We start from the raw sequence: 121,021 nt of genomic DNA, 5'->3' as shown, positions 1-121,021 counted from the left end.
GAACATCTTGGGGTAATGATCTAGAGTTAACAAAGGTCATAGCCAATGGCTTGGTGTATGTACATGTAGTCGTTGGAAATAAATCGATTGAAACCTTTTGCATATTTGACCCTATAAAGTCAAGGTTATAAAGTTAATTATTATTCATGATTTAACATACAATTTTGTATTTGGGCGCAATTACCTGAATTGAGGCATTTATTTTCATTCTGATTTGATTGTTCAGATGTTGCAGGGACCACTTGTCTACTCGGGTCATGTGTATGTATTAGGCTTTCGTTTATGTGTTCTACAAAGCCTGAATTATTACCATTTAAAATGAAGCTTTTTATAAAGTTTATTTACATTTTTTTATCTTTCTCTCGCTAAACTAAACACTTATTTGATTCAACTTGAGTTATCTCCCGTTAAACTTCATACGTCCTATTCCTATAAATTTGTCCGTTGCATCGCAAATCCGGATTCATCCAATATCAATAAAAAGGAATAGACTAATCAAGTGACAGTTAATATACCGCCATCTTTTGTTTGGCCTGCTGCAAATCCCCAATATAATATAAACGAGGGCGTTCTCATTTACACAAAATTAGACATTCTTCATCCAGTATTTCCGGTCATCAAGTGGTCACTATGTATCAATCAACTTCGGACATAATGGACAATGACGCCGATAATAACCGGTAGAGGCCAGAACCTACGCCATTTGTCATTACAATGGGTTGTCTACATGCCTTAGCCTCTAAAAAGCATCCGTAATATATCGTTACTTAGCCGAGAAATTGACAATTTCCCCCTCTGTCAGAGCTATGTCAATAACTGTGACTGGGGGCATATATCGTCAGAGAATTGACCAGTGTTGCTCTATGGTTAGAATCATTGGCCAACGAAGCATCACCGATATCATAAAGGTTGTTGATAAGCGTGCAGGTGACTTGTATTCTTTATAGTTGTTTTATTAGCACATTTCTTGTTAGTTGTGCAGAATTGAATTTACTGTCAAGTGTAATCAAATAATATGTATTGTATGTATGTTTACATGAAATTAATACTAACCGTTATCCTGTATTGAAAAAAAGGAGAACAAAAAAAACCTTTTCTGAATGTTTTTTTTTCTTCATGAAATGAAAAATAATTCTTCACACATACACAAAACTGTTGGTAAGCAATTAATTATTTAAGGAAAATATAGTTTGTGGTCATGCATTTTTATTTCAAATTATATCAATTAGAGTCATTTACAAGAATCGATTTTGAAATAATAACCAGATGCACCATAAAGAGAAAAGTCAGTTCTGTATGGAAATCAACTGGGAGGTGAACGTTCGTGCTTTCAGTTCAAGACGACGAAACGGAAAATATCCTTTGCTGTCATTTCTTTAATTGTTCGGATGAAAACGCGGAAAAGTCTTCCGATGGCTTTCTTAAAAAGCAAATTTTGACAAGAAACATTCCGAAAAAGACTCCCAAAAAAGCCTTAAGAGACCAAAGACCATATCAAGAGAATAAGAGCAATTTTAATTAACTTGAAACAGATTAACATGTAAACTATGTTTTATAAAGGCTACATGTATCTAAATGTATGCCGTTAATACAACATATACCGGAAATAAAGTAAATCCATTATGCTTTAAAAATCCAACTTAAAATACATGAATTGGTCGTCATTGAGATAAGAACGGGTGTATTTAATGGTAAGTCACTATTTGTGATATTGTTAAAGGTCATGCGAACTTTTTTAAAGTGCTATTTTAAAGCTATCTGATTGGTACTTTCACTGCCCTTGATGTATTTCCATTAAATCCATATACTTGTTATCCGTGACAGTAGGTATCTATCGCTATTTGATCCGATTATCTAGCAAGCTGATATATGATTATCTCGTCTATAAACGGATACCGACGCCTCTTTGGTGCCAACTGTTTGCCATCAGCGAGGAAACCGGATGTGAAACTATCTCACTTCCGTTCGGATGGCTTGACAGATATCGACAGTAATTTTCATTATATCTACCAAACCAAGGTACTTGTAGTAACAGTCAACGATTGCTTGACAAGACGTATTAAATTAACACTGCTGTGGCGTATCAACAAGCATTGCCATGTATATCAGTTGGTGCAAGAAGAGCAACATCTACAAAACCCAGGTGGCATTTCTAACGAATTTACTACAAATCTGCTATTTATAGCCATTTTGCTATTTCTAACGAATCTGCTATTTATAATACGTTATAAATAAGCTTGTATAGTTTGTTAAGACAACAGAAAATTCCATCAAGTATTATCATTTTGTCAGTTTGCCAGACGCCAATATGGAATTCGAGTTCTTATCAAATATCATATTTCTTATGAAAATACGTAGTATTTAAGACATTGTTTGTGTCACTTGATATTATATATAAGAATTGAAGCTGTTTTCCGATTTCCATTACGGGCATCTATAATGATTCCGGAAACCAAAGTCTACGACGATAATTAAATGACATGTCATACACACCCATTTGTCAGTTTGAGCGAACTTTGTGTGTATCACATCAGCATGAACTTCAAATGTTTGGCAGCTTATCGTGTTTAAAGTAACTGATCAGCATTTATTCTATTTTTTATGGCTGAATCTGACGGATATCAACCTTTTTTTTACTGAACTCCTCTGAAATAACATATTAATACCTCCATTGAAATCAATGTTATTCAGCATCAATATACTTACTGCCTTGTCTATAGATGTGATAGGAAATATATTCTTTGTATAATAAAATTGAATGGATAACGACAAAATTGACATTTATATATACATGTATCATAATTACTTGAGACGCTAAGTTTCCATTGTCAGCCATTTGTAGGACCTTGTTATCTCCAGTCATTTAGTCTACGAGTTAGAAACTGTTGAACCATTTAAGCATTAAACGTCTTTCAGTTGGCATTCATAGTAGAGTAACCATATGCTGAATGGCTGTAATCAGTTTGGTTACACTATGGCTGATATAATACACCTTGCATCTCCTGTATTTTACAGTCAATCATACTCTAGTACATTTGTACAACAATAGGTCCAAGAGGGTCGTGATGTCCATCGGCCGTTGCATGGTTTATGGTTGTCAAAGGAAAGTGAGATTTTTTTCTCTGCTTTTCTCTTCTTTCCCTTTATTATTTAATTCAAGATGGTAACTAAAGAAAGAATTTACACAGACTGCGCCTGTTATTCAATACGTTTGACTAGCATTTTGTCAATAAAAATTGTTAAAATGAAAAAATGGCAACGTGTCGGACATATTGTCATCAAATCGGTCAAAAAATGCAATGGGTAAAACTAGGCACAAAGATGAAACTGCATATGAAATTCCCTTCAGTTTTTACTGAGATTTAATGATTTCTAATTTTAATTGTCAAAACCTATGATAATGGCTCCTAGTTGGCCAAAAATGGAACAGTCTCAAATTGCGATATGCACAACAAGACACCCATGGGAATCTACATTTACGTACACAATTTGTCATAGTCACCTTTAATTCATCACTTTCTGGGAAATAGCAACAATGATCTTCAATTGTCAAATCCAAGATGGCTGCCTGCCGACCATGTTTTTTTTATCAGCCCCAAAATGCACTATATAGATGACATTTGAGACAATATTCTTCAGTAACTTCTGAGAAATAGCAGCAACAAACTTCAACTATCAAAATCCAATATGTCTGTCGGCCATCTTCTAGACCAATTCTGGAATCTATAGGGTACTGGACGTCTGATGGGTGGATACAGTACAGTGTAATATACGGTATGGTACGTATACGTGATCTATAAGGTTCGGGACGCCTGTTGGGTGGATACACAGTGTAATGCATGGTATGGTACCTGATCTAAAAGGTACTGGACGTAGTGACCAGTAAGGAATTGTCTTCAATGTAAACTAAAAAATATTCAGATCGGATGATTTTTGTGGTGTTCAGAGGATTTTAAAATTAATTACCCCATTTTCTGGAAATGGAATACAGGGCCAAGTAAACAACCTTTCAGAATTTAGTATTTTTTTTGCGCGTCGTAAACCTGTGGATACACAGTGTAACACACGGTATGGTACCTGATCTATAAGGTACTGGACGTTTGATGGGTGGATACAGTGACATATACGGTATGGTACCTGATCTATAAGGTACTGGACGTCTGATGGGTGGATACAGTGTTATATACGGTATGGTACCTGATCTATAAGGTACTGGACGTCTGATGGGTGGATACACAGTGTAATGCATGGTATGGTACCTGATCTATAAGGTACTGGACGTCTGATGGGTGGATACAGTGTTATATACGGTATGGTACCTGATCTATAAGGTACTGGACGTCTGATGGATGGATACAGTGTTATATTTACACTTGCTAGGCTTTGTCACTATACGCTAATACTAGCCGATTTTGTTTACCATAACTGCATGGTAACATTGAACTTTGAACTTGCGTAAGGAAATGTTCTGTGCAACGTAAAAGGACTACTTTTTTTAAAAGAAACACATGGCTTTGTTTACATTTTGACGAAACATTACGTGTATATTGTTGTTTTTCATAGAATTTTGGAAAAATGTAAACAATATATACATTTTTTATATTTATATATGATTCAAACAATTTTTAAATTAACAATTGTATAAAGAAACGGAAAAATATCCCGACCGGGGCGACGTGCTTTCATTTTTGTTTAAAATGATGGGTGTCAAATGTAAACATTACCTCTGTGCCTATGTTCGTCCTACGATCGAGCCTTTGGGGTGGACGGATGTGAGACCCTCTGTTAGAGGTCAGTTATAAACATATCCTCTTGTCTTTGTTCTTTGAGTATTTAATCATGTGTATTATAAAACATGCACCGCTAATAATCCACGTTTTGACAGTTCCGCGTCACCACAAATACATTGTATCCATCGAACACAAGTGAATTCGTTTCATCTATCGATGGCGATATGGATCTAAGCGTAGATCATATAATCACATGGCTCCCAAGGATGTAATATCGTCAAGTCAGACGACATCTCAAACACATTGAGCTACTTGAAAATCGGTGTTTTCACAACTTCGACAAACTAAAGTGTGTAAGCGTGCGTCAGCTTCGCCTCGCTGCACAATAACGGTCACCGAGTTCACACATGTTGCCGTGTACAAATTCTTTATGTTATTACGCTATATATTAACTTTTAGCAAAATTGAATATATATTTAAAGTTCTGATCTGATTAAATAAAATTATCTCTGAAATTTACTTTGTTTGTCATGTTTATTTTACACTAAAATATTGAACTTTTTTGTGTCGTCGCGGATTAATAATTCTACCTTACGTGAAGCGTCATCATTCGCTGTTCAATTGAGTAAGCTCCTCCCACTTTTGACCGACTTTTATTGAATAATTACGTCACTTTCAAATGACGATTTTATTGCATAAAATATAAATAAAAAGTCGTGTGAGTGTAAATATAGGGATTGGATTTCGTTTTTATGTTAACCATGCTTGTATGGAGCAATTCCTCTAGAATATATTCAATATGGGGCGCTAACGCGCCCCATAGAATATATTCTTAGAGGAATTGCTCCATACAAGCATGGTTAACATAAAAACGAAATCCAATCCCTATATATACGGTATGGTACCTGATCTATAAGGTACTGGACGTTTGATGGGTGGATACAGTGTAATATAGAGTATGGTACCTGATCTATAAGGTACTGGACGTCTGATGGGTGGATACAGTGTAATATACGGTATGGTACCTGATCTATAAGGTACTGGACGTCTGATGGGTGGATACAGTGTAATAGGTATGGTACCTGATCTATAAGGTACTGGACGTCTGATGGTATGTGTTACGGTATGGTACCTGATCTATAAGGTACTGGACGTCTGATGGGTGGATACACAGTGTAATGCATGGTATGGTACCTGATCTATAAGGTACTGGACGTCTGATGGGTGGATACAGTGTTATATACGGTATGGTACCTGATCTATAAGGTACTGGACGTCTGATGGATGGATACAGTGTTATATACGGTATGGTACCTGATCTATAAGGTACTGGACGTCTGATGGGTGGATACACAGTGTAATGCATGGTATGGTACCTGATCTATAAGGTACTGGACGTTTGATGGGTGGATACAGTGACATATACGGTATGGTACCTGATCTATAAGGTACTGGACGTCTGATGGGTGGATACAGTGTTATATACGGTATGGTACCTGATCTATAAGGTACTGGACGTCTGATGGATGGATACAGTGTTATATACGGTATGGTACCTGATCTATAAGGTACTGGACGTTTGATGGGTGGATACAGTGTAATATAGAGTATGGTACCTGATCTATAAGGTACTGGACGTCTGATGGGTGGATACAGTGTTATATACGGTATGGTACCTGATCTATAAGGTACTGGACGTCTGATGGGTAGATACACAGTGTAATGCATGGTATGGTACCTGATCTATAAGGTACTGGACGTCTGATGGGTGGATACACAGTGTAATACATGGTATGGTACCTGATCTATAAGGTACTGGACGTCTGATGGGTGGATACAGTGACATATACGGTATGGTACCTGATCTATAAGGTACTGGACGTCTGATGGGTGGATACACAGTGTAATGCATGGTATGGTACCTGATCTATAAGGTACTGGACGTCTGATGGGTGGATACAGTGACATATACGGTATGGTACCTGATCTATAAGGTACTGGACGTCTGATGGGTAGATACACAGTGTAATGCATGGTATGGTACCTGATCTATAAGGTACTGGACGTCTGATGGGTGGATACACAGTGTAATACATGGTATGGTACCTGATCTATAAGGTACTGGACGTCTGATGGGTGGATACACATACACAGTGTAATACATGGTATGGTACCTGATCTATAAGGTTCGGGCGTCCGACGGGTGGATACACAGTGTAATACATATATGTACATGGTATGGTACCTGATTTAAAAGGTACTGGATGTCTGATAGGTGGATACACAGTGTAATACACGGTATGGTACCTGATCTTAAGTTTTCTATCGTCGGACAGTATTATTGTACGCAGGTGAGGTAACATATACACACAAAGATCGATATTCAGATTACATTGGTCGTTTGTCAGAAACTAACGTTTGAACCTTATCGGACCAAATAACGGAAGGCCAATTATGCTGTGCCACCTATTTCAACATACCAGCAGACATTACTGAGTAATTTGTTGCAGGACAAACTGTTTTAACGTTATAACAATGAAATATTTACATTAAGCCTGCTCTGCCCTTCCGCAGGACTTAGCAAACAGGGATATGAGAACTAAAGTACGGTTACAGTTCATGCCCACGAGAGTGTCCAAAAACCAGTTTTAGACATTTTATAGGTGAACAATCAGTAAAAAACATGCACTGCATGCTATATTAAAGGAGAAAATATCTTATTCTACCATTATTATACAGTATAAAGAGTACGAGTCCATATCTATATAACCTGTAACGAATTCTCGGATCCCTGCGGCTTAGTCAACAAGCCATTGGCTATACAAGTAGAAGCCAATGCTATAAATTCAGTAGCATAGTGTTTCAATTAAAGCAGAACAAAATTCTTCGTGACATACACAACATCTCTTTGAGAAAGTACGGCTGGCGCTTTACAGTTTTGTGGCCAGCGTGGGAAGGTACTTCGGTCCTCACAGTGTTGTTGTGCGGTGGTGTCACTTTCCTATGCAAAGATTCAATTTAAAAAAAAACCCGTAACAGAGATTATTAGTCTTATCCGCTGGGAAATCAGTGCAGGAGTTATACATACCCTATTGACTTCAGTAAACTAACAATATGTTACATATGTACGAGACAAAAAGTTCAAACCTCACCATGTACCTACATACTAGGGATGTTAAAGAAGGTATTGCTGTAGTGGTAAGCTAATTCATTGACCGGAAATATCCGTAATGACCGCAATGATGTCACATCTTGGGAATCTGCAATCAGCCAACGAGGAACAACAATGGGCCCGGTATTATGCGATCGAGTCCTATGTGTTGGAAATTTACTTATATTTCTACAGCTCAGGGTAAAATGAAGGGCCGATAGACAATTATTCTGTTCAGTAACGGTATTATCAATAACATCAAAATTACAAGTTTAATCTAAAATACCCAGAAAAGAAAAAGTAAACATTAAGCACAGCAAGCCTCTCTTTGACATCCAAAACAGGTAGCTGATTGCCTTTTTACAGCCAGGGTAAAGTAATTCCCTCTATTCCCGCTATTGAGCCCCTCAGGGGCGTCAGAGTCACCATTTATGCATAATCAGATCCTCTTTCCCCAATTCAATGATGTTTCCGACTAAATTCCCTTACTTAAAATCCATTAGATACTTTATGATTTTAGCGATCGAAAGGAATTGTTGACAGCCTGACGAACAACGAACGATGCGCTATGCCATAAGCTAACCGGCCCTTCGGATGGCCCTGCAGGTAGGCCGTTAGAATTGTATCTGCTGCCCCAATTGCATGATCGTAGGAGGCAAATAAATTTAGGATCTATCTTTTCTCTAATGCCTCCCTTGGCACCGCCTCACTTGTAGTCTTGAGTCGGGCGTTCGCCCCTTTGAGGAAGGCTCTGGGTTCTATTCCCTGGCCGAGACACACCAAAATCTATAAACGTGGTAGTTTCTGCTCCTGCTTAGCGCTCAGCATACAGGGAGTGGGACGACTGGTTGGCCCGTTGTCAGTATATTGTGACCGGGTGGGGTGTGTAGCTTGGTGTCTTCGGCGGCATGCTTCAGTGATATAGCACTATAAAATGGGCAACAGTTCCAGTATACAAGAGGACACAACACGAACATACCGCAGTCTCCCAAAACACGCACTTCGCACAACATACACGCAGTACACCGCATGCATGGGAGGTCATCCTTATATGACCCTGGCTGTTAATAGGAGATTAAAATAATCAAACAAACAAACAAGGCCCTTTGGATATTAACTTAAAACACACTTCAGTGGCGTAGGAAGATGAAACGTCATGGGGGGGGGGGGGGGGGGGCAAGGTCCTAAATATTTTGTAACCCCCCCCCCCCCCCGCCACACCTACAGGAGGAGATTAATTCAACTCCCAACCATATAATATATAATATATGCTTTATGTACATTTTTCATATATCACTAAATTTAATCCTTGTACACATTTATAAACAGTGGGGTCGCTGAAAGGAAATTAACGAATACGCAAATTGGCCAAATTAGCGTGTGAGCGTCGAAGGCGCGAGATTTTTGTGTTTTATTAGGGGTCTGAGGGTGACCCCCGGGATCAGTTTTATGTATTTTGATGATTTTGCGATCGCCCGAAAGCGCGAGATTTTGGTGTTTGGGGGTCCGGGGGTCTCCCCCGGGAAAAAATTACGATTTAGAATGGCTTAGATGAGTTTTACGATGCATTTTGATGAATTTGCGAGCGCCCAAAGGCGCAAGAATTTGGTGTTAGGGGGGTCCGGGGGTCTCCCCCGGGAAAAAAATTACGATTTAGAATGGCTGAGATGAGTTTTACGATTAAGTTTAATGATTATAAAGCGTTCTTAACATGGTAATTTTTCGATTTAAAGCTACCTGCATTTAGAAATGATAATTGTGTCGTAATAACATTATGCAAGCCTACTCGATCTGAATATACCGGCTTCACACCATCGGCACATTGTTGTGTAACATAAAAAATGAATTAATTGTCTCGCTAAGACATATAAACAAATTGATCTTTTAAGAGACATTTTTTAAAATAGTACATAGAATTCCTTGATGGAGATTTTTAGTCTAGTTTGTGTGTATTGAATTTTTACTATTTAAGGTTTGACATTATGTGCTTGAACGTTTTAGGAAATGCGCCGCGCAGCGGAAAATTTTCTAGAATGAAGTACGAAAAATGTGCAGGAGGACCTTTTTTTCTTTCAAATAAGCATTTTTAGAAAATTTCAGTCGGCGAAAATGGGGGGGGGGCAAAAAGACATGTTTGCCCCCCCCCCCGTCCTGGGAAACGGGGGGAGGGGGGGGGCAGTTGCCCCCCCCTGTCCCCCCGCTTCCTACGCCCCTGCACTTTTGATTTGTTGGATGATTTCATGAACAAATGTTTCAAGGGCATTTTCACGATTCAGCCATTCCTAAGGACCAAAACCGATATGATTAACAGTTATGTAAGTAAGGTATTAGTAAAAGACGACTCAATTTTGAATCCTGTATGTTCACTTATCTTCTTCTTAATGTAGAAGCAGAAATTACCACTTTTACATAATGTGTCTCGGCCAGGCGATAGGTGAGGAGGTGTCAAGGGAGACGCCAAGAGAAAATATAAGATCCTAAATTTAGTCGCCTTTTACGATTCAAAATAGGGACAGCATACAAAACGTGGATTTCGAGAAACCCAAACGACGAGGGTAAAGTAGGGGAGAGTGGGGATAGTTGAGCCATTTTGTGCATATTAAAGCTCTTCGAAAAATTGGCAAGGGGAAATATATTTATTTAATTCTATCGTAAAGTGCACATATGTCTCTTTAATTTTGTATGGTAAAAGTATTTTCTTTGGCCTCCATATTACAATAATAATCATTACAAGTTCTCAGTTAAATGGCTCAACTTACCCCGTGTCCGGGGCTACTTGAACAACCAACCGGGGTAAGTTGAGTCACACACTTTCCGCGTACCAAGGACGACTACTTATAAATCTTTGCCGTGAACCTATACAAATATTGTTGACGTTACTAATAAATTAATAAAAGTATTCTAATGATATCTGAATATGTATATATTGATGCACATGTATAGTATTCATAAATCGTTAGCTTATTATTAACCAGTATTTTTTTTGCCAGCTTAAGTTTACTTCATATACATGTACCTTGTGTAAGGGTGTGTGTGGTTTTTTTAAATGGTCTATGAACATTTTTTTGTTTTTTGTTTTTTTTCTTTGTCATGATATAACAAAGAAAAATGTTTACAAAAGTGGTTGAATTACAACGTATTACAAATGAGTGGTACGATTGTTCAAATACAATACAGGTACAGTTACAAACATGTGCTGTTTTGACATAGGCCGATTTAGTCACGAATCCAAAATGCAACAAATCATTGATAAGCCTAGACTAAATATTACTTATTCTTAACTTGAATAACTTAACTTGCCAGAGGCAAATTGCCTGATCATGTATTTTATACATGTGTCTAGAGTGTCATGGTATGTAAAAGCGTAGCGTACACGTTCACATATACCTGTATATTATTCGTGAAATTTTCAGAGAATCAATTCTTGCATACTTTGCAAATATACAGAATATATTTGTATAAGACTAAATAGAAAAGAAAAACGAAATAATTCAAATACATTTTGTAATATGTAATTGGATAGCAGCGGCACAGGGTGAAGTAGTAGACACTAGTACATTTGTATGACAAGTTCAGAGGTTTCAATTTATCTTTAAATTACCACGCATCTCAAAATAAATCATCATCAGATTCGCAGTTCTGGCAAATGTATACTGATGACCCATCGGTACATTCCTCGTGGGACCACAACTTGCAATTGATGCACTGAATCCAAGATTCGTTCGGCTTACTGTTAGCATAAGACTCTAGACAAACTAAACAGAAGTAATCGTCATCGTCACTACTATCCTCTTCAATCACGGCAATGGCCTTCGTTTTCTTTTGTCTCTTTTGCTTTCCTCCTTCGTTTCTTTGTCTTTTACGTCTTGGTGCAGGTTGCTGTTTTTCTTTCTGTTTCTTTTTAAGCGATTCCTCCTCGATAATTTTAAGCTCTGGGGTATCCGTCAGTATGGCACTCCTCCTCTTTTTACGGCCTTTGTGTACACCTTTTCTTGGTGTCGCTTTCGGGAAAGGACGGACTGCTTGCGGATCAAAATTTTGAGGACCGACATTAGGAAGATTTGCATTAGGTTGAATGCCATTCGTTGCAGGGGAAGCCACGCTGTAGTGTGCATTACCCCCCTCTCCCGATAAAATCAGAAAGATAGTTCCCAATGACGCCCCGTCCTGTGATGGTCGGGGATCCTGGTGAATTTCATCGATTCCACCGTGACTTACTATGTACACAACTACCGAAACATTAAATGCGTTACACAAAGCAGACAGTACGAGGTCTCCTGTTTGCGTGTTGTATGCCTTTCGTTGTATATAACTGTATATTTCTTCTAAAATGTTGCTGTTGTTCATGATGAAGTTACTATAAAAGTTCACATTTTCCGAAATCTCCTTAATAAGTCCTCCACATAGCTGGAAAGAGTTGACATGTATGTTTAGTTCTGACTGGATTGCCAGTTCAAATGCATGTAGCAAACAATGCCCATCCCCTGCAACTTGCAGTTGAGATTTCCCTTTTACTTGAAGGAAGGTATTTACATCTATGAGTGCCGTGCTAGCACTTTCACCCGTATTGGGGACCATCGCGTCGTTAACAGGTGGATCCACATCAGCGCGACATGAAGACACAAGTACGGGGTCTGTGAGGATACCGACGACAGGTTGACTTGTATTAACTGGAGATTTATCTTGACATATCTCAGCTGCAGTTTCTGATGATGGCGCTGATCTGTCAGTTACGTATGAGGGTGCGAAGTCGTCCTCGTTAAATACATTTACATTCAAAGGAAATATCCCAGTCGTTTGGAAGCCACTGATGACATTCTTTGGAGTCAAAGCAAGAGGCCACACCTCACGGAGGATTCCTGGAATGTCGTAGATAGTCATTGGAGTTCCGGGATGAGTCTTTAGCCATGCATCCTGAGCGCTTGCTACAAGTCGTTTCAGTGGTCCATAGACTGATACATCAAGAGGTTGAAGTTTGTGAGAGCAATGAGGTGGAATGGAAAGCATTACTACACCATGGGTCTTTGCGAATGTCAAAATGTCAATGCTTATGTGGGAATGGTGATTGTCAAGGAGTAGAAGGACAGGTTTCTCTACCGATGATTTTGTATGCTCGACAAAATGTTGTATGAATTTAAGGAAATTTTCAGATGTCATCCACCCAGACTTGTGCGATGAGCCAGTGCACCCATTTGGCCCGTCCCTGATATAATGGGGTTTGAAGGTTTTTCTTGGAAATATTAACATAGGTGGCATGGAGTTACCAGCACCATTGATTGCCCCGCATACGGTCACTAGTGTACCTCTTTCGGCCGATGTAATGGCACCTACTTGCTTCACTCCCTTACCGGCCACGATTCTTCTTGGTTTCTGTACAGTTGTGATTCCAGTTTCGTCGACATTCCACACATCTTTTGCCGCAAATCCATATCTCTCGTAAACCTGTCCAAGGTTGGAGAAGAAGGTAGAGATGTTATGTTTATTAAAACTTGTCGCTCGGCTTAGACTAGTTGCTTCAGGTGTTCTCAGGGAGAGGCTCCCGTGTCTCTTCAAAAACCCTTGGAACCAATCTGTTCCAGCACACTTGTCTCTTTCCCAAGATTCTGGAATGCTGATGCCAAACGATATAGCACATTGATACGCTAGTTCCCGTGTGCTCTTGGGAGACATACCGAAGTATATCTTCGATGCCGTCAGGAGATAGTCCTCTAAAATGTCCTCCTGTTGGGCACTAAGCACTTGTCGATGACCCCGGTATACCATAGAGGCATCAGGATTACTGCTCTTCTTCAATATGAAACGCTTCAACGTTGATCGGTCAATGTTGAACTCCGCTGCTGCTGCTCTCACACTTACATTGCTTAACAGAACACGATCTCTTGCCCATTTCAATGCAGTTGTTGATGTGCGGTCGGCTCTGTTGGTTTTTCTGTGATATGTCCGTGTCATATTGATCTGTTGACAACATAAAGAAAGACATGTATTGCATATAGATAAAAAGCGTAAAAATAAATTTAGCATAGTACAATAGGATTATTGATACGCAAATGGCATGAATTGGGCGATATTGGACAGGGTACATACAGCTCGGGATATTGGACAGGGTACATACAGCTCGGGATATTGGACAAGGAAGGCCAATTATGCTGTGCCACCTATTTCAACATACCAGCAGACATTACTGAGTACAGGACAAACTGTTTTAACGTTATAACAATGAAATATTTACATTAAGCCTGCTCTGCCCTTCCGCAGGACTTAGCAAACAGGGATATGAGAACTAAAGTACGGTTACAGTTCATGCCCACGAGAGTGTCCAAAAACCAGTTTTAGACATTTTATAGGTGAACAATCAGTAAAAAACATGCACTGCATGCTATATTAAAGGAGAAAATATCTTATTCTACCATTATTATATACAGTATAAAGAGTACGAGTCCATATCTATATAACCTGTAACGAATTCTCGGATCCCTGCGGCTTAGTCAACAAGCCATTGGCTATACAAGTAGAAGCCAATGCTATAAATTCAGTAGCATAGTGTTTCAATTAAAGCAGAACAAAATTCTTCGTGACATACACAACATCTCTTTGAGAAAGTACGGCTGGCGCTTTACAGTTTTGTGGCCAGCGTGGGAAGGTACTTCGGTCCTCACAGTGTTGTTGTGCGGTGGTGTCACCACCTATGCAAAGATTCAATTTAAAAAAAAACCCGTAACAGAGATTATTAGTCTTATCCGCTGGGAAATCAGTGCAGGAGTTATACATACCCTATTGACTTCAGTAAACTAACAATATGTTACATATGTACGAGACAAAAAGTTCAAACCTCACCATGTACCTACATACTAGGGATGTTAAAGAAGGTATTGCTGTAGTGGTAAGCTAATTCATTGACCGGAAATATCCGTAATGACCGCAATGATGTCACATCTTGGGAATCTGCAATCAGCCAACGAGGAACAACAATGGGCCCGGTATTATGCGATCGAGTCCTATGTGTTGGAAATTTACTTATATTTCTACAGCTCAGGGTAAAATGAAGGGCCGATAGACAATTATTCTGTTCAGTAACGGTATTATCAATAACATCAAAATTACAAGTTTAATCTAAAATACCCAGAAAAGAAAAAGTAAACATTAAGCACAGCAAGCCTCTCTTTGACATCCAAAACAGGTAGCTGATTGCCTTTTTACAGCCAGGGTAAAGTAATTCCCTCTATTCCCGCTATTGAGCCCCTCAGGGGCGTCAGAGTCACCATTTATGCATAATCAGATCCTCTTTCCCCAATTCAATGATGTTTCCGACTAAATTCCCTTACTTAAAATCCATTAGATACTTTATGATTTTAGCGATCGAAAGGAATTGTTGACAGCCTGACGAACAACGAACGATGCGCTATGCCATAAGCTAACCGGCCCTTCGGATGGCCCTGCAGGTAGGCCGTTAGAATTGTATCTGCTGCCCCAATTGCATGATCGTAGGAGGCAAATAAATTTAGGATCTATCTTTTCTCTAATGCCTCCCTTGGCACCGCCTCACTTGTAGTCTTGAGTCGGGCGTTCGCCCCTTTGAGGAAGGCTCTGGGTTCTATTCCCTGGCCGAGACACACCAAAATCTATAAACGTGGTAGTTTCTGCTCCTGCTTAGCGCTCAGCATACAGGGAGTGGGACGACTGGTTGGCCCGTTGTCAGTATATTGTGACCGGGTGGGGTGTGTAGCTTGGTGTCTTCGGCGGCATGCTTCAGTGATATAGCACTATAAAATGGGCAACAGTTCCAGTATACAAGAGGACACAACACGAACATACCGCAGTCTCCCAAAACACGCACTTCGCACAACATACACGCAGTACACCGCATGCATGGGAGGTCATCCTTATATGACCCTGGCTGTTAATAGGAGATTAAAATAATCAAACAAACAAACAAGGCCCTTTGGATATTAACTTAAAACACACTTCAGTGGCGTAGGAAGATGAAACGTCATGGGGGGGGGGGGCCTCAATATTTTGTAACCCCCCCCCCCCCCCCCCCCCCGCCACACCTACAGGAGGAGATTAATTCAACTCCCAACCATATAATATATGCTTTATGTACATTTTTCATATATCACTAAATTTAATCCTTGTACACATTTATAAACAGTGGGGTCGCTGAAAGGAAATTAACGAATACGCAAATTGGCCAAATTAGCGTGTGAGCGTCGAAGGCGCGAGATTTTTGTGTTTTATTAGGGGTCTGAGGGTGACCCCCGGGATCAGTTTTATGTATTTTGATGATTTTGCGATCGCCCGAAAGCGCGAGATTTTGGTGTTTGGGGGTCCGGGGGTCTCCCCCGGGAAAAAATTACGATTTAGAATGGCTTAGATGAGTTTTACGATGCATTTTGATGAATTTGCGAGCGCCCAAAGGCGCAAGAATTTGGTGTTAGGGGGGTCCGGGGGTCTCCCCCGGGAAAAAAATTACGATTTAGAATGGCTGAGATGAGTTTTACGATAAAGTTTAATGATTATAAAGCGTTCTTAACATGGTAATTTTTCGATTTAAAGCTACCTGCATTTAGAAATGATAATTGTGTCGTAATAACATTATGCAACCCTACTCGATCTGAATATACCGGCTTCACACCATCGGCACATTGTTGTGTAACATAAAAAAATGAATTAATTGTCTCGCTAAGACATATAAACAAATTGATCTTTTAAGAGACATTTTTTAAAATAGTACATAGAATTCCTTGATGGAGATTTTTAGTCTAGTTTTTGTGTATTGAATTTTTACTATTTAAGGTTTGGCATTATGTGCTTGAACGTTTTAGGAAATGCGCCGCGCAGCGGAAAATTTTCTAGAATGAAGTACGAAAAATGTGCCGGAGGACCCTTTTTTCTTTCAAATAAGCATTTTTAGAAAATTTCAGTCGGCGAAAATGGGGGGGGGGGGGCAAAAAGACATGTTTGCCCCCCCCCGTCCTGGGAAACGGGGGGGGGGGGGGGGGGGGGGGGGGCCCCCCCCTGTCCCCCCGCTTCCTACGCCCCTGCACTTTTGATTTGTTGGATGATTTCATGAACAAATGTTTCAAGGGCATTTTCACGATTCAGCCATTCCTAAGGACCAAAACCGATATGATTAACAGTTATGTAAGTAAGGTATTAGTAAAAGACGACTCAATTTTGAATCCTGTATGTTCACTTATCTTCTTCTTAATGTAGAAGCAGAAATTACCACTTTTACATAATGTGTCTCGGCCAGGCGATAGGTGAGGAGGTGTCAAGGGAGACGCCAAGAGAAAATATAAGATCCTAAATTTAGTCGCCTTTTACGATTCAAAATAGGGACAGCATACAAAACGTGGATTTCGAGAAACCCAAACGACGAGGGTAAAGTAGCCTACAATTTACCATCGATTGGTCTCATCTTCCGATGTTTATGCCTCACAAATATCACGTCAAAAAATGACGTTACAATCATCAGAAGGCGGGACTAATAAATGGTAAATAGTTATTTCATAATTCTTATCCCCATCCCATAGGGCTGCTATCAACGCAATGTGGGCGTTATCCAATGCTTAGTTTTCAAAGTTTCACATCAAAGTTTCACATCTGTTATTCTCGCAAGTCATACCAATGCAGTATGAATCTTACCTAATGCATTGTTTCAGAGAAATTATTTATATGGAAATGTCAAATTTGTCCCCTTTTGGCAACAATTCAATGATTAATGCTGGAAAATGGTATATTCAATGTCAATAAAAATAATCAACAAAAATCACTAAAATTCCGGTAGAGCAATCGACAACCAGTTTGATCATTGCTCTAGTCCCGGACATCAACACAGATAACTGTATCCCAGACATCCCATTGTTAGGGAGATCTCATTTGGAGCAGAAAGATTCATATCCGTCTACCTGCAGGTGTTCTTACGTGTGTGCTTAACATTTGATACTTGAAAGGAGAACCAGGATACACAGGAGGAAAAAGGTGAGTACTCCATTACCTAATGTTCCCTTTTTATTTCGCACGAGCTTTCCTTATACACGTGTAGTCCACTGCGATTGATTATTGTCAAATTATAATATCCAAGCTCTAGTCTAACCGAGACAGATTTTTTCATTAACAACTATATAAATTCATGACATATTTGCTTTAAAATTTCAGCAGTTGTTTCTACAAAAATATTTTGATTCTAGTTAAACCAGTTTGAACTTCATTTTTATTTTAGTTTAAACAAAAGCTAGAATATAACGGAAGTGTTTGTTTTGCAGTTAGTAAATTTATTGAACATGTAGTAACTGTACATGGGTAACTTCACTATCGGTATATTTTGGAAAATAATTGAAAAACAAACTACTAATATTATATTGATTCCACTACACTGTAAGATTCTTTGTCCATTTCATGTTCGTTTGTCAATAACATAAGACAATTGTGCGTGAATTAACCAATTACTTTTTCATTTAAAAAACTTTTTATAAATTCAAAAGATTCAATTTGGATCGGGCAACTGACAAAGTATATATACACTCTCTCCACATGATTATATTCATGTATATAGAAGCATATTTTTTAAAGCATAACTAATGGCTTCTGGCCAAAGAAATGTAATCATTATTATCCATATTAATTCAAATAAATAAGTAAATAAACCATTAATTAATGATATTCCTTAAATGTATCTGCTATCCCGTGTAGCATAACATAAGTTTATAAGACGTAAGTCACTGTAGTAACCACGCCACAAACAATATACAACGTACTTTTTTTCGAGTTTAAGTGCCTGATGAAATCAGGAAAACACCTCACAAGACAATCCCTTTATTCCGCTTGTATGTGCTAATTAACATGATACATGTATACTTATTGCATTTTTCCAGTGAAACATAAAACTTTAGCGCATGCTACTACTAACGATCTAATAAAAGCTTACAGTTTTGTTTCTTGTTATGATTTAACTTTTGAATTCGATATCCACAATGTGCATTCAATTGAAAACATGTCACATGCTTATTATCACAATTTTACAAGGCATTACAATACGGGGTCTTTTTAGCTAATATCCTTTTGGCAGTAAAAACACGGCATTTTAAATGACAATGCTGTAATACCCCAATCAGCGCGAGAGAGTTAACGCCAGTAACCTCAACAATCTGTAGTACCTTGGTGACCATAGATATACAGAAGACAGGGAGAAACCCATTACGGACGCTGTGTAAGTACCTGTAAAGGTTAAGCAAGCTATAAAGGGAATTTGGTTTGATGATATAGTTCGTAGCACTGCAGATGTAACTGTTTGGTACGAGGAGTTTCCCCACTCAGGAAAAACTAATTAAAACACGACTTTCTGAGAAACATCATCCCTGGGGCAATAAATCATTCAATAGTATTATACTACAACACACGACCTCAATATCTTTACACTAACGACTGATGAACACTTCACAAAATGGCTCGATTGGTATCATTGATATGCATAATTTACATTTATACATACTGAATAATTTAAATACATTCGCTATTAGGAAATAACCGATATGTTATAATATAGGCCGAGCAACAAACAAACAGGAGCTGTCGCACTGTCAATCATTAGCTCTGCTTCTTTGTAAATGCTATGATTCCTTGTGCCCGATGTAAATGCGACGACCCTTTGCACCCTATTTAAATGCGATGATTTCTTGTACCCTGCGTAAATGCGAGGATTCCTCGCACCCTATAAATTACGAGGATTCCTTGCACCCTAATTGTGCTGTGGTTCTGTGTAAATGCGATGATTACTTGCAACCTATGTTTCTTTGGTTGATTATTTTAACGTCCTATTAACAGCCAGGGTCATGTAAGGACGGCCTCCCGAGTATGCGGTGTGTAGCGTGTATGAAATGCGAGGTGCCTGTTTTGGAAGACTGCGGTATGTTCATGTTGTGTGCTCTTGTATAGTGGAACTGTTGCTCTTTTTATAGTGCTATATCACTGAAGCATGCCGCCGAAGACACCAAGCAACATAACCCAACCGGTCACATTACACTGACAACGGGCGAACCAGTCGTCCAACTTTCTGTATGCTGAGCGCTAAGCAGGAACAGAAACTAACACTTTTTATATACTTTGGTGTGTCTCGGCCAGAGGACAGAACCCAGAGCCTACCTCGCAGGGTCGAGCGCTCCACAAAAGGCCAAAAGTGTGAGTAAGGAAGGAGAGAAAAGATAAGATTCCTTGCATCCTAATTTCGCTGTGGTTTTATGCAAATGTGATGATTCCTTGCATCCAAATTACATTATGGCATAAGTTGCATCAGTTTGGTGACTTGATATAAGGTGATACGTTTTAAACATGTTTTATCTTTGCATATCAATCTAGATAAATCAATGGTAATGATTCCCACTCCCAGCTAATGTAGCGGGGTATAATTTATTCATGATAAACCTATATACCTCAGTCGAAGACATTATCGATGATACTGTTTTAAACCATTCAACGAGGTCATGGATGATTTGAGTACACATTGACCTAAATTACGATGTGTCAATAAAACAATTAAAAAGCGCGTTTGATGTGCAACCTAATGAAAGCATTTTTAAAACGACACATTTCAGACCGCATAAAACAACTCGATTACACCAGATCCCTAACAGAACATATCGTTTAGGCTTGATGGTTTTTAACAGCTAAGGCCATTTAAGTACGAGTATTCATACATCAATCCTTAAGTGTAATCTGCCGTGTGAGGATGGATGTGTGTACGTTTTGGGAGGCTGCAGTATATATGTGTTATGCCTCCTTGTCATAGTGGATGTAAACTTTTATAGTGCTATCTTACTGAAGCATATCGCCGAACATACTGTCAACGGGCGGACAGATCCTACAATCTTTCTCACAGAGTCGAGCTCTGCTGCTCATGGCCAAAAGTGAGGCGTTGTCAAGAGAGACATTGCGATGGAGAGAATAGTTAAAATTCCAAATTAAGACGCCTTCATGATTTCACTTGTGCACAATTCTAAATGGCCCTATCTGCAGAGCGCTTATCCTTATCGTTACTCTGGTCTCTATTGTTAGAATAAAGTGACATAAACTTAGGCATATTTGTTGTTCTAGTGTTTCTCATTTAATTGTGAAGGAGAAAAATAGTTCACTTCAAGTTACAAACTGTACCTCTCACGTCCAAATTGATATCAGTTTTATATTAAAATTTGAACTCTTTACTTCCATCCTATCGATTAACATGTCAAACTATTATCCTATTGACTCTGAATAATGTGAGTTTGATTAGATATAGTCGCTTGTTACTTACGACGATGTCACGAATTGTCTCGTATTCTCGTACAAGATATATGAATTTCCAATTTCTTTTAATTGTGCTCTCGGTCAAACTGCTAATTTGCGTTATTTAGTTGGGCTTTTTTTCAGAATTAAATTAAGATTTTTAATCATTGTGGTTTTCCTGAAAATCGACACTTAATGCCATTAGCTGTAGATGGGTTGTAAAACTAAAACAAACACATTTGTAAATGGAAAAATCGGTCGGAACGGCGGCTCCAAAATCTCATTTTATAAATTATGAATTGGTTTGAGTGGTATACATGCTGATATCAATTAAGTTTCTTTTGTCTCACAGATATTGTCACAGTGATTGGTCTCGTCACTTTAAGGCAGGACATATAAGGACATAGATTTAACGAAAGGTTACAGGTTACAGGTTCCTACATTCATAACAAAGCAGTTCATTCCAAACCAATTCCCATCGGACAACATTCCGGAGCGGAGGCCGTTTATCACCTTTGGCGTAGAAACATTAAACAGCCGATAGTGTAACCGTGTGAAGCACTGGCATTAAACGTTTCACATTCTTTATCCCAAACTTGTGAGGCCAATGTAGGCCGAGGTTTGAATTATTAACACGTTATCAGGATAAAAGACAATGTTCCCGACCCCAATCTACAGTATTTCTACCATATATCTATGTATGAAAGTAGCGATAAAAGAAAACAGCGTGATGATTTTTTGGTCAGTTTTAACAACGGTGGTACAGTGATCTGCTTTAACTAATACCGATGAGGAATAATATGTCCTCATTTAAAATATGATTTATCTGAAAGATGATTAATAAACTAATGTTGTCTAAATTGTAAATTAATTGATATTATTTAGTGTAGAGAACGGATGAAATCGCAAATAATGTCTTTAGATTTAGGTCAAATTGGGATAAAAAGGTAATTATTTTCATTTACTATCGTTGGATAAAGGGAACCAAAGCTATCTTATATCTTAAAGTTTTGTCTGAAATAACTTTGTCAAAATCAAATCATTCCGACACTCCATAAATGAAAAAAGAGGGTGTCGTGACAACAAAGGGCAGGGCGATAGGGGTTTAGTAGGAACCACCCCCTCCCACCCCCAATTGATTTTGCTGGAACACTAAAAAAAAATTAGAACCGATTTCGGAACCGTTGGATTTATGAAGTTACTTCTAACAGCATTTTTATTATTTTTGGTATATACTATGTAACGTAATTATTTCTTCCATTTTCTTCCGCCAGAAAGGTTTCCGACACTTTTCTCAGATTCTACTAGGCCAATGATCATGAAACTTGGTAGACATACTCCATAGGGTTTGGGACCGGAAGTCCAAGATGGCCGCAAGGGCCAACTTCCTGTTCGGTCTCCGATCTCAATGAAAGTTGGTCTAAAGGGGATTTAAGAGATGGCAAACAACATGCAAATATTTTCGTAAAGATTTTGTTATTACAAGATGACCGCTGGCTCATTTCCTGTTCTTAAGGTTTCGGTGTCCGATCTCAATGAAAATTGGTCTATAGGGGTTTTAAGGAATGGCAAACAACATGCAAATATTCCCGTATAAATTTTGTAAAGACTTCCTGTTTTTATATTTCGGTTTATGAAATTTCAACGAAAATTGATATATAGGGATATGAAGGGATGCTGATCAATATGATAAGTTTGCAATGTTGTCGCTGGGCCTAGTTCCTGTTTTAAAATTTCGTCTGTAATTCATAATAATGAACAATAGAATCTTTGTTATCTGGAGTTAAGATTTTTTTCTAATCTTTTTAAGACCTTGCCCTTAAAATAGGCATTGAATCATGCTTTTTTTTCTCTCAAATTATTATGTATATGAAGATAATCTAATTTCGACACCAACTTCACAATTGCGTAAAACAGAACCTCTACATAAGAACCTCTACATGACAAAGGATTTGATTAAAACTACAAATCAACATAATGTACATGAAGATGAACCCGTAAGCAAGACTTTTATAGTACTGCAATGCAGTCATGATCACTGCCAAATCAATTGTGCTGAGCATACCCTGAATTCCAATATAAAAGTACATCAAAAGTTTTCACAATATATGTGCAACTGCATTTCTTGATTTATTGCAGGTGGGGATGGTGAGGGGGAGGGGGTCGTTTGGGGGACTATATAATGGTGTCCATTACAATGAGTACTTGCAGTAATAGGAATAATAATCGAAGTTTATCGGCTTTACCATTTATCCATATCTCACAACTTTGACCAGAAAATCCATTTGATGGCAATCGAAAGGCAATGACGAAAAAGAGAATTAATCCAAAACATTAGAGTAAGTTTTACAGTGTTTCGTTGACATATGAACCCACACGTTTTTATGTAATAACTTATAACACAGCACATTCGTTTTCAGATATGTTAAGGCCAAAATCACGTCCGTGGGAGGAAAATCGATAGAAGGGAGACATGTTATCGTTACTTCAAAATAAATAGACTTTAACTAGAATTCAAAACAAACGGTGCCGTGTGCACATTATTGCTTTATTTTTGTAGTTAAAGTCAATATGTTTTATTGATTAACACATATCAGGCGTGGACGAGAAATAATTTAGAACTTCAAAACCTCTGCATCCCCATCACTAGTGTTTTATTAAATGCCTAGTGGAGGTAATATGTTTCCTTCATTTATTCTTGATAGGACACTTTTGCGTTATTTACCCATAAAGTTTGATTTCATTTAAATGACGAAATAGCTCTAAATTGTACTGAAATTTAGTTTTTGTCCCAAAATGAATTATATGTTCTCTGTACGATTTTATATTACAGGATCCCGTACTAAGATAAAGGGAATCATCTACTTACACATTGCTTATAAAACGGGGCACAATTGTTGTCATGTAATACCACAAAAACTTTCCGATTTAAATAAGGAAGTTAAAAAAAAAGTACACAAACATATATAATTAGAAGAAAATGCTTGACATATAGACACGTGTTGGTTATAAAGTGGACCAACTGCTCCACTGACTCGTGTGGTCTGAAGCCGAGCGTCCGCTTATAAACGTGGTAGTGTCTGCTCCTGCTTAGCGCTCAGCATAAAAGGATGGCACAACTCTTTTCTCAATTGTCGGTATGATTTGTCTGACGGTCTGCTTCAGTGAAATAGCACTATGAAATGCGCAAATGTTTCTGTTATCGCAAAGAGACGTAATATGAATATATCACAGCCTTCCAAAACATACAGATATTAACACACGTAACATACTGTAGCATTTGATAACTTCTGAAACACTCGTATTCACCCTCCACGAAGATGAAATATGCCATATCATGTATCAGTATGATGCTTACAACATTGAGTGACTGTTATGTGAAAACACGGAAGCGACATTGAATAAATTATTCATTTTATATGTAATAGCTATTGTTGATTTGTACATTTGTATGGAAACGTGAAGTTAGTACCGTATTCGGGATTCGAATAACGAATCCGGTGCCAGTACCTTTTTCGGGATTCAAAAATGAACAAATAAATAACAATTTCAAGACATAAAAAACAGATCGAAACTTAATTTCCCAGCCTCAAACAACTTAATACCTCGATAAATTATTTTGAGTTTGAATAACGAATCCAGTACCAGCACGTTCGTGTTTATGGCATGGACGTGTTCATTTCTGCAGTGTTTTCTCTTAAAACACACCGTCGATATTACTGATTGACGAAGATAGGTTTGATTGCACTGGTAATAAAATATATTCAGGTTTTAAAGTTATAAGAGCATGATTTTATCACGGGCTAATGGTGCCAAACACCAAACCCAATCAGAGAATAAGCGTCAATACCTGGTGACAAAAATGGTGACATAGATTTCATGTATTGTTCGGTATTCAATTGTCGACCGATCCTTTGTTAGTGCCTGTAAAAGAAAGATTATTTATTACACGTGGGTGTAATGCAAATACTGGCATACAGAATCAACGCCCATAATTTGTTAGCATGGACCTAGAATTATCTATAGAAACTATTCATTTACAACATAATATCGATATAGCAAAATTAAGTAGAACATGATATGTTGTGGTAGTGTATCGTAACCACATCATAATACACGTAAAGGTGAACATTCGCCAAGTAATATATTACATGTATTATATCACATAGGGATAATTCAGTAATACCTTTGTTATACAATAACCAAGAGTTGGTTTATCATTGCTACTACTATATTGCAACTATATATAGTTCTTGGTAATGAACAAACGTATGAGGAGGACAACATTTCCTTGAATATTAAATACTCTGGCACACCAACATGTGTAAAATTCCTCATATTCATTGATGACAAATGAAAATGTTGGGGATTAATTTCTGTATTGCTCCATTCTCACCTACAGCTTAACCCGTTAAGGACGGACAGGTCTGTATAACATCTCGGCGGTGTCTGGTTTTATATCCATGGAGACTAGTGCATGCTGATGCTGTGTCTCCTTGTGATAACGGAAACTCTTACTCTTTTTTGTGGTGATGTTTCATTGAAATATACTGTCAAAAAACCGACGATAACCACAGGATATTCTTTATATATATATTCAATGCAAATTATGTTAAATGAAGACAACAGGTATGGATTCTACAAACCCGAGAAAATACAAATGAATCCATACAAAACAACTTAAAATGACGAAGTAAAGTTGTTAGACCCCACTACATGCTAATTGTTAATGCAGCTGGATGTTAGATGCAGTAACATCGTAACCACAAAAATATAATAAGTTGATTAAAATTACTGTCTATTCTGACCATCGTCCTGAATGGATCACAAAAACCACAAAAACTGGACAAAATCGATATATATCACTGCTTACATATGTTACAGATGCTTGTAAAACTGGAATAACAATATCATATCACCAGCAATATATAAGTGTACCTTCTGCTCGATGTCTTCCAAAGTTTATAAAGTTGTAGTCTCGTGTACAACAGACTTCCATAAATAGCATTGCTGGATGTAGGATAAGGAGAAATTAAAGACGAAAAGACTTAGGTGACAGGAATATCTTTGCGACACATCTTTATTAGACTAAGTAAAGCCCCCAGTGGCTGCCTGTAGAAGTAATCACTGTGCAATATATAATTTAAAAGCCACGGAGTTCATTTGTCTCAAAGACATATACAGACCGTATAACCATTCATCAAGCCGAAACCCGGTTGCTATCATTGAAAAGTAATTTAGAAAAGGAATATTGTGCCATATTTCTCAGTCCAATTTCCAGGGAAGCAAAAGTAAAAAGTAAAAAATCTGTAAATCATTATCTAGTAAATCTCATGATTTGTACACTTTCCATTCAACCTCTTGATTAAACAAACCTACAAAAGGGACTAAAAGACTTTTCTTTACTACATGAACTAGGTATTTCAGACTTTTGAATCTCAGGGATTATTTTTGGATGTATTCTATTAAAACAGTTACGGTCTCTATGGGAATTAGATTAGGGTTAGATAAAGTTATTGTCTTAGAATCCGTGTGTATGTCATCCAGACCGAAGAAGATGTTGCACTACTCATAAAAGTTCACATGCCCTTCAGAAGTTGACAGTTCAAAAGAGATTATATACAAGAAGATCAGGAAGATGCCACCGTTATTGTCAATAGTTGAGAAACCCTGTATAATAAATCACGAAACGAAGATGAATTATTATATTTAAAACTTTTAAAATGAAAAAGGACAATTCTGCAAATTATTATCAATGTATCACATTTAAGTCCTTATATTACAAGAATGAGGGCTCTAACAAGCTTTTCTTGAATGTACGTCGGGGGTCAAAATGTAGGTCATCGTGACCCGAACAACATAACTCGCACAGACAGCCTTAAAATGAAATAATCTATAACCTTCCTCCGAAATTACGTCACCACGTAAAGATGGCATAGAACAACTAATTGGTTGAACCACCGTCGCTTGAAAAAAATGACCAATTTAGAGGAGCAATTTTGATACTAAGAATAATTTGCCACCCTGAATGTAATGCTCGGTAATAATGAAATGACATAGTCCAGCAATTTGTATTTAATTTGTTCTATCTTCTTTATATGCTTTGTATATGTATTTTTTAATGAAATTGTTCAATTAGAAGAACATTTGCTTATGTAATTTTGACAAGATATTGCCGCCAATATTTGATGACGACCAATTCATGTAGCGAACATGTCACTTATTTCACTTAATGATCTGATGTGGGTGAAAGTATCTTAAGAATGTGTTACGATTAAAATGGGAATTGACGTTGAAGAATTACATCAAGCATTAACACAACATCAGTATCGTGAAGCTCAACGAGATGAATCGATTGAAGAATGGCATGTTTCCTGGCATTTGGTGAAATGGTTCTGCCATCAATTCGACAATCAAACATAAAAGTGAATTAAAGTACGTTTTTGTTTAGGTAAAACAGCGACAACAAATGTGAATGGTTTAATTGAAATATGTCGTGACAAAAAATAATGTTGAATGTTTTTAGGGAACGAAAGATTGATTGGACAAGTATATCGACAGGTCAGAGCGTCACATGGACACACTGCCTGAACTCAGTATATATGTCTCCATCACATCCAGGATCCATTACAAACATTTGAGTTACCCAGACTTGACCTTTGGTGATCACCAAACCATTGATTACTACATGTCATTACAGACAGGAAGTTGTTAGCTGTCTGCAATACCGCGCATTGTCGTTTTGATGCCAAAGGTTAATTGCATACCAAAGACTTATATCTCTGGATTAACACCAAGGCCAGCGCATACTGCAGTCTAAGCGTCTTTCTCTTGTTTAGCCTTCTGCTATAAATACATGCATTACAACACGAGATTGCCTTACTAGTTTGACAGTGGCCAAATACGTCTGACTCCCAATATTTGTCAATTAGTTCCAAGGTCTAGCATACAAGCATCTAACAGTATTCCTTCTGATGTCGCTTTATATTGCCATTAATCTACCACCAATTTCTGGAATGATTTAGGAATGGCAGATTCTTTACTTTGCAAATATTCATGGCTGCACCTAAATCTCACATTGGCGACAGTACAATGAATATTAAGACACTCGAAATGCTATAATTTTACACTTAATGGCTACAAATTAGTTGAAAGCGTGTAGCTTGCATAAAAGCAATATGATATTAACAGTAAACAAGATAATTATAAAACGGTTGATTCTGAAGAAAAAATATCATAGTAAAATAATTTTGTTATGACCTACATAAGTGATATAACAATAGGAACTAGACCACAGACACGTATTAACTATTGTTGTCAGAAGCACTGAAAACTGTACATACACGGCAAGACAAGCCTCGAACATGGGAAATCCCAACCCTAGCTGAACGCTCACGTGCCTGACCGAAGAGGATTGACCTGATTCAGAAACGTTACACTTCCCTCTTTGTGTAGTCTCCACAACGAAGGCTCCACACACAACTCTTGTGCGGGTATTCAGTATGCTTCTGCTTAGCTTACGTCCAATGCTTATTGGTTATTGGACACAGACAATGATTGTAAGGGAAGGCCTGGGCATGGTCAGACCCGGGCTCGATCCCATTACCTCCGAACACTTGTCACATGCTCTACCTGGTCGCCTGTGGTTGACCCGAATTAGAGTCTTTTTCACATGAGGCTACATCAGGTTTCTTTTTTTTTGTCTTATAGAAGAGCACCGTTTGAAATACCAATTTTTTACAACTGTGACATGGAAAGGGCATGGCTATCAAGATATAAGGAGTGTCTAACGGGTATAATACCTCATTTTTTATGTTCTACATGACATCTCTACCAATTCTGACATTAGTTCAAACAAGTGTCAAGACTTTCATCGTCATATGAGTAGAAAGATACTTCTATAGCGTAGCTGCGAAAACCAAAATTAGTAATACAAATAGGAGGAAGGGGTGATAATGTATAAGAATTGATTTAATAATTTCTTACATAAACAACCCGTTATATGTCTCTATGCATACAAGTACACTACGGAGGAGTCGATGTAAAGGTTCTGCTGTCTTTTTGCGCTCGTCCTAAAACCATCATTATAAAAGGGCAGTGTAAACGATTCAGTGATTAAGAAGAGAGTGCGAACGGATATCAATTAACTTTCACAAATGTCATGGCTTGTGGTTAATTATCTCCTCAAAATGTGTCCTTGATCTGTTTGAAAGACTCTTAGTCATTTGTTAGAATGGACAACATTTGATTTGGCCACATGACCTTGACAATCGATGGATTAGTGCAATTTTAAAATCAATCAAAACCAAAAGCATATCAATCAAAGTTATGTTTCTGAACAACTTGAACTGATTGTGAGCCTCCATACAAATCCATTTATATATTTGAGATTTTATTACGGTACTGTTTATATTCCATTTTTCATTTTTTGTGCTAGTTTCACTAAAAAAATGTTGTAAACAATAACCTCTGTTTGATATAACAAAGGTGTGACATTGTAGTGGAATAATTGTTGTCCTAGAGGTAATGTAAATCAATTCGTACATTCAATTTAACAAAACAAATGATCCACATCTTAGAATTCACAAATCCTAAACCTTTATTTATTTTCAAACTCGTATGAGACTCTATGTTTAGTACTTATATTGAATATTTAATGTAAATAACCCACAACATAATGTTAACATCATGTATCAGTAGTACATTGCAGCAAGGATAAGAGATAAATAGTTTAATTAATTATGAAATAACACTGGTTGCACTAAATGATATATATACTCTGTATTCCTTGAACTATTGATCTGGTCACCTGCTGTTCGAGTTAAATTTTTTACTGTATGTATTTACAGACTGTATAGTGGATAATTAACAGGTGCAGCAGAATATACACAATCAAAAAACTGATATTGTATAAAATATGTTCTGTTTTCCATGTAGCTGGTTCGGAATCAAGCCGTGGTGGAAGGTAGATGACATGGATGAAGCATACATTCTTTATTATTCCTAATTACCGAGTTTTTTGTTTTTGTCATTAAGACATATCAAATGATAAAAAAATAATAGGAAACAATCTATAGCAAAACGTGGTTTAAACTCGTTAACTATTTACCTTAATATTGTCAGTGTAATGTTCAAAGGAAATGTACTTTTGATGAACTCTAGCTGCCATGGTTACGAGACTGGAGACATGTTCTTTAGAATGTTGATAGTAATGGTTTTTTTCGTTGTTTAATGCCCCATTTCCATTTGATATATGTCATTTTCGTTACTCTTAGGCTACATTTTAATGGGAGAAAACAGGTGCTCTATCGCAGCAGATGATTCAACACCAACACAGATATGTAATGGTGTCATGTGTCATTTTAGAGCACTTGTAAACTGGGAGTAAGTCAAATGTTTCTAGGGGAACAAATATTGAGTATAAAAATATCTTAACCACTACGCCCATGTATACACATCAATGAAAGAGAGCAAGTCTATCTAACCTTGTTTATCGAACTTTTCGAGTTAGCTCTTTATGAAGAAAATCGTGTATGGGTAATATTGTACTAGATAGTGCTTTGTTATTGCAATGGGACTAGGCGTAAATTGTGTTCTACCTTCTACCATTGACGTACAGAAAATACGCGGATATTTTTCCTATCATAATGGCACGTTATGTTTGTTCTAACGCCCCTGATAGATATCTTGATCGGTAAAGTTCCGTATAACAGGCCCCTACTCGCCAATAGCATTTTCGTATTAACAACATAACGTATAATAAATGAGGAGATTCGGTTTCATAAGATTCTATTACGGGCCATCTGTAATTGTTTTCTGAGATGCTCAGCAGAGTAAGTGTTTTTATTAACACATTTACATATATTCACGGATATGTGTCATTGGCAGAAGAGATTTCCCAGACAGATTGCCAGAACGATGAATATGATCCAAGATACGGTTTTCTCGGTTTCCGTGATTTGTGTTAGGAAAATGGAATTTATGATTTAGATGACTGGTCATGTTTTGTACCACCCATAGGAAAATCTCATAACGACACCGGGTTACAAACATGATCTATAGTCAGGATGGCCTAAATTGCTTCGGAAGTTATCTAGTTGATTGAATCTTAACAAACTGTGTCACAGCCATGTCAGTGTTTTGAATACCACTTTGAGTTATCCCATTTGTGAAAACTATTGGTATACATTTATTGATTAATATAATCAAAGATAACAAAAATGTCGCTCTTTCCGTTTTAAAAGACAAACACAACTGCTGGAAAATCAGTAATATTCATTTGTTATTTCGCAGTGTTCAATACAGTATCCACAAAACATAAGGCGGTATTAAACACATGTGGTTACAAAATCTCCTTATGTAACATTTTGATGAAAACTCAAATCGTCAAGATAGTTGTATCACCAGAATGGATATCGCTTGGATTTACAGAGAAAGGCAACAAATGATAATCATTTTCAAGGAACTGAAATATCGTCTACTTTAAACATCGTCAGTATACAAATATGCATAACGTTTCTCTCAACTGCTACATTCGATACTTACATAGTTATTGATTGTTAGCATATTGTCACTGTATAATTATGCTTTTACTCTGTATACAATGCGGGAGTATAAGTACGTGGGTGTAATAATATAACGTTTGTTAATTTATTTCCAGTTAGTTGCCTCACAGAAGGGTAAATGTTTACAAGAGAATAATAAATAAACCTTGAAATAAAGAGAACATTTGGTAATAAAAATGGACAAATGGTAAGTTAAATAAAATACCGGTATATGCTTTATTTATGTGTGACCGATTATTGCCAATTGTATTTTGTACGTCTATTTTTCGAGAAAGTAATTAGATCTTACAATGTTACTGTATATATAATATGTATTTTGCGATTGGTTTAAACTTAACGTCTTTTTACAGCCATGCAGCGTCATCCTCATTGAAGGACGGTCTCACTCCAGTGCATTGTGTTCCGTGTTTATATCTATGTATTTTGGGGAGGTTCTGGAATACATTTATTTATATCTTCTTCTTGTTATACTGGCCATTTATAGCGCTATATCACTGAAGCTTGCCAACGGAGACACCGTAAAACATGTACACGTTCAAAGATCTGTTTTATGAAATACTTATATCAACATCAAACAAATGCAATATGTACCAGCTCCACCGCTGACAAATAGTATTTTTGCTCTATCAAAAACAGGAGCAGACAAATTAGTTTTTTTTTAATTACAAAAGTTACTTATTTACATCATTACCACCGTTGACAAGTTTGAGTTTCTAATTTTACTTCAAGAAAAAATTATCAAAAATAGTTAATTGCTTACCGAAAAAATCCGTGACATTACGTCCTATATGGAATGAAGTATTGATTGCGCATGCACCAAAAGCAATATGAAAATTATTTTTTATAATCTTTGTGTTTATTAGACATATATACATTGTATACGATTAAACACCGATAACTGTTCAAATGATGAGTATCGTTTATGCTCTGTCGGCAATGGAGCATCTTTAAATTGTCAAATATATTGGAAATACAAATACCTATATCGTTGCGTTGACGAGAATATCTTTATAGATATCTGAATACATAACTGAAAAAGAAATAGTAGCAATATGTGACGAAATCACGTTTATCCTGTAAAGAAAGAGAAAGGAAGAGACTGAGATTTTAACATGATAAAAAAATGTTTAGTGTATACTAGCCTTACCTATCCTAATAAATATCGGAAACATCTCTCTCGGAAACAGACAGATCGCTAGCGCTTGTTATAGATCCAGGAATGATATCCGCCTGTTGATATCGCTAATGTACTATTACAGAATGACTTTCCTTTCCCTAACCAAATCATCACTTCGCTTTGTGAAATCCCATTTGTCCAAACATTTAGAGGCTGTCGATTGACGATGACCACACACGCTTGGAACAGCTTTTTGCCATTTTCTTTTAACAACTTTCTGCCATTTGTTTAGACGTCTGTTTATAGTTTTGGTTGTGATACCCGTCCTACATTCAATACTTTATGATAAGATAGTTCGCATCATCCTCTGAAGCTTAATACAACTTACAGTACAGCGGACCTAACCACATAACAAAACTAGTGTTCCATTTCATGGAAACAATTCACATTTAATTAACCAGGTATAAATATTGTTTTAAGTTAATTAAATATCACTTAGTTCTGCAGCTAAACGAGTTGTTATTACAGACAATTTTGCAGGTGAAATAAAATGAGAGATTTTTTTCTACGTAAACTCTAATGACCAAATCAACCTTAGCGCTCAGCATTAAGGTTGTGGGACGACTTGTACGCCCGTTGTCAGTATAATGTGACCGGGTTGGGTGTGCTGCTTGGTGTCTTCGGCAGTATGCTTCATTGATATAGCATATAAAAAGGGCAACAGTTCCACTATACAAGAAGACACAACACGAATATACCACAGTCTTCCAAAGCACACACCCGCACTGCATACACACAACACATCGTATACATGGGAGACCGTCCTAACATGGCCAAGGCTGTTAATAGGACGTTAATTTTCAAACAAATAAACAAACAATCAAACCAACCAATGTTCTTATAAACATCACCTACTATACTTTCTATATTGTTAAACTTATCACTTGTCTGGGGCACGTGGTAATACTTCTTTGTTTCTGAAATGCTACAGATAATACATACTAAACTTTAGGCAAGATGATGGCTATCATAACAAAATCTGAATAACTACAAAATCAGTTTTTGAGAAATTGTTGAAATACAGTTTTGACAATAGAGAACTATGGTAATTGAGAGCCGTCTGTATCATGCTGTACTACATTGTACGTCACGTTCATGTTGTAGTGCACATGGATTAGGTTATATTACGTTTACGTTCTATCGTAGTGCCTGAGTAAGGTCGATTTTTGGTGACTAGTTTGTTCAACTGATAGAACATCTGGCCGGTACACCGAGGTCCCAGGTTCAAAACACTGATTGGCCTTAACGTGTAATTAACATCAAAGCCATTTAAGGACGGCTCCCCTTGTAAGCGTGTGAATGCTTGCGATGTTTTGGAAGCTAAGGTATATTCGTGTTGTATCTTCTTGTAAAAGTTCCTTTTATGGCGCTATTTCACTAAGTTACGCCGCCAAACATTTACTTCTGACCACTCGAAATCAAGAGAAAGAGAGACTAGTAGTGTAACAGGCTGAGTTCCGTGCCAGTTATGATATAAAACAAGAAGGCAAATAAACATCAACTAACACATATTTATTACACCCCGTGGATATTACTTAAATACAAATAAAAGGCTACAAAATATTCTGTATAACCTTGTCAACCTGCCCTACACAATAGTTACTATTATAACTTCACATACTGGGGACAGGGTGCGTGCGTAATAAGCCACCCCCGACCCGGTTCTACAGGATAATTTACCTAACCTATAATAACCCTACACGTGCGTACAAAAATGTATATACCTTAATCCTACATTAGAAAAGGAGAGAAAGTTATAAAGGTGAGCTGATCTTCGACTCAACGCATCCGTCTGACTAACGAATTGCACGTGCACTGGCTATTTATACCCATAGCTAACAATACCTAGTGTCAACCAATCAACGATAAGGTTACATAGCGCTTACGAAATGATTTAAGAACGGAAGTAGATTGACTTCCGAAATACTACTAACGACGCTAACTGAGAACACGAGGTGAAACATTTAAGTATATATAAACTATGCATTCCCGTTACATTAGTAACTGATAGAACACACGTATTTAGGTCCGGTTCAGCCATATACTTCTGACTTCATTATTGGTTAGATAGCTATGGGAAGGAGGTTAAAATACGCATCATACCAAAATTAGATAAAACATGTCTAAAGTTTGCAAAACCAAGTGTCAAATTTCGGGTTCATGGAATTAATAAAGACGTGTTTATCTAATTAGTGAACTATTATAACTGTGATTTAGAGTTAATTGTCACTTAATATCCATGCTGGATGCCTTGCTTATTTCTACTCTAACTGATGTGGTTTGTGCTGAACGTTAATTACCGGCCAGGCAGTATAAAATGTTCTGAACCGCTTTAGAATTCTTTGATGACACTAAAATTAGCTATTTACACGTTTCAATGTTAAAAGACATCTGGTCTGAAATTAACACACTAGTGGCATGGACCTAATTGTTTAGAAATGTGTGATAATTAGGAAACAATTGATACCAGAACATCAGGGGCACTTCCATAACCGTTCCTGTTTGGCTCTCTCTGGCCTTTACTTTTGGAGTCAACCGCAAAGTAACATATTTGTTGTTTGGTGTTAGAAATAGTTCAGCATTTATTCCAAAAAACTTATGACAGTAGATAGGTAAAGTTAAAATGAACACAATTAGAAGTTATATGGGTCATAACTAAATGAAACGTTTGGTATGTATATAGAAATTTATAAACCTTCATAAACAACTATGTTAGATGCTTTATATGAAAAATAACGAGACAGACAGAAACGTCCTTGCTTCCGATGGTCTATGCTTGTTTAGATGAAAATAAATCTGCAGACATAACCTCACTTTGCAATGACTGATAGCACTGACAAAATGTAAATAGAGATTTTAGTTTTCTCTTTGAGTTTGTGTTTTACCAATTTCAGAACAAACATTCCTTATTTGGTTGATTATGCAAGGGAAAAGCAATAAAAAAACATGTAGTAGATACACATCAGCGACATCCTATATCGACTTACATGTCTACGCTGTACTTGTTGTTGTTTGAAATCATGCCTTAACTAAACCCTAACCTAATAGATACTAATCCGGGATTATATTCCCGAGAGATAGATATGGCTATTGGTACGAAACGTAATAGTCATTTGACCGCAGTTTTTTTCTTAACTTGCCTGGCAGCGGAAATATGTAGGAACGACGTCTTTGAAGATTCAACATAACTACTGAATAGAGATAAGAAAACCGGATGTTAGGTTTCTCAGACATCGTTACCAGAACGTAAAGTGACAAAGGTTATGACTTAACATTGGCAGGCATTAACATTGTCTCAGTTTATAGGGGATAATTTGTAGACAGTTGATCCACCTAACGCATTGCACGCAAGCTTTGCTGACTTCCATGATCGTTAACAAGATTTATTAATATCAATTATTAATTTTGTTTTAAAACTGATAGAGCACTTGCATGTCTTTACTCCATTTTCTTTCTGGTATATCGCTAGTGTGATGGTTTACGTTCCTCACAAGTCTATTTCCTACATCAGCTATTGCTTGGTCTGTAAACCACATGGGCTCTTATACTATGTAATAATATGTATTGTTATTACCTGATCACCTGCTGTAACATTGCCTTACAGTTAAATAGTTCTCGGACATGAAATAAGTAGGTTTGTCTCTGGTACAAGAGATCAAGTTATGTAACATTTCAAACTATGACTTTTGTATTCAGCCGTATAAACCCGCACCTCGCATTTCAACCCGTTCCCACCACACAATGGTCCATGATTGTATTACTTGTTCATTGGAATAACGAACATACCCCAGTCTCCCAAAACACGCACCCCGCATTCCACACACGCTACATCCTGCATACATGGGAGGCCGTCCTTACATGGCCATATCTGTTAATAAAACGTTGAAATAAACAAGCAAGCAAACAAATAATAAATTGAAATTATTCACTTATGTTAATAATGATCGTAACTCTACACAGATTGCCTAAAATAGTCAACAAAATCATCTGCTATAGTATAAGAATCATCATGTGATGACGATCCACATATGAACCAATTTGTGATGAAATTACGCATACACCTCTCCTGATTCAACATGGGTTTAAGATCCATATTCATCTCTCCTGAATCATTCCACTACATAAACATTTTTTTCATTTTTATGCCTAATGACGATAATTGCGTTGTTACAAAAGTTCAAGAGAGAATGTCTTTCTTTCAGGGTTCTTTAAAGATGCTCCACCGCTGACAAATGGTATTTTTTTCACTATCAAAAACAGGAGCAGACGATTTGGTATTTTTCTTCAATTACAAAAGTTACTTACATATATGTACTTTACACCATAACCACCATTGAAATGTTTGTGCTTCTAATTTTACTTCAAGCTAAAAATATGAAAAATAATTAATTGCATCCCGAAAAAATTCCATGGCACTATATTCTATATGAAATGAAGTACTGATTGCGCATGCACCAAAGGCGGAATAAATTATTTTATATTATTTTTTGTGTTGATTAGACATATATACACACGATTAAACACAAATTATTGTTCGAATGATGAATATCATTTATGTTCTGTCGGCGGTGGAGCATCTAGCTAATTAATGTTATGTTTGTTTATTTGTTTGGTTAATTTAACGTCTATTAACAACCAGGGTCATGTAAGGACGGCCTCTCATGTATGCGGTTTGTAGCGGGTTTGTAGTGCACAGTGAATGTTTTGGGAGACTGCGTTATATTTGTGTTGTGTTTTCATGTATAGCGGGACTATTTTTATAGTGTTATATCACTGAAGCAATGTATTGTGTGTTTGTTTTTTTGTTTGATTATTTTAACGTCCTATTAACAGCTATGGTTATGTAAGGACGGCCTCCCATGTATGTGGTGTGTAACGTGTGTGAAGTGCGAGGTGCGTGTTTTGGGAGACTGCGTATGTTTGTGTTGTGTCTTCTTGTATGGTGGAAATGTTGCCCTTTTTATAGTGCTAAATCACTGAAGCATGCCGCCGAAGACACCAAGCAGCACATCCTCACCCGGTCACATTATACTGACAACGGGCGAACCAGTCGTCCAACTCACTATATGCTGAGCGTTAAGCAGGCGCAGAAACTACCACTTTTATAGACTTTGGTGTGTCTTGGACAGGGGACAGAACCCAGAGCCTTCCTCACTGGGGCGAACGCTAAACCCAAGGCCAAAAGTGAGGCGATGCCAAGGGAGGCATTAGGAAACATAAAGTCAGTTAAGAAGAAGAGAAAAGATAAGATCCTAAATTTAGTCGTCTTTTACGAACATGCAACAGGGGCAGCAGGTGCAATTCTAACGCCCTACCTGCAGGGCCAGCAATGTAATGTAATTAAACATCAAACAGTGAACAAAATTATTCGTAGAGGGAATATCCCCCCTTGAAGGTTTACAAACATCAAATATCTTTTTTCGTATTGCATTAAACAAGAACATGATTATAATAAGTTGTATATTATAAATGTTTCACAATACGTGATTGGTTTTTCCCGCGGAGAAGAATTTTTACATTGACTTGTCTACGTATCTTATTGTAATGTATTTGGTATACTCGTTGTCAATATTATGTGATCGGATAAAGTGTGTTTGTTCGATTTTTTTGATTGCATGTTGTTTCAATGGGATATCACTATAAAAGGACAAATATTTCACCATTACAAGGAGACACAACACAAATATACATCCACACACATTGCACACATGGGAGTCCGTCCTAAAATCACTGGCTGTTATTAGGAAGTTAATGTGATAAACTAAACCAAACTAAAATTTCTAAAGCACCCAATGCTGGCGAAAATCTTATGCCTAATTTAAAATATACTTTTAAACTTTTAGTTTTGCTTTCGTAACTTCATCTAGTGACAATAGAATGGAAGTGTTCATGTATAATATTAGCTGTCAGCAGAAGGGACAAAGAATGGTCTGCAAATAATGGCAACAGCTACGCAATCATTCTATCCAAAGTCGCTTGCTTTCTACCAGTAATACGTTTTACTTGCTTACAAACTGCGTCTGATGGTTTGATATTCTCAAGACTGTCACATTTAATAGGTTTTCCATGTGTGATGTACATATATAACACAGCATTATCGTATATGCTATTATATAACAATATCTATATATTTAGCGATCCCCTGGTGCGATCAGATACAAATTACACCAAATCATTAAGAAAGCGTAACAGATGAACAGCCATGTCACGTCCCTCTTTATCCTGCGCAGATTGGTGTTGATAATAGAAGTAGGAAAGGTCTTTCCAGACAAAATAGCATTATCAGGAAAGATGCATACCGACAAATGGATGGGATTGGAGCATGGAGACTACCGCGTCTCCAGTGGCTTGACAACCCAGACAAATCTCGTAAAGCTAAAGCACAATGTATTGTAGGATTTGTTTACAGTTGTAATTTTTCACGCGATGTCTTGAGGAAAAAAAGAGCTGTACTGTACGCAAATTGTGACAAATATCAATGCATTGATTCAAATTTATCGCGTGCTCTTCAATAAGCACAGATATTTTCTTCGAATGATAGATACACAAAACAGCGTCTACTTCACCATATCTTTCTATAGTCTGCCGAGTTGTGATAAAAATTGAACGACCTCCCGGCAGAATATATACATTTATGTCAAAAGACAGTCTGCTCATTCTAACGTGCTGAGGCCGGGGCTCGAACCAACTGGGTGATCACCCATTCAAGATCAGTCCGAGCTCGGCTCGGCGTTGCTTCACCATGATAAGTAGATACCGACACTCATAAGGCACAACCAAAAAGCAATATATCCATGTATCGTCACAGTATATATACATGCCATGTGCCATTATATCCAGATGTTATTGTAAAATTCATTCTACTGTTGTTTTCGGCTGCATTGGTGAAACAAGTCCCTATACATATCAATCATTCAATAATTGTATCTATACAATTATTATTCTAAAATTACTCGTAGATTTGCGCATAGGTGAAAGCGAAACATAAACTGGTATTGTTAGAGCTTGTACAAGGTCAAATGATGACCTATTTTGAGCGATGTCTGTCATTGCGTTTTCCCTGTTCTTTCTCATGCGGAAGGACCCGTTCGGTAGCGTATATGCCTTTGAAGGCCCATTACTCTTCAGAAACAAAAAAAAAGTTTCTAGCTATATGTGGCCTGAAGTGAAGTTACCTTATCAAACAAATGAAATATTACGGTGCAAATCTATGTCGAAGGTTCTATTCGCCGATAATTTTGCAAAAAGTGACTAAGCGGAGAAATATCATTATACTAATACTTTGTACATCAATGGCTCTAGTATATAAGGTTCAGTGTTTAGTATTTTACAGCAAAAGTCATGTCAGTTTGAACTGTTGCTTAGGAGATTAATCTCCAAAAAAATGAAACAATTCTTTCAAATCCATTATTTAAAAGGTAATGTTTTTTATAGTGAGTTGTTCCAATGTTGTCTCATTTGATTAAGCTTTGTTGATACTCGTGACATATTTCTGTCGGACTCGTTCAGTATGTATTTGTATACAAAACCATTTCTCTTCCTGTGATACCACGAAGACGTATAGACTGACACACAAATTTCCTACTTACCCATAAAATGATTAGAAAAAACATTTACCGCTCCGGAAGGTAATGTCTTTGATTGGATGTGCCGTTATTGCGCGACAGGAAATTATATTCGCTGCTTTGTCTGTATAACTCGTGAGTTCAGGTAAGTTATGACAATAGTGATTAGGGATTCTATAGAACACCTGTCGTAAGTCAGTAAGGATAATGTCACTCAACAGCCCACCAGACATCCTCTAACAGCTGGTCCGGAGCAAGGCTTTTAAACATCGAGCAGACGTTATTAAAAAAATATATAACCAGTTTCAAATTGTTTTTTAGAGTATGATTTCGATGCAAATTCCTGTTATTTCCTTTTTCTTTGCAAAATACCATTCACGTTATCTTACAGAATGTGTTAATGTCTTAGCTGATCTTTCTATAGCTACAGTATGTAACTGCCACTCGATCGCCCGTTGAAATGTGGAAATTTCCGACGCCGTTTTTAACATACCGTTAGTTATGTTTCCTGTCAGAGATATAACACAGTCTCTATCAGAATAAGGATTTTGGTTACAAATCGTACATTTCTCTAAAAAAAACTCGTGAATAGAAACCTTCTTTACACTTTGAAATGTGAAAAAAATGATGTTAAGTTTTGCTGATGAAAAACTATACAGCGTTACACCACGTTACTGCTAAAAGAACATAAAATATACAACTGAACTGATATCGGGAATTCCATCGGGTTATCGCGGGACACACGCAGTAACGGTACCCGCGATCTCATATTACTCGTGTAACTTTTAAACAGAAACGTTATTATTTCTGTGCAACAAGATACCGGATACACACTCAAGAGATGACATTTGTTTAACCTGACATGTCACCAGTGTCATATCTCTCAATATATAGTACACCGGTTGTAACACTTGATGCTATGTAAACTGTATTCAGATTCAAGGAAATAACATGCTAATTAATTAAACTTTTGGTCCGTGTTTATTAACTTAGTATTGCCATAATTAGTGTACTTGGTCACAATCTTTTATTTATGCGTTTGTATAACAAATCAAACATGGATATTTTACATATATGGCTACATACAAACAGCAGAGAGTTAGAATTATAACCTTGATATTTTAATTATAACTTATTACACAAGTATCTTAAGTGCATCACAAGAGTAACCGGATCTTCAGCAGGAAACTTACAATACCATAAACTATTTTAGGTTTACATCCCTCAAACTTATCTCTGGTGTTATAAAACAGACACGGATTAAGGACGTTTTAAGGTAGGTGATGTACGCTGACTGGAGATAGAAAAGGGATTCATATCTTATTCTTTGCTTTTAAGGTGCATTTTACAAAAAAAAAATGTTGGTATATATTCATAAATGCGTTGAACGAGCTCCATTTATTACTATTACAACGTATCAGAACATACACCGGTTTCGTATGCCTTAGTGGAATTTCCATGTCGACCAAACATACATGAAAACATAGATCATAGCATATTAATGATATGTTGATACTAGTTACAGTTAGTAATCCACATATTCATTATAATAGACAAAATAGTGCAATCAACCCATGACCTTTAAAGGAGATGTTAGTGATATGTCGGGACTGAAGGATGTATTGTCATTCTGGATTTTTTACAATTATGGAGTTGCACTATCATTGTGGTAAAACCAATTAGCTGCGTTCAAATTCCACATAGAATGACCTACAACCCTACTTCATGATCGTAACAGGCAACTGTCCTTACGATTCCTTTGATACCGCGCATATATTATGACGTTCTGCAAATGTGGAAATTCAAACTTCTATAACTATCTAGATATGATAATACTGTATTATTGAAACATACTGCCAAAATGCATGAAAGACGCACACCACCCGGTCACATCATACTGACAAAGGATTGCACAGTCGTTCCAATGAAATTCCAATTTCCATAGCTATGTTGTGTCCCAACGAGAATACTAGTCCTGTTTGTTGCGTATCAGCGATGAAACGCAATCTCCAGAAGCACACACACACACACACACACACACACACACACACACAAGCACACACACACACACACACACACACACACACAAAGCATGATAAATGACACAACAAACATTAAGTAAAGCAAAGCGGTTTAAAATAACTTGTGGGTTATTTTTGGTTGAGGGTTAATTGTTAAGTATAAATATGCGAATTAATAATGTGGGCTGTATGTGATGTGTTAAAGTAATATATCAATGTTATAAATCATACCAAAAATATCAATGCATATCTATGATAGTTCAGAGCCATAAACGCAACAATATGCCATTGAAATAGGAGGGGAAAGTAAGATAAAATTTCATGCATTTTGAACAGACTGCTTCTAATCAAATAATGGAGTTATATCAGAAATACGAGTCACAACAATTGACCATCATCGGCGATAACCATATACATAAATATATCAGAACGGCTCGGAGCCTCCCAGGTATTTTCACCGTGTAAACGAGAAAAAAGTAATATGTATAGATAATGATTTAATAACTTTGCTTACTTATTTTCCACTTAAATAATCACTGCGCCATCATTTTAGCTGTGTCAAGCTACATTTGCTGTAAATCGTTGTAGGCTCGTTGTGCTTGAAATATTATAGAGTTAATGTGAGAAATAATACATTTTAGTTACTTTATATTTATATTTTAAAATTCCCATAAAATCAAATATTTTGTCGAATGATTTATATTTTAAAATTCCCATAAAATCAAATATTTTGTAAAATTATTATCTTTAAGAGGCATTAGTTCAAAAACAACAGCACGGGCAAATGATTTTTCTTCTCATTTCTTCTATAGTATATGGACTCCTATTTCCAAAAAAAAATTATATGACAAAACTTTAATACAGGGAACTTTTGACTTCAAAGAGGTGTACACCCTTAAGCATAAATGACATAGTAGTATCGTAAACCTTTGAACAAATAAACTCTTGATCGTTTCACGTTTATCCAGTAATCCTGTCTTCTCACCATGTTCACTTTGACACATTTACCCAACAAATATATACAGCATGTTTCTGATACATGTAACTGTACATTGAGACTTGTCATTATAGTGTTTTATAACTTGGTTGTTTATTTGTTAACGATTAATGGCCTTGTATGTTATCCGCTTGGTACTGTACAATACCGTGTAAGTTACTACCTCCATATGCATGCCAAGATCAAACAGTAGTCGATGTGTATATTTTTTGAAGTCAATTCTGACCAAACAAATGCTGGTAGTACCTATTATATAATGTAGTTAACAGAGGGACATGGTTATTTGGTGAAAGAAAAATGTTTCGATCCTTGAGGGTTTTTTTCCTGAAAATTATGTAGCTTTTTTCGCGAATTTGGTACGAAAAAACAAGTTTCAGAATACTTTTTTAATTAACAATTAGATACCCCAAGTTAGCTAGGATGCATGCATACTTTTAACATGAGTATGCTTAACTTAACCAAATCATGGGCTTCCAAAATACTTTAATTTAAACGAGGGATAATACTTAAATGACAAAACACTAAACGTTCATGTTTTACCAAAATAAAATATTTCACCAAAGTTATAAGTAAAGTTGGCAGCCGTGTATGCTGTCGGAATATCAAGCAAATTGTTTTAACTCCTTCGAAAGACCGTCTGTAACATCACTTGGCTCTGCTTATTACAAGCACAAAGAGAATACTGAATTCCAGTGCACTAGTCATAAAAGTCGATGATTGCTCTGGCCAATCAGGATTTCATTCTTCTCAAAGTTTACCAAATTTGATTAAATCTATCTATCTCACTTTTGGGTCTCATAAAACCTTTTCATGCACTTGCTTGTCGGTGACACGTGTCGTCAATGATCGCTTACATACAATTGAGAGGCTGAGCGTTAGAATCCACCACAAATACCCACATAGTGGTTCTAAACAGCTCGTTCTATCTCAAGCACTATTTAACCTTTAACAAAGAGACAAAACGACATCTAATGACGTGTGAGAACATCAACAATTAGAAATGAACAAACATACTCCAACAAGAAAGAACTGATATTTGGAATTATGGGAACATTTACAACAAATGGTATATAAGTTATTTAATTCGTATTTCTGATATTTAGAAATAAGTATGTTGGGCCTATATCGTATGTGAAACCCAAAATAAACACTATAAAATTAATAAGATAACACTTTATACATTGTGAGAAAGACATAGTGAAAACTCGGATATGTCCCTTTGTGGTTACAATCAAAGTATGCCAGTTAGTTCTGTAGAAATCTAGTTAGTGTCATCCATGTATCTTCCATTGCTTATCAATATGAAAATCATGCCGTTGTTTATTGCATTGTTTGAATTAGTCATAAGGTCAAAAACATGGTTTTGATAGTCTGGGTTATGAAGTCCTTTCCGCCTTTGTGTCCTTGATGGGCGATCTTAGGTTTTCATACGGGGAGCCCATAGTACAAAGAAGTACACTACCACTATACGTGAAGTACATGGAAACTATGGGGGTCTAAATCGTAATACACAGGAGAGAAAGGCGTCTGGGTGAATCTTTGACACATCTAAACTATTTCGACATTTTATGAACAATAGTCACCACAGCAACGACAAATGTCAACCTCAGCTTCCATCCATAACGAAAAATCACGCCTGGCTCCTAAGGTGTTATTTAGACTATAATCGTCGTGACGTAGCACAATGCTGGCGGTAACAGGGGGCAGTTTCCTTGTGGACCGGTTACTAGCATGGGTTAGCCGTAACCTGTTTGTCATGTTTCATTTCAATCACAAAGTGACAAATTCAAACCACGCGTGCATTCAAGTTCGAAATCACGAAAGGATTGATTTGTAAATATATTCTTTGTAAAATTGTCTTCCTATCAATACTATTGTTTATTATTCATATAAATATATCTTTCAGTTTGTTTGTTTGATTAATTATTAACAGCATGGGTCATGTAAGGACGGCCTCCCATGTGTGCGGTGAGCAGCATGTATGTAGTGTGTGGTGCGTGTTTTGGGAGACTGCAGTATATTCGGAGTTTTTTTTCTTGTATAGTGTAACCCTTGCCATTTTAATAGTGCTATATCACTGAAGCATGAGGTTTAACCCGTATGATCACTGACACGGTTGGTTGGTTGACAGATTGGGTTACCGTTCTGGTACCGGCTAAGTTTGGGAGGCTGCAGTGAATTTGTGTTGTGTCTCATTGCAATAGTAGGACGTTTGTCCTTTTTAAAATGTTTTTTTTTTACTAAAACATGCCACTACAGCCTCAACACAGCAAACTTAACCCGGTGGCATTATACTGACAACGGCCGAACCAGTCGTTCCACTCCCTTTATAAGTGTTAATTGGTACAGAAACCATAGATTATGGCGTGTCCGAATTAGTAGCTTTGTTTGCTTATCATATTGGGTTCCCTTCGTAAAACCTTTCAGGTTTCATTGTCAATCTATAATATCACTATTTCATCCTTTACTGTTTATTTTTACAGGTATTTTACAGGTAAATTAGATATATATAAATCAGAAGTCAGTAGATACCCTTACAGCTATTGGTTCATGTAAGTAGTCATTCATTATAAATTTTATCACCTCATTTCTTATTATGTACATAGTTATGATCTATATCAGTGTGACATAATGTAAACATTTAAGTTATAAGTACTTTAACCAGTGTTTGTTAGGTTCTGTACATTATATTTTCGTTGTTTTCGAACGTATGGAATGAGTATTTAAGATGCTGCGCCGCTGACAAATGATGTATTTGTTTCTTTTTCAAAAACAACATGAGCAGAATTAGTATTTTACTTAAGTTACAAAAGTTACTTTATGTATACCATCAGCATTGAAAAATTTGAGCTTCTAATGTTAATTTTAGATAAAAATATTAAAAATAATTGATTGCGTCCCGAAAAAAAATCATGGCACTATGTCCTATATAGAATAAAGTACTGATTGCACATGTACAAAAACAAATTAATGATTTTACATTACGTTTTGTGTTAATTAGACATATACATACACGATTAATCATCAATTGTTGTTCAAATGAGTATCGTTTTTGCTCTGTCGGTGGTGGAGCATCTTTAATGTGTAGTTTTGTAGTTGTTCCAATGAATGCTAGCATTGTTAATAAATTAGTAAACATTCTCACGTCTTTGTGTTACAGTACCAAAGGGATGTTTGTGTGTTACAAGAATCTCATGATAATCGCACGTTTCGCTTCATGTATGACTTCAACTTCGGGAGTATGTCGGTGTTGCTATTTTGGATTTTGATATGTGAAAAAATACTTTCAAGTGTTACTGATGTTGTTAGCCAAAGGTAGCAGAGATGTACAATTACATAAGCGTGGTATCTAATTTACACGCTGAAATACTTCTAACAGGCGGAAATAGAACGTAAAGTTCCACAAAGCATGATAGGAATTCGCGGATGGTTCTACGTTTTTGTCCGTTTGTCGCATAATTCACTTTACTTTTAAAATTCCGAATATACTCGTACTCATTTGACGATAAATGATGGTAGCATTTTGGATGTTAGTTTTTCCATTAAAGTGTGTTGGGTCCTGAGTAAAAGTGCATTCCATCAATTTCACGTAATAACTGAGACAGTTACCAAGAGTAATCATGACTAGTTGTCTTCTTTTATCAAGCAATGATATTTTACACGTTTAAGAGAGTTCTTACGCCAATAAAAATGAAAAGGGTTAACGTAGTTTAATTGAGGTATTGTGGTACGTTTCATGCTAAATTCTTTCCTTATTTTGCTGCACAAGAAGTTTTAAGTCAGATTTCTACATTAGGCTTACATATCTAGGTCATCAAAACAAATTACACATTGTGTAAAAATAATAAATATCTCTAGTTTGTCTGGGTTCCGTGAACCCGTTTTCGTTTACACTAACTGCCGATAAAGTTGATCAATATGACAAAAGTGGCCGACTTTGCCACCAAATATAGTCGATGGATGACACAGATCGGTAAATTCCAATGCCAAGTCTCATTCTACGTTGAGTTTAAAAAGTTTAGGACGAACTAGTCTCTTACATTTTCGTCCTTTCTTATTGAGTCCCCGTATGTCTCGTTACAGATATAAAAGCCAATGACGTGGAACTAAAATATACAATATTGACACAATAAGTGTTTTAGATTTCATTAGTTTAACTCATTTAGATCATAGTTTCATGACTAAATAACTCGCCATCAGTGACCAAGCGATGTTACATACGTAATACTGAGTACTACTTATATGTTAAGTGGAGTAATTCAACTTGACCACACTGTTTACTGTCGACCTTTGAACGAGATTACATGACTGATGTGGGGAAATGGTATACTAGGTAAGGCCTTGGGGAAGGAAGACCAATTCTAATAACCACATTGTGAGTGTGATGTATATCGACGTATGATCCATACGTTTGATTCTTATCTCACCCACAACTGTAAATAATGGTAATCGACACAGAGGTCATGACTCAGCATGAACTTATAATGACCTTAATCAGACTTTGTGTTGGCTTCTCTTTGATGGTCAGCTGTGATAACTGATTGTTTTGTATCCATCGTTGATAAATGATGTGAATGTGATTTGACTTCAACCTCAAAGAAATGGTTTAGTGTATAGAGATCCGGTAATAACGTGATATTGGATTCGGCCTCGTATGAATATATGGTTAGTTTCTGTGTGTTTTGTCAGATATAAGTCTGCGATTACTTGTTCTTATTTTGAATCGCGGTAATGTACAAGCCAACCGTATATATATATCACTGTATCGGAGTATCTGTTGCCTAATCAAAAGATAATGCATTATTCATATCTCAGAAAAAGATAATTAAAAGACAAAATGTAATTCTCGGAGCAACTAGCTCAGAATAACTTTTAAACCTTTTGAGTAAAGGACGAGGCATGAAAAACACATGAGAAAAGACTATCCAAATATGATATTGCAGAGAAAGGTATATGTGTACATTATTTAGGAGTTGGCCTTAGTAATATTAAGTGATATCAAGTCTACCTTACCTTGTGTAAGTAAAGTGTACATGTGACCAAAATTCACCAATTACATCCATTAGTATTCTTCAAGGAATAATTCCTAACCAACGAGGCGGTTTCCGAGCAGTTAACGTACAAACGTTAAATTCACGAGAAATATATGTATCTCCAGGATCAGACACGTCGGTTTTATTGTAGTTTTCGCACGTTTAATCGTATCGTTATTGTTACAAATAACACCGTCGATCATTAACAAGGGTATCTTAATGTAGCGGACGGGATAGGTATGTCTTGACATAACGCCGCTCTTTCGTGAATCCCCGATACATTTACCATGTGAACTAAATTCCAAAGTGTGTCTATCAACTTTAATTTTTTTTATTTAAGCATTGATGTCACTTTTTTTAATTTTATCGGGGTATGAAAAAAAATTGTTTGCAAACTGTGTGAATCCGCGTAGCGGATTCTCACAAAAGTTTGCAAACAAATTTTTTTTTTCATACCCCGATAAAATTAAAAAATAGTGACATCAATACTTATAATTAATTTCATACTATATTTGATAAAATGAAGTATGTTTAAATGTACCATTAAAGTGGTTTTTCAAGGGATTATTTTTTCCGGATCAATACGCAACGTCAATGTATCTATTGTGACGTCACGATAACGTCGGGGTTTCGCGCCATTCTTGGATTTTTGATTTTTTTTTTTCATAGTGGTATGCAAAAAAAAATATTGGCAAATCGGAAAGCCGGATTTGGTATGAAAACAAAGAAAAAATAATTATTGCACAATGACTTTCGTATTTGTAAATATTCACTTATATTTTCTGGAACCCATTGGATAATCGCTATTCTTTACCAGAACAAGTACACCTGTATAAACCGCCATATAAAAAAGTAACAACTGAAACTTCAATTTATCTATAAAAATGATAGTTTCAAACTAGTTTAGGGCAAGAGAGTCGCGTTCATTCATTCATGAACGGCAATTCACTGAAGTAATATCTTTGATTTGTATTTGGTCCGAGGTAGATATATTTGTACGTACCATGGTTTCTATCAGAGAGCTCGAGATCTATTGGTTTCCTATGCTTAACGTCATATTTATATCGAGTTACAACTGTACCCAGAAGCAAATCGTTATAACAAGGTTTCTTTTTAACTATTTGTATCAAGATTACAATGGCCATTTTACTGTAGAGTAACCTGTTCCCAAATAGAACCAACAAACCAATGACGAACTAATTACGAGTGATTGTCAATTCAATATTAAAACGCAATATCCAATCAATTCCCCTCAAATACCAGCAGTGTCTTTATCTCCAATAAACATGACAGTTACGCTATCATCATATATCCGACACATGTTATAATGTACATGCACTTATGTCATAACAGGGACCTATAGTTAGATTTGCATGTGAAGCGCCTAGTGGCCTCTTATGATAATATCATTTAAGGAAATAGACATATGAAAATAAGAATATTTTGATACATATTGTTGTATATTCCATTGTTGTATATTAACTTTAATTTTCAACAATACAAAAGGTTACGTGAATGGAATAATTTAACATTCATATACAACCTGATCCGGGCGTGAAACTGCATCTGACGCCATCCCACTAGGTGTTCTATTACGGGTAATACTTCGATATCACAATATACAGTTTATTTTCCAAATTAGCATACCACATCGACGCCCAGAAAAGTAAAAACTATCCCTCTTGTAATACATTACTATTACACTTCATTCCTATTGGAAAAGATTATATGACATGAATTTGAGGGACTTTACAGCATTGATTGAGCTTTGCTTAACAAGCCTCCAACTGCTGTCGTTAAAATGTAACCTCTCTGTGGTCGATGTATTGTCTTCTTATAATGGAAACCTGTTTATTGACTAGTGAAATCTGCTACTAAAGATTCAACAATTGCTATGATGTTTGGCCCCGAAAAGGGGACAGACACTTCAGAATCTTCCTTCGAACTTCGAATACAAAAGTTACAAGTCATTAAGAAGGGATAGAGTTAATACGATTTCGAGTTTACCGAGTTCTAATCATACATCGGTTTGATTTAGTGTATTAGGTGTAGCGTCCAATTACAGGTACGGTTATTTGCGGACAAGCTGCCATATGCCTGTTTTGAGAGGCTGTTGTTATGTCTATTTGTAATAGTGGAACTCTTGTGTTTTTATAGTGTTATCTCACTGAAATATGCTGCCGAACACACCAAACCAGCCACATTATCAGGCAGCAAACATATGCATAACACATGTTTAACTGCGTAACTGATGACCGTGATCTAAATGCGTTTGAAACAAAAAAAAAACAAAGTTCAGAAATTGGAACACTGCCCTGTCCACTCGAAAACCAGTATTGGAAGTAGTTTACCTTGATTACTTTTATTTAAACTTTTTTCCTTTTGTTTTTATTTAAGTCATTGCTAATAAATAAATTATATCAATTCCTCTCCTGAAACAAAAGCACAGCTTTCATAAAATGTTTGTTTCTTTTTTGTCAGACAGTTACCGGCTAGACATCCATGAAAACCATATTTTGTTCCGAACAGCGTAATCTATTGCAGCATTCCTCAAAACTAATTTAGTTTTACCTGATGCTGTAATCAATTTGGTCTGTCCATTGATATTCTGAATGGACAGGTGCTCGGATCTAATCGAAGCACACCTTAAAAGCAAAACCAGAAAATGAAGACAGCTATTTTCAGAAAATTTCATAAAAGTTATCATCACATAATCTAACTGAATTGAGCTATAATGTTGAGAACTACTATTTTATGTAAACAGACGAGGATAACGAAAGCATAAAGATTTTAACGAAATTACTTATTTACCACAAGACCAAACATATGTTTCCATGCAGTTGTCAAACAAACTGATGCAAATTCACGTAAAAAGAATAGCAAAATGCAGATTATTGTTTTTTCCTATCTTGTCACTGTCTCCTGCCAACGCATACTACAGTGCAGATATTTAAATGATAACCAATGTCAAGTTAATTGCTAGCCCATGTTTCAGTGGAAATAATAATTACGATAAAATATAAACAATATGAAGAAATGAAGTAGATTATCGATATCGTACCTCCCATCGATCATCAGTGGTTAAAATCTTATCACTAAAACAATCGTAAATATAAATGTCAAAGATATCATCGCTTAGTCTCGTCAGCAGAGTTATGTCGGACAAATGTGTTTTGTAATGTGTTAGTAGGGGAGAACTACCACTTGAGCAGTGGATGGTATACCCTCAGGCATTCACTTATCCAGACAATACATCATTTATGTACTTAATGTTGCATTTTCATTTTTCTCACAACTACCGCGTTAAAAAATGCTTTTGTTGGTATAAACAAATCAATATAACATTGGACACCAGACAGTATAATTATGATACTGAAATAGTTATTGTGATATATAAAACAAACTTTGTGTTCTCACACAAGTCGTGTTATTTCGACTATATAGTTGAACACGATCGTACACCTGTAAACCTGTCATATAGCCACCTGCCACAGCGTCTGAGGAGAACATGTACTCACTTCTAATGGGTTCAACATGTTTCATATCTAAACGAAAAATGACAGTTTTGTGATAAGTTTTATACATTTCCATCAGAATGCCCAAATCGCTTTTCGTGCATGTTCTTTCGTTTGTACTTAAACAAATTGGCTTGAAGGAATATCTATAATATAACAGTTATTTGGAGTTTTTTCTTTTGTACATTATTATTTTGGCATTAATCGATGAGCGGGTACCAGGAATATGTTGAGCGTTCAATGGCAATAAGGGAGAAAAAAACTTATCCCCAATTGCTCTTTCTTAATTATTGATTCATTCATTGTTTATCACGTTTAAGTGATTACGAGTATTAAAGAATTCTAAGCAAAGCCAATATAGTATAGTATATAGTATAGTATAGTTATAGTTATAGTAGCATGGTAATATGTTTGAGTTACAGATAACCTGTAAACTATTGTACGTATAAATGAGTATTCCTCGTGATGGAGAAGTGTGGAATGAATGAATATTTTAATGATTTGTAGTTTGCTTAACCAGATAGACAGATATCAAAATACTCATATCTTATAGGTAGGCCTTTAAATGTTCATCGCTGCTCTCAATACCTGATCGTATGAAGTGACTAAATTTGGAATATTTTTCACCTCCTCTTTCTAACTCACGTTTTATTTTCTAGCATTTCCTTTAACAATTCCCTCTTCGTTCGTTCGTGTAATGAAGGTTATAATTTTAAATAATGCATTCTCTGAAAGTAGTACAGTGAAGATAAATGGAGTGTGGTCATTATTTTGCCCGTTGTCCATTTAATATAACCAGGTGAGTTTGCTGTTCGGTATCGTTGGAATCAAACTTCAGTTAAACAGCAATGTTAAATAGGCAAGTATACCACATCGAATTTCAATTGCTATAACTTATGTTTAAAATAATATGTCAAAATAAAATAATGCACTATTATATATAACTCAGCGTATCAAATATTAATCAAGAAAGTGTTAACAAAAAATATATCAGATATATATCTTAGTATTTACGTGTATGCGGAAACGATATTAACATGTATTTATTATAAGTTACAATTATAATTAAAGACAAAATTATGTATGTTTATTGTATTATGCATTTTGTGTAATATTCTAAAACTACAACTATACATTAACAAAATCTGGACTTAAACCAAGTATTGTCAGATAATTAATCTTAGTAATACTCTTTGTTATGACAGATTTTGCCGTAATTATTCAAAACTGTCAAATTAATATCTAACATGTTCTCGCTGTGATGTATTAGGTTGTTTTACACAACATGACGGCAGGTTCTCCTTGTCAAATAAACATTATAACTGCCGGAAATATAACTTAATTCGACATGGACCTTGCACGTGTTCATGTAAATGCGATAACGTTCTTCAGATATCTGTCTTATATCTGTCGTCAGTGGTGTAAACAAGATAGGTCTGAAGCCGATCTATCGCCTGGCTTCAGATAAAATCACAGATCCTTCTGGTACTGACTAATGTGAAAAGTATTATATAGAGCGAAATTTAGCGACTTGTGTGACCTGTTTTAGTAACGGAGTTCAGTTTAACTTGTCGAAGATGTCCATCTATTTATTTAATTTCAACAAATTTAATTTCAAATATGATTTGAAAAGGGATTGAACCACAGGCATAGCCTATGTAAGTTCTGTCCATCTATCAAAAGCAAACAAAAAATTAACAGCGATTGTTGCGACATGGCGTGAAAAGAAGATGATACGAAGCTATGATCAGTATGTCACAGAAATTTGAAACAATTTATATTTGCATCATGTATGTTGCATTATTGTGGTACATAAATGTGTATGGTCCATACTGGAACTGGGATGGGTTGATCATCGGTGATCGGGTGCTAGTGTGCTCGGATCCCGGGTTCAAATCCAGGTATAGCTGCTACATGTTTGCCTCTCCTACTACAGTGTAAACTGAAGAATAACCTAAGTCACCCTAGGCCTGCATGGAGGACGACTTGTAGATCTGCACGTGCCTCATGTTATCTTCTTTGCTAAATTAACAAGCATAAACAATGTACGCGTCTGTGTAGCAAATGTTTAAAACTGAAACGAAAATAACGCCTTCTGAGCACTTTGGTAAGCTAACATCATATATCTATAACAATACCGTGCCATAACATAATTTTGTGTCCTTATCGCATACTTATTTCAGAGTATAATGTTATTTTACGATACTTGAAAATAATTACCCTTGACTTAAATGCGTATTTTACGGCCCTCTAACACAAAGTTTGAATGCGACTTATTGTACAAGTTTTTGTCAGTGTGAATTAAAACGTGAGGTCGTTATTTTGTGTTTATAAATATGTCAAGTTGGGCTGAGCATCGGGCTAGATAGTGAATTTTAGCAATCTCCGAGATAGTACTGTATTTATATAACAGATGAATCGATTTCTTTTTCATGCGTACATGTATATTTTTATGAATAAACACCGTACTGTATGACGTTCATATGTTTGAGAAATTTTCAGATGTAACTGTTAGACTGCAGTTGAATAAGATGGAAGTAAATGTTAAGTAAATAGCTTCTTTCTAGTGCTACTTTTCGTTAAATCACAGACTCCACTAATATACTTCACATGTGCGGTAACATTTCAAATTAACAATAACAACGAACGTCTTCCTAGCAGCACTCCTTCACTCTACTTCTGCACATTTTTTGCTGAAGTTCATTATGACGTGTTCTATCATACGATGAATACAATGTACCTAGAAATTGAGGGGTGTATCACATGGTCCATCGACAATGGTCTGGTTGGGTCGTAGCAACTTTCTATATACGCCCGTGTTCGAAATATCGGTACATAATTCGCTTACGATCAATTTGCATTTATAATCATATGTCTCTGAGTATACTTATAATTGTAATGATTTTATTATTACGATGTGCTTTCTCAGTAATATAGCACATGATGATAATATTTAACCTATCTTGGCACTTTTTTCTCGTATTCTTTTCAATGAATATGCGTGCATGTAACAATCTCAAATGATAAGCAAGTATTCGAACTTGACATAAAACAGTTCACACATTGCAAACCATTTTAAATGATTCAGTTCGATAGAGTAAATAATTTGCTGTCGATAGTTTACCTTATCGTGACAATTTATAACATAAATCATTTTCAACCTATAAAACGTTATTCGGAATTCAGACTACATTCGCTTTTGGTGTACAGTGATGAAACCGATTTTAATTTTCATATGAAATGAATTGATTGCCATAACGATAAAATGATCAAAACATAACCAAGGTGTCAATCCTTTTTAACCTTGTCCCTGTCGTCAGCTGTGGCAATAGTACAACAGTCCTTATATGCGGAGTAAATGGAAATTGTTCAGATGCATTACGTGATGGCCACGTGCTTCCTCTGTTTTGCATCGCTATTGACAAGTATGAATTGATTTCACAATTTTTAATGAAAACCTGGTGTATAGTTGGTATATGTTGATGAGTCGTTTTCGTGTGACGAAAAGGTAGTGGTTATCGCCATTTACAGGAGTGACAAAATAACGAAGTAGCGCACATCTGCCATAAAAGATTGTTCAGCTTCTATTTTAATGCTCTACAACTGTCTGTCTGTATCTTGGGATTGAATCCAGAAGCATATAGAGATTGAGAATTAAAGCCCATGGCAGACCTTTTACCAGTGTTACTACCGGGTAAACACATTTTATTCACAATTACCGCAGATATTTCAATTATTGTGAACAACTGGATCGGTAAAAGACAATACAAATGATCATCAAATTTTGGTTCGTTATGTAGCCTAGCAGGCGCGAACATTTATTTACTATGTTAAAGTCTCAAAGGACCAGCTTTCATGGCCTAACAGAAAACCCAATGGGAAATTTTCATTTATACCTGAAATTATATATTTTTTTGCGAAATAAAACCAAACAATATCATTGATAAGAAAAAAATATTCAAAGAAATGAATTGTATCAGTTAGTTAGAACATCTATGCGATATTTCAGCATACATGTAACTTATGAAGTTTATAAATGTGCTTTGTATTTTTATGGGAATAACTTTTTTTTAAGTTACGCTGTGATGAACCAATATGTATGACATGCAGACACACGACAAAAATAGATAATTGTAATAAACAAGAAAGAATGTCATCATAGAACATTCAATATGACCATAATATACACAGAACCAAACAAACTTGATTCAAAGTATGTTTAAAGAATGTCCCTGAAGACGAAAGATAATTAAGATATTTTCTTAGCTGCAAAAATAGTAATTATACGCATGTTTTTATGTGCATTTGACTTATATATCCCATACCCCGAGAGTATTAAACATTACACCAACCCTAACCTTTACCATGCACGATCTGTATTGCAAAATGACTTGATAATTTGGAACAGAAACAACGCGTTTTTTATTAACAATACATAGTTGTGTTTCGTAATCTTAAATTTCGAATCAGTCCGGAATACATTATAAACGTTGTCTTATACTGGCATGACATTCACAATGGTAATTTTATGTAACATACTACTCCATACATTTTGTTTTCCAAATTGCCTCGCTGTGATAGGGCCTGTAAATTAGGCTCAAAGGACCAGCTTTCATGACCCCACCGGAAAAAAACCCAACTTTTTTTAGTGATACCTCTGTGAATATATACCTTTGACTATACACCACGTCCTAATGACTACTGGCACACACTCGGAGATAGTCGTACTATCGTACTCCATGAAATAAGCCAATATTCTGAGTGTGCAACTATTTCGTCGCTCTAGGACTTGTCGGTTGAGACAGCACCGCTATATCGTTCTTTGGACTCATAAGCGATATTTTGATTTGACGTTTCTACAATCACAGTTTAATTTTAGACCAGTAGAAACAATTAAAAGGTCAACACAAGGGAACGAAGGCTTAAATTTGTGCATGTTACCGAAAATTGTCCATAATACATGTACCAATAGTAATCAAGTAATACCATTGAATACCATTATTGAAGTGGAACAAGGTTTCTTTCAAATTATTCTATTCTGTCAATGTCACTGTTATTGTAACTATTATTGTGTAGTTCGTAATAATTGAGTTTCGCAGAGAACGCACATCAAGATCTACATTGTCATTTATACTGATAAAGCAAAATGAAGATAAAGGGAGGAAGTGTAGAAAAACAAAGTTTAAGAAAGTTGCGATTTAATCAAAGATTTCCTTTTTTGGATGTAATTGGTTTTATAGTTGTATGTAATCACCTTTGTAGACTTCACGTCTCGACCCAATGTACACTAATCACATAAAGTACATAGGGTATTCTGAGACAATAAAGGTGAGGCGAGGAAGGGCGTGCTAAGTACATTGTATTCCGCCGTTATTCGCTTCGGAAGGCATGTTATATCAATAAATATCCAAGATTCAACTCATCAATAAGCTAGCGGGTTAAAGCAGTAGGCCATGCTGCCTAATCTTACATATACACAACTTATACCCGTGGCTTTAATTGAATAGATTTTTGTCTTAGGATGGAATATGGTGCGGTTCATCTTAAGAGTTTTTCCGCCTACACGACTATTTTAACGTTTTTTGTATAGTTTCGGATACCTTTAACATGAAATGTTACCAACAGGGTATGGTGATGTACATCGTTATATATGATTCAAAACATTATCGTAAAAAAACCACATTTATTTATTTGATGAATATAAAACTGCCAAATTGACCACGTTGAAGTTCGGCTGTCCTTACTTTCAGTTAATACCTGATATACAGTTAAGAAGCTACTCAGCTGATTAAACATCAGAGAAACTGAATTTACAGCATTTCCTTCACATGGACGTTTTCTGCAGCAATATGAACCAATTCCCATGGCCAACGTTATCGCGAATGTGTTTATATTAATTCTCTGTTAAATTGGATGATATTTTTACATCCTCTATATCAACTCCAATCTGTATAACTAACCCCAGCTCTAATAAGAACTTCCTATGATTATGAACTACAGTGTTATCAATTCTCTGACAATAAATAAATAGGTTTTCAATTTCACCCTTTCCCACATTCCAGTGACATCCCGGTAACTTCGTTATCTTGGATCGATTTTCCCCCGCACGCGATTCAATATTGGGAAGACAAATCCTCTTTAAATTGCTTAGATACTGTGTCCATAATGTGTATAAATCCTAACAATCATTGTCCTCCTCGCCACACTGGCTGTCCATCCTAGTCTGGACTTAACCGAGCTAATATTATCTCTATTGTTTAACTGTAAGCTAATTTTGTGATATATATCAGTGTATGTTTTTCGGCGTTCCCATCAACTCTTCTAAATTTCAACTTCATATATGTACATGTACTAAGTAGGAAAAGATTCGGAGCTAATGGACTGCGCTCAACAGACATACTTTCTAGAGCGGTCCATGGATGCATTTTAAATTTTGACTGTGCGTGATATATTCATCTGTGAGCCCATGTTTCCTTTATCTTTGATTCTGCAGACACATAGTTAGCGGGTCCTATAAGATATATATTAAGTTAAATGTGGCTGAATCTGCAGCCGTGTAGATTGAAGTATTGAAAATGTAACCGGGATAAGTGGTTCGTGTGGTATTGGATGGAACTATGCATTGCCTTCTTACCCTTTAGAATGAGTTCCACTGCAGTAGTAAAATATCCAACAAGATGTATGTTTAAGTAACACAGAAGACAGATTTTAGAAAGAAGCCATGACTTCACTTCAAATTAGGAATTTACAACCAGGTACCAATTCCGTTTGGCGAAAATTAAGCTTACAAAGGATTGGATGGATACTGTTCAAAATGTTCTTATATCAGGCCCCGATTTCTCGAAACAATGGTCAATTTTTTCAACATGAGTTACAAAAGGAGAAAAACTAAGTTTTGACTTAAGTCTGTACTTTTGTTTCGAGAAATGGGGGGGGGGGGCAGATGAATTTTAATGGCATATGATTTACTTGAATTTTTGATATGGCCATACCCTTTCATTGATTCATGTCCCAAAGACACATTTGACATATCTTTAAACTGTTTCGAATTGCAGTTTCCTCTAATACCAGTTCCAATATACTAACAATAGCCCTTTACCACAGCGTATCGAGTTTTAAACCCATAAGGGACACTTGCCAGGTGCCAATCAATTTTATTTGGTACCAGTGCTGTCTTCCACCTCCTCAGCATACAATGTAGCAAGTCCTTAACTGACCCCCAGTAGTGTACGGAAGTATACCCTACAATAACCCTAAAAGTCAACACATAGGATAAATGAACATTCTTATAAGCAATTATTACAGGTGTTAATTAGACGCTAAACCTAATCCACAAATTACTTAAAGATGCTCCAACGCCGACAAATGGTATTTTTTCACTATCAAAAACAGAAGCAGACGATTTAGTATTTTTCTTCAGTTACAAAAGTTACTTACATTACATTATTACCACCATTGAAAAGTTTGAGCTTCTAATTTTACTTCAAGTTAAAAATATGAAAAATAATTAATTGCATCCCGAAAAAATTCTGTGGCACTATATCCTATATGGAATGAAATACTGATTATGCATGCACCAAATGCAAAACAAATTATTTTATATTATTTTTTTGTGTTAACTAGACATATATATACACGATTAAACACCGATTATTGTTCAAATGATGAATACCATTTATACTCTGTCGGCGGTGGAGCATCTTTAAATCGCGATTTACCTAATTTGGGTTGTATGAGTATTCAGATTTTCTGGTAGATTTTGTGCTTAGAGGTTATTCAAACTGCATAAGATTTTTCAACTGTGTGTAAAAATAGATCCGATTAATGCAGAGTCAGGAAAATTGAAAACATCCCCAAAAATGTAGCAAAATTGAAATTGACGAATACCAACCTTATTCCCTTAGCTGTGTATGGATACCAATCGTACTGGTTCAGTTTTATATGTTTTAGGTTCATTTTTCTATTAAAATATCCCTGATATAATTTACCCCTAGCATTATGTGACAAGTGTCGTTTTTGAAGCAGGTCAACGACCTTTTCTGTTTTCTAATCTTCTTGTAAGTCGTTTTTGTAAGGTCATAAACTCTTCATTTTTGAAGTATTTTTAGGGTCTTGACATATGTTGGCAAGCTAAATTGAATTCAAGATATTTGGCATAAACTCTAAAAGTCTTAACTTCAAACAATTCCAGTATAACTGTGTAACACGTTCAGGCATGGCAACTCGAGAGTCATGTGGTTTGTTAGATTTATTTTTGTTAATGCACGACTTAGGAAGCAGCCCGTCTGCGGCCTCTTGCTGCACAGGATTGCGCTTTGTCCAGATGTAGGTCCTAGTTAACGCAATACATTTCTTGTTCAAAGATGTGCTACTAAGATGGGTAATCAAACTCGATCACCTCAAATTCCATTTTACAACAGTGTTTGGAATTTCCAAACACTCACCTACAATTAAAAAATGGCGGAGTGACACAATACAGGTTTGTTTTCGTACGGCTAGCCCTGCTTGAAATGTGTGAAAACTGACGTCTGCTATTGAGGCCGTTTGATTAAATTACTTAGTTACTTTCCAAGTGGAAGCAACACGTGCCTCGCTCTGTAGTAAACGGACAGCTTGATGCCAGCTTGTCAATAAAATAGAGAAAATTATCAGTTAATTCACACACTTAGCATTCCTTTACCTTAGAGTTGAATACGAAAATAATCTAACATCCGCAAGGTTAGAAGCACTTACAGATGAAAGGCCACTGACCATCGTTGAATGGACCTTTTTCCTACCTGTAGCAAATATGTATGTCACCTTGCATGCATGTTACTTTTGCAGAAATAATGGACGGTTAATTCCCTCACTTTAACCCTATCTGATAATGTTTGATAAAGAAATAAATAACGGTTATATTACTAAATAACAGTATTTTAGTAATCAATTTTTATAGAGTATAAATACGTTATACTATCAATGAACACTTAAGCCGCCTATTTATTCAGTCTGCATCTCTTTGTTTGCTACTGGATCACAAATTCTGGACTCACATAGTATATGTGGAGTAGTATATACCAACCAAGTTTGTCACAATTGGACTTAAATTAAAAACAAATACATATAAACTAAATCCTAGTTTTCTTTGAAACATAATTATGTTCATAATAATTCATAAGGTCTTCCTAACAAAAATAGTACATATTCTTTTTTATTTTATTTTAACACCTAGGCCTAATATAAATTTTATTGTGAACATTATAATGAATGATTTATATGTTACCTTCACATAAGAATAAGAACTGATATAACAACACACCTGATACCCTCAACGTCACAATCTTATTAACAAAGGCAGTCCAATGACGTCATAATACGCTGCTGTGGTACGAACTGAGGTAATCTAAATGTGAGACAAATAAAACGAACACTAAAATGAAAATATGTAGTTTTATAAATTGATTGGGTTTCTGATGTAAAGACATTTAGTGACCTCACGGTGTGTATTAATGAACGAATAACAGAAATGAGAAACCAGCAGCTAAATTCAAAACACAATTTAATTATATATACAATATTATACAGAGATGGTTTACAATGTCTAAAGTAATTGGTGGTGGTACAAGAGTAGTACGATGATTTAAAGTGTTACTTATCTGTATGCGAATGTCCTGGTATAATCCTTGATCCTTCCGGGTTTCAAATTAACAATAATCACAAATCCACAAGGAAATTGAATGTCCACCGATGATTTGTAAAGTTCCAGGCAATATGAATAAATCCACACAAAATGTTGTAATAATCCACAGATAAAGTCACAATAGCTCTCCCAATAGAATCTTATATGGCGCTGTACAATTCTTGATATGTCTCATTACAGGTCTCATTACAGTTCTGATTAGCCTTGGACAGCTGGAGTATATATAGCTAAACCGTAATTCAAGAATATTGGAGAACCTTCTACTTCTAGAAATATCTAACTAAAAACAGTAAACAAGTAAACACACATAACTTTCTGGAAATAGATCATTCTAGATATCTACTTAAAATCAACATGTTTACAAACATATTTGTTTATACATGATTATATTCTAGAAAGTTCTATAACCTAAATCAATGATATGACCTTCATAGGATGTATTGATAAAAAAAGCTATAGGAGTTATCTCCCTTATCTCATAACTACATGTATTTAGTGTCATACATAACACACCCCTCCTTAAAGAAAAGAAAGTTTTCTTGAAAAGGAAACTTTCTTCAAATATTAAGTCATATTTAAATCCTTGATAAAGCATCTGCTAGAATATTGTCTTTCCCTTTGATATGTTTGATGTCAAGATTGTATTCTTGCAAAGTCAAACTCCACCTGAGAATTCTTTGGTTTTTGTTTTTCATTTTCCCAATGAATGTCAAAGGGTTGTGGTCGGTAAAGACCAACACAGGCACAACTGTAGTGCAGAGATACACATCAAATTGGTTCAAGGCCAAAATCAACGCTAAACATTCTTTCTCAATGGTGGAATAATTTCTCTGGTGTTTGTTAAACTTTTTCGAGAAATAACAAATTGGATGGTCAATTTGTTCAGTACCTTCTTGCATCAAAACAGCACCAACACCTACATCACTGGCGTCAACAAACAGTTTAAACTGTTTATTAAAATCTGGAGCAGTCAGAACTGGTGAGTTTGATAGTATGGCTTTCAATTTCTCAAATGCAGACTTACATTCGTCTGACCAAACAAATTTGACATTTTTCTTTAACAAAGCAGTAAGTGGAGCTGCTATAACAGAGAAATTTTGACAAAATTTTCTGTAGTATCCAGCCATACCAAGAAAATCTCATCAGCTCTCTCTTGCTTCCAGGAGATGGAAAATCTATAATTGATTCTACTTTGGCCTGAACAGGTTTAACCTGCCCCTGTCCTACAACATGGCCTAAAAATTCAACAGTTGCATGACAAAATTCACATTTCAATAAGTTTACAGTCAATTTCATGGTAGTGAGTCTTTCGAAGAATTCACGAATCCCGCGTAGATAGTCTTCCCACGTGTCGTGGTAGTTGATGACGTCATCGATGTATCCACCACAGCCTTCCAGGTCTGATATCACGCTGTTAAGAAGACGTTGAAATGTTGCCGTGGCATTCTTCATACCAAACGGCATAACTTTGTACTGGTACAAACCTTGTGAGGTTACAAATGCCGACACTTCTTTAGCTCTTCCTGTTAATGGCACCTGCCAATTCCCTTTCAACAGGTCAAACTTGCTTACGTACTTGGCCTTGCCAACTTTTTCAATACACGAGTCAATCCTTGGAATTGGATAAGAGTCTGTTTTACTGACAGAGTTTACTTTTCTGAAGTCAGTACAGAACCGGTATGTCTTGTCTGGCTTTGGTACCAGAACACATGGAGAGCTCCATTCACTTTTGCTTGGTTCAATAATATCATTGTCCAACATGTATTGAATTTCTTTCTTTAAGTGTTCTTCTTTCAAAGGATTGACACGGTAAGGATGTTGCTTGACAGGTGGCGCATCGCCTACATCCACGTCATGATAGATAGCATCTGTTTTGCCTGGTGTATCCGCGGAAAGCTAAAGTTTTAAACTCAGTATCAAATCTTTTCAGTGTTCATTTGCGTTCCTGTTACTGATAGATGACACAAGTTTCTGTACCAAGTTCTGCGAGCACTAATCTGGAATTCGCGTAACATAACACCACAGACCTAAACCTACATCTTGGTACAGCCACCATCAAAGTCGTAAATTTACAAATATCACTGTACTTTCACTTTGTGATGAGGTAGCAGAGGTCGCCTAAAGGTATCAAAGTAGGATTGAGAGGTCTTGAGCTCTCTTCTCTATCTCCAAATTTCTTAAGCATATTAAGACCCATGACATAATTGAGTTTTCCATGCGCCCTTCCCTGAGTAGTTTGTACAATGTAGTTTAACATCATCAACCTTTTTTCTCAACAATATATAGGACCAAAGAATTTCTAGTCTGGCAAAAGGTCTGACCCGGTTATTCAGGTCATAGAGTCCAAAAATATGTACACAGCCTGTAGCCAAAAACTGTCTTGCACGGCTATCATTATCATACCCATGTATTCATTTTGGTTAGAGTTAACGGCCAAAGGCATTTTTCTGTTTGCGCGAGTTCGACAAGGACGCCTTGTTCTAATCCGTATGCGATAAAGTTAGAACACAGACACCTAAGAGATTCACTTTATGAATCGTTCTACGCACAGAATATTTGGTCCTTCAAAAAATTTCAAAGGACTGACGTACAGTATGTCCAAACACAAGATTCAAAGGGACGTAAAGCGAATATGATTCACTTGTAGCATAGATCCTCTAAAAGACCTGCACAATACCAACAATCATGTATATAACCTTCGTCCCAATCTCTTTTGTTTTCAAAACAATAAGATCTCATCATATTCTTCAATGTCTGATGAAAACGTTCTAAAGCACCCTGAGACTCTGGATGATAAGCACTAGACTTATACTGCTTGATCTGGAGCTGGTACATGACTTGTTGAAAAATACCAGACATGAAATTCGAACCTTGGTCCGATTGGACAGCTTTTGGAAGACCAACCAATGTAAAGAATTTAACCAAAGCCTTGACTATGTTAGGGGCCTTAATATTTCTGAGTGGAATGGCTTCAGGAAAGCGTGTGGAAGCACACATAATAGTTAAAAGATACTCATTCCCAGACTTAGTTTTGGGTAGAGGACCTACACAGTCTATAATGACTCTACTAAATGGTTCCTCAAATGCTGGAATGGGGTGCAAAGGTGCAACAGGGATTTTCTGATTAGGTTTCCCTACCACCTGACAAGTATGACAAGACCTACAAAAATCAGCCACATCCCGTTTCAACTTGGGCCAAAAGAAGTGATCTAAGATCCTGTTATAAGTCTTGGTCACACCTAAATGCCCTGCCATAGGTACGTCATGAGACAAACTCAGAATATCTTGCCTATACCTCGGTGGGACACATCAGGGGGACGCCACTTGCGCATCAACACACCTGACTGACGGAAGTAACAAACCGGGACTTTCTCAGCCTCTTCCTCACTCAAAGCCCGATTACACAATAAGGAGATTTCAGGATCTTTTTCCTGTTCTACTATAAGCTCCTCTCTAGACAAAGATGATTTGCTCATCATGTCAGACAAAGAAGTACCCTTGTTAGGAACAACTCCATCACTATCAAAGTCTACAGGATTTCTCAAAAGATCACACTTGCCCCCGATATCCTCTATATCATGAGCCAAGAAAGTGTCACCTAACCCTGGACTATAATGATCCTTAACTACTGCAACATCAGAAACCTTCTTACTCATTGAACGAGTTACAGCACAAGAAGGGAAAATACCAGGAAATTCCTGTTGAATAGTCTCAGCATCATCTGTTTTATCAGGGATACTGGACACTAAGGGATCTACCCTAACTTTCTCTCCAGCCAAGTCATTGCCTAAAATGAGCGACACGCCCTCTATGGGAAGTTCCGGTCTAACACCAATGGTGACAGGCCCAGTTACTAAGTCTGACTTTAAATAAACACAATGGAGAGGCACATTAACAAAACCTAACTCTACACCTTGAAGCAAAACACTACTACCACATGAGGTCTCCTCAGACAAAGGCACTACGCCATCTAATATTAAAGAATGAGAAGCCCCAGTATCTCTCAAAATCTTCACAGGTTTCAAGTTGGTGATATCACTAGTAAGTGAAACAAAACCTTCAGAAATGAAGGGAGAGTACTTCTCCAAGACACTATCAGACTCTGAGCTCTTAATCTCAACAGACACTTTAGAATCTTCCACAATATCACTAAGTTTCTGACTAGGCTTTGACATAGCTAACACAGAAGGAACTGACTGTTTACGCCTTTGCTCCTTACGCTGGAGAGAATAACATTCAGACATAGTATGCCCTACTTTCTTGCAGTAATTACAAACAGGACCAGAAGGAGACCCCACACCTACCCTATCATCTGTTTTAGAAGCAGACTTAGTTTTATCACCTAATTTAGGTTTGTCGTTGGAAGGGCCACTAAAGGTTGGGTTCCTAGGCTGACCAAATTTACTAGTACCTGTGGTACTGTTTTTGTCTTGAGAACTGTTTTTAACAAATGAGCCTTTGTGGGTGAGAGCGTAATCATCAGCCATTGTAGCTGCTTCACTGAGTGTTTCAACTTTTCTCTCATCTAAATGAGTTTTTATGTTTGTGTGTGGACACAACGTTTAAACTCCTCTATCAACAATAATTGCCTCAATTTACCGAAATCCTCATCAATTTCTTTAGAATCACACCACCTATTAAATAATTGTTCTTTTTCTCTGGCAAATTCTACATGAGTTTGTTCATCTCTCTTTCTTGAGTTTCGAAATTTCTGGCGGTAAGCCTCAGGAACTAACTCATAAGCTTTCAAAATAGCTTTCTTTGACTACTTGGTAATTTGAAATCTCATCTACAGATAAAGAAGAATAAATGTCTCTAGCTTTACCAATCAGGACACTCTGGAGAAGCATTGTAAGCTTATCTTCAGACCATTTCATACTGTCAGCTATTTTCTCAAAATGTAGAAAATACTTGTCAACTTCTTTCTCTTGAAAAGGAGGAACTAACCTAATATTTCTACTGACATCAAAACCTCTGTTTCCTTGTAAACCCCTAAAAGTTGGATTACTTGAACCGTCTTGAGAAGCTAGCTCTAATTCTTTAATTCTAAGTTCTGTTTCAGCTTGAATTTTCTGCTTCTCTAGTTCTAACATCTGATCTCTCTCGATCTCTTTTTCTTTTAATTTTCTTTCAATTTCTTTTTCTCTTAACTTCTTTTCTATTTCTCTTTCTCTCATTTCTTTCTCAATTTGTTTCATTTTCATTTCATGTTCAAGTTCCATTTGTCTAATTTGGATTTCTGAAGTGACTGTTTCCTCTATACTATCTAATGCACTAGAGTCAAATTTGCCATTGTCAACAAAATATCTTATAATAACATTCCTAATTTCAGCTTTCCTCAAATTAGTTTTGATAGTAAGGCCTAAATGTTTACCCAATAACAGTAAATCCTTCTTACTAACTTGCAAAAGAACTTCCAGGGATGGCGCTTTAACAAACTGTTCTACCTGCATAGTAGTCATGTTAATCTAGCTGTTGGTTTCAAATGTAAACTCAAAGTTTGTACACAAATTTTGAAAATTTCTAAATTAATTTTTCAAAGTTAGATTTCACAAATTAAATATCGATCTCAGACAAGAGCCCCCAATTCTGTTACATGAACGAATAACAGAAATGAGAAACCAGCAGCTAAATTCAAAACACAATTTAATTATATATACAATATTATACAGAGATGGTTTACAATGTCTAAAGTAATTGGTGGTGGTACAAGAGTAGTACGATGATTTAAAGTGTTACTTATCTGTATGCGAATGTCCTGGTATAATCCTTGATCCTTCCGGGTTTCAAATTAACAATAATCACAAATCCACAAGGAAATTGAATGTCCACCGATGATTTGTAAAGTTCCAGGCAATATGAATAAATCCACACAAAATGTTGTAATAATCCACAGATAAAGTCACAATAGCTCTCCCAATAGAATCTTATATGGCGCTGTACAATTCTTGATATGTCTCATTACAGGTCTCATTACAGTTCTGATTAGCCTTGGACAGCTGGAGTATATATATAGCTAAACCGTAATTCAAGAATATTGGAGAACCTTCTACTTCTAGAAATATCTAACTAAAAACAGTAAACAAGTAAACACACATAACTTTCTGGAAATAGATCATTCTAGATATCTACTTAAAATCAACATGTTTACAAACATATTTGTTTATACATGATTATATTCTAGAAAGTTCTATAACCTAAATCAATGATATGACCTTCATAGGATGTATTGATAAAAAAAAGCTATAGGAGTTATCTCTCTTATCTCATAACTACATGTATTTAGTGTCATACATAACAGTGTATTAATGGGGTACGAATCAAGGAAGGCACGTAAGCAGTCAAACAAAAATATGTAGTTATATGAGATGATTGTTTGCGTCTGTCAAGCAGTTTATTTACCACATTAGGTGTCGATTTATATCCTGAACATGCTACTTAAAACATAAAACGTGTAATCTACATAAAACAAATATTTGTGTTTGTGTATGGACAAATATAGTACAAACCGGCATAACATTTGTAAGCTTTACTCAAACATTTACGCACTGCTCATTACAGAAATGAAATAGATAGATAAAAACATTGGTACATGATTTTTGTAATCATTATCGATGTAATGAGAGTGGACAATCTTTACATGGAAACAAAATTAATGGCATAAAAAGTATTAAACCTTCTATCTTTAAGACCTAGGGCAGAAAATCGATTGTGAATGTGTATTTATTAATATGACCGCTGTTAAGTAAACATCCATCGACAACATATTCCACATCAACGGAACATTATTACTAACAAACGGTGACAAACACTTGTAGTGTACCAGACATATGGTCAGTAACAACAGACCTACATCGTGTAAAACTTAATCTGAAACCTTCCGAAGTGTTGAAGACTTTTCCTATAGTATCTTGTCCGGAACCCTAACTAAGTATCCGCTACCTCATGCCAACATATTGTTCCTCCATTCAGTTATATAATTGGTATTGAGGCAAGTGGTGTGCCAAATTATAGATATTCGTATGTTTCAACAACTAATCAAGATTTAACAAAATCTAAATGGCTATGACTTATTGACAAAATTGAAAGTAATGCAATAGTTATCCAGACAACAAGTTCGCCTGATCACATTATACTAACATCGGACAAAACAGATGTCTCAAGAGCAGAAACCGCCACATTTAAAGACTAGTTTGTTTCGGCAGGGGAAAGAACCCAGAGCCTACCTCACAGGGGAGCGCTCAACTGAAGGCCAAAAGTGAGTTGGTGTCAAGGGGGAGAATAGAAAGAATAAATTTGGTTAGAGAGAAAAGATAGCATCCTAAAATTAGTCCCCTTTATTGTCATGTGCAGTAGGGGCAGTATGTACAATACTAAAGTTACCTGTGGGGCTGGTACAAATTAGGTCACTGTTTTCTAACTCCTTAATGTTGAATATAAAAAGAATGTGACGATTGGTTTGCCCGTTGTCAGTGATTTGGGTGTGCGGTTCGATATCACTGGCAGTATACTTCCTGTAATTCCACTTGTACACAGAGACGATGTAAACAAACACAACTCATTGAGTCCTAAAATTATCATTCACAAACGTTGTGTCGTTACGCATAATCAACGCTTTCCCCACAAATGTAGTTGTGAAATGCTTGTCAGTATAGAACAACACACAACGGAGAGATGGAATGCTGTGTTTAGCTTGGGCTGACGATCAGGTAGTAAACACTGACCGGTTTTACGCTGTGCATATTAAACCGTTCTATGTTCTATGATAAATTTTGCTGATCATTGTTTCCTTAAACTTTTGTCTGGTGAAGCCGAGAAATATTATAGGCATTAACCAATAATTATAATTTGTTTTACTCCAATAATTTGTAATGAGATAAAGTACACGATATTACCGGAAGAGGTGCATGTGTTAAAGGTGTCAAATTCAGTACCATCTCAAAGAGACAAAGTAATGGTTAGTTAAAAAATCCAGGATTTATTTAAGAAATTGGCACTAGACTGTGTGTCTATCAAAAATAGATACCTACTTGTATCTCCGTATTGTTATCACTCTCATCGAATATCATGATCAGCATCATGATATCACTACATAAAGTTTTGTTGCTATGGATAGGATCATATCACCGATATTAAGTGTCTTGTCATGAAGAGAATCGTAATAAAACTGACCGGTTCGTATCTTACATTTCCGAGAAACACAGACAATCAAGTTCTGAGCGTGATACACGACAAGTCAACGAAACATAGCTATAAACTAGCATGCAAAATGCTTTTGAAAGTGTCCTGAAATGGAAGATAAATATCTATAATTATACAGAATTGACACATAATGAGCGCGTCCCGTCGCCCTAATGCTCCTACTGACAAGGCTGTACATTGTACATATGTGTAGATCAGTTAGACGGTAGTAACGAAATTTATCTGTTAAGCTAGTAGCAACACGTCAGTAATTGACAGTGCAGCGTGAGGGTGTGTCCATTTAACTGAAATGTACAGTGGCGAGCCTTTTTAGCATATAATTTACATTTCATTTACGTGGAATTAAACATTCGACCATTAACACGGAGCAGTCAGCGTGTGTAAAATGCTTCCCAGTGTCGGAAGCTCGGTTCAAAGTTCTGTCCGTAAATCAGTTACTTAAAGGATTTAGATAGGTTTGTATGGCGTTTTCAATGCTCGGTCTCGGTTATCGAAAAGGGACGTGGTGAAAGTCTCCAACGATATCAAGAGGGTATCTAGTGATGAAAACGGAGCGTGGCCGGAATTTCTGTATTCAATTTGGAATTAATTCTTCTGGTGGATATTGTCCTTGAGAAATCAGCAATCGATCATTGTCTTTATAGGGTAAGTTTCTTCAGGTTTTGCAAATATGTTTAAACGTATATATTAGAACAGCAATGTAGACTTAATAACACGATGGTACTGATCAATGTATTCACGACACATATTAACTGATTGCTGATATTGTTAAAAAAATCTCAACACTTGATTAAGTATAGGGATGATAGTTTTTTATAGGGGGAATGAGTGAAATGATCAAATGTTACATCTCTGTGTTTTACTTAGCAATATTTTGCCTGTATAAAGGATAACAGATAATCCACTTCTAAAACGTTAACATCAAGTGAGTTTTCAGAGGTTGTCATACAACAAATAAAGTCAATTTTAATAAAATTAGGCTGGTATATAAAATAGATAGTGTTTAATAGTTATTCAAACAGAAGTTTCTTATGAAAATATCTGGAAACATATCGGTATAACAAATTATAACGTAAAGACTTCTTTAACAGTTCAAATAAGCCTATATTTTTCGAAAGCTGATAAATGAAAAAGAGATTTTGAAAGATATAAAGATATTTCTTGCAACTATTTATTTCAAAGGCTCCATCGTCAGACTGGGACACGCCGATGGTGTAACCCAGCTTGGGCTTTCTCTTGTTGAGTCTGTCTTTTCATTGATTAAATTACATAATAATGCATGTAATGATCAGTATGTATAGTATTTGTTTGTTTGTTTGTTTGATTTATTAACGTCCTATCAACAGCCATGGTCATGTAAGGACGGCCTCCCATGTATGCGGTGTGCTGCGTGAATGTTGTGCGAGGTGAGTGTACTGGGAGACTGCGGTATGTTTGTGTTGTGTCTTCTTGTATAGTGGAACTGTTGCCCTTTTTATAGTGCTATATCACTGAAGCATGCCGCCGAAGACACCAAGCAACACACCCCACCCGGTCACATAATACTGACAACGGGCGAACCAGTCGTCCCACTCCCTGTATGCTGAACGCTAAGCAGGAGCAGAAACTACCACTTTTATAGACTTTGGTGTGTCTCGGCCAGGGGACAGAACCCAGAGCCTTCCTCACAGGGGCGAACGCTCAACTCAAGGCCAAAAGTGAGGCGGTGCCAAGGGAGGCATTAGGAAAGATAAAGTCAGTTAGGAAGAAGAGAAAAGATAAGATCCTAAATTTAGTCGCCTTTTACGATCATGCAATAGGGGCAGCAGGTACAATTCTAACGCCCTACCTGCAGGGCCCACGTATAGTAAGAAGGGACTACTACCATTCATTAAAATGACAATGAGGTGAGCACAACCAGGTGAGAACAAGGAGGTGGGTACAATGAAGTGAGAAACATAGTAATTTCCTTGCGAAGTTATTGTTACATATTGCTTTCATTCATGACGTGAGGTAAATTAGAAAATGGTTTAGTTTAAACATCAAATTGGTTCTGCCGACGTGCAAGTATAACGTACTCGTGTACGTCGCGTTATCGTGAAATAATATCAGTCGACTACGTGACATTAATGTTTGCATTTTAAAAAACGTGGGATGAATTGTACATATGTAACTTGATGTTGTAATGCACGTGTATTCGTTTCGTGAAAATAAAAAGTACAGAATAGAAACACACGCCAACATACATATAATCTTATCGAAAATCAAACTGTTCAATGATAACAAGATGAACTATTAAAACACGGGTAACCAGTCACGGAGAGATTTTATACAAGCATGTACATATAGGACAGCAAACAAACTGTCTGCAAAGGAGTATTGCAGCGAATATCTGACCACTGAAGTTCAATAAGTTCAATATTCTAAATCATTTAATGTTACATGTAGACATTATGACGTAAATCGCGACAGTAAAGTCGAAAAAACATTGCTGTTTTACTCGTATTTCCTTACAAATTTAATGTATTCGAATTAGAAATGAAATCGCATTCAGTGTGTGAAAACAAACGAGATACATGTATTTGACACTTGACGCTTGTATGGGTGTTCTTGCTATAAAACTTTTGCATGAAGAGATTTACCCTAGAATTTTACATCCCGGCCAAGCATGCGTAGCAACCTTTAGGTCTGGTCTCTCAGTCAAAATTCTACACAGAGACCAATTAACTAAGGACTTTATTTTCACTCTCAGGCTGTTTGGAATTCAAATCCTTTATCAGCTTCTTTGTGCGGGTATATAGATAATATTGTATGTTACGCTTTGATATCCGCCTGTATCGCCCTGGGTGAGGTACGGCATACACACACATTTCGTACGTAACATAACTATGTATACGTCAACAGTTTATTTCGTTAAAATATTTTTCACGAAAAATAAATGACTCTTGTTATGATTATGCAAAGGTGGTGATAAAATTCTTATCACCTTATCAACGGGACAGACGCTCGACTTTGATGTCATTCCGACATTTCAGTATTGATTTGATCATCGTAACAATATACTAACTGGTCGATAGCATGTACCCACGCAAAATACGGTTCAAAGTGTATATTTATTATATATTTAGTGTCCCTCAGTTTATATGCGTACCTGTGTTCGTATTAATCTGTACATATTGACTTTCACTTGAGGCGGAAAAGGGCTGATAACACTTAGGTATATTTTTCAAACAAAAACACACAACATTCCCGGTATATTTGTCAGCTGTCTAGCCAGGGACATACAAAAAGTGCATGTAAACTAGCTTTCTCAGTAACATTTCAGTACACAATAAGAAATATCACAATAACGTGTGAATACTTAATACGTGCGGTCAAAATCTCACAGAAGACACATGCATGAAACAGTATTGTATTACTTTAGATTTGCATAGAATTTAGACTACTTGTATACTACTGAATGCTCTGACAGATTTGTCATCCCGTTTTTTGTCATACCCCCGGTAACAAATACTGCTTTTGTAGGCCGTAACCATGGGTTGTGAATAGTCACTACAACTGATATACCGTAGCCAAAGCCTTTATAAATACCAATTATAAATCTCCATACGAGTTTCAATAGTTATTAAATTAAATATGTTGGCTCTTGAGGTTTTCACTTCCTATAATTCAGTGAAATGTTGGTAGAGCCAACAAATCAAGCTTTACACGCGTTTATATTAAAATATAACATTCCATCAATAAAGAATAATCGCTAAAATTTGCTATCGTGAGAAGTAAATCTGAAATGGTATAATGAGATAGCACTTTAAACTAGTAAGGACGTTTTAGGTACATAGAAATACAGCAAGGAAACACCACTGTCTTCCAACACAGTCGCATTTGCCATAATAAACACACTACATGTCATCTTTGAATGACCTTAACCTTAGAATAGAAGCACTCAAAACCTAGTCTTTACCGACGGTCTGTTTGACATACATGTGCTTGTGATATCTTTGTAAATAGCCAATATCAATGACTTGTTGAAACGAAGGGGAAGTGATGCTAGACCTCTAAACAGGAAGGTACATATCTATGAAAACAGCGGCTGGTTAATCTGAAAACTTCAAGGTTGAAAATGTGCACGCAGTATTGAAATCTAGTGATTCACTCAAGCCGGCATTATTTTATTTGGCTGTTTGCGTGATATTTTTATTGATGTCAGTCGAAAAATACATTTGGTTTTCTCGCCAACCCGATCTACATTCATAATTAAAACTGCTTTAGACTCCGTAACCTTAATCTGTACAGTAACATGAACACTGAGTCATTTTTGCTCGTCAGTAAGTTTGATGTAGGTGGTGGTTATGTAAAGTAGGCAAGGGTCCCTGTCATCCTGAGGAGAAGTAAATAGACTTTAACCTCCAACACAAACTGACCTTAGTTGTTTATAGAACGTTAAACAAAGTAAAACCAAACTGTCCAAGACAATATAACATGATTGACAGGCGATGTAGGGTACCAAATGTTATTGACCTCATAGAAAAGGTATTAGAGTTTTTCCACTAACGTTCATCCCTGCCGTTGATATATTATATGAATATCTCACATTATTTGTCAATGCAATATAGAAGTATTGTTTTTAGATATTGTGAAATAGTAACCTTGATAAACATTTTATTAATACTAAGATTCGATAACACTGGTTTCGAATTTGGTCTTCTATTCTTAAACCAATGCCTTACAATATACTTATTATGCTAATGTTCAACGTTAAACAAATGTTATAGCTAATTATGTGGATTAAAAGTACGTGGAGGCTATGTAACTATTAGTTTTTGAGGTCGAATGTGAGACTGATAATGATTTTCAGACAATGACCAGATAGTAATTAAGTGGAAAGTGATCCTTGCAAATACGTATTGTTGTTCATGTGTGAAGATATGTATTGGAGTTATGTTACTTTCATTTTACTTACAATTTATCAGGGATTAACGTGTTAACTATAGTAGGCGTTGGGGACAATGCCAACGGCTGTTTTTATTAGCTTATATAATAAACAGTCCTAATGCAGTGTAGCATATGAGCTAAGTGGTTTATTCTATCAATATACACAAAAATGTATACGAGCCAGCAGTGCGATGTAAATTATTGCAGATCATGATTTATATCGCCGCAAGGTATCGGAGTATATTAATCAGCGCCTCGTTTTCATTACCATTTGGTTATGGTGTTGTCACGGATACGGTTGCTGATACAGGAGAAGGTTTCTTTAGCTGTGAGTAGTACATCAACAATTTCTTTTAGATATCGATTATCAAATTTAATTTTACACGTGAATAATGATTTACATTTAACTTGCATTTATCGATACCCGATACATTTATATTTAGGCAAATGGTACAGACGAGAATCTTAGTTCCTAATTAAAGCTAGTCACAGACGAAGTGTAAATTGAAAATCATATATTAAAATATACTTATTGGTTAAACGGTCATGAGTTTAGAATGAGCATTTATAAAATGTCTGGATTAATTGTCATTCAATTGTGTCACCGAAATTTTCCATTTTTATAATCCATATTACATTTATAGCTTTGTTTAACTAGCAACTGGTTGTGTTGGAGCAGAACGTAAACGGTGACATACTGCAGCTCACTTTGATTTTAGTGAATACATATATTATATCACGTGGCTTTTGACTTTACCGGTTTAACTAGACTTACACGTACTAAAATCTATTTTGAAATTCTTGAACTTTTTTGTTGAGGTATTTTTGTATTTTAGCGAAACCGGAATCTGTTGTGAAAAATTAATTATTTCGTTCGGTCTTCCTTAGGAATGCATAACTCTTTATTGCTTAATGGAAAAAAAACTCCAAACGTAACAGTTTTAGGGACAGCTGACTTAGGTTGTTTAGGTTTGATAGGTGTACAACCTATTTTACAGTCAGGGTCATTTAACGACCTCTCGTGTATGTGGTGTCCTGTGTGTGTGAAGTGCGAGATGCATGGTTTGGGAGACTGTGGTATATTCGTATTATGTCTTCGTATAGTGAAACTGTTGCCTTTTTTATAGTGCTATATCACTGAAACATGCAGCCGAAGACACCAAGCAGCACAACTTACTCGGTCACATTAAACTGACAACGGGCGAACCAGTCGCCCGTTTCCCTATATGCTGAGCGCTAAGCAGGAGCAAAAACTACCACTTTCATAGAATTTGGTAGGAGAGCATTAAATATATAGAGCTGTAGAAACAGTATCGTTACATTTGTTACGATAGTGCTGTAAAATTAATAGTAACTTCACTGTGAACAGTCATGAATGATACCGTTATCAATGAAGAGCAGTTTCACGGGATCTGTATGTATGATGCAACTGGTACAATACGGTTTTAGCTAAGCAAGTAATACCGGTACTACCTAACCAAGATCTGTTCCCCGCGGAGTAATGTCTCACAGTCAGTTTGATAAGTTATGAAACGACATGCGCCTTTTATATTCCATATTGCCGTGGCCATAAACATCGCACAACAGTATCAGAATGACTCCGATGCTAACATAGATATTTTCCTTTATGAATGAAAAACGAGAAAGAGAAAAACCGATGAATACGATTAAGTAATGGCGAAACCATGATACAATATATCGATTTAAGGATGATATTGTATTTTCAAAAAAAAAGACAAGATTAATTCTATCGAGTTTTATCTTATAGTACAATTGTAAAATGCTACCTTAAATTAGATACATACATGCCAATATAATCCTCTTTTTCAAAAGACTTGGGATTGATTACATGTCGAGATGTTACTGACATCTCGCTACACTTTTGTGATATATAGCGGGTATTCCCTGATTTAATGGCCACAGCTCTATCGTATGTCGATGGGAGACATATGCCGCCGTACCCATATCAATACCCCGTGAATCACGAGTATTTGTTCACGACGTGTTCTTATCGGTAATGGTGACATTTTGGTTTCGATTATTTTCTTTCTTTCTCTTTTTCTTGTTATATGAAGATTTTTATTGGAATCACCGTTAGCTTCTGACATCATTGATGTATACATATACTAAGGCTCACAAGATCGTTTCTTTATTTGATTAAATAAATGTCTCGTTAACAGCCATGATCATTTAAGGACGGCCTCTCATTAAGCATACCCGGTCACATTGTTCTAAAACATTACATCCAACAAAGACGGCCATTTGCCTGTTTGTTAAAAAGGCGTTTAACACATCAAATTAACACAGAAAAATCTCAAAAGATGTTCGCGACTTTTTATACATCCGATATCTGTTGACACGTCTATCTTTACGTGGAAACCGCACGTGCTATGTCCTTTATACTTGGAACTGTTCGATATCAATGTTCGTCCTTGTCGGTAGAACCTTATTAGATAAAAGCAAGAGAGATACATTATATCAATGTCTTTACATCATTCAAGATTTTTTTAGGGACTCCGTTAGAACAAACACCAGTAACAGGAAATCCTTGTAATTAGCTCTTCAGTGTGTCATGTGCGGTTCGATGGCTACGTTTTCATCTGAGGAATTGATTACCGTAAAAAGTGACAAAAAACATTGAAAATCATTCCATACTTACTCTCGGTGGTCGGACGAAACGCAGCGTAAAACAGATATGAATAAGTATCGGCCACTGTACCCCCGGGTAGGGTAGGTGACCTCTGGTAAGGGGCAATAATTGTCAAATATCTAAAGTTTTGTTGATTCTAAAACGTTTGTATGAGAGAGAAGTCAATCTGTGCGTGTTGCAGCTGATTTGCCTATGCAGACAGTACACACATCTGTGGCTGAAGATAAATCACTGGTGCAGCAATCACGGCAGAAGTAATAATTGGTCATTAGGATACTGCAAACAAGAGTATATGTTAACATCAATATCTGCCAGCGTCTGAAACACATATTTAAGTGGTATATCATCACGTTCACCATTCACCTGTTCTATAATGTAACAAACTTTATGTCATCTCAGTTTCGTAACATGGAGCAAAGTGACCGAAGTTATGTTTGCTGTACTCAAAGGAAAAATAATGGAGACAATATTTGTTGTTAAATGTCATTTATCAATGAATATCGGTACACTCTCTATTATGATGATAACCGACCCAGATTGTCAACCTGTGTACTGTAATTGAATGTTTTAATAGCAAAAATATATTTAACAGTCCTTGACTCCAATTCGTCATAGTCAATGCCATTATCGCAATAGGCGCTAAAGGTCTGTATTCCACGACAAGTGTTTGACATGTTTAGTATTCTGTGTTACAGATACAGCCCTGCTGTCATTGACAGAACACAAGCACCTATCAACCCCCAGGATCCATAGATCGCCCAAAGACCATCCTTTTGTTGAATTCCTCTCTTCCATCAGCATGTTTTGTCGCGAGACTAGCGGAAACCACTCTTTGGATGTGTTTAAATTGTTATCATGTACTCTTTGCTATAACTATATCATGAAAATGGACGCAAAGTTCTTCAAAGTACCTATTTCAGAACCTGAAGGATTCGCATTCCTAGCCGGACCGAACTCCGGACTCGAACCAGGAACCCTTATCATTCCTGACACGAATAACGCCTCGTCCATGAACATTATTTGTGAAACAATGGATAGAGAAAAATGTAAATGGTGGAAAACGTGTTGTGACGAAGCAGTTAAGTGCTGTCAACGTCAGATTGATATGGGTTCTTCGTCACCAAAACCTGGGCACTGTCCCAGAACGTGGGATGGATTTGGATGTTTTGACGATACTCTAGCAGGAAGTCGGGCTTATGTGGACTGTCCGGTGTATGTGGAACACGCGTCGGAATATGGTAAGTCTTAACCTCGACCCTCGACAAAAATAAATATAAAACAATAATTTGATTGCATTTTTAGGTCATCCTGACCCTTCGGGCCTATAGTCATCGTGATTCGTCCGTCGTCGTCCGCCGTCCGTCGTGCGTAAACTTTTTCCTTTAAAACGCTACTCCTCCTTAACCGCTAAGTGGATTTCAACTAAATTTTGATTGAAACATCATTGGCCAAGGACAATCATATTTTATATAAATGAGTCTGGTCCGACCCCTAGGGGCTGAGGGGTGGGGCCCCAAAAGGCCAAATTTTCTAAATTTTAGCTTCAAAAACCTACTCCTCCTTCATACTTGGATGGATTTTATCCATATTTGGTGTGAAACATCATTAGCCAAGGACAATCATATTTTATATTAATGAGCCTGGTCCGACCCCTAGGGGCTGAGGGGTGGGCCCCAAAACGGCAAATTTTCTTAATTTTAGCTTTAAAATCCTACTCTTCCTTCATCCTTGAATGCATTTCATCCATATTTGGTGTGAAACATCATTGGGGACGGACAATCATATTTTATATAAATGAGCCTGGTCCGACTCCTAGGGGCTGAGGGGTGGGGCCTCCAAAAGGGCAAAATTTTCTTAATTTAAGCTTTAAAATCCTACTCCTCCTTCATCCTTGAATGCATTTCATCCATATTTGGTGTGAAACATCATTGGGGACGGACACTCATATTTTATATAAATGAGTCTGGTCCAACCCCTAGGGGCTGAGGGGTAGGGCCCCAAAATTTAGCTTAAACATTTTTTCCATTGCATTTTTCTATTGTGTGAAACTATTGGGCATTTTCGCAAATTTTAGATTTTGATATTCCAATTGATAGGACACCATATTTTATATAATGCTGGTCCAACCCCTAGGCCCCACTTTTTCCTTTTGATTTCCAAGATGGCAGGCCCACTTCCTGTTTTCAGGTTTCGGTCTCCGATCTCAATGAAAATTGGTCTATAGGGGTTTTATTTGATGCCGAACAACATGCAAACATTTTCGTAAAGATTTTGATATTCCAAGATGGGCGCTGGCCCACTTTCTGTTTTCAGGTTTCGGTCTCCGATCTCAATGAAAATTGGTCTATAAGGGTTTCATTTGATGCCGAACAACATGCAAACTTTTCGTAGAGATTTTAGTATTCCAAGATGGCTGCTGGCCCACTTCCTGTTTTCAGTCTCCGATCTCAATGAAAATTGGTCTATAGGGGTTTTCATTGATTCAGAAGGGGGAACCTTAGGTAAGGACAAATATATTTCATAAAGGACCGAGGTAAAACCCATGGGGATAGTACGACGGACGTCCAAAATGGGAGCTTGCTGAAATTTGGCTTTAAAATCTGACTGGAAGTCGGGCTTATGTGGACTGTCCTTGTATGTGGAACACGCGTCGGAATATGGTAAGTCTTAACCTCGACCCTCGACAAAAATAAATATAAAAAAATAATTTGATTGCATTTTTAGGTCATCCTGACCCTTCGGGCCTATAGTCATCGTGATTCGTCCGTCGTCGTCCGCCGTCCGTCGTGCGTAAACTTTTTCCTTTAAAACGCTACTCCTCCTTAACCGCTAAGTGGATTTCAACCAAATTTTGATTGAAACATCATTGGCCAAGGACAATCATATTTTATATAAATGAGTCTGGTCCGACCCCTAGGGGCTGAGGGGTGGGGCCCCAAAAGGCCAAATTTTCTAAATTTTAGCTTCAAAAACCTACTCCTCCTTCATACTTGGATGGATTTTATCCATATTTGGTGTGAAACATCATTAGCCAAGGACAATCATATTTTATATTAATGAGCCTGGTCCGACCCCTAGGGGCTGAGGGGTGGGCCCCAAAACGGCAAATTTTCTTAATTTTAGCTTTAAAATCCTACTCTTCCTTCATCCTTGAATGCATTTCATCCATATTTGGTGTGAAACATCATTGGGGACGGACAATCATATTTTATATAAATGAGCCTGGTCCGACTCCTAGGGGCTGAGGGGTGGGGCCTCCAAAAGGGCAAAATTTTCTTAATTTAAGCTTTAAAATCCTACTCCTCCTTCATCCTTGAATGCATTTCATCCATATTTGGTGTGAAACATCATTGGGGACGGACACTCATATTTTATATAAATGAGTCTGGTCCAACCCCTAGGGGCTGAGGGGTAGGGCCCCAAAAGGCCATTTTTTCTTAATTTTAGCATTTTCGCAAAGATTTTGATATTCCAAGATAGGCACTGGCCCACTTCCTGTTTTCAGGTTTCGGTCCGATCTCAATGAAAATTGGTCTATAGGGGTTTTATTTGATGCCGAACAACATGCAAACATTTTCGTAAAGATTTTGATATTCCAAGATGGGCGCTGGCCCACTTTCTGTTTTCAGGTTTCGGTCTCCGATCTCAATGAAAATTGGTCTATAAGGGTTTCATTTGATGCCGAACAACATGCAAACTTTTCGTAGAGATTTTAGTATTCCAAGATGGCTGCTGGCCCACTTCCTGTTTTCAGTCTCCGATCTCAATGAAAATTGGTCTATAGGGGTTTTCATTGATTCAGAAGGGGGAACCTTAGGTAAGGACAAATATATTTCATAAAGGACCGAGGTAAAACCCATGGGGATAGTACGACGGACGTCCAAAATGGGAGCTTGCTGAAATTTGGCTTTAAAATCTGACTGCTCCTTATATTAATCCATGAATGGGTTACAAATATATATCGATGAAGGGCTACCAAGTTTGTTCAACAAATGACATTTACCTATTTCAGAAACGTACATATTCAACTAAGGAGTTCCTTGTATTGTTTATATTAATCGTTAACCAATATTTTATACATTGACTTTGGTTTTTTTTGTGCCATGAGTCAGATGACCGTTAAGGCCCATGGGCCTCTTGTTTTTGTAATGCACTTGCTCCAAATGGACTTGTTGTTTTTTTTGGGGGGGGGTTTCAAAGCAAAATTATAAAGAGATAAAAAGACTATTCACCTACCAGATTTATTATAGCCATTTGGGGAATACAATACATTTTAAGTATTTGTTACAAATCAGTTGTAAGTAAAGCGAAGTCCTAATCCAAAATGAAATAAGGTCCTTCATACACATATCAAATGATTGCTTTTAAAACATCTGGCTTGGTATCTTTTCAGTCTATATAACATGTCATGGATAACGTCACTTTGACCGCATTTTATGTTTAATGAAAACCGTTGCTAAAATTATCAATAATTTTTTGTTCAGCTGTTTTTATTCAAAATATGAAAATTTTTATTGCAGTCTTTTGTATATGAAATCTTGTTTATTCGTCTTATGCATTAAACACATTATTGAACTTAGAAAGTGTAACATAATTCCTTTGTATATTTAAGTAAATTGCTTTGTAATTCTGTTCACAGCGAGACTATAATATGTAGAAGCCAATAAGATAAGATATTGAAGCAAAAAATATGTATTCTTCTCAGCAGTTCTCTGAATTATTCATGTCTTTTGGGGTTAATTTGTACAGACAAGATTTGAGCAACATTGCCTTGTAAGTGCCTTGTATAACATTCTAGTGCGTTCATACACTGTGATGTGAAATATGATACGATCCGTAAGGCGACACGCGCTTCAATATTGAGCGTGGTGATTAGGAAATCAATTTGCCCCAGTATTTGTAAACAGACAACTTTAGTTAAACAATGTGTGAGGTACAACAGTCCTGGTCTGTAAGCTTGGGGCTAATGAGTGACCGGGCTACAGACGTGACCAGGATATGACCATGGGTCAACCTATTGACAGATTTTGATTGCGGCTGCTACCAAAGTGTATACAAGGTTTTATACTATTAATAGTAAAACGTCTAAACGTCGGTATATCTCCATACAATCTATGCAAGCAATGAATCACATTGACTTTTGATCAAACTCTGCCAGAATCCGACTGATGTCTCGATCGACGGGCCAAAAATCTCTTCGATTACTGCCTTCTCTGGTTTTCCAGACGGCTGGTGGATAGAAGTATTCGTAGTCATAAAGTACATAAAGTGTTTAATGTAAAACTGTATACGTATTTGAATTTTATCCTTTTATATATGACCATGTGTCTGAGAGACTTCCAGTTTTGCTAGTGTGGGTTAAGAAGTACTAGTTGTAATGGGTGGCCATTACATAAGTCCGCCGAAACGTCTCTATTTCATTACACTAACGCAGGTTTTCGAAAGCTGTCCCTATTGCATGATCGTCAGAGGCGACTTAATTTAGAATCTTTTCTTTTCTTCCTGACGTCGACCTTTGTACCACCCTCTCGATTTGGGTGTTCGCCACTGTGAGGAATGTTCTGGATATGTCCCCTGGCCTAGAAAAACCATTTATAGTTTCAGTATAAATGAGATTGAAGACTGATTTTCCCGTTGTCTGTATGATAACAATGGGCTGTGTCCGTTAGGTGTCTCCGGTGATATGCTGCAGTGAGACATTCACACACTGCAACATATTGCACACATAGGAGGTTATCCGTAAAGGATCATGGCTTTTATTAAAACATTAAACCTAATACACGACACCAAACAACCTATATACCAATTTTCAATGAAATCGATCAATGTCGTACATTTTGACCATTCAGAAGGAGTGGCGGCCATATTGATTGACGGACTGGAAAATTAAGGGTCGCATGAACCCCTCTAGACCTATAACTTTTTGACAAGTGTCCAGATACTCCGTTAAATAGTTAACGAGAAACGTGTCGGACATAATTATTGAGAAGAAAAAAACAGATTAACAAAGTAAGTGCCCCCCCCCACACACACACACACACACACACAAAAACTTAATTATATGGAAACAAGTTTTTTCAGAACATATACCCAAAGGTGACTGTCCTTAGCTGTTGATTTGATGTTCAGCAAAATAGTAAAAAAAATGATTTTGGTCATTGAACATATAACACTAAAATAATGATAGATTTGGCTAAATAATAGAAATCATCAGCGGATTCGCTTTAGGCAAGACAGTATTTAAACGAAACAAATTCCCCGGCTGCGATGATATTAATCTCTTTCATATTTTACTGCTGTTTACTTCTAGCAGCAAGACCGATTGTTTTATTACATTGTAACGTGCTATCCACAGTTGAAGAACAATTTGATCACTAAGCCACATACATCTGTGTGTTGGGTGTTTTGGCTATTTTGTTGTATTTTGTTAAGTGACTTTATACGTCTAATGAAACAAAATATTGTAGTTATAGTCGGAGAGTAATTTTAGTTGGATCTCGTGTATCGTTCTTCTATCACGGAAAACGTCATCAGGATAAAACCTTTACTAAAACCAATCACATTCATCATTAGTTACGGAAATTTTCCAGTTCAGTAATGCAGCCATTTGTCAGTCGGCCGGAACCGTTGTCCCGGCAGGCAATAATGTTGACAACATTCATATTGCTAATTACACGAAATCTACATCCGTTCAATGTATAAATCTCAAAATTGTTTCTCGTTCAATGTCAATGTTCATAAAACTATCGGACCTAACTCAACTCATTTCATTTTTTCTAATTAGACGACGTCTACATCCAATGGTCTATTACTTATATGATAGGTTCCTTATATGTGCTGTTTTCTATTTAGTCTAATTGGTTGGTATTCATGGCTGATCAGCACTTTGTAAGTCTTTCTTATTTTTATTAAACAGAGTCCTGGTACCTATACATATTTATCATTTAGGGATGGCATTGTTTGGTTATGTTTGACGGTCCGTCGATATCTAAGGTCCTGTACGGCCAGATTATTAACTTTAAAATACAGAACAAAAATAGATTAAAAAGGGTTTTTTTTAAATGGGATAAAATGCAAACCATTAAACTAGAAAGATGTTTATGGTCTTCTGAGGACATTAAAAAGATTGTGTGGTGGAGTTGTGTCGATCTGGCCGCTTATAGAGAACCGTGTGTCCCTCGTGTCTGTGGTAGCACTTTACACATCCCTCACGGCAGTAGATCGGAACTTTCACACTTGGGGGATATTTTTTGGACAATGTATGGTATCAGAAATAATTAAATTGGAACACAATAAGAAAGTCACTCAGCGGGATTTAGAAATCGATTGAAAACTGAGAGATCAGTGAAAATAAAAAACGATAATTTGATCTATGTGCATAAAGTAATCTTTTCCCTGTATTATAAGTCTGGTTCATTTATGATTTTTTTTAAATGTCATACAGCTGCTGTTGAAACCAAATATTGCGGTTATAAGAATCCGCCTCATTTTCATAATCCATTCTCAATCCATAGCATAAAATTGGCTCAATTTTACTCCACATCTTATTTAAAGATGTTGCAAACACAACTGTTTGTTGAATGTAAAATACCGTTTGCAATAACAAATTACCAGGCACTCACTAACACTGTTTTGTAACGTGAAAAAGTCGCTCATGCAATAACAAATTACCAGGCACATTGTAACGTAAAAAGGTCGCTTATACAATAAAATAATTACCAGGCACTCACTAACACTGTTTTGTAACGTAAAAAAAGTCGCTCATACAATAACAAATTACCAGGCACATTGTAACGTAAAAAGGTCGCTCATACAATAAAATAATTACCAGGCACTCACTAACACTGTTTTGTAACGTGAAAAAGTCGCTCATACAATAACAAATTACCAGGCACATTGTAATGTATAAAGGTCGCTCATACAATAAAATAATTACCAGGCACTCACTAACACTGTTTTGTAACGTGAAAAAGTCGCTCATGCAATAACAAATTACCAGGCACATTGTAATGTATAAAGGTCGCTCATACAATAATATAATTACCAGGCACTCACTAACACTGTTTTGTAACGTGAAAAAGTCGCTCATTCAATAACAAATTACCAGTTATCCACTTACGATGTTTTGTAAAGCAAAAAGGTCGCCCATGAAGTAATAAATTACCAGGCACTCACGAACGCTGTATTGTAACGTAAAAAGGTAGCTCATATCTACATACTTCTTTTCTCATAACGACTTCATTGACACTGACTCACTGTAACATTGAGCATAGCGTTTTGCTCGGCGAGGACAGTTTCTAACAATCCTAAGATAACAATGGTGGAATGGTGTGTGTCCATTATAGTAACAATACATGTATAAAGACGAGAAATTGCACATCTACAAGCAGACACAGCCGAAATAGCGTAGCCTTTAAAACATATATAGACATACACAGAGCGCAAAAGGCTTAGCCTTCAAAACGTATGTAGACATACACGAAGATAAATAGCGTAGCCTTCAAAACGTATGTAGAAATACACACAGTGTAAATAGCGTAGCCTTTAAAACATATGTAAACATACACACAGCGCGAGTAGCTTAGCCTTTAAAACATATGGAGATATACGTACAGTAGCCTTTAAAACGTATGTAGAAATACACACAGCGTAAATAGCGTAGCCTTTAAAGCATATGTAGAAATACACACAGCGTAAATAACGTAGTCTTTAAAACATATGTAGATATGCACACAGCGCAAATAGCTTAGCCTTTAAGACATATGAAGGTATACGTACAGTGCAAACAGCGTAGCCTTAAAAACGTATGTAGACATACACACAGCGCAAATAGCGTAGCCTTCAAAAATATGTAGACTTCAAAACGTATGTAGACATACACACAGCGCAAATAGCGTAGCCTTTAAAACATATGTAGACATACCCACAGCGTAAATAGCTTAGCCTTTAAAACATATGAAGATATACGTACAGCGCAAATAGCGTAGCCTTTAAAACATATGTAGAAATACACACAGCGCAAATAGCGTAGCCTTAAAAACGTATGTAGATATACACACAGCGCAATTAGCGTAGCCTTCAAAACGTATGTAGACATGCACACAGCGCAAATAGCTTAGCATTTAAAACATATGAAGGTATACGTACAGCGCAAACAGCGTAGCCTTCAAAACGTATGTAGACATTTCACACAGCGCAAATAGCGTAGCCTTCAAAAAATATGTAGACTTCAAAATGCATGTAGACATACACACAGCGCAAATAGCGTAGCCTTTAGAACATATGTAGACATACACACAGCGTAAATAGCTTAGCCTTTAAAACATATGAAGATAAACGTACAGCGCAAATAGCGTAGCCTTTAAAACATATGTAGACATACACACAGCGTAATTAGCGTTGCCTTCAAAACATATGTAGATATAAACATCTGCATCAACTGGCACATTGCATACTGGGGATGCCTCCCTGGATATACTTAGATCTTTTGAAATAGGGCGTTAATATTACACACTAACCAATCCAATAGGTGCTGTTCAGTGTATACGGCAATATAATGTAACACCAGCATGTCATGCTATATGTGCTGAACAACGTTAATCAAATACATACTCATATAAAACGATACAAATGATTTTCCTTCTTTTGATTAAATTAATTTGTATAGATAATTGCATTTCGTCCTTTCCAAAGGTGTTTTTAACGTGATACCACTTGTATGTGAACCCATACTTTAAAATGAGCAATCTCGTGACATTAGCTACAGTTATTTGTTAAGTTTTCGCTGAAATAAAATCTCCCTCGACCATATAAAAATGTTATGTTAGCGTGAATGTGTTGTGTGAATGTCAGTCACTGCTAGTAAAACATTACTAATACCGGCGTTGCCGGTGTTTAGATTACATTTGAATGGTTCACGCAGGAAGAATGTCTTCTGCAATTTATCTACAGCTGTATAAATCTTGAAACCCTTCTTATTGGCAACTTGTCGGTGAGACTAAAGACATCCCCATATCAAGGATGCATCTTTCATATTAGAATGGTTAAGGAAAACCAGAAATATCTATGAATCGAGCTTTACTTTAGTCTCTAAGTATTTCAAAATAAGTTATTCTAGTATTGAAATTTGGCTGAAATTGTCTGGAAAACATTAATCAATAGTTGTCATAATTAAATTTTGAAATGAAACAAAAGATTAATTAAGATTGTTCTATGTTTATTTGTCACAAATATATAATGTAAAACACGGTTGTAACGAATCTCAAGGGACCAACGAAATCACTTCGTTACAAGCACATATTACAGACAGGTTTTAGGAACCTTGACGGGGAATACGCATTACAAAGCTATATCAATGACTTTCAACCGTGTTCATTATAAACGTGTTTTATTATACCTTATATAAAGAAATCCAAAGTTTATCAATATAAAAGTATACAATGTTTAAAAGCTACACGAAAAATTGCCATGGGTGCCATCCATTCCATTGTGAACAATTCCATATTATATTTTCAATTATCGAGAAGAATTCCGTTCGCTTTGAAAAGTTAATGTGGGCCTATAATTATAGCCATACTATTGTCCATATGTCTATTCTACGTATGCCAAAATGAGATCGACTTTTTACTTTATATTGCTACCACACTACAGCATCCCGTACCCGGCCCAATCGTACTCCCATTGGATGAGTAAGTTACCCAACTGTGATAATGCAAAATGCATAATAATTAAAACAACACTAGCACTGTTATATTCCCTTACATGGTAAAGAATTGAACGCTGAACACTTGACAGAAAGTTTAAAGAAACGTATAATAATCCGATAACAAGAGACAATACGACATTTCAAAATATGGTCGTCATTTTTCGCGTGTAAAGCAGCAGCTTTGTTGGCTTATCGTCACATTAACAGCTAAGGTAGTTTCACGACGGTCTCCCCTGTGTACAATATGTAGCGTGTGTGGTGAATATTAAGGGAGGCTGCGGTATATTTCAGAATTATACACCCCGTAGCGAAATTGCCAATGAAGTATACTGAATTCAGATTGTCCGTCTGTAGATATCACGTTTGACCTACTACTCCTCATAAAAAACTGGAAGATTTCAACGAAACTTGTTTCAACAACAGCAATTCTTATACAATGTAGATTTGCATAATCAATATTGGACGAAAAATACCTTCATCATTTTACGATCCTGTGTTGCAAAATGAATAAATAACTAATCCTCTTCAACTACTTTAAGAATTTCAATGATACTTTATGGTAATAAGCCTTATATAATGAGGATGTGTTTTATTTTATTGGAACAAGTTAAGTTACCTACACAATTTTCAAAGCTATATCTATTTGTTTGAAAAATTTCAAAGCTATATCTATTTGTTTGAAAATGATCGACAGTCAGCATTTGTTGTTTAATATTGAGTATTTTAATCATTGGCAAGTTTGTGGGATTAGGGGGAGGTTTGCGACGGAGGATGTGAATTTGTCTCTCATACAACAGTTTTTAGTAGACACAGAAACAAAATGGTAAATCGACTTTATTTTAATTAACAAAGGTATAAAAATGCACTAGTGTATTGTCCCGATAAGACTTTGACCGTTAAACTTACCATGACATTTATTTTTTGTATTGAACTCATGCTGTTGATTTTCCCTGAACCAATTGGCAATTTGATACGAATAATCATACTGATATCCTGTCAAAGGAAATATGTAAGCTGAAAGTCTTGAGGAGCAGAATTTACAAAGAAAAAAAATCAAAATGTATAACTTAAATTTTGTTATTTTGTAAGATAACCACGAGCGGCTGATACTAAAAAACAAACGAAAGAGCGACCTAAACACGATGTTCACCATAGTAAAGCAGAGAAGGGGAAAAAAACGTAAAGTAATCTTTAACAAAATCACGTTATGTGGACAGCAGAAGATGCAATGGATCGTCGCATCGATTGGCTTCTTTTTTCTACATTGTATGTCAGATACAGGTTTTTGTAAAGTGACTGTCTCTTAAGATGTGTCTTATAGTTACTTCGAATGCGCTATAGAACGTAAGTTATTATTCTATCTTACACATACAGTATCGCCTTTTTCTACATGTGACCTCTGTGCGGGCCATCCGAGATGTTTTATTAATAGCCTTTCGTCTTAAAACGGACCAAAAAGTAGATTGATTAGGATTACTGTTGTTCATAATTGTATTTCGACACTTGCCCTTGTTGCCAGGGCGATGCTCTAGGTTGTTCTTTTTTTCTGGTGCTAAGCACAATGGTGATTAATAAGACGGAGAAATAGACCATTTATCAGCAAGTAGACACTTAAAAGACAAGCCACAGCTGTTTCATGTGCTTTATCATGGTGGTATTTAATGACAATCATATACTGGTATATACTACATGTCTATATTTTTTCATATTAATTATAATATTTAGTTCATGCCATCCATTTCATTTTGTTTTAATGCCCATGAATAGCTGTCCAGACTTCGTCCATTGAAAAATGACGAAATACACAGATAATTGACCACTCGTGAGTCCGTCTGTAAAATAGTGCCTGTTGTAGCACAGTTCCAGACGCGTCTTGGAAAGGCGTTTCCCCATCATCAACCCGACCGGCGCCATCAGAAACAGCTCAGCTATATATATATAAATCTTAGAATATTTAAAACATAAAATAACGTCTTGAACACCAGCACAGACTGCTTTTAACCTTGAGGATCTTTTTCTTACTGATATCGTGTGTCTTTAAGGCTAGTCATAGTTGATGATAACATCTAATAGAAATCCACATAAATTTATAAGCCAGCATTTCTACTCCAAACGTCATTTTAAAACCCTCTATACCTCCGATACAATATTTTCAGAGGGAAACCGAAACTGGAGCAATAGCGTTTCGTTAAGCCCACTACAATATCCAATAGAATGAGGTTGTGGTCATTGATAAACTCATCGATAAACACCGTAGATATACGTATCTTACCCGCACAACTGTCTTTATTTAATTCATTTTTTCCAATCAACGCACTGTCCATATGCAGATAGATAGAAGTTTAAGTTGAGAAAATGTTGGGTTTTTTTCTATACGAGACAAAGACAACCATATATGATTAAATTGAAGTTTAAACAAAATCCTTAGCGTTCCAACATATCATTTAGTATTTATCTAAAGTTATGCTTGATAAATATTTCGGGCAATAATACGTTACTGAATAACGTTTGTAATGGTCATGCGGGTAGGGTAGGTAGAATTGTACCCGACGCCCCTATAGCATGATCGTAAAAGGCGACTAAGTTTTGGATCTTATCTTTTATCTTCTTCCTAACTACCTTCCGAACGTCTCCATTGACACCACCTCGTTTTTGGTATTCTGTTGAGCGCTCGCCCTTGTGAAGTAGGCTCTAGGTACATACACACTACACACCGCATATCAAAGGTATACATATACAATACATAAATACAAAAAGGAAACGGTGAAAACGGTCACATCCCCTCATCACATCCCTTGATGAATTGGTCATAGATGGGCTATTGGATCACCTTTTTTCACGATATGTTCGTTGGTTTGGGAGAATTCACACGGTGGCCAAGGTGAACATACCAAATTACAAAGGTTATGATGATAGCCCCATGGCCCAGATATACTAGTAGGATGGATGACCACGGAGAACATGGCAGATTGGGGTATTTATCATGATTCCTTTAACACTGAACATGAGCTCATGGGACTAAAACAGTATAACAAGCGAGGCTCTGTAGTAGAACCAAATAGAAAGATTAGCCAATCAATAAAACTAGTGCTGGTCAGGTGCCTAAAGACAAGGTCCAAACTGATCAATCAACAGTGTATACAAGTCGCAGTTTTTAAAATCTCCATTCCGGTTGCTCCATGTCAATTGTATCCAGTTGTTGAGGGATTTATCTAGTAATATGGCGATAGTAATGCATAGTATTATTATGTATATGTGGGGTACTAGGGGTATTGCTTTAATCAACTTCAAGTGAATGATATCTTTAACTCGGACTTTAAAAATCGTGTTATTCTGTGCACGCTGTATAAACATTACTTTAATCAACTGTACAGTGAAAGCGTGTTTAATGATTTGGTTTTAATCAGCTAATTATCATACCAATAGATAATGTAGTGTAATGACCTACACTAGATGTAGGTACTAGTTCAATGTGCAATAATCACAATCATTACATGTTGTGGATGAAGAAGGTAGTGTATATGGTTATTGTAAATATTTTTTCCATTCTCCCAACGAAAATCTTTTTATCTTAAATCTTAATATTTTTAAAAACGAACTAATTAAATATAAATGTAGTTCAAAATAATTCACAAATCACAAATGTCGTTTGATTTTAACAAATTAAATTAAAGGCCCACTACCTTTCCGAAAGAAAAAATAAAGGTGTCTTAAAAACAACAATAACATAAGAAAACATAAATAAACTTACCTCAGATTAATTTACAACACCAAACAAATTATTCCTTGTGTAGTCTATGTTAACACTCTGTCTTCATGGTGTTTTTTTTTTTTTTTTTTCAAGACATTTGATAATACATAACATAATAAAGGCACATACACATTCACTCAGACATACCATATACAGTATACATGTATAGTAATTGCATACATATGTAGTACATACATACATTTATACATATATTACATAGATTTATACATACACACATATAACGTAAATCATATATATAGTAGTTGCATATTTCCTTATAAACATACATACTTACATAGATACACATACAAGCATACTTACATACACTACGTACATACATACTACATACATATTACAAAGACACCCTAACATATGCACACACACTTACACACCCTTTTACACCCTCACACACTCTTACCTCATACGCAACAGAAAAAAAACATCACAGAGAAATTCTGCCCGAGGAGGAGATTCATGACAGTCTAACCCGAGGCTTGCCGAGGGTAGAAATGTTCTGTCCTACCCTTTAGGTAGGGAATGATCCTTTTCTGTTCCAGTAATTTTCAAAACAGAAAGAAAAGAAAAACGACAAATACGCGATTTCAAAAAGATAAAAAAAAGTCAAACTGAACTGTATCGAATTGGGGATTTGTTTAACTTTGTCAAAACTCGTTTCACTGTGACAAACAAGGTTTTTTTATCATTTTGAAATTATTTAAAGTTCAAGAAATATAAGATATATTGTATCAAAACCTTTTTTACTGTACAGTGTAATGTTATTTCTATATGACGTTTTACAGCTTCCGGAGTATCACGCGAATATGTTCTACGCGTGCAGAATGCCTTGGGTTAGCCAGAAATTTTACCCTCATCGAAAGTGCATGCATCTCTGTCTGGTGGGTTAGAATACGTCTTAGCATAGGAGGCAAGGAGCGAATGTGACACTGCCAACGGTTTCCTAAAGACATAACAAAATAACTTCATTCCAAAGTTTGAACTGTTTCGCTGTCAAACACACGTATTAGAGCTAAATGCATACGTTTACATTTCTAATTGTAATAATGGTACGGTTGATTATATGTGTTGTATCCGTTACGAAATTAACCTTAATTAATCTTAATTAAAAAGCGTTCAGTTACTGACGTAATCTGGCTTGTCTGGACGACCGCCAGTCACATGTGGTCTGGCGTGTTGGTACAGAAAAACATAAGGTTGTATTTAAAAAAAAAAACATTGGCTATAGTCCAAAGTGCGGACGCTAATTTAATTCTAACTGTATCTAAAATTCTCTAAACGTGTCTGCTTTATAGAACTCACTTGACTTACGTTATGACTTTGTTAAAGCAACACTGAACGTCTGTACATATAATTAGGACCATCTCGCCCATATGATGAAGGCTCTGTGATATGATCTGTCCTCTGGCTGAGATACACCATAGTGTATAAAAGTGGTAGTTTCTGCTTCTGCGTAGCGCTCAGCTTAAAGGGAATGGAACGACTGGTTTGCTTGTTGTCATTATAATGTGACTGGGTGGAGTGTGTTTATTTTCTTTGGTGGTATGCTTCGGCGATATAACATTATAAAAGGGGCAAGAGTTCCACTATTACAAGATGACGCATATACCGCAGCCTCCCAGACATACACAACGCACTTGATACACGCAACATATTGCATTCATAATGACCTCAAATGACCATGGCTGTTAAAGGGATGTTAATGTAATCAAACAAGCAAGCAATCAAACTCCGACTGACACCTTGTTATTGTAAATATTACGAATGGATCGAAGTCCTAAAACTGACTGTTGATAACTGACACATACATAACCATAATAACACATAGCTTCACATTGATGATATAATATTAATCAAAATGTGGTATTTGAATGGTTAAATATAAAGTGTGTATGTTTATTGGAAACTTTTTGTCTATTTCATAGTGTTATCACACTGAAATATATTGTTGAAGACTCCAAACAACACAGCACACTCATCCACATTACACTAACAATGGGTAAACCTGTCGCCCCGCCCCTCGTACTGAGCTCTTATCAGAAAACCACTATAATATAGTATGTTTAGATTAGGGATTATAAACGTGAGCTTTCCTCACAGGAGCGACCTCCCAATGTTACAAACACAATGGTGTGTAAAAGAAACATTAGGAAGTAGAAAGAGATACCTTTAGTCGCCTTTTACAACACCATGTAACAAATACAATTACTTCGCCCTACCTACATGGTAAGCTAACATTGTCTGTCCATTTTAGGTCACCTGAGACGAAGTCTCAAGTGACCTATTCTAATCGCCTTTTGTCCGTCGTCGTACGTCGTGCGTCGTGCGTCGTCCGTCGTGTGTTCGTAAACAATTTACATTTTCGACTTCTTCTCAAAAACTGCTGAAGCAATTTCAATGAAATTTTGCACAAACCTTCTAAGATATAAGGCCAAAATTGTGAATTATATGCTTTGTTTTCATAGGAAATTAGTCAAACTGGGTTAAATTATTAGCAAATCATTAACCTGAGAAAGCATTTAAACATCATATCCATATTGGTCCTGGCCGACCCCCAGGGGCCAGAGGGGCGGGGCCAAAATGGGTCAAAATGGCTAAACTTTAAAAAAAAAAAGAATCTTTTTTTGAATTCACAGGTTTGATGGAACCAAATAATCTTCATAGTTTAAAAAGTGAAATTTATAAAATCACTGACACTGACTGACTTCTAGTTTGGTTTTGTAGTTTAACGTTGGCAAAGCAAATAGGAATTTTAAGCTTAAGGTTTGGTAACATAATACACTAACTATCAAAATGGAAACAAATAAAACAATTCTAATACGAAGGATCAACTTTAAAGTTTATTCTAATTCGTAAATACTTTTTACAGATTTGAACCAACTTTTCAATGCTCTTTCTGTATCAGCACTCAGGTGACTGTCAAGGCCTCTTGGGCCTCTTGTATATATATTAGTCTTAATTGTAAGGTTTAGATAACGTTGCGGGTATTCGTTATCTTTGAATCGTATTAAGAGATGCGCTGTGACATATAAAAATCCAAATAAAAAAATAATAGAGATTTAACGATGAAATTATACAAATGCATTAAATTAAGATCAACGCTGGAGTACTTTTGCATATTTTTTAAAATTAGATTTAATCAATATACGATTGATCTGACAATTGTGTGAAATAACATTTAAAAAACAACACTTATAAAGAGGTTTCAGTAAATATATAAGGCGATTGAAAACATGAAGTAGTTTTATAAACAATACGTTCGCATTTCTTACACTTTGTTTAGTCATATGGACTGGACTATAGAACAAAGGTATACTACATCTGCACCCATTAAACAATCCATAAGCTTCCAAGATGACACTAATAGCATGAGGATATTTAAATGTTTCATTTTAAGACCGTTTATGAATTCAAATGTAAATTTTAATTACACAAAAAGATGCCATATCATTAGCAGCAGATCATACATGTAGATAAAGCATGAAGACCATTGGTGTGTTAAATTGGCTAGTTTTTGAATACGCGCATATTAATTTAGAGGACTGTGTTTTTATTTATCTGATAAACAAAACACAGGTGAGCAATATGTGAACATGTAGTATAGAGAACAGTGTGACTGACGTACTCTTGTGTTAGCACATGATCAAACCTGTGTAAAAGGGTGAATACGTCACCTACAGATCGTGGAGTACATAAATATTATTGATATTAATTATTGAGGACTGGGAGACAACTAAAACGTTCTTTTGTCAAACGTCTTCCTTGAAGTAGTCTCGTGTTTACCTCAAAGTTAAGCATTCCCCTAGCCTACGATTGATGCTTCTGTTTGTCGCTCAGTAATAACCATGGGTATTTAGAGTTATCGTGGTAAACATGTGTATAGCTATCGTACATAGTCATCCTGAATACACAGTGGACTCGCCGCATCAATATCCTTAAATGCCATAGCTGTTTGAAGCGTATTAAATACAGTTAGTTGTAACACCAAAACGTAACTCTAAAGTTAACACTCTGTGTACTTTTCCGCTTTTTTTGGTAGAAATTAGAAAGAATTATACTGTAATCAAATTACATCGCAAATCGTATTTGCTAATGAAATTACAAATTTAGAAGAATTTGCATTAATCTCATGCACTGCTTGTACATCGGCTCTGGTTTTTTTCTGACCACCTTGCCAAAAGTCACTCCAAATAAGTATAGATTGTTGGTGCTAATACATATCGCTAAAACTAAATTCTGATTCTGTAGAAAGATTAAATATTACGTTTAATGTCAAAGATTTTTATTCCTACGAAAAACACATCGCGAATTTGAGAAAATATCTTCCCGTGAACGGAATGACTTGATAGGTTTTGAAAAGAATAATAACCATACAATGCATTTTTTCATTGCAGCTCAGGCGTATAAAGTTTGTACGGAGAACGGCACATGGTTTACACGAACAGATATCAGGACTGGACGAACATATGAATGGACCAATTACTCAACGTGTGTCGATATCGAGGTGAGTCGGACGTTAAGGTTAAACAAAGTACGAACATCAAAATCGCCACAAATTACACACAGGTCGTCCTGACCTTCTTAAATGACCTTAACTTCTAATAGGACGTAAATCCTAATCTCCTAACCAACCAACATAGTCACCAGGGGTTACTTAGCAACCAATTTATTTCGACCTGCCAATTTTGTCGCTGATCATTGACCTAAAACATTTCATTGTATCGATAGTTTTGGTTCAAATTATACATCTTGTCTTTTGTTAAATCCCTATCACCGGTTGTCTAGCAGTACATCTGGACACTGGTTTAGATTAATTTGGTTATAAGTCAATTTATTGACAAAAAAGAGGATTTCAATTATAAATTGTTCAATTGCTGTAAACCAAAACACTTAAAGTCGTCTCTTGGTGTCAGTATTTAGTCGACAATAATTCCGTTACATGTGTAATTTTGTTACAAAGGACCGTGTTCAGTGGGACCGGACCTTTTGTAAGAACGATGCCATCCTCAATGTATCTTCATTTCAATACTTTATTTGATCATGTTTTGAATATGTTGTTATCTAGTGTTATACAACAACACAATCAATTTTGTTGTTTAATGTGCAAAACAATTCCTTCATATCATTAAGGCATCTAATACCTTTTAATGGTGATACCACGCACCATTAAGCAAACATATATTGCATACAGTGACTGCATCAATGAACAATTATTGGATGTCAGTTTTATGGGATCACCCTTTAATAGGTACGTGGCTATCGGAGTGTGTCTATGAAATTATAAGTACGTAATATATAGCTGAATGTCTCAATTAATGTCTTAGACACAATCGTGTATTAACGCGACAAACCACAACATACGATGTATCCTCAGTTCATACGAGTCTTTTCTGCGTTTTGAAAAAAAATATCAAAATAATATATTTGTTGCCGAAACCCGAAATTACAAGTTTTACGCGGGTCTTGACACAAATGAATTACTTATTACAAGCGTTGAGTAGAGGACAAATTATCTGGTACATTTTCCGATATCAACACACATAATAGGATATTCCAAGTACCGACATTGAGAGGTCTGTATATAGTTCTAAATTATATTACATTTTCCTAGGATACACATTTCTCTAAACAGGATTACAAAGCAGAAATAGCTTTTACCATATCTAAACTCGCCATTAGAGGAACATCTACCTTAGTATGCTTTACACGATTCCCTAACACAATTGGAGCAGTCATCGGAGGTTAAGCACCCGAGTAGATCTTATACGCCTCTATCACTGCTTAGATTGGTTAGGGTTCTATGCTAGGTGTGTCCTCTATGTAGAACAATACAACATTTATTGGTATTTGGACTGTTCGAGGTGAATGTACCGCAATACCGTTGTTAATGCATTGGAAGTGACAGCTTGGAAGTGACCTCTCAGCTAGCTTTCATTTGATTCATAACCTTTGGCTATCACGTCCATCGCCATTCGTACGCCAGTATGTAACATAATCATTTAATTCCTGAGCTAGTATACAAATAACCTGGCTGTAAAAAGATCGGTTTGTCCACATTCGTAGTGGTATTGAAAACAGTGAGTGGTTACACACATCTGGGTTACAGGTCATCTGAGTACCATATTGTCAATTTCTTGAAATCATATACCCGGACAACCTCACATTTCACTTACATGTGAAACCATGTCAGCGAAAACCTACATCTTTTCAAAATATTTAGATGCGCATGTTGAATCTTATGGCGAAAGGTTCAGATGTCAACGAAATTAAGTCAATAACTTTCATGCATGTTTCTGTGGTTCTTTTGTGCGAATAAATTCTAAACGATTGCAATAACACCACATATAGTTGTATCAAGACAAATAAAGAAGTACATTTCGTATAAAGCCTTAATAGGGACATTCTTTTGATTGAATTCGAAAACAGTTCACACAAATGTAAGGAAATATGGGGTGTGTGACCAATATCACACCACACGTGCCATTAGCAATTTCTTGACATTTCTAATTTATATATGTCATATATGCTGAATCAAGCAATTATAATGTCTAGATACCTGAACAGTTTTTATTGAGCCATGCAATCATTGTGTTGAATTTTAAATAAGGTTTTTTTTAAAAAACCTCTAATGACCCATTTTAAGTAATGTTTCTAAAGTGTTTCCTCAAGCATATCTCCTTTGTTCTGGTATGATAACCTGTAAATCATTTGCTATACACATTTTGACAACTTTATATTTGCCTATAGCGTTGCCATACGATACATATCCGTCATGTTTTGTTTTCCAGAAAAACCAACAACTTGTGTACATTAGTTTAGTATGCAATCTTATCAGTATAATACTTCTGGTCCCGTCATGTATTGTGTTCCTGGCGTTCAGGTAAGTTGACATCCTTCAAATGTTGCACCATTATCATTGCAGATGTATGTATTGTATGAATTTGGAAACATCTTTTATATCTATATAACCGTATGCGTTCTCTTGCAAGACAAAATTTACATATATATTTGCTGTTAATTTACGTTCGGCATACAGAAACTGTTTCGGCCGTTCTCATAATTATATGACCAGGTGGTTTTTTTTCTGAACGGGCATCCAAGTATGGCTGTTGTCATTTAAGATGTAAGTTTGATTTAGCATTGATGTCAATATTTGTTAAATTTGTGTTTGCAAACTGTGCAGCGGATTCTCATCAATGCTTATAATTGATTTTAGGCAATCTGATAAAATGTAACGTTACCATAACATCGGGTTCTCATGCCATTCTTGGATTTTTTTCATAGTGGTATGGAAGAAACAATTGAAAACAGAAAGCCATATTTAGTATGAAAAATAATAATAATTTGTTTTGATGTCCATTTCAGAAATCGTATTACCTGTAGTTTGGTAGATCTTACTTAAAACTATTTTGTAAGTCGTCTTTTATCTCTAGCTGATACGATAGTGTTCTGTTTGTAGACAACTACGGGTACAACAAAGGATCCGTCTCCATGTGTGCCTGTTCCTCTCCTTCATTATGACAGCCGTACTCACCATTCTCTGGGATTTTCTCGTCGACTATGACAGAGTTAAAAATAACGAGGATAGTGTGATGCTTCGAAACACGGTAGGTGATCAAAAACTAATAACCGAGCTTAAGCTGTACTCAAAGTATTAAATAATGGTTAATATGACAATCAAATAAATGTGCGCAAGACTCACGCAAGACTAACAGAACCAGGGGATTTTACGTTATAATCACAGATTGAATACCATTAACTATCTAATGGAATTTAGTGGGATTATGTCTACAGGAAGTGGGATCCCAAACCGTGTAACACATATTTATTGTGACATTGACCTGATTCATAAACATAGTCCATGGATCGATTATAAAAAAATTAATTTTAGTGGTTCCATTACCATATTATGACCCCTAGACTTTGCATATATTTACTGCCCATTTGGCCTAATTGGTGAAGGTCATTCGCAACTATAAAAAATAGCGGGTATTAGGGCTGAAATAAAGAAATCAACACACTCAACAGCCGTACAGGGGCGCACTGAAGGAGGGAAATTAAACAGTTTAACCATTGACCATTAGAGAGTCCCAGCCCAATTCAATTAGCCCTAAGGTTACATCTGTGACATCTTTATCTTGCAGGAACAGCCTTGATCCAAATACCTAAAATGCTAATTGCCGGTTGGCCTGCTGAGTAGTTGAATAATTATTTCAAATGAAACATAATGGAGGTGACCTACCAATGCATTATTGACAGGTCTCTTCGTTCTAGATTAATGTATTTGTATGAAGAGATATAACGGAAGTAATACAATTGGAACAAAATCCCAAAGAGATGTTAAATTATTACAAGTGTTGCGACAATGTTAATGATATACGGAAATCAGCAAAATTATATTTGAGGCCAAGACAATCCCGTCACGGATCATATTAGTGTAGCTGTTCTACTATTTTCTCTGTAATCTGAGCTGTAAATTATTTCTTTAGTGTTAACAAAATATGTCCTTTATAGCATCTAGCTAATGTGACAACGTTTGTTACTGTTGATTATAATGTTATATGTGTCCTTTTGAAAGTCAATGATTGATTATTAAGTAAAATTATTGGTAATTAACGTATCAAACAAGTTTGCCTACTTACAGAATTAAATTCGATTTGGTAACCTCTACATTAAGCCTATGGTAATGCATTTGAATATTTTACTTTGAATCTCTATGACAAAATATGATTTCAAATAGTTTTCTTATCAACAATATAAGATATATATTGTATATGGTATATGTATATATATCCATACTGTTAATACTGATCTTCTTGTAGGGCGGCTGTAAACTGCTGTACGTCCTTGTGCGGTATATCCAGATGTCCAATTACTTTTGGATGTTCTGTGAGGGTTTCTATCTCCATCGACTCATCGTGCATGCATTTGAAGTACCAAAGACTTTGATTGGATATTTCATATTTGGCTGGGGTGCGTATAAGTGATCAATTTTTAACATTTATACTGGGTAATGTTGATATACAGTATTGACGAATACAGACTGTCAAACGGTTAATATTAATATGTAAACTGATTAGCCCTCAACTTTGTTGATGATATTTTAGTTGTTCTCACAGGAGGGTTTGCACTGTGTATTATGCGTCTGTGATCTGATTCGCAAATTTGTTTCTATGTTGGCGTATAAAGAAAACAGAATGTGACAACCTTAAGTAAATGACGACGCGAGATACATGTAATACAATTACAAGTGATAATAAAGTGATACAGTTGGCGTATTAGTGTACCCGTATATGATTACCACACATCTAAAACACTGTCATGCGTACTTTGCATTCTATCTGTCAGTTGTTGGTTTTTTATATAGGAAGAGTTATCTTCACGCTTTTTTATTAACAATTAATGACGTTGCTCGCAAACACAAACGACATCAACTATCTAATACTATCCCGGGTAGATACCTTTACTTATGGGGTTACGTTAAACTAAGTATAGAAAGTATTCAGAAAGTACAATCTCGTTTCTTGTTTGTGGTTTTGGCTCGATTAAGGTGTATTGAACGGTATGTATACATCATGCAATCAGAAGAACTACTAAAAATTAGCAATCCGTATACGAATCTGCCTTGAAAACACGACCGTACATAATTATTATATAAATAATAAGGTTTCTTTTTTTAATGCTACAAAAGACTTAAAATGGACGAATACTAATTAATATTCTTTTCACAATTCAATATTTGTAGGTGGTCCATGGATCCCCGTAATAGCGTATTCAATTATCCGAGCAGTGGATACAGACCTGGATAAAAGGTAGGTAATGGTGGACAGTGGATACAGACCTGGATAAAAGGTATGTAATGGTACAAAGTGGATACAGACCTGGATGAAAGGTATGTATTGGTGGACAGTGGATACAGACCTGGATGAAAGGTAGGTAATGGCTGACAGTGGATACAGACCTGGATAAAAGGTATGTAATGGTACAAAGTGAATACAGACCTGGATAAAAGGTATGTAATAGTACAAAGTGGATACAGACCTGGATAAAAAATAGGTAATGGCTGACAGTGGATACAGACCTGGATAAAAAGTAGGTAATGGCTGACAGTGGATACAGACCTGGATAAAAAGTAGTATTGATACACAGTGGATACAGATCTGGATAAAAGGTATGTAAGGCTACACAGTGGATACAGACCTGGATAAAAGGTAGGTATTGATACACAGTGGATACAGATCTGGATAAAAGGTAGGTATTGATATACAGTGGATACAGATCTGGATAAAAGGTAGGTATTGATATACAGTGGATACAGATCTGGATAAAATGTAGGTATTGATGGAGGTGTGATACCTATTTGACATATTTGGTTGTACATTAAGGCTTCACATTAAGGTAAATTATTCTAATATTAAGTCATGGCTAATCGTGATAGACTGGTAACTAAAATCAGAATCATAATGTTTAGTCCGATAAAAAAAATTCCACGGTTCCAATGATACTTTGTCCTCGTGAGACACCGATAACAGAAGCATATATGAAATAAAAAGGGTATTAACGTTTTACAAATCTCGTGTCAAGTTCGGTAAAACTGCACAACCTGACTTGGTAATAACTTTAATGCAGAGCATCTGATTCCATTTTCTGTTTGCTGATAAAAACCGAAATGAATAGCTTTTTTTTATTTCTAATTTGTTTTTCATCCAGTCAATTCCGGCACGACCAAAATTTGATCGACATAGCCGGATTACTCTCAAGCATTTCAATTCGACTCCGGAAATTCATTTACAATCAAAGTGACAAGTGACGAACAGATTGGATGGATTTAATTGCTAATTTGTTACTTGCGAAATAATTTGTTATTTTGTTATCGCGGTGAAATTTGCCCAGAGGAAAACGCGATGTAAAAAGTGCTTAACTACTTCGGTATGTTATGATGAATTCACTAGTCATAATCTTATACAATTTCTCTAATGTACGACGTGTAGATTTCCCCAATATGGTCATAGTGGATATTAGACTCAGAGTCTGCGGTTTCAATATATTCCAAAAAGCATTTCATGTCATCGCCCTGTTTGACGCAAGGAAGGAGTTGACACTGAGATTAAATCCTAATTCCGTTTTAGGATTCTAACTTCCGGTTTTGAGACAAAAAAAATCGCGACAAACTGTAGATAATGTGCCACACGCTGATCTAGACGGCAGATGTCGAATCATTCGTTTATTTCTGATCCGATATCATCTTTGTCTCAACAAGATATTCAAAAATCAATAGCTTAGATATGTATTAGCATCATGCAGAGAGGTCGAATATGAAAGTGAAACATGCTCTACTCAAACGGGTCATGGTAAATCACCGATTCTCGAAAGACTATGATAGATGGCATTATCACATAGTTTTGTGCATCGCTCGAATAGATCAATTCTATTATTCGTTGGTATAGGTTATAACGTATTTTAAGAGACTGTCATTGACATTTAATATCTAAAATTCTTTATAATTATGTTATCTTAATTGTTATAGAAGAAAAATATTATTTATAAGAAGAGATAATGGCAAACACATATAACTGTAACGGGGCTAGTCAGGTCTCTCAGAACGTATTAACACAAACCGATGTATTTTGTTGGTTTCAGCAAATATCTACTGTAGTTTTTAGTCATTGAGTTGATAATAATAATGGCAATCGTTGCATTCAGTTATTGGCCGGTTTGGAATATTGATTCATTTGCTTTTAAGTTTGTTTTAGGTTTCTAGGTGATAAGTTAAAAGCATTTCATCAAACTATAATTGCAATTTCTTTCTGTGATCACGCTGCATTGATTGCATTAAACATAAAGTGCCCACAGGAAAGCTAAAGATTAGGGTTTTACCTGCAATAGTTAGGTTCGTTAAGCCTAAAGAACAATCAATGAATATCATTAAGCGATAATGCACTTGGAGTAAAATGGTTCTTAACCGAAAGCGAATTAATTTTCCTTTGCAATCTTTCTTCCTATATATTACCACATGCACGCCACCTCTGGGTTGCGAGTTCAAATCCCATGTGCGACAGTTGCCAAGTACTGATCGTCGATCGGTGGTTTTCTCCAGGTAATCGGGCTTTTCTCCACCACCAGACAAACATGGCACGTCCTTTTAAAAAAGTCCACAGCTTTTAACAGAGCGTTATACTAATAAAACAATAAGCCTTAGATACATGTCTATTCTTCAGTTACAAATACATCGCTATTGGTCGGGGACCATTCCTGATCGGATTTTGAATTCACATATCTGTATTATATAATATCAAAAGACAGTATAGTTTTGGGTATATGAGATATATTGTGAAATATAAATGTATTCTATACGCGCTTTAGATATCAAATGAATATTTCTATTTGTCAACCTTAAATGCGCTCGAGAAAAAAAACGGAAAGTTAAAATTGAATTCAACGTAACAAAATAATTTGATCAGGTATTTCGAAATTGTTAAAATATAAATTTTAAAAAGATTGTATGGAGCATTTCCTGGTCATAATTTTCTGTTGGTCTTATAAATTAGATTTCAAAATCATAGAGTACGGAATCACATCTTTTTGTTGCATTGTTTTGAGATAGAGAGAGAGGAAAATATATGACTGTTGCAATTTTCCTTTGTAAAATTTGAAAAAGAATGGAAGCTATTATGATACCAGCATACATATCACAATCGAGAAACCGTGTGTAAAGCTTCTGTACCATCCCCGTACAAATAAGCTTACGCTTGTGACAAGAGATAGGTAAATCCAGTCTATCAATATGAAACGCATAAATATGATTAATGTTCAGTATCAATTTTGTAGCATTTCACACAATGTCCTACCTTTGACGCTTATCGAATTATCGGCGGATCATAGGCTTTAAAAGGAATATGTTCATATATATTGACTATATTATAAATATGACCAAATTGAGTAATGGGCAGTTGGTGTTATTCTATGTATATGGAAAATGTGTTGGATATGAGAAAATAAATGTTTTGAGATTTGAAATATTTGTGTACCGATACTTGTTTTAAAATGACCAAAGTTTAAACCCAGGACTGAGTCAGAACATAACACATTAAGATAGATCCTTGTTATGAAGGTTTTGCGAGTATAAAAATTATATCCTGTATAAAGTCTGGACGCCATTCAGTAGTTGTGGGGAACGCACTTATGCATTTATAATTTATGTTTTGAAATTATGGTAACAGAAATAAAGAAATAAGCGATCCTGAATGGATAGAAAAGAAACTATCGCGTTTTCTCATGAATTAATTGTTTATTAGGAGATTGGAGTGAAAACCAACTTTATGTCATGAGGTAATATTACGTTTAGTATTTGGTAGTGATGATTTGAACACAGTGAGAATGACAATTATATCTCATGAAATTCATTTAAAAGTTTAAACGAAAAATCGACTGGCGTTCCTTTAATTGTAGAAAGCATTGCTTGTTCAAAATACACGATCCCCATGACCCGTGTTGGAATTCTCTGGACGTATTTGTTATACACTACTCCCCAAGGCGTCATTCATCTTTATTTACTGGTAATAATAAATTGACGTGTTGTACTTATGGACGGTGAATACCCAGTAGTGCCAAAGTCTGTTTGCCGAAAATTAATGGCTCAAACTTGATGCTATACATATGGTTTGCTATCACTTTGATGTTTGTTATGAAGCGTATGGAGAATCTCAGCTATACAAGCATCTGGGTGATGGAGATCAATTAGAATTTAATGAATGACGTAAGCTCCTATCGTTTAGTGATTACAGTTATATTAACTTGTCTTTAACATTCTAACTATTCTCCAAAATATAATTGTGTTATCTGAGAATCTAAAAATACTTGTCGGCCATTATTTACCTTAAACACCTGTCGGCCAGTACTTCCACTACATACATTCAACATATCCAGGAGAACAGTATAAACAAATACTTTAAACCAACTTTCTTTCGCGGTAACTAAATTTAGCGATTCCCATTACAAGACAAGTTCGCGAAGATTAAAGGGACAATTTAGTAGTAAGAATACATTAAAATTTGCACATACATGTATATCGGAAACAAACCAGTTCTAATAGAAATGAGATAAGTTGGTTTTACTGTGATATGCTAGAAAAGCCCACTGTAGTGAAATGTATGTGAAATATTCAAACTTGCTCGCTGTCCGACACTACACATAGTGGGCGGATGTCTTGTATGCCGAACCCTGACCTTTGCCAGTGTAGTAAAACAATTTTGTCTAGAAATACTCAAATAGCTCTTACAGTAGTGTATTTACCTTATAAGATGCATGTTCTTGTCTAAAAATAATTCCATCAACTCCTTAATGGTTCTGTACTGCATTTGTTTAACGTGCATGACTTTGGCTCGGATATAGGTACAGTGTACATGTTGGGCCTCCTTAATCGTATTGATCGACGATTTGGAATTTCAACGGTATCTATCAAAATATTTAACAATGTCGGGGAATTTATCAGTATTTCTTGTTAAATATTTCATAATGAATGTAGAACAATACATTTATGTCATAATTTACTTCGTGGTTATGTAACATAATTAGCCTCACTGAAATGTCCCTTTAAAGTTATACATGTATGTGCCGTTACTTGGCGAAAAGTTGATATGCTATTTTTTTCTTCGTTAATCTATTGAAAACCATAAGGTTTGGTGAATTAGCTGTGAAAATCATTCAAATGACTTCAGATGTCTTATAAACATAAGTTACAACATTGCAATTATGTGCTGTAAAATAATTGTTTTTATGCCTTAGGTATGTTTAGATGGAAACAAATATTCAGAAATCACTTTACAATTACTAATAACACTGTAAAATGTGTAATGAAATTTTATACCACAATTTGGCTTTAAATTGTATGTACTCATTTCACTTCACTATTGATGTGAATAGATTTTCAGCTCTTATTTGTACATGTAAAATTAAAACCTATGCATTGAAAGTACTTTAATTTTCAAAAGGTGGTAATTTTTGGTGATAAATAACATATTAAAAGCTCATTTTGATTCGTGAGTATGAAAAATACGGCACGTATAACGTTAATATTGGCGGATTTAAAAATTGGATGGAAATTCCTTTCAATATATATGAAGTATGTATTTATTCGCTGAGATAAACTTTCGCAAATCTGCTCCGATTGCGAATTTCGCAAAATTAAATAGCATGCGAAATAATATTGGTTTACGGTAGTTTGTTGTTTTCGTTTAGTATAAACATAAGAAAAGCGTTTTAGCAGCACAGTTTGATAATACCATGATTCAATGTAACGTGATTATCTATTTCAGTTGCTGGGTGAATCACGCGGATGGATTTGAATACTTCATATACGTTCCATCACTGTTGACGTTAGCGGTGAGTGCATGTTAACATATTGTACAATTGTTGACCTATTTGTACATTCAACTTAATACGAGGAATATTATTAATGTTATAAATATAAAGGACAATAAGTCTTTTGATAAATTGTAATTCAAAATAATTATGAAAATATAATAATCATAAGCAACTCCGAAATAAGCTTTTTTTTTAATTAAAAAAATCTACAACAATAATCTCGGTAATTGTAATACTTCAATTATAAATTCCGTCTACGACATCTTACTATTTAAAGTCATCGGCGTGCCCCTTCTTTGTCAGATAATTACATATTAAAATCTTAACCAATGTATCCATGGCCAATTAGGTATTTGAAATAAATATATATTCTTATTCTCAGTAATATCCTACCTATAGTCTTTGAAATACAGCCAAAACCGCATTGTCGACTTGTTCAGTACTTCGTGATTGATCGGTCAAAAATATGGGAGACACGGGGAATTTCCTGTTTCTAATTATAGTCAAGATTCGCCATTTCAACCTCTGAGCAGGTGTTCATCCCTCGCATGTTGACATTGTATTTTGTCAAGAGCTGTCCGAGTAAAACAAAAACAAACAAAACATGTCAAATGCAGACACACTATTCTGACATGACAATTCTTAGAGAAACCAAATAGAAATATTTTGTTATCGTTTGACCTTTCTTGCTACGTCTCTGATTTTTACTCATGAGCGAGGGGTCCGATAAGATTTATAGGTGCAATCGGATTCTTGTCGCTGGTTGAGTTATTGAAAGTTTGTCCTGTTCGTCGTTTTAATAGATTAAACATTGTTTCTACTTTTGTTTCAGGCCAACATTTTTTTCTTTATCAATATTTTAAGGATATTGCTGACACAGTTGCAATCCCATCCTAACGAGCCGAGTAATTACAGGTAAGTTATCAACTTTTCCACATGTGCCTTCTTATATCAAGTACAAGTTGCGATGTGTTTGTAATCTGGCGTGAACTTGTAAAAATATTGCAGTTGTTGGCAAGTGTATGTGGTGCATTATTTAGTTCCAAGTATTAATGTTACCTGTGTCTCCTGCTGTAATGATTTACAATAGTGATTATTCACAAAAAACGAAAGTGTTTAGAGGTTGTTGGTTTTTTTTGAAACGAAAGTGTTTAGGTTGTTGGTTTTTTTCAAACAATTGCATTGACCTTCTTGCAGTTTAAGCACTTCTCAGTATCATTCAAGTCCGAGAAAGTTGGCGTTCTGCCTACACGGGATTCTATGTCTAGTATAATTACATATAAAGTAATTGTCAATCGTCGGGATCAGATTCTGCTACTGTACGCTGTTTCCCCATAGTAACTTTCTGGTTACTACCGACAGTCCTATTTGGCAATGTCTCAATTAAAGCTTAGGTATACTGTACGTTTGACAAAACGATAACAGCCTTGTCTATCTTACAACAAACCTAGAAATTACACATCGATTTGTCCATTCTTTTAGATAATAGCGATCAGAACAAGTTAGCCGCTGGTCAGTAATCTAACAGACTGGGGTGTTGGGCTTCCGTGACTAGATGATCAGATATCCGTATGTGAAGAAGGCTATGACCCTTAAGAGACCTGGCCATCATTGTATACCGTCGTCTGTATGTGTCGTTGGCCACGAGGACACGTAACCCCACACGAGCAATCAGAAGTGTAGGGTGATAGGCATCATTATTGTACTTTCGTTGTACACTTGCGTTTAGATCGGGCCAAATGGGCGGCATTTGTTTTGAAGAAATAAAATATCCGTTGCAATGTTTTATTGATGAACTGAAGGTTACTTTACGTTGATAAATGAATGTTCTTTATGTTAGACATCTGGAAGTATTCAGACTGATACGAATGTTTATCATAAACCAGCTACCACCTTAGTGTAAACTGTACAATAATTATGTTTCTCTTGAACGTTAAATGTTTGTGTTGCCTCTCATGGACGTTAGATGTTTCGTGTTGCCTCTCTTGAACGTTAGATGTTTCGTGTTGCCTCTCGTGGACGTTAGATGTTTGTGTTGCCTCTCTTGAACGTTAGATGTTTGTGTTGCCTCTCTTGGACGTTAGATGTTTCGTGTTGCCTCTCTTGAACGTTAGATGTTTCGTGTTGCCTCTCTTGGACGTTAGATGTTTGTGTTGCCTCTCTTGGACGTTAGATGTTTCGTGTTGCCTCTCTTGAACGTTAGATGTTTGTGTTGCCTCTCTTGAACGTTAGATGTTTGTGTTGCCTCTCTTGAACGTTAGATGTTTCGTGTTGCCTCTCTTGGACGTTAGATGTTTCGTGTTGCCTCTCTTGAACGTTAGATGTTTCGTGTTGCCTCTCTTGAACGTTAGATGTTTCGTGTTGCCTCTCTTGAACGTTAGATGTTTCGTGTTGCCTCTCTTGAACGTTAGATGTTTCGTGTTGCCTCTCTTGAACGTTAGATGTTTCGTGTTGCCTCTCTTGAACGTTAGATGTTTCGTGTTGCCTCTCTGACGTTAGATGTTTCGTGTTGCCTCTCTTGAACGTTAGATGTTTCGTGTTGCCTCTCTTGACGTTAGATGTTTCGTGTTGCCTCTCTTGGACGTTAGATGTTTCGTGTTGCCTCTCTTGAACGTTAGATGTTTCGTGTTGCCTCTCTTGACGTTAGATGTTTGTGTTGCCTCTCTTGGACGTTAGATGTTTCGTGTTGCCTCTCTTGACGTTAGATGTTTCGTGTTGCCTCTCTTGGACGTTAGATGTTTCGTGTTGCCTCTCTTGAACGTTAGATGTTTCGTGTTGCCTCTCTTGAACGTTAGATGTTTCGTGTTGCCTCTCTTGAACGTTAGATGTTTCGTGTTGCCTCTCTTGAACGTTAGATGTTTCGTGTTGCCTCTCTTGGACGTTAGATGTTTCGTGTTTGCCTCTCTTGGACGTTAGATGTTTCGTGTTGCCTCTCTTGACGTTAGATGTTTCGTGTTGCCTCTCTTGATTAGATGTTTCGTGTTGCCTCTCTTGAACGTTAGATGTTTCGTGTTGCCTCTCTTGGACGTTAGATGTTTCGTGTTGCCTCTCTTGAACGTTAGATGTTTGTGTGCCTCTCTTGAACGTTAGATGTTTCGTGTTGCCTCTCTTGACGTTAGATGTTTCGTGTTGCCTCTCTTGACGTTAGATGTTTCGTGTTGCCTCTCTTGACGTTAGATGTTTCGTGTTGCCTCTCTTGAACGTTAGATGTTTCGTGTTGCCTCTCTTGAACGTTAGATGTTTCGTGTTGCCTCTCTGACGTTAGATGTTTCGTGTTGCCTCTCTTGACGTTAGATGTTTCGTGTTGCCTCTCTTGACGTTAGATGTTTCGTGTTGCCTCTCTTGACGTTAGATGTTTCGTGTTGCCTCTCTTGACGTTAGATGTTTCGTGTTGCCTCTCTTGGACGTTAGATGTTTCGTGTTGCTCTCTTGACGTTAGATGTTTCGTGTTGCTCTCTGACGTTAGATGTTTCGTGTTGCCTCTCTTGAACGTTAGATGTTTGTGTTGCCTCTCTTGGACGTTAGATGTTTCGTGTTGCCTCTCTTGGACGTTAGATGTTTCGTGTTGCCTCTCTTGGACGTTAGATGTTTCGTGTTGCCTCTCTTGGACGTTAGATGTTTCGTGTTGCCTCTCTTGAACGTTAGATGTTTCGTGTTGCCTCTCGCCTCTCTTGGACGTTAGATGTTTCGTGTTGCCTCTCTTGGACGTTAGATGTTTCGTGTTGCCTCTCTTGAACGTTAGATGTTTCGTGTTGCCTCTCTTGGACGTTAGATGTTTCGTGTTGCCTCTCTTGGACGTTAGATGTTTCGTGTTGCCTCTCTTGGACGTTAGATGTTTCGTGTTGCCTCTCTTGAACGTTAGATGTTTGTGTTGCCTCTCTTGAACGTTAGATGTTTCGTGTTGCCTCTCTTGACGTGTGTTTCTCTTGACGTTAGATGTTTGGTTGCTCTCTTGACGTTAGATGTTTCGTGTTGCCTCTCTTGACGTTAGATGTTTCGTGTTGCCTCTCTTGAACGTTAGATGTTTGTTGTTGCCTCTTGCGTTTAATGTTTCGTGTTGCCTCTCTTGAACGTTAGATGTTTCGTGTTGCCTCTCTTGACGTTAGATGTTTGTGTTGCCTCTCTTGGACGTTAGATGTTTCGTGTTGCCTCTCTTGGACGTTAGATGTTTCGTGTTGCCTCTCTTGGACGTTAGATGTTTCGTGTTGCCTCTCTTGAACGTTAGATGTTTCGTGTTGCCTCTCTTGAACGTTAGATGTTTCGTGTTGCCTCTCTTGAACGTTAGATGTTTCGTGTTGCCTCTCTTGAACGTTAGATGTTTCGTGTTGCCTCTCTTGAATGTTGAGTGTTTCGTGTTGTCTCTCTTGAATGTTGGATGTTTTGCGGTATTACGTTTCCTACTTTTCTCAAACAGAGAGTACTAAGGTGTTTGAAATGCCTTGATAATGTTTTGCACCTCTACAAGTTGTGATTCCCTATCTGACAAAATACAAGCCATCATGTCATGACTGTCTGTGACTATCGTTGTCAATAAATGGTATTTCTGAAATATGGACTACGCCTATCGTTTGTAAATCTGCAGTATCAACCTAATACATCTTTCCTGGAAAGGTTGGTACCAGACGGATACCACCCCACCCGAATCATCACTATATATTTATACTGATGCTTTCCCACACAGCGAAGCCTGATACTTTATATCCAATAACGCCACACACGGGTAGGTATAATGACTACCCGACAGGTTTCTGAAATCCCCGTCCCATTTCATTACTCGATTGCGATTTATCATTTTCTGTGGCGACGGGTAGCCAGGTTTATTCCTGCCAATGTGATTTCGTAATCAAACAACAAAAGCAACAGCTTCCTGTAACAGTACCGACATGGACAGGTAAATATCGATTCTAGATAACACCGAACGCGAACTCCTTGTGAGGCTGTGTTCGCTTATTTAATATTTATGCCATCTGCAGTATAAAAAGTATATCCATTACGCTGTAGTTGAAGACGCTAAACATCACTGTCTAGTTATCCAGTCTCACATTCCTGTTCAAATACAGTATCGGTCAGTTGACATTTATAAAAGCTTCGTGACGTTCTTAGCAAGATAAGAATTAGTGTTTTATCTCTGATTCAATTGCGCTCTGTGCTTCGCTATCTATAATCCCACATGTGGTTTGGTAGGCTATAATATGATGTAATTCAAGCTTCGGGCAACTGTTATAAAAGCATCTAGTATAATAAGTGTGGTATAGCTAATACCAGATAAACAGTATTGAATCGCCATGTACATAATTCTCAGCAATACCATTATTTGTTTGGAGTATCAAACTAATCTAGAATAACAAAACGATCTACTTCCTGGTTTTTAAAACAAACTTTTTTCCACAAATGTTAAGGTAAAGGCACTATAACATAGTTTGTAATTACTTAATTAATGTATCCTCAGTTTCAAATTACTTTCAATAGGTTGTCTTCCCTTGTTGTGCCATGCAAGCATGTTCTCACAATTTGTATGACATTATAACAACAGCTCGAAATAATGTCATAAAGAGTCTGCCACTGAATGGATTTTTCATTCGGCTTGAATAACGTTCCGAATTGATACACTTAATCAAGTATAGCTAGATGGATAAAATCTTAGCTTAATCATTAATACATTTACACTCCAAAGGAGGCTAACACGTGAAGACAAATTAACTAGTCAACAGGTGAACGTATCAATCATTTCTACCGAAAGGCGTTACTCCGTGGCGTTTGCCCTTGTTGACACGTAATCCTACCAATATTTCTATTTAATATTACATTAATTATCTCCATTTAGTGCTATCTACCGAGATATCAGCAGCCGTGTCGCAAATCATCAGTATGTGGATCCGATAAAAACTGGCAACCTGATACAGAGAAATCTAATATGACTCCCATGTTCCATTCACAAGATGATGAATTTATTGATTTTGCGTTAAAGGTTAAGAGTCTAAGTCTTTAGGAGTCATGTCACAAAATTAGATGTCCATATGACTTTTAATAGCAACAACAGTTTTATCCATAAAGAAAAGTAACAGAGGTCAAGGACAGATTATTTCGTATTTACACTTGGGACGGCGTTGCTCAGACAACAATCGATGAAGACATATCTCTGAACAAAATCATGAAATATATATTCGATATTCAAGAGTGTGTGATCCCATTATCATGACCTTTGTGACAGAATTAGACTAGTGACGGAGAAGCCAAAAATAACAATTGTAATCTCGTGGCTATTATTATGGTTTCGTGACCGCTAGGAAAGTATACCTGAACTCAGACTTAACGTAAAGGTATCTGTTGGTATTGATTTGTATATTTAGGTTTGGAGAATTCTTTTGTTCATGGAACTTTGAACAAAATCGGGATCTATACTTCATTATCATCGTCCGTAAATAAGTTGAATATGGAAGTATGTCCTTTTACATTACGAATGGTAACGCTTATTGTTAACTGGTTGTCGGAATATGATCCATAAACATATATTTTAGGTTTCCGTTGTTTTTGGATCGGTGATTATTTTTAACTTTCTCTGCGTCCTTTTATATATATATAAAGTAAACCTGCCTTAGCGACCACCTCTGTGTAAAGACCATCTGCTTGATAATGGATTTGTTTTTGGTGTTTTGGATTGTGGGTCCGTTTTAACTCACTATGCATAAGTTTATCACTTTACTTAATCCGGTCGTAGTCTTTCAAATGGTTCGTAACACTATTGATAAATGCAGATTGACAAGGAGGTTGGTTACAGAAAACTATAGGTGATGCGTACATTTGTGTCAACTGTGAACCTAAGCTGAATTTGTTCTCTGTATCATACTACCAGATACTCGGTTATACGGTGGACTATAGGAGCCTGGTTAATTGCAAAGTAAAACAAAAAAGTTTTACTTTTATCATGGTATAGTTTTTTTCCATATCTCATTCTACTGTACGTAGTAAAAAAATATGTTAAAAACCTGTACCATGATAAATAGGGATCAACAGGTTTGTCTTATCATTGCGTTTTACCTGGATCTTGTCAGTCATCGCACTGGTACACCACAGAATGACTCTGGTATCAGTGGGAGAGTCAGCGTTAAGGGGTAGTAGGTATACCGTCTATGGGGTCTCCCAGATATTCTATAAAAACTACTTGCATTAGAGAGCGATATGGCACTGCAATTCTCTTTTGAACGGAATAGTTTATTTTACCTTTATTTGCCAATACATTGTTTCATATACACTATTGTAACTTCATTTTATAGTCACATTTTGTAAATAAAAGTCGATGAGACAGTCTTTATGAACGTGATTTAACAAGGCACATGGATGTGGGACATTTTAAAAAATATAATAGATAGTTTTTGCGTTCCTTGCCTTGATTTCTTTGATATTTAATTTGCATATAAAAGTGCATGGCTGTGCATTGGTTATTTTTTTTTGTTTTATTTTCCAGACGAGCGTTCCGGGCCACCTTTGTCCTCGTGCCTCTATTTGGTATCCAGTCCATCCTGGTCATATATAGACCTAATACTTCCGGTTCAGCCATGTTTATATTCGAAGTAGCCAAATCGATTGTCATCAACACACAGGTACACTTTGTGAGGCATTTCTAGAAATTTCTGAGTGTTTCCGTTTAGTAATAATAATTGTGACGTTAAAGTAAATAAATATCACATTTTGAAAATTGTTATTTATCCATGGATTTTTTACCGGAGTTATAATCTTCCCAATGAGGTAAAGTCCTAAATGAAGAGGATGGATCATGTTGTGTAATGAAACATCCAACATGCTAATTGTATATCTATGTTTCAGTACCAGGCCTCCGGATCATGAAACAATCTTAAGTCCAAACCTGTCTTCAGTTTAGACTTGGCCAATCAAAGATGACGTTACAGAACGTTACGTCATGAATGATTGGCTTAGCCAAAACTTAAGCCTAAGATTCTTTCGTGATCCTGGAGCCTGTCCTGAAGCTATATGGTCTTTGTAAAAGGCGAATAAATTTGGGTCTTAGTTTTTCATCTTTTCTCTTTTTCTTAACTTCTCCCATGACAGTGCCTCACTTTTGGCATAAAGTCGGTTAGGATGGCTCCAGGTTGTGTCCTTCTAGTCGATACAAAACCATAGTCTATATGCATGCTGATATAAGATCCAACTTACATTTATATCTAAGTATAACAACCAAACGCTGAAAGAAATGCTGAAATTAGATATACATTTATATTTTATTATACCAACCAGTCCCTGATATTATTGTACAAGCAGTTCTAATTAAACTTACGCTATTTATTTTGTTTTAGGGCGGGATTATTTCTCTTATCTTCTGTGTGTTCAATGGAGAGGTAAGGTATAGCAGTTCATTCATCCTACATTATCAAGTTAAATGACTGTATTTGTTAATTGTTTTCTCAATGTATTATTTCCTTTGTCTATCATTCCATTTTATCCATACTCAATGCATATCGCTATGTCGATGTGGAGAATACGTGTATTATGTGAATCATTACATATGGAATGACAGTAATACTTACACAAGTTGGTAAAACCCTCACTTCATGAAAATAACAATGAACGTTGAAAAACTGGGTGTTTTGTATTTGTTTTTTAAACACTTAATGCTTTGTATTATAATCATCAAGTGTTATAAACTACCCATTTCCTTGAGCTGTTATATAGCAGTTTATAGGAGGAAAATTCTACTCGTGAAACTAAGTACAATCAATTTAGTAAAATACATCTGTGAGTAAAATGTTTAACATCGTTCTCTTACAGGTCCACACTCACATAAAGAACCTGATCCGGAAGGTCTGGCCGAGCTTCATGAATGGTGAGACAAGATTTACCAGCGTTACGTCGACAACACAGTACACAAACGTCCAAGCATCAGTGCGACGAAGTCCGCGTCTAAATGAATCTCAACAGCATCAGAGCTACATCCCATTGGACACTGTCGATGACGCAAGTCGTGACGTCAACAAAACAAATGGACATGTGACTTTTAAAGATTCAAGTTCTTTGAACTGATGTTTAAGTGTTTAAGACGGTTCGGTGCGCAGGTTGATGTGGAAATGTACATAATAATACGGGTACCTCGCGATCCCCACTGATATGTACAGGACTGTTGTTCTTTAGTAGTGAAATAATCAAGGTTACGTTCACGGCTATTTAGCGTGCTTCCCATTTGATGCATATCCCAATAGTAATTAGGTCACAAAAACATAATTATCATTATGTCATTGAGGTCCGCAAATAAAAATGTATGAATATATGCATTATGAATTAACATAATGTGAATGTTACAGAAAGTTAATATATGAACTAACCCCAACAATATGTGTGTATTATGCATTAGTTAAAATACCACACTGAGCGTCAGAATGTAACAGACATTATGGCTGTTGTCGTGAAATACAGTACTAAACGTTAACATTTATGTATTTATGTCATTACGAGTATACGACAGTGCATGTTCATCGTGTCATAAACTCGGTTGGTGATCAGTGAGAAAACGACTGGCCAATTAGACACTTTGGACAAATTTCTGATTCTTTGAGAAAGGGGACGTCAGCATGTTTCTAATAATCAGATATGTTATTCTGTTTGATCTCGTGACAAGAATGTTGAAAACCACATCAAATTCGGCCGCTTCAGTCACGAGATACCGCCCTCCTAAATGCTCGATTTTTACCTGTATATCGACTGCTGATTTGGAGAATAACAGGATGTGACGTCACGAGGACAACGACAGTGAGCTGTTTGGTAGTGGGGTTATAGCACAAAGGTGGACATATATGTATTTATAATATGGGGTTATGAGAATTATACAAATATACACACAGTTATGATGACGATTTGATTATGTAATAGGAAATATTGCAACTGAAATAAGGCTAAGATACATATGTATACGCAGTCTAAAGGCATCACCTTGTGTACCTTGTGAAAACTTGTATGCATGCGCGGCAAAAACTCGTCATTTACAAAGTGTATGTGCTGTCGTGACTGGATACCCATGACTTAACTCTGTATTAATTACTACGTGAACGTTTGTATCGCTGTATTTGGTTCGAATCTGCAGAGTATGTCCTTAAAAATAGTATATTAGATAGGTAAATAACTTTAATGCCTGGCCATTAAGAGCTATATAAACATTGCTTTAAAGTTTCAACGAAGGAGGTATCTGAAATTGTATAATAACATCCTATATGATGCAACATAAAGCCGATTCCAGAATGAATAATGAATGTCGTACGGCTGTATACATGTACATTATAAGTGATAGTAGCACTGTCAATGTAAACCCAATGCTGGTTATCTGTGGAGATTACGTGATGTGCGGCAGCTCGGTGTTGTAGTGGGTATCATTAAGGTCTGTATGGTACACCACCGACCCAGACTTTGTACCTGTGGTTATTTAGACCATGTAGATTTCTGTAATGTTTTAGAGAAAATATATTTAGTTTTAGCCTTCCACTAGGTCTTCATTATGTTATTTTCCTAGTTTGTAACTAAATCTGATATCAACTTGTATTGTAATCGTACTTATTTTGGCACGCCCGTTTTTGTTCATTGCCAGAACGTTTCATTGAACCAAATTGGCAAGTGTTAAGAATGACAACTCTTGTAGATATTTGTAAGAATCAAAGAAGATCTTATTACGTTAGTATGCTTTATACTTGTATTTATTGTAATGTGATCAAGTCAGACAAGGCAGTTTATTTGATAAATTTGGTGTCTTCATAATTAAAATGATATGTGGTATTATTTGGTCATAAGGCGTATTTTTGTACGGTATACTCTTAATCCATTGTTTCATTACGGAAGGACATGCATGGAGATTGCTCTAGATCATACAGAGCTATTTGCGCCGGGTAACATATTTGCCAACACTTTGACTTCTAAAAATGTAACAATATAACAGCTTTACATGTAAATTATTTTCGAGAAAATGTATTTTAAATTAGGTTTCTAAATGACGATTTTCAGTTATATACATAGTTTTATCCAATGAATTTAAAGTTACTTTTATTGGTTTTATATGTATAATTTTGCATAAAAACTAGAAATGTGTAGCAGTTTCAATATACATATACATGTAACAAAATAAAGATGATAGAGTTGTAAATTCGACAATATTTTTGGATGTGTGATCAGATCATTGGGGCTCTGAGAACGATTGGGGGATGTAGAACAGTGGACGTATGTGATCAGTTGATGATCATATGTAGCAGAGCGCAGGATTTTATATAAATAATTCGGGACCCTTGGATTACTAGTCTGGTGCTCAATCGGTCGAGCAAAAGAATTTTTTCTAGCTGAGATGTATATTGCGGCTAAAGCCCAAGATTACAACCCCTTTGTATTGATAGAGTATGTGCATGGTTTTAGTGAGAGGTTTTGAAAACCTTTCCAACTGTCTAATTTCGAATTAGATCAATTCTACCGAATTATAAAGAAACATGAAAACACCTCCACGTATTTCTATGGTGACCACATTTCTATGATAACCACATTACTATGGTGACCACATTTTTATGGTAACCACATTACTATGGTGACCACAGTTCTATGGTGACCACATTTCTATGGTAACCACATTACTATGGTGACCACAATTCTAAGAAGACTACAATTCTACGATAATCTCATTTCTATGATAAACACATTTCTATGATAAACACATTTCTATGGTGACCACATTTCTATGGTGACCACATTTCTATGGTGACTACATTTCTATGGTGACTACAATTCTACGATGATCACATTTCTATGGTGACCACATTTCTATGGTGACTACAATTCTATGCTAACCACATTTCTATGGTGACCACAAATTCTATGCTTACCACATGTCTATGGTGATCATAATTCTATGGTCATCACATTTCTATGGTGACCACATTTCTATGGTGACCACATTTCTATGGTGACTCCATTTCTATGGTGACTATAATTCTACGGTGACCACATTTCTATGGTGACTACATTTCTATGGTGACCACATTTCTATGGTAACCACATGTCTATGGTGATCACAATTCTATGGTAACCACATTTCTATGGTGACCACAATTCTATGCTTACCACATTTCTATGGTAACCACATGTCTATGGTGATCACAATTCTATGCTTACCACATTTCTATGGTTACCTGTTATGATCTTCAATATTCCCGCTTAGTCTTTCATAGCATTAACCTAAGCATGACCACGTGATTGGTGTAAATACATTATATATATTTATATCTGTTGTACATTGATGTATGTGTATGGAATTCGTTGTCATGACGACGTGGACTGGTCCACATATATCTTGTGATAAAAATGTAATAAAATATGATAAATAGCATATGTGTTGCGATTGCTATTATGGACCGCAGTACTAGAGCTTACTTTACAAAATTCATTTATAACTAGGGACAATACATCATATATAACTGGACACAAACATCATACATAACCGGGGACAAACATCATACATAACTGGAGACAAACGGCATATATAACTGGGGACAAACATCATACATAACTGAGGACATACATCATACATAACTGGACACAAACATCATACATAACTAAAAAAAGTATTTATAACTTGGGACAAACATCATACATAACTGGAGACAAACGGCATATATAACTAGGGGCAAACATCATACATAACTTGGGACAAACATTACACATAACTGGAGACAAACGGCAAATATAACTGGGGACAAACATCATACATAACTGGGGACAAACATCATATATAACTATAAAACAGCATTTATAAATGGGTACAATACATCATACATAACTGAAGACAAACATCATACATAACTGGGGACAAACATCATACATAACTGGACACAAACATCATATATAACTGTAGACTAACATCATATATAACTGGGGACTAACATCATACATAACTGGACACAAACATCATATACCTGGGGACAAACATTATACATAACTGGGGACAAACATCATATATAACTGCTGACAAAAATCATACATAACTTGGGACAAACATCATATATAAATGGACACAGTTATCATATATAACTGGGGACAAACATCATACATAACTGGAGACAAACATCATACATAACTGGACGCAAACATCATACATAACTGGACACAAACATCATACATAACTGGACACAAACACCATACATATCTGGACACAAACATCATACATAACTGGACACAAACATCATATATAACTGGGGACAAACATCATACATAACGGGGGACAAACATCATATATAACTGGGGACTTTTCTCGGATTTTGAAGAAAAAGGATCTGCCAATCAGAAAGTCGGATATAGTATGAAAACATATAAAATTAATGCGTATCAAAACAGTAAGGTTACATATAGTTACATATATTTATTTCGATAGCAACATGATTTTTTTTATAATAGTATAATGTACACACAATATATACACATTTCTCTAATCTGTCTCTGCACACGCCCTTGCGGACAGACTCTTCATGATTTCGTTAGGTCAGACTGCAGGCAAACACGTAGTAGATTCTATATTAAGAAATACTACTACAGAAGACCAAGTGTTTTTGAATTAGTTAAAATTTTAAGTGTAAACAACGTTAATGAGTTACAAAATACTGGTAAATTTTTATTCTTTTTGTATATCCATGTAAAATTAATAATCCATCTTCCTGTTTCTATAAGATAGAATTCAATGCGGCCTCCTTTTGAGAATTTATT

At 36.2% G+C, this 121,021-nt stretch overlaps 1 protein-coding gene across 3 annotated transcripts; it reads left to right on the top strand.

Moving 5' to 3' along the window:
- The first annotated feature begins 41,668 nt into the window (after positions 1–41,668).
- LOC138315077 (calcitonin gene-related peptide type 1 receptor-like) lies at positions 41,669–119,649 on the top strand. 3 transcript variants are annotated; one of them, XM_069255812.1, is made up of 13 exons: positions 41,669–41,721; positions 45,947–46,015; positions 78,149–78,691; positions 96,319–96,428; positions 98,713–98,804; positions 99,384–99,531; positions 100,747–100,897; positions 101,670–101,736; positions 107,239–107,305; positions 108,120–108,202; positions 114,753–114,888; positions 115,600–115,641; positions 116,072–119,649. In XM_069255812.1, the coding sequence occupies exons 3-13, from the start codon at positions 78,253–78,255 to the stop codon at positions 116,321–116,323; spliced, it is 1,587 nt and encodes a 528-aa protein (XP_069111913.1). In that variant the 5' UTR covers positions 41,669–41,721; positions 45,947–46,015; positions 78,149–78,252; the 3' UTR covers positions 116,324–119,649. The 3 variants fall into 3 exon arrangements, with proteins under 3 accessions (XP_069111913.1, XP_069111912.1, XP_069111911.1); XM_069255811.1 differs by lacking the exons at positions 41,669–41,721; positions 45,947–46,015 and adding an exon at positions 70,087–70,537; XM_069255810.1 differs by lacking the exons at positions 41,669–41,721; positions 45,947–46,015 and adding an exon at positions 74,985–75,131.
- Positions 119,650–121,021: the final 1,372 nt, after the last annotated feature.

Source organism: Argopecten irradians, chromosome 2 (assembly GCF_041381155.1).
Source record: "Argopecten irradians isolate NY chromosome 2, Ai_NY, whole genome shotgun sequence".
Lineage (NCBI taxonomy): Eukaryota > Metazoa > Mollusca > Bivalvia > Pectinida > Pectinidae > Argopecten > Argopecten irradians.
The sequence above is the reverse complement of the archived record's forward strand: the minus strand, read 5'-3'. Positions and strand labels throughout refer to the sequence as shown.

What these genes read in the sequence shown, in the direction of transcription:
- LOC138315077 (XM_069255810.1), top strand. Translation starts at nt 75,014, where the DNA reads ATGATTTATATCGCCGCAAGGTATCGGAGTATATTAATCAGCGCCTCG. An exon ending in GGAACACGCGTCGGAATATG is followed by an intron (nt 78,692 to 96,318) that starts GTAAGTCTTAAC and finishes TTTTCATTGCAG; the next exon opens with CTCAGGCGTATAAAGTTTGT. An exon ending in CATCACTGTTGACGTTAGCG is followed by an intron (nt 107,306 to 108,119) that starts GTGAGTGCATGT and finishes CTTTTGTTTCAG; the next exon opens with GCCAACATTTTTTTCTTTAT.